The 137157-nt window shown below is 53.4% G+C and overlaps 6 protein-coding genes and 1 long non-coding RNA gene across 14 annotated transcripts; 2 read left to right on the top strand and 5 right to left on the bottom strand.

Moving 5' to 3' along the window:
- Window positions 1–8202: 8202 nt before the first annotated feature.
- TMEM145 (transmembrane protein 145) lies at window positions 8203–15254 on the bottom strand. 4 transcript variants are annotated; one of them, XM_021003289.2, is made up of 15 exons: window positions 15077–15252; window positions 14251–14325; window positions 13820–13897; window positions 13610–13696; window positions 13130–13231; window positions 12949–13033; window positions 12750–12821; window positions 12578–12646; window positions 12280–12360; window positions 12108–12186; window positions 11461–11554; window positions 10669–10841; window positions 10075–10195; window positions 9552–9758; window positions 8203–8949 (listed from the first exon to the last, which is right to left on the bottom strand). In XM_021003289.2, the coding sequence occupies exons 1-15, from the start codon at window positions 15197–15199 to the stop codon at window positions 8737–8739; spliced, it is 1659 nt and encodes a 552-aa protein (XP_020858948.1). In that variant the 5' UTR covers window positions 15200–15252; the 3' UTR covers window positions 8203–8736. The 4 variants fall into 4 exon arrangements, with proteins under 4 accessions (XP_020858948.1, XP_020858949.1, XP_020858946.2 ...); XM_021003290.2 differs by having other exon boundaries at window positions 8203–8517; XM_021003287.2 differs by lacking the exon at window positions 8203–8949 and having other exon boundaries at window positions 8956–9758; window positions 15077–15254.
- Window positions 15255–19485: 4231 nt separating this feature from the next.
- On the bottom strand, window positions 19486–21850 carry PRR19 (proline rich 19). The gene is given in 4 exon segments (XM_021003307.2): window positions 19486–19959; window positions 20069–20126; window positions 20128–20230; window positions 20445–21850. Coding segments are annotated over 4 exon segments (1110 nt in total). The 5' UTR covers window positions 21076–21850; the 3' UTR covers window positions 19486–19641.
- A 22752-nt stretch (window positions 21851–44602) lies between these two features.
- On the top strand, window positions 44603–77173 carry MEGF8 (multiple EGF like domains 8). Its single transcript, XM_078145883.1, has 41 exons — window positions 44603–44730; window positions 46513–46763; window positions 46869–47032; window positions 47767–47973; window positions 48143–48323; window positions 48425–48513; window positions 48695–49107; window positions 49207–49352; window positions 49687–49809; window positions 50023–50177; window positions 50512–50631; window positions 50750–50894; window positions 51145–51308; window positions 51528–51734; window positions 52731–52931; window positions 53019–53246; window positions 53723–53841; window positions 53979–54110; window positions 54472–54585; window positions 54827–55069; window positions 55566–55765; window positions 57499–57709; window positions 57967–58189; window positions 58535–58667; window positions 58976–59232; window positions 59362–59472; window positions 60630–60748; window positions 60818–61025; window positions 61184–61364; window positions 61450–61613; window positions 62155–62299; window positions 63223–63454; window positions 63633–64068; window positions 64154–64369; window positions 64725–64938; window positions 65266–65431; window positions 66141–66333; window positions 73342–73512; window positions 73600–73730; window positions 73859–73988; window positions 74286–77173. Exons 2-41 carry the CDS (start codon window positions 46568–46570, stop codon window positions 75516–75518), a joined length of 8421 nt encoding a protein of 2806 aa, XP_078002009.1. The 5' UTR covers window positions 44603–44730; window positions 46513–46567; the 3' UTR covers window positions 75519–77173.
- A 2861-nt stretch (window positions 77174–80034) lies between these two features.
- On the bottom strand, window positions 80035–83182 carry CNFN (cornifelin). 2 transcript variants are annotated; one of them, XM_021003325.2, is made up of 4 exons: window positions 82679–83182; window positions 80955–81065; window positions 80338–80474; window positions 80035–80201 (listed from the first exon to the last, which is right to left on the bottom strand). In XM_021003325.2, exons 2-4 carry the CDS (start codon window positions 81061–81063, stop codon window positions 80112–80114), a joined length of 336 nt encoding a protein of 111 aa, XP_020858984.1. In that variant the 5' UTR covers window positions 81064–81065; window positions 82679–83182; the 3' UTR covers window positions 80035–80111. The 2 variants fall into 2 exon arrangements, with proteins under 2 accessions (XP_020858984.1, XP_020858983.1); XM_021003324.2 differs by lacking the exon at window positions 82679–83182 and adding an exon at window positions 81660–81822.
- Window positions 83183–88887: 5705 nt separating this feature from the next.
- Window positions 88888–108305, bottom strand: LIPE (lipase E, hormone sensitive type). The gene is given in 11 exon segments (XM_078145885.1): window positions 88888–90112; window positions 90940–91124; window positions 91127–91345; window positions 92650–92826; window positions 92933–93235; window positions 94137–94431; window positions 94795–94980; window positions 95789–95934; window positions 96144–96234; window positions 100365–100900; window positions 107438–108305. Coding segments are annotated over 11 exon segments (3039 nt in total). The 5' UTR covers window positions 107970–108305; the 3' UTR covers window positions 88888–89743.
- Window positions 100900–118505, top strand: LOC144454269 (uncharacterized). Of its 3 annotated transcripts, XR_013482619.1 has the most exons (4): window positions 100900–102341; window positions 102487–103071; window positions 103352–103500; window positions 109567–118505. It is a non-coding gene; the product is annotated as an uncharacterized LOC144454269 (long non-coding RNA). The 3 variants fall into 3 exon arrangements; XR_013482618.1 differs by lacking the exons at window positions 100900–102341; window positions 102487–103071 and having other exon boundaries at window positions 103243–103500; window positions 109567–109873; window positions 110485–118505; XR_013482620.1 differs by lacking the exons at window positions 100900–102341; window positions 102487–103071; window positions 103352–103500 and adding an exon at window positions 106256–106339 and having other exon boundaries at window positions 109567–109873; window positions 110485–118505.
- CXCL17 (C-X-C motif chemokine ligand 17) lies at window positions 111436–122332 on the bottom strand. 2 transcript variants are annotated; one of them, XM_021003326.2, is made up of 4 exons: window positions 122059–122330; window positions 117039–117119; window positions 114320–114421; window positions 111436–111822 (listed from the first exon to the last, which is right to left on the bottom strand). In XM_021003326.2, exons 1-4 carry the CDS (start codon window positions 122129–122131, stop codon window positions 111737–111739), a joined length of 342 nt encoding a protein of 113 aa, XP_020858985.1. In that variant the 5' UTR covers window positions 122132–122330; the 3' UTR covers window positions 111436–111736. The 2 variants fall into 2 exon arrangements, with proteins under 2 accessions (XP_020858985.1, XP_020858986.1); XM_021003327.2 differs by lacking the exon at window positions 111436–111822 and adding an exon at window positions 113467–113884 and having other exon boundaries at window positions 122059–122332.
- Between the last annotated feature and the right edge of the window lie 14825 nt (window positions 122333–137157).

Raw genomic sequence — 137157 nt, 5'->3', positions numbered from 1 at the left:
GAAGAGGGGAAGAGGATGAGGGAGGAGGGAGGAAAAGAGAGAGAGAAGAGAGAAAGGGGGAGGGAAAGAGGAAGGAGGAAGGAAGAAGGGGGAAGAGGGAGAGAGGGAGGGAGGGGGAGGGGAAGAGAGGGAAGGTGGAGAGAGAGGAGTGAGTGTGTGTGTGTGTGTGTGTGTGTGTGTGTGTGTGTGAGAGAGAGAGAGAGAGAGAGAGAGAGAGAGAGAGAGAGAGAGAGAGAGAGAGAGAGAGAGAGAGTGAAAGCGCCCTAGATCTCACTCAAGGGAAAGCGCCCCAAAGTCTCTAGCTGGCAAGCTGGGGATGAGGATTCAGTGGAGCGACCTGAAGTGGGGTTGGCATTGTCCATCTTCCCTCTCGAAGTTGGAAGCTGGAAGCACCCAAAATCCAAAAAGACAGGAGAGATTTGAGGAAACTGATGAGACTTTCAACGAAAGCCCAAAGAAACAGTGACTCAAAGCAAACTGTGAGGCGCCTCCTCTGTCCCACTTCGGCCAACTCCATCTCTGGCGCAGGCGCCAGGCATTGATCGCTTAATTAGGAGAGAGTCCGGTACCAGTGGGCCTTAGGACTCGGGTTACATTTCCATTCACACTGTTAAAATCATTGTATAAATGACCCAAGACAATTCCAAAGGACCTAAGATGAAAAATGCTATCCACCTCCAGAGAAAGAACTGATGGAGTCTGAATGCAGATCGAAGCATGCTTTTTTTTTCTCTTTCTTTCTTTCTTTCTTCTTTCTTTCTTTCTTTCTTTCTTTCTTTCTTTCTTTCTTCCTTCCTTCCTTCCTTCCTTCCTTCCTTCCTTCCTTCCTTCCTTTCTTCCTTCTTCTTCTTCTCTTCTGCTTCTTCTTCTTCTTCTTCCTCTTATTTTTGGTCTGAATCTTCTTTCACAACATGGCTAATATGGAAATATGTTTAGCATGACTGTACATGTATAACCTATATTGAATTGCTTGCCTTCTCAATGAGGGGCGAACCAAGGGAGAGAGGGTAAGAATTTGGAACTCAAAATTTTAAAGAAATGTTAAAAATTGTTTTTGCATGTAATTGGAAAAATAAACAAAATATAAAAATTTGAAATCAAATCATTGTATATATTGTTTTGTGGGCTCTGATAACTTCATTTTGCCTTGATTCATGTAAATCATTCCATGTTTCTCTGTATTTATCATACTGGTCATTCTTACAGCATAGTAAAATTCCATTTCATGCATGTACCGTAATTGGTTTAGCCATACCCCAATCAGTAGGCATCTATTTTGTTTCCAGTTCTTTGCTATCACAAGAAGTGCTGTTATAAATATTTTGGTATATGTGGGGCCTTTTCTTATCAATGACCTCCTTGGGGGTATATACCTAATAGTGGAAGCCGTTGGAAACATAGGGAAATGACATGGTCTGCTGAACGGTAATTCATCTGAGCCTGGTGTCTGGGGCTCATAAAAGACAACTAGGTTCTCTTTCACTATCTCCTTACTTATATGGAAATTTTAAATATATATATCCTCCTTCTGGCCAAGTGGTCTATAGTTCCCTCCCAAGATCAAGTTGCTTTTGTCTCTCCCTCCCTTGATCCCCACCCTAATGCTTTCCACCATCTCTCACACCTCTGCTTCCTGGATATCCTAACACAAGATTCTCTTCCCACTTGTCTGGCTGCTCCTTCTTAGGCTCCTTGGTTGGTTCTTGAACCATGTCCCTGCCGCTGTGTCCTCCAAACAGAGGGGTGCAGATAAATGTTTAACACCTAGCTCTCTGGGGGGGGGGGATATATCCATGACACACTTTTTTTTTAGGCAATAGGGGTTAAGTGACTTGCCCAGGGTCACACAGCTAGTAAGTGTCAAGTGTTTGGTCTGAGGCCAGATTGGAACTCAGGTACTCCTGACTTCAGGGCCAGTGCTCTATCATGACACATGTTTAAGTTTCATCTGAATCAGTAACATTTTCTCCACCGCTTTCTTAAGTCCAGACAACCAACACAACAATAATAAAGCAAGCTCTGATTTGTAGTGTTTTCCAATTTATCTGGTGTAAATGCTCAAACTGAAAATTAACTATTAGCTTGCACAACACGGAGGTAAGGAACTGCTTCCAGTGCATCCCTGCCCCCTACATCTCTGTCCTGTTCCTCTTCTCTCCTTCTCTACCTTGTCTCTCTTGATAATCTCTCAAGCATTCAGTTAAGCACTTCCAATTCCAACTGGCATCTATATGGAGATAATTCTCAAAGCTATATATTCTACACTAATTTCTTTACTGAGCTGTCATCTCACATCGCCAATTGCCTATTGAATATTTCAAACTGGACATCCCATAAACATTTTTTTTCTTTTTTCTCTCTCTTTCTTTTTTCTTTTTTTTGTTGTTGGAGAGGGGAGGGAATTAAGTGACTTGTCCGGGGTCACACACCTAGTAAGTGTCTGAGGTCACATTTGAACTCAGGTCCTTCTGACTCTATCCATAGCGGCACCACCGAGCTGCCCCTTAGGCATCCCAAACAATAAGTGTCCAAACAGAGCTCATAATCTCCACTCCCCCAGCCTCAATCCTCCCTCTTCCAAATTTCCCTGTTACTAGCAAGAACATTGCCATCAATGCCGTAGTCACCAAGGCTCATACCCTTGGTCATTCATGACTCCTCCCTCCCACTCAGCCCACATGTTGCCTAACAGATCTTGTGATCCCCAGACTCTTCTCCACTCATGTAGCCACCACCCTAGTTCAGGCTCTTGCTGGGTCAGTGGTTAGAACACCAGAGAGATGTGAGTTCCAATGAGACCTCAGACCCTTATTAGCTATTACATTTAACCTCTTGGTAACCACAGGTTACAGAAAAGGTACCAAACTTCACTGGTAGAGATTCTTCAGGTGGGAGCTCCCTTCACTAGTGAAAACATGGATCCATCCCTCCCTTCCCCTTGAGAACAAGGACTTTTGTCCTTGAGCCTAGCCCAGAACTCACCACATAGTAGGCACTTAATAAATGTTCGTTGATTTTTGTTTAATTGAAAAATGATGCTACTTACTTGCTTCTTGGATATTTTTGGTTCCTTTGAAATTCAACTATAACCTTCCTTAGCCACAATCCAGGCATTCCACCAAGTCTCAGTGACCCTGATGAGGGCAATTTTTCTCCTTGTATGAAGGAATATCTTTAGTTCATCTTGTTTATTGAGAATATTTTTATTTTTAATAATATTTTATTTTTGCCAAAATTACATGTGAAAAACAATTTTGACAGTTTTTTTAAAAAAAGGTTTTAGTTCTTAGCCATATTTTAAAATTATAATGTTTTCCATTAGCAAGTATTTATTTTCTCTCCCTCCCATCTTTGCCACCCCAAACACTGGGGGTGGGGGGAAGAAAAACAAAACCCTTGTAACAAGAATGCATAGTTAAGCAAAATAAATGTCTATGTTGACCATGTCCATAAAGGTCTGTCTTTTTTTTACATCTTGAATTCATCATCTTTCTGTTGGGAGATGGGTGGCATGTTTCCTCATTGGTGATTTCTCTGGAATCACGGTTGGTCATTGTGCTGTTCGGAGTTCTGAAGTCTTTCAAAATTGTTTGCCTTTACGATGTAGTTATTTTATAAGTTTTTCTCCTGGTTCTGTTCACTTCACTCTGCATCGTTTCACAAATATTTTCCCAGGTTTGTCCAAAATCACCTCTTTCTCCAGAATAATAGTGTTCCCTAACAATCATATGCCACCCCTTGTTCAGCCATTCCCCAGCTGATGGGCATCCCCTCAATTTCCAATTCTTTGCCACCACAAAAAGAGCTGCTATAAATATTTTTGTACATACGGTCCCTTTTCCTCTTTCTTTGATCTCTCTGGGGATATAAGCCGGGTAGTGGTCAGAGAGTAAGCAGAGTTTTTTCAAATTGACTTCCAGAATGCTGGATGAATTCAGAGATTATCCATGCTTTAAAAAAAAATTCTATGTGACCACCTGAGGCCCTAAGCTTTGTGGCTCCACAATGGGGCATTTATTCCAGGTAGCACTTTAAATTAGAATGATAGGATGTTGAAGCTGGAGGGAGCTTATGGTAGAGAAGGTCAGAGCCAGGAGGTCCCTAATGACAATCTACTTCAGCCATCTCATAGATGGGGAAACTTATTCGAGGAGAAAAGACCTGGCCAGGCTCACACAGTAAAGTGAGGACCGGAGTCCAGGGCTCTTTCCACTTCCCTTGGCCTTACTGTGGTTAAATTATTTACTAAGTGGGTGAGAAGGGAGAACCACCATCACTCTTTGATGTTTTTCCTTTCATGGAACCAGATATGTGTGCTGGTGTCAGAAAGCTCTCTCGTCCCAGGTGCTGGATTTAGGAGGAGTAAACATCATGTAAGCGGTCAGAGCAAGGTTGTCACTTACTGGTTAAACAATGATGCAAAAAAAAAAGTCTGAAGCCGTTGCTTTTATGCATTCATAGTCTATCACTGAACCTGTTTTTGGTTTTTGTTTGTTTTTGCTTTTTGGCTAGGCAATGAGGTTAAGTGACTTGCCCAGGGTCACATAGATAATAAGTGTCAAGTGTCTGAGGCCAGATTTGAACTCAGGACCTCGTGACTCCAAGGCTGGAGCTCTATCCACTGTGCCAGCTAGCTGCCCCTGGACCCGTTTTTGTAGCGTTCCTCGGCATCTGCCCCGGGTCTTTTCGTCTCCTCTCCTTCCCAATTCTCTCTTCCTCTCCTCTCTCCTCTCTTTTCCCTTCCCTTCTCTTCTCCTCTCCTTCTCTCCCTGTTCTTCCCTCATATCTCTTTTTTGGTTCCAAGCTCTCTCTTCATAATTGTGCAACATTCAGTTGCAGTTATTTTGTAGCTAATGTTCATTCCATTTAAATTGTTGCAGTCAGTGTTGTGGTTTTACTTGCGTCATTTTCATCAGTTCATGTCATTCTTGTTAGGCTTCTCTATAGTCATCATACTGGGTATTTCTTATAGCACAGTGATATTCCATTACATTCACATGCCACAGTTTGTTTAGCTATTTCCCCATCAATGGGCATATATTTTGTTTCTTGTTCTTTGCTACCACAAAAAATGTTGCTATAAATATTTTGGTATATGTGGTATAGCCAGGTATGATGGGAATTATACTATAAATTTCTTCTTCTTCTTCTTCTTCTTCTTCTTCTTCTTCTTCTTCTTCTTCTTCTTCTTCTTCTTCTTCTTCTTCTTCCTCCCTCCTCCTCCTCTCTCTGTATCTGTCTCTTTCTGTGTGTCTCTGTCTCTCTTTCTCTCTCTTTCTGTGTCTCTCTGTCTCTCTTCCTCTCATTAATCTCCTTGGAGTATATACCCAGCAATGGAATCTTTGGTCAGAGGGCATGGATACTTTAGCTAAAGCATTTACACAATTCCAAATTGCTCATAAAAAGGAGTCTAATAATTCATAGCTTGACTGACAGGGCTTTAGTTAGCCTAGACAATTCTTCTTCATCTCCATCATTCACTTTGCCACTCCATGCCAATCACCCTCTAGGATCTTTATTTAGAAAGACAGAATGGAAGGGTGGAGCTGGGGATTTTCTCTTCTATCTTCACCATTTCTATGTCTTTTAAGGGGGGCATTACCCTCCCAGTCACCCAAGTTCATAACCCGAGAGATCCTTGACTTCTCTCTTTCACTAACCTCCCTGACTGCCCTAATTCAGTTTCCCATTCTTGCCACATGTTGCCAGTTCTACTTCCACAGCACAGCTCACACCCATTGCCTCCTCTCCACTGACATAGTAAACCCCTGAGATCAAGCCCTCATCATCCCTCACGAGAACTACTAGAGCTGGTTCTCAGTGGTGCCTCCCTCTTCCATTCTCTTCTCCAATCTGTCCTCATAACATGGCCAAAAGTCATCTCCCAGGTCTGATGATGTCACTCCACTACCCCTAGATCTTCACTGGTTCCCTGCTTGGATCATAAACCTATAGTTGAAAGTAGGGATATTTTGGTAATTGTTTAACAAATGGCTCTTTGAGGAAAAAAATGTACAGGAAACTTTTTTTTTTTTTGGTGAGGCAATTGGGGTTAAGTGACTTGCTCAGGGTCACACATCTAGTAAGTGTCAAGTATCTGGTCTGAGGTTGGATTTGAACCCAGGTCCTCCTGACTCCATGGCCAGTGCTCTATCCACTGTGCCACCTAGCCACCCCTGCAGGAAACCCTTTTAAGTTGAATTTGCATTATTCACATTCTCTCCATCTCTTAAATCTAGCTAAGCAACAAAAAGTAAACCAAACCCTGATTTATAGCATTTGCTGATTTCTGAAGTATAAATGCTTACACTGAAACAATCGGCTCTCATGAACCTTTATGAACTGGTTGTAAGTGACCTTAGGGGTCATTCAGTCCAACCCCACCTCATTTTTTAGAAGAAGGAATTGAGAGGGCAGCTAGGTGGTGCAGTTGATAGGGCATCAGCCCTGGAGTCAGGAGGACCTGAGTTCAAATCTGGCCTCAGAAACTTACTAGCTGTATGACCTTGGCAAGTTGCTTTACCCCTCCAAAAAAGAAGAAAAAAAATGAGGTTATGCCACTTCCCCAAGCTCACACAGGCCATAGCTAGAAGGAACTTTATTTAGAACACAGGCTGTCAGAGTCATCAGAGACCTTAGTGACAGAGCTAGAATTTGAATTCATCTCCACTAACTTCAAATCCAGAACTCTTCTCTCTGGACCATATGGCCTTTAGGCTAAAATACAAATTACTCAGTAAGGCTTCTGGTTCTAAATTGTGATCCCATAATCTAGCCTGCATGACTTTGCACAGTCTGGCCTCCATGGTCGGAATGCATTCTCTCCTCATCCCAATCTCTAGAAACCCCATCTTCCTCTGAGCCTCAGCTCAGGAGCTGCTTCTTCCATGAAGCCTTCCTTGCTTGTCTTCCCCTCTCCATATTCAGAATACCGCTCCCCTCCCCCCAAAAGTTGTTGGTTCAGTCTCTGCCTTCAAATTTTTGTCCAGTCATTTTTCAGCCACGTCTGACTCTTTGGGACCCCATTCGGGGTTTTCTTGGCCAAGATATTGGAGGGATTTGCCATTTTGTTCTTTAGATCATTTGACTGATGAGGAAACTGAGGCAAACAGGGGTAAGTGACTTGCCCAGGGTCACACAGCTAGGAAGTCTCAGAGGCCAGATTTGGACTCAGGTCTTCCTGATTCTAGGCCTGGCGCTATGTGCACTATGGCACCACCAGCTGCTTTATGTTTAATTCTCAGAATACGTGTTTTAGTCCCTAGTAAGCCCCTGAGGATGGGGACCATTTTTATCTTCACATCACAGGGTCATAGGATTATAGATTTCAAGACAGAAGGGATTGCAGAGGCCGCCGGGATAACCCCTTCATTCTGCATAGGAGGAAACTGAGGCCCAGAGAGGCTGCCTTGCTTTCCCAAGGCCACAAAAGTAGTAGGTAGCAAAGCTGGGATTTTAACCCAGATCCTCCACCCCCAAATCCTGTTCTTTCCATTGTCCTTTCTTCCCCACCCTGCTGTATGGGTCCTCCCAGCCCTGACATTCCCTGTTCCAGGGCCCTCCCAGCCTGGACATCCCCTGTTCCAGGGCCCTCTCAGCCCCGACATTCCCTGTTCTAGGGCCCTCTCAGCCTTGACATTCAGGTGTTCTCCACAAACGAGGTACCTAAAGTGCTTGGCACAGTGCCAGGCACTGCACAGATGCTTAATGCATGCTTGTTCACTCCCTCCTCAGCCGTGACTCTAACTGCTCAGACATGGCCACTCTCTGCTTGGGGGAGCCAAACCCCAACCCCACCAGCTGTGGTCACGACAGCTCCTCCTACGAGAGCAGGTGCCATTTCCCAGTGGTCATGGTTCACAAAATGCTGGTCCTGCACCAAGTGGTCACGGATGACCAAGGGAGGCCCAGAGAGGGAGCTGAGCTGTCTGGGCCCAGCCGGCAGGGGCAGGGTGGGGCTCTGAGCCCCAGGCCCCCTTCCTGTTGCAGTGGAGCCTGGAAAGGGCCCTGTGTTGGAGGCAAGTTGGGAGGGGCCCAAGGAGGGCAGCTCCTGAGACCCTGGGCTCTCTGAGCTGGCACGGAGGGCTATGGAGGGTCTTGAGGCCCCACTGCACTCCAGCAGGGTCTTCTCTGCAACCTCCCCGGACTCTCTGGGCCTGATTCATGCAACACAGCTGGAGCCTGGGGAGTCCACACTCATCCTTAGAGTTCACATTTTTATTTTGGCAAGAAAAGGGACCCCTCCTTAGGCACCCCACAAAAGAGCCACCCCAGGGGGTCACCGGGTCAGAATCCAGCTGAACATCCATCTGAGGGCAGGGGTCAAAGCCTGTGGCAGGAGACTGTGAGGGCCGGAAGGCCAGAGGTCACGGCATCTTGAAGGGCCGAGGATGAGCCTGGGGCCTGGATCCTGGGGTTTCTTGAGGAAGCACCTCAGTATCCGTGCAGGCTTGAAGGAGGTTGGAGATCCCGGAGCAGGAGGAGGCTGGGGTCCCTCGGTGACCTTCGGGGTAGGGGCTGAGGGGAGGGAGGGGTGGGGGGAGAGAGGCTCCCACTGGGGCCATTTGGCACAAAATGAGGGGGTTGGGGGTAGTGAATTGGGTGTGGGGTGGGGAAGGAAGCTGCTGACCATCAAGGCCCGGTGGGTCCCAGGACTCAGGCTGGGCCAACCCCCACCCTCCTAAAACCTCTCAGGGTTGCGTGTGTATATGGGCACGCTAAGTGGGGTGCCAGCCCTCAGATGGGGGGCATAGCCCCAGCACCGGTGTGGACGCTGAAGTACTCAGGAAAGCCAGGGTGGGGCCTGTGAATCTGGGGGGCATGAAGCTGATAAGGGGGCGGCAGGCCCTCCCCACCGGGGGCCGGGGGTGGAGAGGCCTGCTTGGCCGTGGTCACCACCCGGCCCCTTGGAGGCTCTGCTGCCGCTGTCTCCTCCACCTGCTTCCCAGCCTGGGGGGGAGGGGGAGGGTTCAGGGAGGGGAGGGGATGATCAGTTGCTGGTGGGAACTCCCCGGAGGAGGGGAGGATATGGTCCCCAAAGTCTCCTCTCCCCCCTCCCTAGGAAAGATCCCTCCCCTCCCACCCCTGGTGGCTCAGTCTGGGAGGGTGAGGAAGCGCCCCTGGCGAGTGGGAAGAGGGGCCAGATACTCTAAGGGCATGGTTAAGTCATGTGTGATGAATTCGGGGGGTGGGGTCAGGGCCCGAGTGGCCAGGACTGGGGAGTGGGGAGGGGGAGGGGGAACCTGGAAAGCTGGAGGAGGGGGGACTCGTGGGGCTGGGGGTGGGGTCCGAAGCAAGGCCAGGACCCAGGATGGGAGGGGTGGGGGTGGGCTCCTGAAGCCTAAGGGTGGGGTCAGTGGGGTCTTGCGGTCAGAGGTTTGGGGGGGTGGGGCAGGGACAGGGGTGAGGTACTCCAGGGGTGGGGCCAGGAGCTGGGAGGGGAGAGGGGTGTCCTCAGGGCCTGGGAGGGGTGCCTGAGTGAGCAGCCAGGTCCTCAGGGGGCGGAGCCAGCTCCCAGGGGGAGTAGCTGGGACCCGGATGGCAGAGCTTACGCTGGCCCCTGATGCTGAAGGGATGGAGAAGAGTTCCGTGAAGTTGGGGACGGAGTCACTGATGAAAGTCACATTTCCATAGACATGCTGAGGGAAGGACTTGTCTGACGGGGCCCCTTCTGGCCCAGGTCCCCCAGCTGAAGCAATCTGGGAAGTTCGCACATGGTAGGGGAAATTCTTGTTGGCAGCTGAAGGCCTCGTCATGATCTGGGAGGGATGATGAGAGAGAAATGTGAGATGATGGGGTGGGGGGGCAGAGGGATGGGGCGGGGCAGAGTGATGGGTGGACAGAGAGATGGGGGGACAGAGGATGGAGGGACAGAGGGATGAGGGAACAGAGAGGAATAAGGGACAGAGGGATGAGGGTAGAGAGATGGGGGCAGAGGGATGGAGAGCGACAAATGGATGAGGACCAAAAGGCTGGGTGGACAGAAGGTTAAGAGATGGAGAGATGGAGGGGCGGAGAGGAGACAAGAGCCAGCCTTTAGTGCCCCTCCCACTCTCCTCCCATCTCTGTCCTCACCAGGAATACCCCATGTGCATAGAGGTGAATGCCCAGCTGGATGCCATTGACGATTTTCTCTCGAGCCCATTTGGGGATGCCAAAGTTAGCAATGAGGGCCATGACAGGGACAGCAAAAAACCTGGGGAGGTGGAGCAAAGATGGGGGTGAGCCCTGACCTCTGCCCACCTCCCACTCCCTGGACCCAAGTCCTGCTCCCTAAGGGGCAGGGGGAGGGGTCCTGTGCACAGGGACCAGAGACCACCCCTCCCCCAGCACAGTGCCCAGGGTCCCTCCCCAGATCAGGATCTCCCAGGCCAGGCCAGGGCTATGGTCTCACCAGAAGATGTCAGAGGCAGAGAAGGTGCCTGGATTAGGAGAGGTTACAGGTCAGGAGGGGGAGTTTTGAGCAAAGGTCAGGGAACAGACATAAACAGTAGTCAGAGGTCACAGGATCAGAGGGAGCTGGAGGTCATGGGGAACGGGGGTCAGGTATCAGGGTGGAAATGCAGGGATCAGAAGGGATTGGAGGTGAAGGGTCAGTGCTTGAAGAGGCCAGGATGCCAAGGTCCAGAGGCCTCACCAGAAGCTGCAGGACCCGGCTGGACTTCTCACCAGAGTGTGTAGGCAGCAAAGAAGGGCCCATAGAATGGCTGTTTCTCAGGGAAGTGCCTCAGGGACACCAGCACAGCGTAACAGAACCACACGTAGGCGGCCACCTGGAGGCCGATGAGCCCATAACCGGCCGGAGACTCATAGGTGTACAGCACCTGCCCAGGGTCAAAGAACTGGCCCCGAGAGAGGAGCAGGGGGAGAGGGGTGAGGCCCCAGTCCTCAGGTCCTAGTCCTGCATTTTACAGATGAGGAAACTAAGGCACAGAGGGCCCAGGCCATCTTCCCAAAGTCACCCAGGGAGTAAGTGGGCCGAGTCAAGTGTGAAATCCAGGTCCTCTGACTCCAAATCCACAGTGACAGAAACAAGGAGGGGCAGGCAGGGCCAGAGAGACCAGAAATGCAGACCCAACGTCAGGCCCTGGGAGGCCCCTAAGGAAGTGACACTGGGCTCTGCGACCCATGCCAAGTCACAGCCATGGGGTGGGAAAGCCAGGACGAGCCATCAGTGCCAGTGGAGGGTCCCCTGGGGGCCAGGCCAAGGCCGAAGCCCCCAACCCATTACACCACTACTTTATGACAGTGAGTCAGAGAAAGACAAGCCCCCTCCCCAAAACAGATCATGAGAGCGGAAGGTACAGCCAGAAAGAGATGAGAGGCTCTGAGCAGGAGAAAGGAGCAGAGAGGGGAGGGGACTTGGAGCCCTGAATAAGGGCAGAGACAAAAGAGGCTAGCAGAGCCACTGGGGAGGGGGAGGGGGAGGGGGAGGGAAAGAGGGCCAGGACAGGCTCTTACCTCGGCCTCATAGATAAGGAGAACCACGTGTGTAAGTGTGTACAGTGTCATGTAGACGGAGAGCTTCACAGAGCCTGAATGGCTGATCCGGCCCCTGGGGATGGAGGGAGAAAAGGAGAGAGAGAAAAAGGGAGGAATGGGGGGGGAGAGAGAGGAGAGAGAGAAGAGGGGAAGGGAGAAGAGGAGAGGAGAGGAGAGAAAAGAAGAGAAGGGGAGAGAGAGAGAGAGGAGAGAGAGAGAGGAGAGAAGAGTGAGGAGAGAGGAAAGAGAGAGAGAGGAGAGAGGAGAGAAGAGTGAGGACAGAGGAGAGAAGAGTGAGGAGAGAGGAAAGAGAGAGAGAGGAGAGAGGAGAGAAGAGTGAGGAGAGAGGAGAGAGGAGAGAGAGAGAGAGAAGAGTGAGGAGAGAGGAAAGAGAGAGAGAGGAGAGAGGAGAGAGGAGGAGAGAGAGAGAGAGGAGAGAGAGACGGAGACAGACAGACAGAGAAACAGAGAAGAATGTGGGGGATGGAAAGGAGACCATCAGGAAAGATGGCAATGGCCAGCCCCGCCCCCCTGGATCCCCTGGCCTCAGTACTCCGTTTTCTAAATTCTTCCACTCCAAACCCCCGCCCCCCCAGGGAGCCTGGTCTGTCCCCCTGCCCAGGCACCGAGTCACGGTGAAGCCTTTTCCCAGCAGGATCAGCATCAGTAGGAAGATGAGGAAGCTGACCGAAAACAGTAGTTTGGCTGAGAGGGAGAGAGGAAGGGAGAGAAGGGACTCAGAGAGGGCCCCTGTCCAGGCCCCCACTGGTGCCCAGCCCTGGCCAGTTCAATCCTCACCCACGATCTTCAGGCTCTCATTGCCGATGCCATTGCTGGCATATTGACCCCAATATATGCAGAAAAACAGGAGGCTGAGGACTGTAAAGGGCAAAGCCAAGTCAGTCAATGTGCATTTATTAAGCACCACCTGCATACTGGGAAGACAAAACCAAAGTAGAGCAGTTTCTCCCCTCAAAGAGCTTTGCCTTTACTCGAATCCAAAGGACAGAAGTGGGGAGTGGTGGCGGAGTCGAATCCTTACAGTGCTAAGCAGGGCCCCCTCAAGGACTCCAGTTTCCGGCCCCCCAGCTCTCACCTTCCACTCCTGCTGCCGCCATGAACATCTTGTAGGTTGTGTGAAGCAGCTGTCGGCCTTTCAGCAAGTCTGGGGTCAGGGGGGAGGGGGAGAGGTGTCCGTGGGGCACCCCCCAAGGCCACACCATCCTCCGAGGCCTCCCTTCTCCTCCCACCTCTGTGTGGTAACTTACAACCAAAGTAGCAGGAGAGGAGGAAGATGAGGGTGAAGATGAGGAGGAAGGTCGCGTCTGTCTCCAGGATCCCTGGAGAGCAGGGATCAGTTCGGGCTCAGACGGTTGCCCAGGAGCCCCGGGGTCCTGCCACTCCCACCCCAGGGAGGGGGCCGTCCTGATGTCCTCACAGGCACAAGGGGCCTAGGTCTCCACTCACCAAACTCGTCGGCAGAGAAGTGTCGGGTCCAGAAGGATTTCCCGTTGGTCAGCACCATCTCATACTCCAGCTGCAGCCCATCCCCCTGCAGGGTGGCAGGGGGGCCTGAGCCGGAGAGCCATCGGGGCCGGGGGGGGGGGTGAGCTGGGGGGGGGCGTGTGTCGGGGCAGGGGCGCCTTACCCCGCACTTGCTGAGGGCGATGTACCACCATCTCTCGCGCACTGAGCGGAAGCTGCGTCCGCTGGAGCAGCTGAGGTAGCGGACGCCCCCCTCGGACACCACCTGCCAAGGGGAGCCCGAGGAAGCGAGGGCGTAGTCCACCTCCCCACCCCCTTTCGGATATGACCTGCCATCTACTCCCTATGTAACTCGCATGGACCCAATTCTATCCACGTCGTGTGGCCAAGTACAGCGTGAGCACCATGAGGGCAGGGACGCCCTTGCCTTCCCTTACAACCCCAGCGCTGAGCACAGCTACCAGCACGCGGTAAGTGCTTAATAAATGCTTGTTGAGGAACGATCTCTGCCTCTCACTCTTGGGCCCCACCCCCTTACGTCCAGGCTCCCCCCCTCCCATTCTCAGGCCCGTTTTCCCCCAGGGCTCCCCCCCCCACATCTCAGGCCCCGCCCCCTCCCTCTCCCCGGTCCTGCACCACTCACTTGACAGCCCGACCAGGGGTACTGGGTAGTGAGGTTGATCACCTGGTTGTTCTCAGGCCGAATCACCGCCTCTTTGGCCAAGCAGTCCTGCCGGGGCGGAGGGATGGGCGTGAGCGGGCTACCTCCGAGCTTTGACCTCCTCCCAGCCCTTCTCCCTCAGCTCCACCAGTCCGAGGCCCCAGCCCTTTCCTTTCCTGAGGGTTCTCCCACCTTGTCTTGGGCCTTGTATACTGCGGGCCACTGGGAAGGGTCGTCAAAGTACAGGAGGATGTTCTCACAGCACTTGGCCTGTGAAGACAAGGATGGGAAGGATGAGAAGGGAAAACCTCAAGACTTGCCACAGGGAAGGTGTCACTTGGGAGATTCGAGGAGTTATATCAGGGATTAAGACCAGGCTGCCCATCCCTCTCATTCGGCTGGGGAAGAAGAGGCTACCACAGGGAAAGGGCTTAGCCAAGATCTAGACAGGAAATGGCATTTGAACTCATGTCCTCTGACTCCCAATCTAGTGTTCCTTCCATCCCAGCTTGAGGGTCTTAAATAGGGATTTGGGGAGGAAGTCCCATTTCAAGAATCTGGGAGGTCTCCCCCTGGGAACCTGGGAGTATTTTGCCTCAGAGCTTTTGGGAGGAAAGTTGCACCTCGGGATATCTGAACCTGAAGTCCAGCCGGCCATAGTCAGAGAGGAAGCAGAATCTTGTCAGGAATACCCAGTCCTAGGGAAGGAAAAGGGTCAGAGCCTCCCCAGCTTCCCCTCAGCACCACTGTCCCTTCCCCGCTCCCTTGCCAAGTCTGCCCCAACGTTCCCAAATCCTCTTTCCATCTGACCCTAACATTTCTCCAGACCTGAGCCCATCTCCCTTGCTTTGACCTCAATATCTTTCCAGACCTGACCCCATCTCCCCCACCTACCCCACTGTCTCCCCAGACCTGACCTCTTCCTGCCCCTGACCCCAACATCTCCTTAGCCATCAGTCCTGACGTCATCTCCCTAGCCTGGACCCCAGCATCTTCCCAGACCTTATCTCAAAGTCTCTGCAGACCCGAAATCCCTGGCCCTTACCCCAATATCTGCTCCCTTCTTCTGTTCCCAGCCCCCCTCCCCTCGCCATCTGCTACTGTCCTCTGGCCAGCCCCTCTTCCCAGCCTTCCTCCCTTGTCTTAGAGACCCTTTCCCTTTCCCTCCCACGGTTCCTTCTGCGGCCCCCTCTCCTCCCCAGGTACCCTCTATAGCCCCGCCCCGCCTAGCCCCGCCCCTTCTCTCAGCCCCGCCCCCAGGTGGATCCAGCATCTCCGCGGGCTCCAGGGCAAGGGTCTTCCAAAGCTTGGGGCCGAGAGGGGAGGATGTGGAGATGGGGAAAGGGTCTCCCGGGGGCGGGGCCCAGCGCTGGACAGCCGAGCTTCAGGGCGGGGGAGGGGCCGGGTTTCAGGGCGGCTCCCGCTAGAGCTCGGGCCCCGCGCGCTCACCTCTTTGGAGCTGAGGTTGCCCCGCACGTACTTGCCCCAGGCACAGGGGGGCAGCGGCAGCAGCACAGGCAGCAGCAGCAGCAGCAGCAGCAGCAGCATCGCGGGCGCGCGCGGGGGCTCCATCCTGCTCCCGCTCCGGAGACTCCGGCGGGGCCGAGCGCGCGCGCGCACCCGATTAAAGGGCCGCCGCCGCCGGCCACCCGGCCCCTCCCCCGTCCTCCCTCAGCCCCGCCTCCCCCGCCTCCTCTGAGCCGACCTCCGAGGCTGCGACTACCGAGCTCTCCCTCCATGCCCATTCTTTTCCGTGTCAGCCCCATCCCTCTGCACCCCCATCCTTCCCACCCCTCTATCTCCACTCCGGCCTCCGGGGCTGCGAGGACCAGACTCCTCCACGTTGCCCATCCCCATTGCCCGCGCCCACATCCCTCCCATCCCTTGTACTCAAATCCGGCCTAAGGGGCTACAAGGACCGGATTCTGCCCCTGCGCCCACGCTCCTCCTCTGCGCTCCCATCCCTCCCAAACTTCTTACTCCGCTCCGGCCTCTGGGGCTTCGAGAACCCGACTCTCCCACCGCGCCCTTCCCCATCCCCCGCGCCTTCCTCCCTCTCATCCCTCTTCATCCACTTTGGCCTCCCGGGCTGCGAGGATCTGACTTTCCCACCGCACGCCCCCTCTCATCACTCCTCGACTGATCCAACCCCTGTCTCCCCATCCCCCACCTCCTCGCTGGCCTCCGGGGATGTGAGGTGGGATTCTTCCACAGCGCCCGACACCGTCTCCCCTCCTCGTATACCTCCTCTTCTAAGTGGACCTCCCGATGCACCTGTCTTCCCCCATTCCCCCACCTCTGCGCCGGCCTTCGAGGTTACAAGGGTAGGACTTTACCCCTATGACCCTCCCATCCCTTTTCCGTGCTGCTAGCCGGGCAACCTAGTGTCGAGAGGCGACCCGGCCCCCTCGAGGGGAAGGGTTTGTTCCCCTAGACTGTCTTCCCGTCCAGTTCCGTCCTTTGCAGACCTTGGTTCCGAGTCCCTGCTCCCGATGGGCACCTCATTGGGGCAGACCTTTCCAGAGATCTGGAGTCCAGAGGTCTGCATCCTCATGTGGGCCTTCCCTGCTGGCTCTGTGAACTTGGGACGGTCACTCCTCTTCCAGGGCAGCTGGATCAGATGACCTCTGTGGTTCCTTCTAGCTCTGCCCTTTATGCCCTTAAGAGATCATTCAGTCTGAACTAGTCATTTTACTGAATGGAGGCCCGTGGGGGAAAGGCTTTGGGAAAAGTCACACACTCTAAGTGGCAGCAGAACCAGGCTTCCCACCCAGGCCTCCCAGACTCCCAGCCCGGGACACTTGGCCATGAGGGATTTAAGGCCCCTCCCTTTCCCTATTGGGAGGACAGCCTTCCCCGAGGGCCCCTCTGCTGCTTCTGGGGGACATGGCAGAAAGAGCACGGGACTCGGCCGCACACAAACCCTGGGTTTGAGCCCCAGTTCTGATGCTTGCTAGCGGTGTGATGTTGGCCAGGTAACTTCACCTCTCTGTAACTGGAGATAACCATCGGGGCTCTGGCTACTTCACCAGGGTGTGTTGTCAACAGCACCCCTTTATGCCAACAATTGCCAACACTCTCTCCTGCCCTGGAACCCAGCCCACTCTTTTTCCACTCTGGGATTGTTCCCTGCTGTGCCCTACAGGACTTTCCACAGTGTCAGTGACTCAGAAGATGAGCCAAAATCACCAGCACACCCGGCTGCCTCTGGAGAGCCCACTCTGCCTCCAGACTCTCTTCTCCCCTCACAGGACATTTACCCTGGTTCACCTCCTCTCACCAGGACTGGAGCAAATGTTTTCCAGTTAGCTTCCCACTCCAAAGACTGTGTGCTCCATACAAGGGCTAGACGAAACCTTCTTCTTAAAATTCTTACCCATTCAGTGGCCCAGTCCAAGCAACCTGCTCACTCTTCTCCCTAACTCTCTATCCTGTCTCCTCTGCCCTCTTAGGGCCCTCATGTCACTCCCCTACTCCACAGGTTTACTGACTACCTTTTAAGACCAGGCTAAAAAGGAGGGGCTGATCTGGGCCCAATCCCATTACTGCTCTGCCTGTTGCCCTGCTGAACAGGTTCACTACACATGTATGTTGCATAACCTCAACTGGGCCTTCCAGGCAGCCGGGGCAATGCTTTTACACTTCTCGAAGTAATTCACCATCCCCCTCTTCAGAGCAGCCCTTCCAAACCTCCCATGGTCACTCTTCTCCCCACCCTCTCAGCTGAGACCCTTGCTTCATATTTCACTGAAAAAACTGAGGCTGTTATCCACGAGCTCCCTCTTACTGCCTCACCTCCCATCACTCCCATCACATAAAGAGGCCCTTCTCCTGGCCCAGGCAAACCCCTTTACCATCCTATCTCCTCCAACAGACTGCTCCCTCTATCGCTTCCACATCCTCAGTCTCTAACCACTGGTTGCTTCCCCATTGCTGACAAACATGCCCACATCTTCCCCATCCTCACTTGATCTATCACTGTTAGCTATGGTCCCATTTCTCTCGTCTTGAGGAGGCTATAATTGACGTCTGTACTTCCTTTCCTCTCACTTCTTCACCCCTTACAATCCAGTCTCTGACCTCACGCCACTAAAGCTGGTCTCCCCAAAGTTACCAATGATCTCTTAGTTGCCAAATCCAGCGGCCTTTTCTCAGTTCTCATTCTCCTTTTCTCATTCTCTCATTCTCTCATTTCTGCCATCTTTGACGCTGTGGTTCACTTTCTTCCTTGATATTCTCTTCTCTCTGGGTTTTCAGGACACTCTCTGTCTCTCTCTCTCTGTTCTCCTCCTGCTTCTATGCCCACTCCCTCTCTGTCTCCTTTGCTGGATCCTTCTCCAGATCACACCTCCTAACCATAGGTGTTCCTTGGGGCTCTTTCCTGGGCCCTCTGCTCTTTATCCTCCATACTACTTCACCTGGTGATCTCATCAGCTCTTATGCACTTAACTATTATCTTTATAGGGAAGATTCTCAGACCTACTTACTCAGCAACTCCAACTACCTATCAGACAATTCAAAGTAGATGTCTCATAGACACTTTAAACTCAACATGTCCATATCTTTCTCTCGACTCATTCCTCTCATGGACCCTCATCTTCCCTATTACTATAGAGGCAACACCATACTTCTAGGCCCTCAGGCTCCCAGCCCAGGAATCATTCTGGACTCCTCACTCTTACCCACCATATCCAGGCTGTTGCCAAGGCCTGTCGATGTCACTTTTGCAGCATCTCCCAAATATGCCCCTTCCTCTCCTCTGACACTGCCTCTCACCCTGGTCCTCATCACCTTCCCCCTGGACTTCTGCAGTAGCTGCTGGTGGGTCTGCCTACCTCAGGTCTCTCCCCACTCCTGTCCTTTCTCCATTCAGCCACTAAAGAGATTCTCTAAAACAAAGATCTGACCATATCACCCCCTACTCAATAAACTCCAGGGGCTCCCTATTGTCTCTGGGATCAAATATAAAATCCTGTTGGACATTCAAAGCCCTTCAGAACCTAGCCCCCTGCTACCTCTCCAGTCTTCTTACACCTGACTCGTCAATGAGGACTTTTCAGTTCAGCAACACCAGATTCCTGGTGGTCCCATGAACAAGACCCTCTGTCTCTTGGCTCTGGACATTTTCTCTGCCTGTCCCCCAGGCCTGAAATACTCTCCCCTTGATCCAACTATTGGCTTTCCTCAAGTCCCAGATAAAACCTCCCCATTTGCTGAGGCCTTTCCCCCTTAGTTCCAGTGACTGACCTCTTCTGATTGCCCCAATCAATCCTGATAGAGCTTGTATGAACACAGTTGTTTTCATATTGTCTCTTCCCATTAGATTCTAAGCTTCTTGAGAGCTGGGACTGGCTGTTGCCTTCCTTTGTAGCTACTGTGCCTGGCACACAGAAGACACTTAATAAATGCTTATTGACTGACTGACCTTAGACAACCTCACGGCCTCCTGCTCACCATAATTAATGCCAAATTTAGCGTCCCTAGCCAACAGAACTCAAGAGAGTTGCCAGCCACAAGCCCAGGTAGCTGGCTCAGGACCTTCAGGGTTCAATGCCGCCTCCTCATGGTGATGACTTTTGGCCCTTTGCCATCTTACTCCATCTCACTTTCCTTTACCCATTCAGTGCCCCAGCCAAAACAACCTACTCACTCTTCTCCCCAACTTCTCATCCCAACTCCTCTGCCCCCTTAGAATCCCCAGTGTCCCCCGCAGATCTCCTTAGGGGTGAATGCCTGTGGGCCTCGGTCCTGACCCTACATGGACTGGTGTGCTCACTGCATCCCTCCATACGCCGTAAGCTTCTCGGCATGGGCACGCTGGCGTTGCTGTCTTTCTGTCCCCGGGATCTTCCATGTGCTGAGCTCTTCATACATTTTTATTGAAATTATTGAACATGAAAGCACCAAGAGGGAGTGGGAGCTAATTCTCCCCCGCCCGCTGCCATCTCCCAGAAATGAGAATACTTTCAACAAGTTCCTTTACGGAAGGGCACATTGGGGGAGGGCTTCCACCCTTAGTAGAGCCGCATGCGGGGGAAGGTCCAGGGCTCTGGGCTGCTCCTGGACACAAACCAGGGCAGTCCAGGCATTGGGGCTGGGGGACTAGGGCTCCAGTCCAGGGACTGTGAGTTGGGGAAACAAGTAGGTGGATGGGGAGCCCCCCCAGTTCCCCACTGCCAGGGTGCGGCACATGTCGGTGGGGTAGCAGGCAGCCAGATGCTCTTCAGGACATCAAATGATGTCTGGGGGCCCCAAGTCGTCTCTCCGAGCTCAGGTCCAAGGGGTGGGGGTGAGGGTGAGGGCACCCATGGGTCCGGGGGCAGCACCAGGCTCTGTGGGTAAGAATGCAGGGAAAGACAGTGGGCATACAGCAACCTGCCTTGCCTGTCCTCTACCTTCAAACACTCTATCCAGCATGTCCCTCAGGTGAGAAGGTCTTACCTTCTCAGTAGAAGGTGGGCTTGGGGTGGCCCCCAGGGTAAACACAAGTTCCCTTTTCCTTCCTCCTCCTCCTCCTCCTGCTCTCCACCAGGCCGTGCTGATCAGGGTGGTCTCGACCCTGGGGCATCATCCTCCACTCCTGTGGGCTTCCTGGCTCTGGCACTGGCAGGAAGAACACGAGTATAAAGCAGCTGAGGCCCCCTGTGCAGCAGGAATGGGAGAAGTCCCAGACCCGAGGGACCAAATGGAGAAAGGTGGGGAGGAGACTCACTGGGCAGCCAGCATGGACAGAGCGAGGGGTGCTGGGGGAAGAAGGCCCAGCAGGGGTGGGCTCTGGAAGGGGTGATGAGGCAGGATGGAAGATGCTCATCCTCACCTGTTTCCTGTTCCCTGAGGCCCCTAAGGACCTGGCTGAGGTCAGGCAGTTCCCCATAGTGGGCCAGCAAGGCCCCGATTATCTCTGCTCGGGCCTCCTGCACGAGATTGCGCCTGGGGAAGGCCCCAGGAAGATGCAGCTGAGCCTGAAGCCCCTCCAGCAGTGTTCGAGGGCTGGGGGGTCCTGGGCTGGGCCCTCCTGGAGCTTCATTCTCTTTGCCCTTGGGGGGCAGCGGGCTGGGCTCCTCTCCCCAGGTGGGGTGCTGGGGTGGTGCTGTTGCTGCTGCGGTGTCTGGGGCCTCCCCAGGTGGGGGGCTGCTTGCCTCCTCAGCCAGGCCACTCAGCAGCCGGGCCACATTCAGGGACTTCACCTCGCTGCTCAGGAGGCCCCGGTGTGCCCGGCTCAGCCGGCCCTGGGTGATGACCACAGGCTGGGGCGCAGAGAGGCCCAGGGCCAGGTCCCTGTGGGACAGTGAGCCCCGAGGCCGAGCCCGGGGGGCCTGGGGACCCCCAGCACTGGGGCCTCTGCTGGCCCTGGCCTGGTTCCGCTCCCGCTTGGTCCTCCGGTGCCGGATGCGGGCTGACCGGTCAGCCGGCTGCACTGGTCGGGGGTCCAGCCCCCGGTGCTCCATGGCAGCCTGTGACAGAGCAGGGGGACAGCATGCTCATGGAGACAGGGACTCTTGAGACCACCCCTTTATCTGTCTGGGGACAACGAGAGAGCTGAAGCAGGCAGTAGCAGGGAAGATCCCATAGGGCAGGGGCTCTCTGGAAGGAGCAGAGGTCAAAGGTCAGGCACTGACCAGATCTGGGACGAGGCAAAGAGGAGTCGGGTTTGGAAGTCAGGGGATGGGAACAGAGGGGAGGGGTCAGGGATTTGAGGTTGGGGGTGGGGGTTAAAGGTCAGGGGTGAAGGGCAAGGATCATGGGTGGGGGTCGGGATGAGGCCAGTGGTTGGGGATCAGCGACAAGAAAAGGTCAGAGTTTAGGGGTCAGGGTCAGAGGTGAGGGGCCAAGGACAAAGGAGAAGGTCAGGGTTTGGGGGTCGGGGGAGGGTGAGGGTGGCCCAAAGGGGTAGGTTAAAAGTGGGTAGGGCCACTTGTGGACGAGACTCTTTCCCCTCCCCACAGGCCGTTCCTACCTCCCCAACCGACCCCCCTCCCCCTCCACGTGACCTGAGGGGGGAGGGACTGCTCTCCTGTCCCCTCCACGTGCTGGAGCCCCTCAGCCCTGGCCTCGAGCCGCTGAAGTTCCACATCCCTTTCCAGGCCCGCGTGCGCAGGCGCACCGGGGGGCGGGGCCTTGGACGCGCAGACGCAGTGGAGGGGCAGGGAAGCAGGAGACAGTGGGACCACAGACCTGGGGGCCTGCGCGAGCTCCCTTTGGGGAGGGGGGCTTAGATAGATAGGTTCCCCTGATGCTTCTTGCTGTCTTCTCCCCGCCCCCCGCCCTCCTCCTGCGCTGATTGGCTCAGAGAGAGGCCCTCCCCCCCCTCCAGAGGAGGGAAGGGCCTGGCCTGCGCAAGCGCGAGAGGGGATACGCTCCTCTACCTTCCTCCCACAGGGCGTTAGGCACTGCCTCCTGGAAAGGGCAGGGGCCGCTAGGGGGCGCAGGGCAGGGAGCACCGTGCAAATTCTACCAAAGACACCGTGACCTTGGGCAAGTCCCTCACTCTCTTTGGGCCTCAGCTTCCTCCTCTGTAAAATGGATTTTGGGTTTGTGTTTGTTTTTGGGCAATGGGGGTTAAGTGACTTGCCCAGGGTCACACAGCTAGTAAGTGTTATATGTCTGTTATATGTCAAACTTGAACTTGGGTCCCCCTGAATCCAGGGCCGGTGCTCTATCCACTGCGCTACCTAGCTGCCCCTGTAAAATGGATTTTGGAAACAGCATTTGCCTCCCAGGCTGGCTGTGAGGCTCCCTCCAATGAGATATCACATGCAAAGGCTTTGCAAGCCTCAAAGCACTATGTCAGTGTTAGCTATTATTATTAATGATGATATTAAAAGAGAGCATATGTAAAGGCTTTGCAAGTCCTGAAGAACCTAGAAATGCTAGCTGTTAATAACAGTGAGATAACCGATGTAGCATTGATAATAAATAATATCAAATGGGATAATATGCAGAGCTCTCTGTAACTCTTAAATAAATGATATCCCTTATTATCACTATCTTGGCAGAGTCATTCCCTCTCCCTTCCTTCCCTCATTGCCTCAGTTTCTTACTCTGGAAACACGGAAACCTTTGCCCCTCTAAATCTCTGATCGCACTAAACATCCTCATGCACAAGATGGAGAGGGGTGGGCCACCAGCTTCAATCTTTTGTTCATAGTGTGTAGAAGCCTGAGGACATCCACCAGGCACTGATTGTTTTTGGAGATTATGGTTCTCCATGATTCTAACAAAGAATAACAGTCTTTAAAAGACAGGTTTGGGTTAACTTGGGATCTTTAAAATCATTGTCCAACTTTTCAAATGCAATCTTGCCAGCTTTCCTCTTCTTTATCCTTAAAAACAGGATTGTCCTTTACTTTTCTCTGTATCCCCCAGTTAAGTACAGTGCTGAGCACATAGTAGGTGCTTAATAAATTCTACTTGACTGACTGCCTAGCTGGCTTAGCCTAGCTCACTGTTCACCTTCAGAATCTGTCCCAGATACATGAACTGATGGACCAGCTCTGGGAGCTGTCCAACCAGCTGTGCAGGAAGCTAGATAAGAGGCGTTCTGCACCCTCTTCATTTTTCTCATGTGCATAATTAGGCTGAACTCCCCTGAGTGAATATGAATCTCCTGCAGAAATCAATGGGCTGGATGCAATTAGCACAAATGGATTCCCTCACTCAACAAGCATTGACGAAGCCCACTCTGTGCCAGGTGCTGCCCAAGGTGCTGATATACAAAGACAAACATGCATCAGTTCTTGCCCTCTTGGAGCTTACAGTCTACCATGGAGTATAGAGGCTCCCCCTTCAATCTGAGCTCTGACCAAGACGTCCTGAACGACAGCCACAAATACCTTTGGGGAACATAGACTTCCCCGTTCTATACTTTGCTTCATATTCATCATCTTAGAATAGAATTATCTCTGTGTTTGGGTCTTACCCACAGTCATGTGTGATTTGAATATATGGGCGGGGGAAGCCATTGAAGCAGCATTTTGACCATTTTTGTTGTCCAGTCCATTAGTCATGTCTGACTTTGTGATCCCATTTGGAGTTTTCTTGGCAAAGACACTAGAGTGGTTTGTTCTTTCCTTCTCCAGCTTATTTTACAGATGAGGAAACTAAGGCAAACAGGGTGAAATGACTTGCCCAGTGTCACATAGCTACTAAGTGTCTGAGGCCAGATTTGAACTCAGGTCCTACTGACTCCAGACCTGGCACTCTATCCTTTATGCCACCTAGAAGCCCCTTGCTCTACCATATCCAAAGTACAAACAGTACATAGAAAAGCAATTTTGTAATCTCTACATCTTTCAGTGTGACCATAAAGATGTGGTCTGTCATAGAGTATAGTTTGAGAAAACCTGCCTGTTCTCTTCTCACACCTTGGCAATATGTGTGGATTATTCTCCTACAGAGGGGAGGATGGAGCAATGTGGGCCATTAATTATTGATATTTCTTAATGACCTTTCTAGGAGTAACAACATTTGTAATTTGGGGGGATCCTCCTCTGTTTCAGATAACTTCAGATTTAATCCCTCAACACTCGACAATTGTGCCGCCTCCAGGATGGACTTGCTTTGTGTTTCTGTGGTTTGTTCCAGCTGTTCTCTGCTGGCAGGAGATCACATCCACCCCCCTCCCCAATGCCTCATGTCCCTCCTCCAGCCTCCCAGGTGAAGGAAGAGACTCAGGCCCTCTTCTCTTCTCTCTCTATGTCAAAATTTCTTAACTTGAGGGGGAGGGGATAGCTAAGAAGTGTTTTTAATTGTGGGGACTATATTTTGATGTAATTGATTTCCTTTGTATTTTAACATACTTAATGCATTTAAAAATGATTCTGATGTAGTGAGTATGCTCTGGCCGGCTGCTGCACATCCCATTCAGGGTTTTCAGGGTACCCTGAGGGGCCACTGCTGGAGCCCCGACCAGTCTTGTCTACCTCCCCCACCCCCACCTCCCACCCCCAAGTTAGATGCTAGTGAGGAGTATCCCATCTCTATTTAACTACACTTTGGCCAGCTCTGCCTCACTTCAATCCATTTCATGCGCAAGTCAAGACATCACCTGTGATGTCACTGGTCTTCTTCAAAAACAGACAAACCACCACCACCACAATAACGGTTCAAGGACTCATTGATGGAGCTAAGGATATTTAGTCAGGAGAAGAGAAGAATCACAAACTTACACGGCTGTGTGTGGGATTAGACTACTTAGCTATTATTAATAATAATATAAAATTAAATACTGTTTAGTATCAAATGAGATAGCTTGTGTATAGTACTATGCAAACCTTAAGTTGCCATATAATGCTAGTTATTATGAGTTTTATTTTATGGTATTACTTTTATAAGATTACTTGTTTTGGCTGTTTCCAGAAGACAGATCTAAGACCAGTGGGTTGAAATTGCAAAGAGGTAAGTTGAGGCTCAACATAAGGAAAAACTCCCAAAATGGAATGTGCTGCCTTGGGAGATATGGGTTCCCTACATTTGAAGGTCTTTGAGTGAAGGATGATGACCACTTGGGAGAGGGAATTCCTATTCATGTCTAGGTAAGACTAGGTAGAAGAGATTCTGGGAGACTACGACACAGGGACAGGGTGGGAGGAGATCTGGTTACCTCTCCCCAGGACTGAGAGTGGGCAGGGAGAGTACCCAGGAGGGCCACCCTGGGAGAGGGACTGACCAGACCTAGAAGTCTGGTCTGACTGAGACCCTGCATTAGCCTGGGTGGCACCTGAGGTGAGAGAGAGCAGTAGATGTGGAGGAAGAGGAAGAGGCACAGCAGCTCTAGGACACAGCCCCTTTTAAACTGTGGCCTCAGAGCCAAGCTGCTCAAGGGGAAAGCAGAGTCGAGTGATGGAGGCTAGCTAGATGAGTAGCTTCTGGGACAGACGCCAAGGCCTGAGGTGAAATAACCAGGAGACCTGGGCACATGCCGTTCTCCAATTTCCCCTCTGCCTCTTCAGCTGTCCCTCCTCCTTTCCTCCCCTCCTCCATTCCCTGTCTGTCACCCTTTCCTGACTAGTCCCGCATGGTCAGCAGAGGGGCCAAAGGCTTCTACTCCATTCTCTCAACAGCTTCCTCCTTCTTCCCACCTACTTATGTCCTCTCTGTCCTTCAGGGCTGCTGGAAGGTGAGCCACCTCTTCCAGGCAGCCCCCCGTGGCTGCTCCAATCTCCAGGGCTCTCTTCTTTGGTCTAAGCAGCTTCCACTCTGACTATATAAGCCCCTTCCTTGAGTTCTGAGCACACGTGACCGGCCAGTCAGTATCTTTCCCTGGGGGAAGAGGACTAGATTCCCAATCAAACTTGGGGCTTCCTGAGAGCAGGGTCTAGCTCTTTCATTCATCTAAAAAATCCCCTGTTGTATACTGTGTCCTGGACCCCATGTTTGGGCTACAGGAGGATACAGCTATGGATGACACTTGGTTCCTGTCTTCCCTGATGTTGCAGTCTGGTTACAGGGCTGCTTGCTGCTATGATGGATGGAGTGCTGACTTGGAGTCGGGGAGACATGAGTTCAAATCCTGCCTCAGACACTTACCAGTTGAGTCACCCTCAGTAAGTCACTTAATCTCTTTCTTCCTCAGTTTACTCATCTGTAAAGTGGGGATAACAGCATCTGTCTCCCAGGATTGAATAAGCTAAGATATGGGAAGCTCTGTGTAAATTCTGGCTATTTTTATTGTTGTTTTTGTTGTTCAGTCATGTCTGACTCTTCATGATCCCATCTGGGGTTTTCTTGGCAGAGATATTGGAGCAGTTTGCCATTTCCTTCTCCAGTTCATTTTACATATGAGGAAACTGAGGCAAACTGAGGTTTGTGACTTGCCCAGGGTCACACAGCTAGCAAAGGTCTGAGGCCAGATTTGAATTTTGGTCTTCCTGACTTCGGCCCCACCACCCAGCTGCCTTTATTTTTATTAGTTGAAGGAATAAGGACTAGAACCAGAGAACTGGAATCCAATCCTAGGCATGATGGGATGAGATTAGTAAGAGAGGCCCGTGGCCTATCGGGACTGTGAGGAGGGAAAATTTGGTGTATTTGAGTGAAAAGGAGACTCATCTGGGGGCTGGAAGGTCTGGGTTCTAGTCCTGCTTTTGCCAGTTAAAACCTTGGCCAAGACCTCTCCCCATGTGATAGTTTCCTCATCTGTGAAATGAAGGTGGTGGTGTTGAATGGGATTGTCCCTACAAACCCTGCCAGTGATGACATGTCTCCCCCTGTCCCCTTCCACATTTTGTGACTTCTATTTAGAGATCAAGACAGGTCCTGTTGAGGAGGCAGTATCTGAACTGGGTGGGTAATATTTTGACATATGACTGTGGAGGGGAGGTAGGCATGAGGGGAGGCCCAGGTTGTGAGAATTACCCTGAACAAAGGTATGGAGATAGGAAATCTCTCTTATACACAGAGATCAAGGAGTCAGGAGCCCCCAAATACTCCTTTCCCTTCCTTGCCCCTCTCTCCCATGCCTTGGGGGTGGCCTCTGTTGACCTTAGTCAACGGTGCCCATAGCCCAGAGGAGGAAGAGCCATGCTTGAAACAGAGTGATTCCTCCTTCCTATCAGTCTCCGTCCTGACAGAAAAAGGTGGGCTGGGCCCTACTTCTATGAAGCTATTAAATATCAGGCACATTATATATTATGTCTATATACATAAATATACATATACACATATACATATATGTGCTTGTATATATGTATGTATGTATGTGTGTATATATAAATATATATGTGTGTGTATTTTATATATATATATATTGATCAGCTACTGTGTACCTAGCCTTGTACTAGCCAAGTGGAGATAGAGAAAGAAGAGAAGAGGTGCCCACCATGTCAATAGAACCATGGGCTTTTTTTTCTTGACTTGTAATTTCATTGGTGTAAGTAACTCCCAGTAAGAAAATATCTTTTGCAGAATGGCATTTCCTTTGCCCATTAAAGTCCTAGAGAGTTGTAAGTGTCTTGGCCAGGACTACTCAGCTGTTGTGTCTCAGAGATGGAATTTAAAGCCAAGTCTCCCCGACACAGAGGCTGAATCTCTGTCTATTCCATCATTCTTGGCTGGTGATGTTCAGAGCCAGAAGCCTGGTGTCTTGGACCCAGTTCTGCATTGACTCTGATGTCCTGACCCTGGATAAATCTCTACCTTCCTCTTCAGTGTGGTCCTCTATAAAATGAAGGAGGTGAGGGGACATGAGAGAGACTTTTGAGCACAGTGGAAAGAATACTGGTCCCAGAGTGGTAACAGCTGGGTTTGAATCTGGCTCTGAGCCCCAATCCCATTGGGCTTGGTTTTCTATTCTCTCAGGTCCCTTCTTACTACATACAGGTCCTTAGCATGTTATAATGCATATGGAGATTACTGACTATATGGAGATTACTGACACTCTGTGGCTGAGTGAACACGGTAAGTCACTGAATCTGGGCAGCAAGGGGGCACAGTGGAAAGAGTGCTGGACCTGGGAGTAGGGGAGATCCCATAAAGATTTATTATTGAGTATCTATCATGTGCCAGGCACTGTGCTAAGCGCTGAGGATACAATTAATAAAAAGAAAGACAGTCCCTGTCCTCAACAAGCTTATAATTTAAAGATTCTGAGTTCAAATCCAGCTTCAGATACTTACTATCTCTGACCCTGGGCAAGTCATCTAAGGCTCTGTATGCCTCCATTTCTTCATCTATAAAATAGTTATATTAATAAGCCATGTACCTCATGGAGATGTTTGAGGAAAGTGCTTTGTACTGATAGAGATTTAACTGTAATGGGACCCAGGCATTGACCTGGGTGCAGGTGTGAAATTCCCTTGCACATAGAATCCAAAAGGAGATCTGGGAGACAGAGGAAGGAAAGGTGCTAGAAAGAAATACAGAGGGAAGAAGAACTGCTCACAAGCAGGGATCTGGGTCCTCTGTGGAGTCTGCCTGTGGATCTGTGCAAACTCACCATCCAACCTGTGGGACCCTCTCAGCTCCAGGGACAGCAGCAGCGGGGCAGTGTGATTTCTGGACCAAGCAGAGTTTTTGGACCAAGTGGCAGTTCATTACAAATCGACAAGCCTCTGTCAAGCATCTACTATGTGCTGGGGGTTGTAGTACACACCGGGGAACAAAGACAAGAATGAAATAATCCCATCCCTTAAGGAATTTATATGTTGTTGGGAGAAACAACAGATACATAGATAAGTAAATATTACTCTTTTGGACTCAGGGCTGCTTCCCTCAACCATACAGAGAGACATTATTCACTGAGTGAATTATCCAGCCAAGAGGTTTGCGTTAATGGAAAGCAATCTTTAAATTAGTTTACCAGGGCACCCTCTACTGGAACAATGAGTATAGCTGCTTTCAAAGGATGGCCACTTTCTGATAGGCTGCAGTATCCTCACTGGCCACTAGGAGGGGCCCAAGTCCTACACAGCAAGACCCCTTGCTAGCTGGAGACGCATTGATTCTAGATGACATGAGATCCACTATCTTCTAGCAGACTCAGAGCCCCCCACCCCACTGTGGGTCTTCCACTCTCTCAGGTCCCTTCTTACTGCATTCAAATCCTATGTTGTGATAATGCAGATCACTGTTCATAGAATAGAGTTAAAAGAAATTAGGCTAACTAGTCCCAAGTAGAAATAGTTGTCACCAACTAGCTCCCTTTCCTGATCCTTCGTCTTGCCTTCCTCCAGATATTTGGGTGAGGATGGGGGGAAGTGGGCAGTCCCAACGGCCCATACCACTGGGATAGTGGATGAAGAGAAGTGGTAAGGGGAATTCACCCCGTAGTCCATGGGCTAAAAAGAAGAAGCTGGGAACCTAGTTCACCCTACAGTTCACCAGCTTTCAGGCAAATAGGAGTCCTATTGGCTGTTTTACCTCGGCTGACAGTGGACACATTGCCGCTCTGTTGGGGCTCTGATCTTTGCTGCTCTTGTTCGTTGGGCTCTACCTTCATCCTGCTTGCCCTCACTGTCCAAGGTTCTGAGCCTTCTGTCTTGGCCTCCATTGGTTCACCCAGAAGTTCCAGTTGCAAAGTCTAAGAGGAAAGAAGTACAAGTGAGCACAAAGTACAGATAGCATCATTTTATTCTATCATCTGGCTCTTTGCCCCAGAGAGATCCTGGGGCAGGGCTTTTCCAGGGCCCCTCTCTATCTTGGAGAGGGAAGAAGTAATCTCATTTCCTCTAGAAAGTTTCATGATTTCTGCTCCATTGATCTCCCTCTGTAAATCATGTCCTGGGATGTTTCAGGATCTCCACAGAGATAAACATTGAGGGAAGCAGCAAGCTATGCTTACTGAAGTAGGCAGACACTAATAACCCTTAGATGTGCATTTTTTATAAAAGAAAATTCCACACTCTTGTACCATTTTAATATTAACAACAATAAGAATCAGCAGCAGCAGCTTTACCCACTGTGCCACCCACCTGCCTGGTTTTAATGGGAACCTTCTGAGTCTATGCTTGCACAGTGACTTTCTTGGTGTCTTTGGGATGTTATTCTTCCAATGATTAATTTTTGTTCTTTGCGGAAATGTTTTGTTTTTCTCCAAATTTAACAGGCATCTATAAACACACATGTTTCAATGTACAAAGAGAAGCACAAAAGTGGATTGTATGTGAAGTTGTAAACTTCTCTTGTTGACGGTTTCCAACAATTAATTTTGCTAGATGAGGTGGTGTGGTGGGGACTTGGAGTTAGGAGGACCTGAGTTGGAATCCTGACTCTGACACTTACTAGCTGTGTACCTTGGGCAAGTCGCTACATCTCTGTCTGTCCCAGCTTCTTCATTTGTAAAATGGGGATAATAATAGCACCTATCTCCTAGGGTTGTTGTGAGGAGTAATTAAAGTGCTTTGCAAGCCTTAAAGTATTATGTAAATGCCAATTATTATTTTTATAGGCAACAGAAGACCTGGGAGACAAGCCTGGGGAGGCAACCTGAACTTTCAACATACCTTTAGGAAAGCCGCTTAATCATTTCTCTGGTTTCCTTATCTGTCAGATGAGGATAATGCTGCCTGTCTCCTTCTTCATTTATGTAGTGAGGGTTGGGGGATACACAGATTCATTTTATTCCATAGAAAAAGGCTATTTACCAACCACAATGTTCAAGTGTTTTAAAATATTTTTAAGATGAGGAACAAATATTTTGTGGCAAGGCCCAGTGGGTGATGGCTAAAGACCTGGGCTAAGCCTTGAAGGGAGCCAGGGCTACCAAAGGTGTGGGTGAAAAGGAAGGGTGTTTCAGGGATGGGGATGGCTTGGGTAAAAGCCCACAGGCAAGAGATGGAAGATCCTTTATGGGAAATAGCGAGGAGGCCAGCTTGACCAGGACACAGAATGTGTGAAAGGGAATGACACAAAATACATTTGGAAAGATTGGTTGGAGGCAGACTGTGAACGGCTTTAAATGCTGAATGAACATTATTTTATTTTCATATTTACTATTTAATTATACCATAGGCTTATATTATTATATAATTAATAATTAACATATAATTAATAATATAATATGAACATAAACATACTGGTGTAGGTTTATATCTATTATAGCTAATTTATTATAATATGTTTATATCAATAATTATAGTCTATAATATTAAATATTAAACTATATATAATTTGTAATATATTATATTGTTGTTGTTTTAATATCATATTGTTTCCCAGGAGACAGTAGGGAGTTACTGTTCCCAAGGAGCCAAAGTGGGAGAGAATATTCAAACAGCTATGTACAAACAAGACTTATACAGGATTAATTTGAGATAATCAACAGAGGGAAGTCACTGGCACTAAAGAATCAGTAAAGGAGAGAGAGTAGTGTTATGGAAACCCCAGGTGAGCAGAGGGTATCCAGGAGAAGGGTGGTCAATAGCATCAGAGGCTTCAGAGAGATCAAGAAGGATGGGAACTAAGAAAGATGTGGCAACCAAGAGACCGTTGGTGTGGAAGCAGACTGGCCCCCTCCCTTGCTTCCCACCACCTCTTTTATAAAGACAAAGAAAGCATTTAAAAATTATCCTAGTCGTCTTCGGACTGGTCTGAAAGAAAACCTTTATTGGTCTTGGTCCATCAGTTCTGAAACAATGTCTTGCTCTCCTTATCAGACCAGGAAAGGACTCCTCACAGAAGCAATTAGGAAGACTAGACAGGGGCAAAGGGCCTTTGCTGGATCCACCTGAGAGAAGTACCTTCTTTCCCCATTCCCTGAAGAGATTAGTTTAAAGGAAGACATCTCTGATTCCTTCAGTTAATGGAAGTATCTCTTAGGTTCATCTCTGTTCATCTGGAAAGGAGAAGCCATAACGGGACTGGTTCAAGATGCATTGAATAACTTTAGGAAAATGATTCTCCAAGGGAATGCCCAAAGTTCTATTATTCTGTGTGTTAAAGCTGGTAAAGCAAATTGTTACCTTTACCAAGCAGAGTGCAGTGACTATGTGAATATCTATCTCATGGTGGAATTTTGTCTGTTGTCTGGTAATGCTCTGAAATGGCTTAGAGCAGAGAGAGATCTTCAAAGTTGGAACAACTTTGCTTCCCTTGTCTGTCAGCAGAAATGTTCAGATTAGAACACGTCTCTCTCTCTTGGTTCTACTTATATCACCCTCTATCAGTTCAGCTAAGTCTTCTCACTCTTTCTTTTACTTCAATCCATATCATTTTGGATAAGATTTTTCAAATTCTTCATATTAGTCATTCCCTGTAGCACAGTAATATTCTGTAATAATATTACATTTTTTCCCCCTGCTGTTTTCAGATCAATGGGCATGTATTTTGTCTCTAGTTCTCTGGTACCACGAAAGTGCTGCTATGAATATTTTGGCATACGTGAGACTTTAATTCCATTGTAAGTGTATGCATGTGTGGGGTCATTGAATTTGTGGATCAATTACTCCACTCCACTTAAAGTAAGTCATAAGATGCTATGCCCTGATACCTTAACCAGGAAAAGAATATGCATCAATCAATCAATCAATGACTTTAGGCTAATTGCAAAAAATCTTTGAAAGCCATTGGATGAACTGGAGTGACAGGAAGTGTGTTCAGACTGGCTAAGGAAACATGGTCATAATTTGTGAGTCATTTATAAATACGGGGGAATCCCTTCTGGGGGGTGGGATGAGAAAGAACCTTGGCCTCAGTCTCACGTTCCCCCAACCTTGGTCAGAGGAGGACCTTGTGAGCTTGGAAAGGCCTGAAGGCTTTCAGACTTTTCATCTTCCTTGGGTGGTCCTGGCAGTGTCTTTTAGAACAGATGATTTGTTGCAATCTTTCATATGGTTGTTAATAGTTTGAATTTCTTCTTTTGATAACTGGTTGTTCCTACCCTTTGACCATTTATTCAGTGGGATATTGATATTGTATATTTGTGTAAATTTCCTATACGTATCTTGAATATGAGATGCTTATCAGAACTGCTTGATGAAAAATTTCCTCTTTCTCCCCCCACCCCTGCCATACTTCAATGAACAATGTGTCTTTTTTATCCCAGCTCATTGATTTTGTTCAGGCAGAAACATTTCAGTAAATGTATTTGAAATTATATAATGTGTCTTTTGTGATCTCCTTTACCCCTTGTTTGCCTAAGAATTCTCCTCCTAATAACAGGTGTGAAATATACCTGATATCATTCTCTTCCAATAGTTTTATGGTATGAACTTCCATATTGAAGTTACATATTTATTTTGAGCTCATTGTGGTATATAGTTTAAGATGCAAGTATAACTATAGCATCTCTGAATGCAACTAGAAAACTCTTTGCCTGAAAATACTTAGGCTTCTTCCTTTCAACATGGCAAGCCAACAAAGTATAAAAAGAGGCATTAGCTGCTGGCTAGGTTCTGCTTTAATCTAGGGATGAAGTAGAATATTGCTCACTATTTAAAAAAAACCCATGAAATTTGCTATCTACATCCAACTCATAGCCCCCATCCCACAGGAATCTTTTGTTTTCTCAGTTTTCATTTCTCATAGGTTATTTCATACTTCATTCATAGATTCATAGCCTTGAAATTCTATGACCACATTGCTTATTGAACATAGAGAAAAATAAAAAAGGAAACCAGACCACATACTCCTATAAGAAGACAATTACCATCAACCACCTGCCTTTCCTAGGAGGCAGCTGGTGGTACAGTGGCTAGAGTACTAGGCCTGGAGTCAAGAAGACCTGAGAAGATCTGAGAGAAAATGTAGGAATCTGACCATGTGAGTAAACCAGACAACAGCCCATGGAAGTACTAAAGTCTTGGGCTTCCAGGTTTGTCAGCCACATTAAGAGGAGCCTTGGAAAAGGAGGCTGATTATGCATGTTTAGGTATCCTTGGTGAAGGCTGGGGCAGCCTGAAAGAGTACCAGGAAGCCTTCTGGGAAGCTCAGCTGAGCTGTAGATGCACCTACTATCTCACTAGGAGTTGACTTCAAGTTCCAGTTGAGAAGTGAGCTTGGGGGAGATGGATCATGGGAAGGTAGTTTTCTCTTCCTCTATAACTCTGATATCAAAGGGGATACTAGGAAGCACTTTCAACAAAGGTCTTTAGATGTATCTGTCTTCCCTTCTTATGTGTTTGAGAGCCAAGGGGCGTGACACAGAAAAGGACGGGGGGAATTTAGCCGTGGCCACTCCTACTTCTCACATCTGGTGCAGTTACACTCATCATCATTTTTCAGTTACGATAAAATGTTTTAGTCCAAATGCCCATTGAATGGATTTGAGGATGAGGGTCAGATGAGGAAGGAGAAGAGGTTAGTATCAGATAAAAGTGGAGGCAAAGGGGCAGCTAGGTGGCACAGTGGATAGAGCGCCAGCCTTGAAGTCAGGAGGACTTGAGTTCAAATTTGGCCTCAGATACTTGACACTTACTAGCTGTGTGACCCTGGGCAAGTCACTTAACCCCACTGCCTAGCCAAAAAAAGAAAAGAAAAGGAAAGAAAGAAAGAAAGAAAGAAAGAAAGAAAGAAAGAAAGAAAGAAAGAAAGAAAGAAGGAAGGAAGGAAGGAAGGAAGGAAAGAAAGAAAGAAAGAAAGAAAGAAAGAAAGAAAGAAAGAAAGAAAGAAAGAAAGAAAGAAAGAAAGAAAGAAAGAAAGAAAGAAAGAAAGAAAGAAAGAAAGAAAGAAAAGTGGAGGCAGCCAGCTTATTCTCAGAGATTTGTGAATTTTTACTGGAGTGAACATACCCCTAGAAAAGAGCTCAAAAAACACAGGACAATGTAGAGAATTTCGAATAGCTAGAGCAGTCTATGCATGAAAAAGAGCGAAGGAGTCTGTAGCCCAGGGATGAGATGATGGTAAGTATGCCCACATGCCCAGTTGGGTGAAATCAACAAAGCTCAAGTTTAGAGTGCCACCTGGTGGCCCGACCAGATATAGTACCTCAAGCCGTTTCTCCCCTTCTACCTTTTCCCTTTTTGTTCTAGTAGAAGAAACACTTTTGCGGGTAGGATAAGGTAGGGAGAGGTCAGAATTTTTTCATAAGAATAGAATAGCTCTGCTTTCTATCTTTTGCCAGTTTTCATTGTTCCATCCACTGTGACCGATGATACTATCTCTTCCTAAACAAGAAAACCAACCCCCCCCCACACACACAATTGTCTTTGGTGTTTTTCCCAACCTTAGCTCATTCTAAGCTTTAGGACTTCTGGTATTATTCTTTTAGAACCAAGACATACTTCTGTATTCATCTTGCGTTTCCCATACTTGCCCCCTTCTTATGTACATGTCTTTTTAAAATTGGTTGGTTGAAACAGAAATCATATGATTATCTCGATAAGATGCATAAAATGCCTTTGACCAAATACAACACTCATTCCTATTAAAAACACTAGAGAACATAGGAATAAATGGAGCTTAACTTAAAATACTAAATAATATTTATTTAAAACCATCAGCTGCATTATCTGTAATGGGGATAAGCTGGAAGCCTTCTCATTACAATCAGGGGTGAGGCAAAGATGCCCATTATCACCTCTATCATTCAGTATTGTACTAGAAATGTTAGCTATAGCAATAAGAGAAGAAAAAGAAATTGAAGGAATTAGACTAGGCAATAAGTAAACAAAACTATCACTCTTTGCAAATGATATGATGTTATACTTAAAAAATCCTAGAGAATCAACTAAAAAACTACTTGAAATAGATAACAACTTTAGCAAGCTACAGGATACAAAATAAACCCACATAAATCATCAGCAAGAGTCCAACAGCAAGAGATAGAAAGAGAAATTCCATTTAAAATAACTGTAGACAATATAAAATACTTGGGAGTCTACCTGCCAAGACAAACTCAGGAACTATGTGAACACAACTACAAAACACTTTTCACACAAATAAAGTCAGGTCTAAGCAATTGGAAAAATATTAATTGCTCATGGATAGGCCAAGCCAATATATTAAAATAACAATTATATATAAATAAATATAAAAATGACAATTCTACATAAATTAGTCTATTTATTCAGTGCCATACTGATCAAACTATCAAAAATTATTTTATAGAGCTAGAAAAATAATAACAAAATTCATCTGGAAGAACAAAAGGTCAAGGATATCAAGAGAATCAATGAAAAAAATATGAAGGAAGGTGGACTAGGCACATCAGATCTCAAACTGTATTATACAGTAGTAAGTATCAAAACAACCTGGTACTAGCTAAGAAACAGAGTGATGGATCAGTGGGATAGATTAGGTACACATTACATTATAGTGAATTACCATAGTAATCTAGTATATAACAAACCCAAAGATCCAAGCTTTTGGAACAAAACCTCATTATTTGACAAAAACTGCAAAACAATATGGCAGAAACTAGGTATAGATCAACATCTCACACAATATACTAAGATAAGCTCAAAATGGGTACGTGATTTTACACATAAAGGGTGATACTATAAACAATTTAGGAGAGCATGGAGTAGTTTATTTGTCAGATCTATGGATAAGGGAAGAATTTAGGATCAAAGAAAATATAAAGAGCATTACAAAATGTAAAATAGATCATTTTGATCATATAAAATTAAAAAAGTTTTTGCACAAACAAAACCGAAGCAACCAAAATTGAAGAAAGCAGAAAACCATGGACAAAAATCGCAATGAGTATCTCTGATAAAGGGTTCATTTCCCAAATATATGGAAAATCGAGTCAAATTTATAAAAATACAATTGATAAATGGTCAAAATACATGAACAGGTAGTTTTCAGACAAAGAAATCAAAGCTATCTAAAATCATATTTAAAATGCTCTAAATCACTATTGATTAGAGAAATGCAAATTAAAACAACTCTGAGGTACCACCTCACACCTATCGGATTGGCTAATATGACAAAAAAGGAAAATGATGGATATTGAAGGAGATGTGGGAAAACTGGGACACTAATGCACTATTGATGAAGATGTGAACTGATCCAACCATTCTGGAGAGCAATTTGGAACTATGCCCAAAGGGCTATAAAATTGTGCATACTCTTTGATTCAGCAATACCACGTCCAGGGGGGCCATCTCCAGTCATCCTGATCTATATCTTGCCATTGGGCCCAGAAGGCTCTGGAGGAGAAAGCGAGGCTGATGATTTTGCATAGCCCTCCCTCACTTAAATCCAATTTACTTGCTAGTCATGGCATCACCTCCTGATGTCATGATCTTTTAGAATGAAGGACAAACAACAATCTGTGAGTAGTTCAAGCTGCCCCACTGGGGACCCACTGTTCTTTCCTTTCCTTCCCTTCCTTTCCCTTCTGTTTCTTCCTTCCTCTCCTTCTGTCCACATAGGGTATAATAGTCTTACCTTTGGGTGCTCTGCCCAAAGGAACATAAATTTAGATCCCTGAAACCTTGGAAGATATCTCAGGGTTTATTGACTAGATTTCTTTCTTAAGGACCATGCCTTAAATCCAAATCACTGTGGCTCTCACTGATTGCCCAGCAATACGTACTAGCCCAAGCTCCACCCTGCTCATTGTTTGGGCTCTGGTGGCTCAGAGTGCATAGCAACTGTTTCTGTTTTGGCCAGAAAGCCTAAGGGTCTTCCCCTCACAGATGGCTTTTTTTTTTGACTACATAAAAGAGGCCACTCTTTGCCTCATTTCTTACCTAGCCTTAATCACTGAATGGGGGCTTTGCCCCAGTCAAACTGAGACCTAGGAAGGACCTTAACTTAAAAAGACCAAGGTCTCCCACTGCATCTGGGGCCATCTCCAGTCATCCTGATTTACGCCTTGCCATTGGATTCAGATGGCTCTGGAGGAGAAAGTGAGCATAGTGACTTTTCATAGCTTTCTCTCACTTAAACGCAATTCACTTGCAAGTCATGACATCACCTTCCTGATGCTGCCCCTGAAGCATACTTTTTTAAAAAGTTGGTGGACTTCTAGGTGGTGCAGTGGATAGAGCACTGGCCTTAAAGTCAGGAGGAGCTGAGTTCAAATCTGGCCTCAGACCAGACGCTTGACACTTACTAGCTGTGCGACCCTGGGCAAGTCACTTAACCCCAATTGCCTAAAAAAAAATTTTGGTTAGTGAGTTACTTGGGCATCCATAAAGTTCTTTTTAGCCAACATTCCTTTTTCTTCCTTATCAGACTTGGAATCAATAGATTATTTAAATAGGTCAGTTCAGAGTTACTGGAATTGCACTGAGGGTTTTTTTTTTAAATGTCTCATTGATGCTTTTTAAAAAAATTGTCTTTCCCTTCCCAAGAGCTCCCAGAACTACTCCTAGAACATTTCCTTGAAACAAAGAAAAAACACTGTAGCTCAATTTAGTAACATAGTAACTGTGCCCAACCACACGTGCAAATTTCCATACCTCTGGTCCTAGGCCCTTCTACAGAGGTAAGAAGCATGTTTCATCATTTTTAACAGTTGTATGGTATAGCTCAGAGTAGGACTGTTTCCCTGAGGACCCATAGTCCTCTGCTTCTCTACCAAGAGAAGGGAAGTATGTTCCATCATTCTCAACCATAGGGCGGTACATCTCCGGGGACGATGCGGTACAGCTGGAAGGGTGTGTCTTAAAGTGGAAAGTGCTCTGGTTCTGTCTAGTTAGAGGATCTGAATTCAAACCCCATCTCTGACACTCAATATCTGTGTGACCAACGGGCAAGTCACATCACCAGTTTGGGCCTCATCTTATGTGTCAGAGTTTCTTCATCTGTAAAATGAAGGAACTGGGTTGTCGATGGCCTCTGACGTCCCTCCCAGCTCTAGAACGATGATCTATGCGTTCTCTGGATCAAGACGGTCATTGCCCACTTAAAGGATTTGTTACTCGCCCCCCAACGTAAAGATGTTGGGCTGGTTCCTACACAGGTAGTTTTTCTGTTCCAGAAACATCTGTCCATTATAGAGGCACTGGAGGAGGAAAGACAGATAGGTGGGCACCACTGTGTCCTAAAGGTGTGGTTGAGATTGTCTACTGATAGTGTGACCCCAGCTTTGGCCACGAGATGGTGCTCTGAGCCTGTTCCTCCAGCCTCACCAGACCGGGGCTGGTCTGCCTCTCTGAACTTGGCTGGAGAAGGGCTCCCTGACCCTGATCAACACCTGCCCAGGTTTTCCTGGGAGCAACTTAGGGCTTAACATTTAAAATCCTTATCATGGAACACTTCCCAACCGTATAACAACAACTAACATTTCGAGAGGACCCTGTGGTCTGCCAGGCTTTTTACCTAGGTCACCTTATTGGAAAGATAGTGTGTCGTGGTGGAGAGAGGGCAGGGCTAAGTCAGGAAGACACAGGTTCAAATCTCACCTCTGACACTTACCAGCTGTGTGACTGTGGACAAATCTTCAAGCCTCACTCTTCTCACCTGTCAAAATCAGCAGGTTGGACCCAATGACCTCTAAGTCTCCTTCCAGCCTTGAATCCCAGACCCTATAACCCTCACAACAGCCCTGTAAGTGCTGTTATTATCTACATCTTACAAACGAGGAAATAAAGACCTAGAGAGATGAGGTAATTGGCCCAGGTTCTTAGTACTACATTTTAGGGAAACTGGAGTGAGATCAGATAAGGGTCTGTCAATGAATAAACATTTCCTAAGCCCTTATTATGTGCCAAGTACTGGGCTAAGCACTCAGTCTAGCAGGGAAGACAATATGCAGACAACTATGTAGAGGCAAGCTATAAAAATGGTGAATTGGAGAGAATCACCAGCAAGGACAGGGAGGGCACTGAAAACTGTGCCACATAGGAGGTCATTGTGCACCCTGGGGAAGAGAAGACTTACAGAGGAAGTTGGAGAAATTCCAATACATTTCCAGTATCACGTTGGAGAGGAGGAGCAGATTGTTTGGTTTTGTACCGAGGACACACAACCAGAAGCAATGAGGGGATGTTTTTGTTGTTGTTGTCGAGTTGTTTCAGTCATGTCATGATGACCCTATCAGGGGGTCTCTTGGTAGAGATACTGGAGTACAGCTCATTTTACAGATGAGGAAATTGAGGCAAACAGAGTGAAATGACTTGCCCAGGGTCACACAGTTAGTGTCTGAGGTTGGATTTGAACTCAGGAAGATGATGCCAGGCCCAGAGCTCTATCCACTGCACCACCTAGCTACCCTGGGTGTAAGTTACAGGGAGGAAAATTTTAGATCGGTGGAGGGGAAAACTTCCTAAACATTGGAGCCACCCAGAAGGGGACCCAGGCTGCCTCAGGAGACACAGGGTCCCCATCACTGGAGCTGTTTAATTATAGGGTATGCGGTTACCCCCAGGACTGTAGAGGGGATTTTAAATCAGATTTGGGTTGCCCTCAGTGGTCCTTTCCATCTCTGAAAACCCAATTTAAAGTACGGTGGCTCTGACATTCCCAGCTCGAAGGGCCCTCCCAGCTCTAACATTCCATGTTTTAAAGTCCTTCCCAGCTCTGACATTCCATGTTCTATGAGTCTCTCCCAGCCCTGACATTCTGTGTTTCTCCCATTTTACAGAGAAGGAAAATGAGAATTATCTCAACAATCTCCTTTTATGGAGACAAAGGGCTTTCAGAGTAGAAGGATGGGTGCAGGGTAGTTGAAAGAGCCTCGTGGTAGATGCCAGGAGACCTATGCTCTCGGCTTGGCTTTTTCCTGCCTGGCAGAACGAGCTAGTCTCTCCACTTCAGTTCTCCCCATGTAAAAGGAGAGGTCATACTAGACTGTCTCTAAGGGCCTTTGTAGCTTGGACACTGGGAAACTGAGAAATGGAACTAGGCTTTGAGCAAGGTCTCATAAATTCCAGTATCTAGCGTTTTTTTAAAAAGTAAGTAATTTCTCATTTGAACTTCATTTGTATCACTGCAAATTCTTTTCTTAGAGATCTATAAGGAGCTAATGTAAGGACTAGATGAAAGAATGAATGCCAAAGCACATTTTCTATGTCTATATTTATATCTCTAGATATCTCCAGACATGCACTCTAGCCATGCCCAGACATTTCCAAAGGCCCTTCCCTAGGGCCTTAATCCACACAGTTTCAGAACTCCTACCTTGGAATGAAGCTGTCCTGATTGGTGAGTAAGTAGAAAGCTCCCATAACCCACTAGGCCTATCCAACTGACCTCAGGCCAGGCAATGCTCCATATACCATCCCACTGTCTACACTGGCCATATTCTCACCACCCATCCTGTCATCCCCTTTCCATGCTATACCACCCACCTCTTGCTCTGGGAACCGTCATCAAATCAAAGCGAATAGCATTGATAAAACTCGTCTTCCTACGTTCAAATCTGGCCTCAACCACTTCCTAGGTGACCCTGGGCAAGTCACTTAACTTTGTTGACCTCAGTTTCCTCATCTGTAAAATGAGCTGGAGAAGGAAATAGCAATCCACTCCAGGATCTTTGCCAAGAAAATCCCAAATGGGATCACGGAGAGTTGGACAGCATCATGTGCCAGGCCCTTTACAAATATTCTCTCATTTGATCCTCACAACGACTCTGTTGTTATTGCTTTAATACTACAGTTGAGGAAACTGAGGTGAAGTGACTTGTCCAAGGTTACATAGCAAGTACGTGTCCAAGGCTGGAATGGAACTCGAGGCTTGCTGATTCCAGGCCCAGGGCTTTATCCACTCAGCCACCAGATGCCTCTAACTTGAAGAGAATTTGTACTATTGGGTATCTGACTGGGGCCACAGATAATAGAAAGTGCATTGCTCTTACTACATGGAATGAGCGTTAAGTTTAAATAAGACAAAAGCAAGCCCTAGAGAGAATTCACTACCCGGGATAGAAGGTGATCAATTCAGTCAGAAGCTGCCAAAAGGCCAAGGATGATGAGGACGTGATTGAGAGACCATTAGTAATGCCGGAGGGAGTGGTTTCTACTGAATGGTGGGGTCGTTAGAAGAGAGTGAGAGGAGAGAAAGTGGAGAAAGCTTTCTCAAGGAATTTAGCCATCTAGGGAAAGAGAGATTATGTGGTGACAGCTAGTGCAGGTGATCGAGTCAAGCAAGGGATTTTTCAGAATGGTGGAGACGTGGGCTTATTGGCAGCAGGGAAGAGGCCAGTAGCCAGGAAGAGACAGAAGATAAGAGATTGAGTGAGGCTGATAGAGGGGCACTTGGCTGGGGAGACGGGAGGAAATGGGCTGAAGGATGTATGTGGAGGAGTTGGCCAGCATGTGGGCTCGCCCCTGAAACTGGAGTGAAAGAGACAGAAGATGATGATGGCACCCAGGAAACTGGGACTGAAGTTCAGAGGGGACCAGTTATTTGTTCAGTGAGACGTCACCCCACTAGAAAGGAGAGGACCTCAAGAAGGCAAGGGATTGCCCAGCCAGGGTCACCTGAGTATCCAGAGCAGAGCTGGAGTGAGAACTTGTCTCCTCATCCCAAGATCGGAGTTCCTTTTACCAGCCCGTGAATGAGCATTTCTCATGTGCTACTGTGGGCATACATGGTGCCAGGCTGGGCTGAGAAAATGAAGATTTCGATGACGTCCCCCGACCTCTGGAGGTACTCACAGTCTAGCACGGGTGCTAGTTGATACTCGACTAGTCTCTGAATGATTGGATGGATAACTTTTGTAAATGCTTGCTATGTGTTAAGTCCTGGAAATACAAGCCTTGAATTGAGGCCATCTCTGTACTCCAGTAGAGAGAGGTAGGGAAGAGGTGGCCAGGGAAGGGTGTTTTGGTCTGGAAAGTAACAGAGATGGTGAGATAGGCCATAGGGGAGGTCAATGGACACATACTCTTTCCAGGATCATTGCTTATTGTTCGATCGTTTTTTAACTTGTGCCTGATTCTTTTATGATCCCATTGGGGTTTTCTTGGCAGAGATACTGGAGTGGTTTGCCATTTCCTTCTCCAGCTCATTTGACAGAAGAGGAAACTGAGGCAAACAAGGTTAAGTGACTTATCCAGGGTCACACAGCTAGCAAGTGTGTGAGGCCCATTTGAACTCAGGAAGGTGGGTCTTCCTAACTCCAGGCTGGGTGCTCTATGCACTATGGTGCCCCCTAGCTGTTCTAGCTTCCTTTTTTGTATAATATGGAAAAACAGAGACTTCTTTGATGCAAGGACTTTCACTATCAGTAATAGCTTTCTAAGACTCTGTTCTATTCTCTGCAACATCCTTCCTGTTATTTCCTGCGGCAAACAACCAGATTCCTGTGATAGTCTCCTAATAATAGAGTATTTTATAGAGTATTTTAAGGTTTGCAAAGCACTTTACAAATACCTACCCAAAGATGGGTGGTAGGTGTTTTCACAATCCCTATTTCACAGTTGAGGAGACTGAAGCAGGGACAGGTGAAGTGACTCGCCCAGGGTCACACATCTAGGACGTGTCTGAGGCTGGATTTGAACTCAGGACTTCCTGACTTCAAGTTCAGCGCTCTTTCCACTGTGCTCCCTAGCTGCTTATTTCTCTCCACTCGTTTCCAGCCCTTCCCTTCACCTCCTTCTCTCAGCAAACACAATTTCCATGAAATCCAAGTCACAGTGGCTGTAGCCTACTGGTCCCCAGAATGTTCTTCCTTTTTTTCTCAAGGACTTCAACACCTGCCTTATCACTTTCCTCTTCCCCAACTCTTGCCCTTAGACTAGGGGCCTTTAAAATCCACACAGACCCTCCCTCAAATTCCTCAGCCTCACAATTGCTTGGTCTTCTCATGTCTCCCGATCTACTTTCTTCTCAAACGTATCTTGCTTACATTTCTTTTTGAAGGGGAGAGCCAGTGGTTAAATACCAGAACATTCCTGCAGCCTTCTACTCAAACTCGTAGTTCAGGACCTTATCACCTCCTACTCCCTGCTAACTGGTCTTCCTGCCTTGAGTCTCTCCCCACTCCAGTTCATCCGAGGTGAATTTCCTTAAATGCAGATGTGACCATTTGACTCCCCTATCCAACCATACCCAGAGGCTCTCTATTGCCTTTAGGATAAAATATAAAACTCTTAGCATTTAAAGCCCTAGCCCTCTTGGTCTCAACCTACCTTTCCAGACTCATTTTACATTATTCACCCCCCACCAAATCTGCAATCCAGCCAATCCTGGCCTTCTCTATGCACCACACTTATTGTACTTCATCTCTAGTCTCCAAGCCTTTGCACTGGCCTTGACCCTGACCCATGCCTGGGACATTGTGTCTCCTCACCCTGGCCTTGGAGTTCTCCTCTTCCTCTACGATGCCGCTTAAGGCACCATCTTCTGCTTGAAGCCTTCCCTGATTGCCCCAACTTGCAGCACTCTCCTTCCCAAACTATTTTATATTTAACTATATCGCACATATATATATATATATATTACTTCCTTATTTATGTTGCATGTATGTTCATGCATGCTGAGGAGGGATTGTTTTGTTGCTTGTACTTGTATCCCAGCGCCAACGGCAGTGCCAGGTACATAGCAAGTGCTTAATAAATGCGTGCCGCCCCTGTGCTGAAAATGAAGTCACTTGTTCTCTCGGAACGAAAACACACACATACACTCCCTCCCCTCCCCTCCCCCCTCTTACGCATGTGCGAGGGGAGGGGGCGGAGTCGCGACGCCGAGGGGGCGGGGCCGGCGCGGTCCTCCAGGGCCCCTCTGCCCACCCCGTTCTCGCTGCTTCTCCGGCTCCGGGGGCCGCTCTCTCCCGCTCCTCCGGCGTCTCGCTGGTTCTCGTCGGGTCGGTTTGGCTCCGGGAGGAGGCGGTGAGTGCGCGCGCCGGCTACGGGGGCCTGCGGGGGATCTGCGGGGCCGCCCGCCCTGCCCTGCCCCGACCCGGCCTGGCCCGGCCCGGCCCAGCCGCCCCTCAGCCTCCCCTGGCGGTGCCGGGGCCTGCAGGGCCTGAGGCCGCCCCCTCCTCTCCAGGGGACCCTCCCCCCCTTAGGGGACCCTCCTCATCTGTAGGGGACCCTCCCCCCTCTGTAGAGGACCCTCCCTCCCCCCCTTTAGGAGACCCTCCCCCCTCTTTAGGAGACCCTTTCCCATGTGTAGGGGACCCTCCCTTCCCCCTCTTTAGGAGATCCTTCCCCATCTGTAGGGGACCCTCCCCCTGTAGGGGACCCTCCCACCTCTTTAGGAGACCTTTCCCCATCTCTAGGGGATCCTACCCTCTCTGTAGGGCACCCTCCCTATCTGTAGGAGACCCTCCTGCTCTGTAGGGGACCCTTTCCAATTTAGAGGGGCCCCATATATTGGGGATCCTTTCCCATCTATAAGGCATCTTCCTCCATCTGCAGGAGATCCCCCATTTAGAGGGACCATTCTCATCTGTAAGAGACCGTCCCCTGCATGTTGGGGGTACGACCCCTCATCTCCCTGTTGTGGGAGACCCCCATCTCTAGGCAACCCTCTTTATATGGAGCCCCATCCCATCTCTAGAGACTGTCTCCCCACTGGAGGGGACTCTCCAAGAAAAGTTTCCCTTGACTCTAGAGGACCCTCTCCCATTTAGAGGGGAGTCTCCCCTAAGGGAGGGGGTCTCCTGGCCATCCACCCCCTCCTGCTGTATGGGAGCCCTTCCTTTGGTGGGATATGGGGGGAGTCTGAATGCTTGGGGTGAAGGTTAGATTTCACAAGGATGGGGTGAGAGGAGAGGAGATGGGACATGGGGGCCGCAGCTGTTAATCTGAAGAAGTTCTGGGGGCCTTAGTGGGCTCTAAGTCACTCTTAGATGGAAACCAAGAGACATTTGGGACAAAGAGAGCAGACCTCGCACCCAGCACTCAGGAGGTGCTGATCTGTCCCAGCCCCAGAGCGAGCTGTGCTGGCTGTCCCGGGGACCCTCTGCCTCTATGAAGGAGGCCATGGATGAGCTGGAGAGCATCCTGAGAAGGGCGCTGAATGGTGGGGAGGTGCCAGGGCACTGCCAGTTGTGGAGGGTTCTCTCCCTCCCAGAGGGGCTTCGAGCAGAGGCTGAATGACCATCGGGGGCGGCGTTATGGAAGGGATTTCTTTTCCGGTATAGGTTGAGCTTGGGAAGGAGGATGGAACAAGCATTTATAGAGCACCTACTGTGTGCGAGGCACTGTCCTCACCTCACAACAACTCTGGGGAGGGAGGGGTTGTTATCCTCACTGAGGAAACTGAGGCAAGCAAGGTGAGGTGACTTGCCCAGGGTCACACAACTAGCAAGTGTCTGAGGCCGCATTTGAACTTGAATTTTTCCGTACTGTGCCGCCCCTAGCTGCTTCTACTTCTGTTTCTTCAGGCTGCAGTGCTCTTATGTGGCATGGCCTTGGGTCCTTGCTGTGGTCACCGTGCTCTGGGCACCCTTTTCTCTGTTGGAGGAAGAAGGGCTGATAGAATACAGGCTAGTGGAGGTGGCAAGGGGCCCCGGGGCGGGACGATGGTCCAGAGCCAGCCAGGGCTGCTCTCGTCCTCGAGGGCAGAAGCGAGACCAAGTAGAGAAGGACCCTGTGTACTCAGTGGCTCTCTGGAGATGTGCTGCCACTGCTGCTTGGCCTCATCCAGCCTCTCTCCCCATCCAGGCCTGATGCTCCCAGGTCCCCTCCTCTGAGGGCCCAACGTCCCCAGGGCCTGGCTATGGCCTGTGCCCACGCCCATGGCCCCTGGGCACTGGTGGCCCTTGTGGCAGTGGCCCAGCTGTGGCTGCTGGCCCCGCGGGTCCGGGCAGGCGACTGCAAGGGCCAGAGACAGGTACTGCGGGAGGCCCCGGGCTACGTGTCCGATGGGGCTGGAAACTACAGCGTCAACGGGAACTGCGAGTGGCTGATCGAGGGTGAGTGTGGCAGGCAGGGCCTGCACCACGGCAGGAGGGAGATGAGGGAGACTCGGGGGGTCCTGGGGCGGCGAGGTGAGCGTGAGCCCCGGCTTGTCTCCCCAGCCCCCAGCTCCCGGCACCGCATCCTCCTGGATTTCCTGTTCCTGGACACGGAGTGCACCTATGACTACCTCTTTGTGTATGACGGGGACTCGCCTCGCGGACCCCTGCTAGCCAGCCTCAGCGGCAGCACCCGCCCCCCACGCATTGAGGCCTCCTCTGGCAAGGTGAGCTTCTGCCTGCTTGGTCTGGTCCCTGTGCCCCACCTGCCCCCCTCCCCTGCCTGGTCTCTCTCCCTTGCCTGTCCCCCTCCCCATCCTGGCCCCCTTCCCCCACCTGACCCCCCTCCCCCACCTGGCCCTCCTCTCCCCTGTCTGCCCCCCCTCCATCCTGGCCCACCTCCCCGTCCTGGCCCCCCTCTCCCACCTGACCCCCCTCCCTCCTGGCCTCCCCTTCCTCCGCCTGGCCCTCTCCTGGCCCTCCTCTCCTCTATTTGGCCCCCCACTTCCCTACCTGGCCCCCCTGCTCTGCCTAGCTCCCCTCCCCAGCCTGGCCCCCCACTTCCTGGCCCCCTTTCCCCAGCCTGGCCCTCCTCTCCCCCTCCTGGCCACCCTTCCCTGCCTGCCCCTCCTTCCCTTGCTGGCCCCTTTCCCTGCTTGGTCTCCCTCTCCTTCCTGGCCCCCCTCTTCCTCTCCTGGCTACCCACTCCCCCACCTGACCCCCTCCTGGCCCTCCTCTCCCCCTCCTGGCCACCTTCCCCCTCTTGGCCCCTCCTTCCCTGCCTGGCCCCCTCCTGGCCCTCTTCTCCTCTATTTGCCCCCCTACTTCCCTACCTAGCCCCTCCTCTGCCTAGCTCCCCTCCCCCACCTGCCCTCCCTCCCCTTCCTGGCCCCCTCCCCTGCCCCACCTCCTCGCAGGGCGCCAGCTCCTTCCCAGCTCTGGCTCTTCTCGCCCCTGGCAGATGCTGCTTCACCTCTTCTCTGATGCCAACTACAACCTTTTGGGCTTCAACGCCTCGTTCTCCTTCTCGCTGTGCCCTGGCAGCTGTTCAGGCCGGGGCCTGTGTGATCCCTCGGGCCTGTGCACCTGTGAGCAGGGCTGGGGCGGCCCTGCCTGTGACCGCCAGGATTGCTCCACCTACTGCCGGGAGCATGGCACGTGTGCCTCGGTGAGGACCCCGGACTCCTCTGTGCCCGAGCTGCGGTCCTCGAACCTGGCTTGCTGTGTCCACCTTGAGTTGACGGTTCCCCCACACCCGTCTTGCCTTGCTCTTGGTCCCTGACTTGGGCTGTCTGGCCCCCAGCTGCCTCATCCTCTGACCTCAGTCTCCCCTCCAGGAGGCAGGCCCGTGCCGCTGTGAGCCCGGGTTCGTGGGCCGTGCCTGTGACCTGCGGCTGTGGGAGAACCAGGGGGCTGGCTGGTGGCACAATGTGAGCGCTGAGGATGCCGCCTTCCCGGCCCGCATCGGGGCCGCTGGCGCCTTCCTCTCACCTCCGGGGCTGCTCGCTGTCTTTGGAGGTGCGGGCAGGGCCTGGGGAGTGGTAGGCAGGGCAAGGGCAGGGGTGCCCAACCTGGCCTCTGTGTCCAATCTGGCTTTCTGCCCCTCTCTTCCCTCCCAGGTCAGGACCTGAACTCAGCGCTGGGCGATCTCGTTCTGTACAACTTCTCTGTGAACGCCTGGGAGCGGTGGGACCTGAGCCCGGGGCCGGTGAGGACCCTGAGTGGGCGTGCTCCCCTGCCCTGCCCACGCCTGCCCTCGCTCTCTCCTCTCTCTGTGTGCCCTTTGCCTCTGCCCACCCCAGTCTCTTTTCCCCAGATCTCCCTGCCTGCTTACCCCTGTTCTTCCACGTGGGCCCTGTCTCTGAGGCTGGACCTTGTCTCCCCACCAGGCTGCCCGTCATTCCCATGTGGCCGTGGCCTGGGCTGGCTCCCTGGTGCTTATGGGAGGGGAGCTGGCTGACGGCTCTCTGACCAGTGACGTGTGGGCCTTCACCCCGCAAGCAGGGGGCCGCTGGGAGCTGCTGGCTCCCCCCTCCTCAGGGCCTCCAGGCCTGGCCGGACATGCTGCTGCCCTGGTGGACGACTCCTGGCTGTACATCTTTGGGGGTCGCACGCAGCATGACCTCTTCTCTTCGAGCCTCTTCCGTTTCCGCCTAGAGGGACCTGGGGGGGGCCGAGGCCACTGGGAGGAGGTCCGGCCAGCGGGCGGCCGGCCCCCAGCTGCCACTGGTCATTCCATGATCTTCCACCCGCCATCTCGGGCTCTGCTCGTCTATGGGGGCCACAGGCCTTCCACGGCCCGGTGAGTGGCCTAGGGTGGCGCCCCCTCTTCCACCCTCTCAGCCCCCCAGGCATCCACTCAAGACCCCACCTGCTTGTCCCAACTCTCTTCACCCTCTAGGTTCTCTGTCCGAGTGAATTCTACCGAGCTTTTTCATGTGGACCTGCGGGTGTGGACCTCCCTGCGTGGCCGGGACGGTCAGCGGGGACCCCGGGAGCGAGCCTTCCACACGGCCAGTGTTCTTGGGAACTATATGGTGGTCTATGGTGAGGGCATCCCCCAAGCCTCCAGTATTCGGGCTTGTAGCTGGCCTGGGTGCTCCCCCAGTGACTGTCTCCCCCGCTTCTCAAGCCCTTCTTGCCTAATTCCCTCCAGGGGTGCCTGACCCCTCCCCATCCTCTCCAGGTGTGCCTGACCCCTCCCCCCATTCCCTCCAGGTGTGCCTGACCCCTCCCCATTCCCTCCAGGTGTGCCTGACCCCTCCCCATCCTCTCCAGGTGTGCCTGACCCCTCCCACTCTTTCCAGGTGTGCCCTCTCCCTTATGTACCTGACTGCCCCCCAGATGTGCCTCATCTCTCTTCCTCCACCTTGGTTCTCAGGTGGCAACGTGCACACTCACTACCAGGAGGAGAAGTGTTATGAGGATGGCATCTTCTTCTACCATCTTGGCTGCCACCAGTGGGTGTCAGGAGCTGAGCTGGCCCCTCCAGGGACCCCTGAAGGTAGCCAGTGCTTCTCAGTCCCTCTCCCCACTCAGTCTCCTTCAGGAAGCCTCAGTCTGATCCCACTCCCACCCTCTACCCCACATTCTCTGTCCTGACTCCGTGCTGAGGACCCAGGCCTGAGGGCTCCCTGGAGGTGGTGGCTGGGGCCCAGCCTTGGAGGATGGGGTGAGGGACAACTCCTGACCTTCCCCTTCTCTCTTGTCCCCCCAGGCCGAGCTGCACCCCCTGGGGGCCGGTACTCCCATGTGGCAGCTGTGCTGGGGGGCAGTGTCCTGCTGGTGGCTGGCGGGTACAGTGGGCGGCCCCGAGGGGACCTGATGGCTTACAAGGTGCCCCCCTTCGTGTTCCAGGCACCAGCCCCGGATGTGAGCTCCTGTGGGGGATGGAGAATGGGCACGGCTGTGGGGGGGAGGAGGTGGGGATGGTGGCTGTAGAAATTAGTCCCGGAGGGTCGCCTTGGCCAGGTCTGAGCCAGAGCCAGGGGTCACACAGATGGTGGGTGGGGGCCGTGGCAAAGCCGTGGGACAGTGGGGTAAGGGGTTAAGGCAGGTCCTGGGGGGATATGGGGGATTGGGGCTGCTGTGGAAGGGGTGGGGGTTTGAGGGGGGGATGATGGGGCTCCTGGGAGGAGCCTGGGCTGAGATGCAGGCCCAAGGCTTAGCCCTCCGCTTCCTCCCTGTCCCATCCCACCACCATCAGTACCATCTGGATTACTGCTCCATGTACACAGAGCACAGTGTCTGTGCCAGGGACCCCGAGTGCAGCTGGTGCCAAGGAGCCTGCCAGGCTGCCCCGCCCCCGGGGAGTCCCCCTGGAGCTGTGAGTGACCCCAATGCCCTTTTGCTGTGATTCTGCATCCCCTCACTTCCCTGCATGCCTGGAGCCTTTCTCCAATGCCAGCAGCCAGGCCCTGACGCCCTCCTTTCCCTCCCTTCAGTGCCCGGCAGCTGGCTGCCTAGGCCTGGCCCGCCTTCTGGGTGACTGCCAGGCCTGCCTGGCATTCAGTGGTGCCGTACCCCCGCCTCGTGGGCCTGGGGCCCTGGGCTGGTGCGTCCACAATGAGAGCTGCCTCCCCCGGCCTGGTGAGTGATGAGTGTGGCTGCCCCTTATCTCCGGGGAGCCTCATCCAGGAGGGGTGGTGGGCTTGGCTTCCCTCCCCTGGTGTGAGTCAGCAAGTCCTGTGTCCACCAGGCAGCGGTGCCCAGTGGGTGTGGGAAATGAAGGGAGAGGACAAAGGGTTGGGGGGCTGGGGGGAAGAGGAAGAGAGGTCTGGGAGGGCGTGAGGGGGCATCTGGCTGACCGTCCTCCCTTGGCTTCCATTCCTCCCTTCAGAGCAGGCTCGATGCCGAGGGGAGCAGATTTCTGGCACCGTGGGCTGGTGGGGGGCAGCCCCTGTCTTTGTCACAACTCTCGATGCCTGTGTTACTCAGAGTTTCTTGCCTGGCCTACACCTACTCACCTTCCAGCAGCCCCCCAATGCCTCCCAGCCTGACAAGGTCAGGGGCCACAGTGGGATGGGGGGTTGGCCCAAGCCCATCCTGGGCACATCCAAAGCCCTCTTCCTCCCTCTGCCTATGGGGGCAGATCCCTAAGGCCCTGCTGGTTCTGAGAGCAAACACCACAGGGATTCTGGGCTTGGGAGGTGAGAGGGCTCCCCTTGGGGCGCTCACTGCTGCGGACGTTCATTGCCGGCCTCTCTCCTTTGTGCCTGGCAGGTGTCAATCGTCCGTAGCACAACCATCACTCTGTCACAGACGTCCAACACGGAGACAGATGTGTCCCTCGTCTACCGGGGCTTCATCCACCCTTTGTTGCCTGGGGGACCTGGTGGCTCAGGTGCTGACGATGTCATTGTGTGGGCCCGGGCCCAGAGGTTGAGGGTCCTGGCGCGGATGGCCCGGGGACCCGATAGTCAGCACATGGTGAGGATGGCGGGCAGCTTGGAGTGGGGAGGGGGCCCGAAGGAGGCTGGTGGGAGGTCTGAGATGATCCGCCAGAGCTGGGGTGTCTCTGTGGCTTTAGTTGGGGACCCTGGGAGGGGATGAGGGGGTGCTGTTTGAGGGAGTTGAGGCAGGTGGTGCTAGAAGTGTCTGCTTGAGGAAGTGGGGGGACATGGGCCTGAGGGAAGGGGTTCTTAGGTGAGAGGGGGGGCTCCAAAAGGAAACAGTCCCAACATGATGACCAGCTGAATCCCAGGTCGCTCCTCCATCTTGGAGAGCCCTAGATCCCAGGGGCCGGTGGCAAGAGAACATGGACCCAGCCACCAGCTGCTCCCAGTGCTTGGGTCCAGTCACAATCTGCCCAGGTCCTTGTCAGGAGGAAGCCCCCTCTCCCCCTCAGCCCATGGGGGCGAGCCGTGCCGGCTATGGCTCACGGCTGGCCCAGCTTCCTGGGAGCCGAATGCTGCCTTCACACAATCGCTCCCATTGTGAGTGACTGAGGAACATTGTAGAGTGGTCTGGGAGTGGGTAAGGGCCTCGCCCACAGACGTGCATCAAGGAGCCTGGCCTGCATGTGCTCCCACTGCTCCTGGCCGAGCTCCTGGAGCTGCGCGGGGTCGGCCCTGGGCAGAGGGCCCAAAGGCACAGAGTGGTCATGGGGACCACGCCTCAGCTCTGGCCCAGGGCTTCTGAGGAGAGGGCCGCGGTGGGCTGGGGTCATGGGGAGCGGTAGTGCTGTCAGAGTGCCCGAAAGAAGAGGGGCTGACATGTTCTAGGCTAGGAGTCTAGGGAGGGGAGTGGGATGTGGCAGGGGCCATGCTGGGGATAAGTAGGGAGTGTCAGAGTCTGCAGCAGGGGAGGTGTGGACATCAGTCAGGGGCCGGACAGCCATTTGGGAAGGCCTGGGGGATAAGGGGGCTAGTGGCAGGTCTGAATCTTTCTCACAGGCTTTCTTCCTTGTCTTCCAATCACCACTAGGAGGAAGTGGGGCGCTGGGTAGCCCAGCAGGATAAGGAGATACGGAGGCTCCAGCGCCCTGGCTCGGCCCGCCTCTTCCCCCTCCCTGGCCGGGGCCACAAATACGCAGTGGAGATCCAGGGTCAGCTGAATAGCTCCGCAGGCTCCGGGAACAGTGAGCTCACCCTGCTGTGGGACCGGACCGGCGTGCCTGGGGGCAGCGTGAGTGCTCGGCCTCGGCCTCCCCTGCCCCGCCCCCAAGGCCTGACGGGTCAGCCTGCTGACCTCTGGCTGTCCCCTTCCCCCCAGGAGATCTCCTTCTTCTTCCTGGAGCCCTTCCGCTCGTCAGCTTGTACCTCCTATACCTCCTGTCTGGGCTGCCTGGCAGACCAGGGCTGCGGCTGGTGCCCGCTCAGCGCTTCCTGCCTCCTTCGCCAAGATGGTGCACGCTGTAGCGGGGGCGGGGCCCTGCTGGTGCTGGCCCCAGCCCTCTGCCCACTCTGTGAGGAGCACCGTGACTGCCACGCCTGTGCCCAGGTTCTGATGGGCACTGCGGGGCTGGGAGGCACGGCAGAGGTGCAGCTGTGGATCCTACGGAAGGAAGAGCTTGCTGATGGAGGACCGATGGGGGGGCTCCCCATCCCTGGGGGGTAAAGGGGGGTGGGACAGGCTATGCCAGACGGTCTTTGAGAGCTTCTCCTTTGACTTATCAGGATTCTGTAAGACAGAAAAGATGAGAGGGGGGATGGAGGCCTGGGGGGAAAGGGCAGAGGACCTAGGGACCATGGGGCAGGCAGGGCTTGGATGGGAGGGGGTGGCATTCTAGGCAGAAACACTGGAGTGGAAAAAAACTGGCGAGCGTGAAGACTAGGCCAGGTGTGGTGGATGTGGGGGAGGGAGCAAGGGGAAGGCCAGAAGCCAGAGTTTTTGACCCTCCCTGCCTCCTTTTTTTCCCTCCCTCTCTCCTTCCTTCCCTCATCCCTCCCTCTCTTCTCCCCCCCCTCCCCCCCCAGGATCCTTTCTGTGAGTGGCAGCAGAGTCTGAGCCGGAAGGGAGATGCCACATGCAGCCGCCGGGGCCGGGCTGGGTCAGCTGTGAGGAGCCCCTCCAACTGCCCCCCACTCTGTAACCAGTGAGGCCTGGCCCAGGGGCCCTGGGGGGGGATGGGCTGGCTCCATGAAAGGGGCAGAGGAAGAGGGGGCAAAGCACCTGACTGGGCGGGCTGGGGCTGGCCGGATCCTGGCTCTGACCCCTGGCTCCCCCTTGCAGGCGACACTCCTGTGAGACATGCCTGGCCAACTCCAGCCAGTGCGCCTGGTGCCAGTCTACGCAGACCTGCTTTCTCTTTGCTGCCTACCTTGCCCGCTATCCTCATGGGGGCTGCAGGGGCTGGGATGACAGGTGGGCAGGATCACATCAGAGACTGAGGGGACAGGGGAGAGGATGGGGGTGGGAAGTTGGGAGGCCCGGTCGTTAGGGCCCTGGACCTGGGGTCAGCAAGACCTGAGTTCGAATGTTTCTTCAGACACGGACTAGCTGCGTGACCCTAGGCAGGTCACTTCTGTGTGCCTCAGTTTCCTTGTATGTGAAACCCTGCTTCCCAGGGTTGTTACTTGGCTCAGACGAGATACTTGCAAAGTGGTTTGCAAACCTTAGGGTACTTTATCATTGCTGGTGCTGGGGGGAATGGGAGCATGGGTGAGAGTTGGAGGACTGGGAGGCGGGGTCTTCCCTGCTGACAGATGCTCCCTTCCTGGCCCAGTGTCCACTCGGAGCCACGATGTATGAGCTGTGCGCGTTTCCTTTCCTGCCACGATTGCCTGCAGAGCCATGAGTGTGGCTGGTGTGGGAATGAGGACAACCCGACCCTGGGCAGGTGAGGGCGAGGCCAGGGCAGAGGGCTGGGGGGAGGAGCGGGGGCCTCTGGGCACGGGCTCGGGGCTGCCATTTTGTTTCTCCGCCCCCCTCCCCCATCACATTCTCACTCTCTCATCCCTTTGTTTCTCCTCTCACTCACTGTCTCCCTGTGTTTTATCCCTCTCCCTTCTTGCCCCATTTCTTCCTTTCCCCCTTTTCTCTCTCCCTTTGCTCTGCCCTTCTCTGGTCCTAATTCCTAGGTGTCTCCCAGGAGACTTCTCAGGACCAATGGGAGGCAGTCCCTGCTCCCTGGGAGCCGGGGAGGGGCTGCCTCCAGGGCTTCCCGCCCGCTGGTCATATGCGCAGTGCCCAGATGTGGATGAGTGCCGCCTGGGCCTGGCACGGTGCCACCTGCTGGCATCCTGCCTGAACACACCAGTCAGCTACGAATGTCATTGTGGGCATGGTTACCATGGTGATGGGGTCACCCACTGCAACCAGACGTGAGAAGGGGTGGGGGTTGCTGTGGTGGGAGAGGAGATGGTACCTGGAAGGCAGAGATTGCACCTTTGGTTGGGGCTGCCTGTGAAGATTTGGGTCTCCAAAAAGATGATTCTGTAGTCATGGGTCACAAGTTGGGATGGGGTTACTGTGGAGACAAGGGTCACCCATTGAAATGGGGTTACCGGGGAGACAGGGGTCACCCATGGGAATGAGGTTACCGGGGAGACGAGGGTCACCCATTGAAATGGGGTTACTGGGGAGACAGGGGTCACCCATGGGAATGGAGTTACCATGGAGACAGGGGTCACTGTGAGATTGCCATGGAGAACTGGGTCATCAGTTGGAAGTGTGTTAACAGTAGAGATGGATCCAAGGTGTTGTGTGGTCACTGTGGCGATGGTGGGCATTAGCCTCTAAGCATGTGAAGGCAAGGATCAGGAGCCCAGGCTGTGCCTGCTCATCCGACCCCTCTTCCCTCCCCCATTGATGTCCTAGGTGCCTGGAGGACTGTGGCCATGGCACATGTAGTGGCCCCCCTGACTTCACCTGTGTGTGCGACCTGGGCTGGACCTCAGATCCCCCCTTGCCCACACCTGCCCCTGGGCCTCCTGCCCCTCTCTGCTCCCGAGACTGTGGTTGTAACTTCCATAGCTACTGCTACACCCGGGGGCCCGGCATCTGTGACGAGTGTCAGGGTAAGGAGGAGCTCCCCCAAAGGCAGTCATGGGGGAAGGTCTGCTGGGCTGGGCATTAGGAGCCCCAGGCCTCTTCTGTGGACAGTCCTTCTCTGGGCCTCAGGATTGCCAAGTGAAAGACCAGGTGTAGGATGTAGGGGATTCCCAAGGCTCCGTCCAACTCTGACTTTGAATTGTTCTGGCTAATAAACCCTGAAATGAGCCCCCGGCTGGGGGCAAGGTGAGCTGTTGTTCCATAGAACCTCAGAAAGTCCTATCTGGGAGGGCCCTAGAACAGGGGGTGTCAGGGCTGGGAGGGGCCTCGGAACAGAGAATGTCAGAGCTGGGAGAGGCCTTAGAACAGGGGGTGTCAGGGCTGGGAGGGGCCTTAGAACAGGGGGTGTCAGGGCTGGGAGGGGCCTCGGAACAGAGGATGTCAGCGCTGAGAGAGGCCTTAGAACAGGGGATGTCAGGGCTGGGAGGGGCCTCGGAACAGAGAATGTCAGAGCTGAGAGAGGCCTTAGAACAGGGGATGTCAGGACTGGGAGGGGCCTCGGAACAGAGAATGTCAGAGCTGGGAGAGGCCTTAGAACAGGGGGTGTCAGGGCTGGGAGGGGCCTTAGAACAGGGGGTGTCAGGGCTGGGAGGGGCCTTGGAACAGGGGATGTCAGGGCTGGGAGGGGCCTCGGAACAGAGAATGTCAGGGCTGGGAGGGCCCTAGAACAGGGGTGTCAGGGCTGGGAGGGGCCTCGGAGCAGAGAATGTCAGGGCTGGGAGGGCCCTAGAACAGGGGTGTCAGGGCTGGGAGGGGCCTCGGAACAGAGAATGTCAGGGCTGAGAGAGGCCTTAGAACAGGGGGTGTCAGGGCTGGGAGGGGCCTTGGAACAGGGGATGTCAGGGCTGGGAGGGGCCTCGGAACAGAGAATGTCAGGGCTGGGAGGGCCCTAGAACAGGGGTGTCAGGGCTGGGAGGGGCCTCGGAACAGAGAATGTCAGGGCTGAGAGAGGCCTTAGAACAGGGGGTGTCAGGGCTGGGAGGGGCCTTGGAACAGGGGATGTCAGGGCTGGGAGGGGCCTCGGAACAGCGAATGTCAGGGCTGGGAGGGCCCTAGAACAGGGGTGTCAGGGCTGGGAGGGCCCTAGAACGGGGGTGTCAGAATTAAGTCCTTGCTAGTCTTGCTTCCTCGTCTGTTCCTCTTTCCTCGGAAATGCCCTTTGCTTTGTCCTCCTGAGACCCGGCATGTCTGGCTTGGTGGAATGCACACTGGATTGGGAGCCAGAAGGCCTGGTCCTGCTCCTTGCCTTCCTAGGCACTGCCCAGCTTGGGCAGGTCACTGGGCTGCCTTGGTCCTCAGTTTCCTCATCTGTAAAATGGAGAGGATGGGGCCAAATGATCCCTGGGGCCTTCCCTCTGACCCTAATCTAGTGTGTCCTCCATGACTCAGCCTCAGCTGTGCTTATTCCTGATAAGGCGGCGGTGGGCTGCTTCCTAAGGGGCCGCTGCAGGCGGGCAGCACGGCTGCCATTGGCCACACGGTCCCCGTGAAGGTGTGGAGGCTCAGGGACGACTCAGTGGGGACTTGGACTCGGGCTCTCGGCCCCAGGCCCTGCGTGCTTTCTGCTGCCTTTCCCGTCATCTGAATGTTCACTAGACCTTTGCAAACCAAACAAAAGTTCTTCCAGTTACTGTTGTGAATCCGTCGCCAGAGCCTGCCCGCATGTTTCCTCACTCCCCTTGTGCCCGGCTCTCTGCAGATTGGACCTGGGGTGAGCGGTGTGAGCGGTGCAGGCCGGGCAGCTTTGGCGATGCCACGGGGCCCGGCGGCTGTCAGCCCTGTCAGTGCAATGGGCATGGGGACCCCCAGCAGGGCCACTGCGATGGCCACACCGGGCTGTGCTTCTGCCAGGACCACACCGAGGGAGCGCACTGTGAGCTCTGCATGGCCGGTTACTACGGGGACCCTAGGTGAGTGTGCGGGGGGGGGCGGGCCCCGGATTAGAGTGTCGAAGCCGGGGTGCGGCATGGAGAGGAGGGAGCCGAAAGGGACCTGACACATGGGTGGGCCTCATGGGGTCAGTAAGGACAGTGAGGCAGGAAGAGGTGGGTGAGGATGGGCAGCCCCAGAGATGTTTGAGCTGAAGGCTCTGGGGGTGGGGTGGTCACACAAGGAATCCACGGAGGGTGGGGGGGTTCTCTTGATTTCTCATTGTCCTACCCCACAGGGCTGGGGGCTCTTGTTTCCGGGAGTGTGGGGGCAGAGCCCTCCTCACCAATGTGTCATCTGTGGCGCTGGGCTCCCGCCGAGCGGGCAGTCAAGCTAGGCCTGGGCTGGCCTACTGCGTGTGGGTGGTGTCAGCCTCTGAAAACTTGGAGCCCTGCCGTCCTGGGATTCCCTGCCCCCCACTGACCCTCACCTTCTCCCCAGACAGCAGCACCCCTTGCACGGTGAGCATTTGGAGAGAGCATTGGTGGGTGGGGGGCATCTAAGTGGCACACATCCTCTCAGTGTGGAGAGTCACCCCTCAGACAAGAGCCAGCTGGCGCCTGGTCTGAGGCTGGCTCAGGGGGGCCCTGGCCCGAGTGAGCAGGACTGTGCCCCGGGCCTCCGAGGAGACGGGGACTCTGGACATCGTCCTCATGCGTGTGGGGTTGGAGGCACCCCGGCATGGAGGGACTGTCCTAGCAGGGCTGGGCCTGCTCTTCTACCCTGCACCTGAGCCCCTGGACCCCCAGACAAAGCCCTTCTATTCCCCGAGGCCTGGCCCCTGACTGCTCTCCCCTCTTCCACAGCTGAGCTATGTCCTGGCCTTTGATGGTTTCCCACAATTCCTAGACACGGGTATTGTGCAGTCCGACCGGAGTCTCATTGCAGCTTTTTGTGGCCAGCGGCGGGGCCGGCCACTTACTGTGCAGGCGCTCTCAGGTAGGGGGGATCTGGACTTTCCTGTCTGGAGATGGAGCCAGCCCTGAAGAAAGAGGCTCAGGGTCTGCTGCTGGCCCACCAGACCAAGACGGGGAGCCCCTGGACCAGCTCAGCTGCCCCCTGCACTCCCGGCCACCCCTAGAATGAGGGGAGCCCCTGGGCCGGCTCAGCCGCCCCCTGCGCTCCTGATCCCCAGAACAAGGGGAGCCCCTGGGCCGGCTCAGCCACCCTCTGCACTCCTTCCCCCCCCCAGAACTAGGGGAGCCCCTGAGCTGGCTTAGCCGCTTCTTGTGCTCCTGCTTCCCTAGGGCTGCTCGTCCTGCACTGGGAGGCGAATGGCTCATCCTCGTGGGGTTTCAATGCGTCCGTGGGCTCTGGCCGCTGTGAGATGGGGCCGGGGGGCCCCGGGAGCTGCCCAGCTCCCCAGGAGTGTGTCCCTGAAGAAGCAGGAGGAGGTGGGGCCGGCCGCTGCCACTGCCCCCCAGGCTGGGCTGGCCCTGCCTGCACCCTCACCCTGTGCCCTGGGAACTGCTCTGCCCACATTGGGGGAGGCATCTGCAACCAGGTGTGAGCGGGTGGTGGGCAGGGGTTGATCATGGGGGGATTGGGCCAGCAAGACCAGTGGGGCTCAGGAGGTGGGGAGGGGAGGTGGCCTGTCTTTGACCCCAGGTTTCCTCCCTCATCTTCTCCTCAGAGTTTAGGATTGTGCGTCTGCTTTGAGGGTTTTGGGGGAGCAGACTGTGCCACACATCTGGATGGGGGGCAGCTTGTCTGGGAGACACTCCTGGACAGCCGGCTGTCTGCTGTGAGTCCTGCCCTGGGGCCCAGCCCTGATTCCTCTGGGTGGGGGGAGGTACATCCCTCCTGGGAGGACCCCGGGCCCCAGGCCAGCCCCTGCGCCCCTTTCTCTGTGCCCAGTGGGGCCCGGGGCCTCGTTTGCCTGCTTGGAGAGAGAGAAGAGAGGGGGGAGGAGAGGGGGGAGAGAAAGGGAGGGGAGAGAGAGGAGAGAGAGAGAGAAAGAGAGAGGGAGAGAGGAAGGGAGGGGAGAGAGAGAGAGAGAGAGAGGAGGAGAGGGGAGAGAGAGAGAGGGGGGGAGGGGAGGGGGAGAGAGAGAGAGAGAGAGAGAGAGAGAGAGAGAGGGAGAGAGGAAGGGGGAGAGAGAGAGAGAGAGGAGGAGAGGGGAGGGGAGAGAGAGAGAAAGAGAGAGGAAGAGAGGAAGGGAGGGGAGAGAGAGAGAGACAGGGGGAGAGAGAGAGAGGAGGAGAGGGGAGAGAGAAAAGAGAGGGGGAGGGAGGGGGGAGAGAGAGAGACAGGGAGAGAGAGAGAGGAGGAGAGGGGAGAGAGAAAAGGGAGGGGAGGGAGGGGGAGAGAGAGAGAGAGAGAGAGAGAAGAGAGAGAGAGAGAGAGAGAGAGAGAGAGAGAGAGAGAGAGAGAGAGAGAGAGAAGGGGGAGGCAGCTAGGTGGTGCAGTGGATAGAGCACCGGCCCTGGATTCAGGAGGACCTGAATTCAAATCCGGCCTCAGACACATAACACTTACTAGCTGTGTGACCCCGGGCAAGTCACTTAACCCCATTGCCTAGCCAAAAAAAAAAAAAAAGAAAGAAAGAGAGGGGAGACAAAGATGGGGGTGGGGGAGGAGGGAGACAGGCAGGAGGGTGTGGAGAGGAGAGATAGGCAGATAGGCAGCCCTAGCCCCACTGCCTGGACCCTCGGGGCCGTTTTTCTGGAGCCCTGTGGGGTCAGAGGGAGTTGAAGGGATGCTTTGCCTGCCCCTCACCCCCGATTACAGGTTTAGAGGGGGGATCTTTAGGTTAGACATGTTTCCCCTCCACACACACAACACACACACACACACACACACACACACACACACACACACACACGCACGCACGCACGCATACATGGATGCATGCGCACACTCCCTCACCAGGCCCATGCCTGAGCGCTCTGTCTCCCGTAGGACACGGCGAGCCGCTTCCTGCATCGTCTGGGCCACACCATGGTCGAGGGGCCTGACTCTACCCTGTGGATGTTCGGGGGTCTGGGCCTGCCTCAGGGGCTTTTGGGAAACCTGTACAGGTGAGGGGGGCCTCCATGGGTGCTGGGTGCTCCCTACCCAGTTGAGGGCTGACAGTGGCTCCTCCACAGGTACTCGGTGGGGGAGCGACGCTGGACCCAGATGCTGGCTGGCTCCGAGGATGGGGGGCCTGGGCCTGCACCCCGTTTGTTCCACGCGGCCGCCTACGTGCCCGCTGGCCGTGGCGCCATGTACCTGCTGGGTGGCCTCACGGCGGCAGGTGTCGCCCGGGACTTCTGGGTCCTCAACCTCACCACCTTGCAGTGGCGCCAGGAGAAGGTGACCGGCCGCTGGCCCCTGCCCCCCAGCGTTTGACCTGGTCCCTTCTTCCCCCGTCCTCTGGTCCGGGGCGGGTCCCTGGCCCTGCCCTGTGACCTCCCCTGGTCTTGTTGAGGCTCCTACCTCCCTGACAGCTGACTGCAGCTTCCTGACCTCAGACCCCGCAGGCCCTGCTGCTGCCCGCGGTGGCGGGACACACGCTGACCTCCCGGCGAGGCTCGTCCCTGCTGCTCGTTGGGGGATATTCTCCCGAAAACGGTTTCAACCAACAACTCCTGGAGTATCAGCTGACGATGGGCACGTGGCTGGCCGGGCCCTCGAGTGGGACGCCCCCCACCGGTGAGGATGAGGAGCCTGGGGCTGGTTCCCCTGCGGCCCCCCAGGCTCTCACTGCCTGTCTCTGCGACCCCTCTCCTTCCCCCAGGCCTTTACGGTCACTCGGCGGTCTACCACGAGGCCACTGACTCGCTGTACGTCTTTGGTGGCTTCCGCTTCCACGTCGAGCTGGCTGCCCCGTCCCCGGAGCTCTACTCCTTGCACTGCCCTGACCGCTCCTGGAGCCTGCTGGCCCCTTCCCAGGGGGCAAAGGTCAGGGTCACTGGGCCCCGGGGAGGCGGAGGATGGGTGGAGACACTCCCATTGAAAGTGGAGGGTCAGGACGAGGTAGCTGAGGTGGGGGGTCAGCACATGTGAGGCATCCCCCCCGTCGGAGCCACCCAGGGAGGTAGGAGCCGAGGTCGGCCCCATGTCGCCTCGGGCCAGCCAGGTGAGCTCAGAGGGGTGAGATCTTCCTAGGGGTCCCAGGCATCGAGGAGGGCTTCTGGGAAGGGGAGGCTTGATGGGGGGGACCCAGATGGGAGCTGTAGGTTAGGGAAGAGGCTGTGGGGGTCATGGGGGGACATCAGGGGGGCTTCATCTGGGGAGTGGGAATCATGGGTAGGGGCAGAGGGAGGCTTCAGCCAGGCCTGCTAGAGGGAAGGGTTTGGAGGAAAGAGGGCTTAACAAGGAATGAAAAGGGGTGATCCTGGGGGGCTTCCTGAAACCCTGTGTGATGGGGAGGATCTGGAGGGGCAGGGAAGGGCCTGCACAATGGAGGCTCTTCTGGCTGTGACTCTGCCCCCTCACCCAGCCCAGGCCCCGGCTGTTCCATGCGGCAGCCCTGATTGGGGACACCATGGTGGTCTTGGGGGGCCGCTCGGAGCAGGACGAGTTCAGCAGCGACGTCCTGTTGTACCAGGTCAATTGCAACACCTGGCTGCTGCCCAACCTGACCCGTGAGTGGCAGACCCCTGTGAGGGAGGGCCCAGGGCGCTCATCAACCTTTCATCCTCCCCAGGCTCTGTGGGCATCCTACAACCTTCTAGAAGGCAGTCGTCAGTCACAGATTGGGAGGAGGCCATTGGGGCCAGCCTTCCCATTTTACAGATGAGGAAACTGGGGCCCAGACAGAAGTGCCTTGACTGGCCCCAAGGTGCACAGCATGAGGGGACGGGAGACCAGGCCCAGTGCTTACCACAGCCCCAGTCTGTCTGGTCACTCGGTAGCGCTTTCCCAGGCTGTCCACCTGCTTAGGACTTGGCGGTCAGCACGCTGTCCTCAGACAGCTCTCTCTTTGTGGGGCCACATAATGTTCCCGGTGACCCCCAATCCAGGGATCCCTGACTTGGCCTGAGGCTGCACTGCCCCTTTCTATAAAGTCACTGTGAGCCAGCCATGTCCCAGCTGAGGCCGGCCCTGCCCAGGGCCGACGATGGCTCGTCCTCCAGCCTGGGAGCCCGCCGACTCCCTTCCATTTCTGCCGACCCCTGTCCCTCTTTGCATGCCTGCCAACCCCCGTGTGCATCTGCCCACTCTCTGTCCCTCTGTCCACATGTGCTGATCCTCTGTCCATGTCTGCCGACCCCTGTCCTCTGTCCATGTCTGCCGACCCCCGTCCTCTATCCGTGCCTGCCAACTCCCATCCACGCCTGCTTCAGGGCCTCTCCTGCTCTCTGTCTCTGTTTCTTGCCCTTGCTCTCTAGACGGTGACGTCCCCTCTCTGGGTCTCCGTTTCTTTGGTGCTCCGGGCACACTGGTCCCTCTCCCTCTGGCTCCAGTTTCTCTTTCTGTTTTCGTGGTGTCTCTACTAGCTCCTCTCTCCCTCCTCCTGCCTTCTCAGACCCTGTCTCTGAGCCTCCTCTGCCTCTGCCTCCCCTAGGTCCGGCGTCCGTGGGGCCCCCAATGGAGGAGTCCGTGGCCCACTCTGTGGCGGCCGTGGGGGGCCGTCTCTACATCTCTGGGGGCTTTGGTGGGGTGGCCCTGGGGCGCCTGCTGTCACTGAGCTTGCCTTCGGACCCCTGTCGCCTGGTGCACTCCCCTGAGGCCTGTAACTCCTCGGGTGCCTGCAGCTGGTGCCATGGAGCATGCCTGTCAGGAGACCAGGCCCACAGGTGACGGGGAGATGCCGCGGGCAGGAGGGGGCGGGGCTCCTTGTGTCCCCCCATTCCCCAGAGCAGCCCTGGGAAGGGGCGGGGGCAGCATGGTCCACGTCAGGGAGTAGGGAGGGGACACGCTGGTCGGTGCCTGCCACGCCGATGTCACCACGCGCCGCCTGCCCCTCGTCCCCAGGCTGGGCTGCAGCGGCCCTTCCTGCTCCCCCATGCCCCGCACTTCGGAGGAGTGCCGCCGCCTGCGCACCTGCAGCGAGTGCCTCGCCCGCCACCCCCGCACCCTGAGGCTGGGGGAAGGGGGAAGAGGTGAGGCTTCCCCCCGCCGGCCACGGTCTGGGTCCCCAAGGGTGTGGGGGCTGTGCCCCCGGGGTCCTGGGCCTGAAAGCCCCCCTCCCGCCAGGCCACCCCACCGCGGTGTAAGTGGTGCACCAACTGTCCGGAGGGTGCCTGCATTGGCCGCAACGGCTCGTGCACCTCTGAGAACGACTGCCGTATCAACCAGCGCGAGGTGTTCTGGGCCGGAAACTGCTCCGAGGCCGCGTGTGGGGCGGCCGACTGCGAGCAGTGCACGCAGGAGGGCAAGTGCATGTGGACGCGCCAGTTCAAGCGCACCGGTGAGTGGTGGGAGACCCCGTGGGGCAGCGGGGGCACAGGGGGCTGGGCCGGGGTCCCAGCGCCGGCGGCCTTTCTCTCCCCCAGGGGAGACCCGCCGTATCCTCTCGGTGCAGCCCACCTACGACTGGACCTGCTTCAGCCACTCGCTGCTCAACGTGTCCCCGATGCCCGTGGAGTCGTCCCCTCCCATGCCCTGCCCCACGCCCTGCCACCGCCTCGCCAACTGCTCCTCCTGCCTCGACTCCAAGGGCGCCCGACGGGGGCTGGCAGCACTGCGTCTGGAGCAGCAGCCTCCAACAGGTGGGGGGCAGAGGGCCTGGGGAGGGAAAGGGGGGACAGAGGGCCCTGGGGAGGGGAAGGGGGGGCAGAGGGCCCTGGGGAGGGGAAGGGCAGCACAGGAGGGGCAGAGGGCCCCAGGGAGGGAAGGGGGGACAGAGGGCCCTGGGGAGGGGAAGGGGGGGCAGAGGGCCTGGGAGTGGTGGGCAGCACAGGAGGGAGGGCAGAGGCCCTGGGAGTGGTGGGCAGGGACGGCCCTGAACACTCCAAATCTGATTCCTCTCTGCTGTCCCCCCCCCTTTCTCCGTGTCTCTTGTTGCTCGGTGGTCCCGCCCCACCCATCTCTCTCCTGTCACCCCGTCCTTCCTGTGCCCTGCAGTGTCTGAGCCCATCTTTTCTGCCTTTACGCTGCCTGGCAGGGGGCTGTGGGCGGCTGCTGCGAGGGGCAGAGAGCTGCTCCCCGGGCTGTGGCAATGCCCCCCAATGTGCCCTCTGCCTTCGACGCCCACACTGCGGCTGGTGTGCCAGGGGAGACCCTGGCCAGGACGGGGCAGGACTGTGTATGGAGGGTGGCCTCAGCGGGCCCCGAAATGGTGAGAATGGGGACACTGGGCCAGATGCGGGAGTGGGGCTTGAAGTGGTGGGGAGAGCCGGGGGCAGGGAGGCAGAATCCTGGGGTCTGATCTAGGCCCCAGCCGCACTTACTGTGTGACCTTGAACACTTCTCCGCCCTCGTGGCATCTCCCATTTCTGTTTGTGTCAAGCATGGGGGGCGGCGTTTGGATTTGATGTCTGAGGCCCCCGGCCCTGGCATTTGGGGACCGTGGCAGGGGTAGCGGCCAGGACGGGGTCCGGATCCACAGGGTGGGGCGCTGTGGGAGGAGCCGGCATGATCTCTCCCCTTGCCCCTTCCCTGTCAGGGCTGACGTGCGGGCGTGGCGATCCCAAGGCGTCCTGGGCCTTCCTGTCTTGTCCTCCTGAGAATGAGTGTGTCAATGGACACCATGACTGTAATGAGACCCAGAACTGTCACGACCGGCCTCATGGCTACGAGTGTACCTGCAAGACCGGCTACACCATGGACCAGTGAGACAGGGGGTGGGCAGTGAGGACCGGGGGGCCAGTGAGGATGGGGGGACCAGTGAAGATGGGGAGGGGCAGTGAGGATGGGGGGTGGGCAGTGAGGAAAGGGGGGCAGTGAGGACGGGGGGGGGCAGTGAGGACGAGGGGGGCCAGTGAGGACAGAGAGGCCAATGAGGGCAGGGGGATGGAATCACCATGGACCAATGAGGATGGGGAGGGGCAGTGAGGATGGGGGGGCCAGTGAGGAAAGGGGGGCAGTGAGGATGGGGAGGGGAAGTGAGGACGGGGGGTGGGCAGTGAGGACAAGGGAGGCCAGTGAGGAAAGGGGGGCAGTGAGGATGGGGAGGGGCAATGAGGGCGAGGGGGGCCAGTGAGGACAGGGGGACCAGTGAAGATGGGGAGGGTCAGTGAGGACAGGGGGTGGGCAGTGAGGATGGGGGGGCCAGTGAGGACAGAGAGGCCAATGAGGGCAGGGGGATGGAATCACCATGGACCAATGAGGATGGGGGGGCAGTGAGGAAAGGGGGGCAGTGAGGACGGGGGCACCAGTGAGGATGGGGGGGCAGTGAGGACAATGGGCTAGTGAGGATGCGGGGCACCAGTGAGGACAGAGGGACAGATACACCATGGACCAGGGGGACGGGGTGGGGGCTGGGAGACTGTTGCCAGGCTGGGCTTTCGACCCCTGACCCTCGCTTCCTCCCCTCGGCAGTGTGCGGGGCCAGTGCCGCCCAGTCTGTGCCCAGGGCTGTGTGAACGGCTCCTGTGTGGAGCCCGACCGCTGTCTCTGCCACTTTGGGTTTGTTGGCCATAACTGTTCGACTGAGTGTCGTTGCAACAGGCACAGCAACTGTGATGGCGTAGGGGCCCGGGACCGCTGCCTCGAGTGCCATAACAACACTGCGGTGAGGACCCCTGGGGACCAGGGTCCAGCTTGATCCCTGCTCCTGGCTTCTGGGGAGGTCACCCTTCACCCCTAACCTCATCGCCGACCTCTACCCTGGCCTGGGCTTTGGACCTTCACTGCTGTCCTCCAGACCTGTCCGTGGCCTCTTTCCCTTCCCCCCAATCTCCTTCATCCTGCGCCTCCTCACCAGACCCCTGCCTTCCCTGAGCCTCCAGCCACGGCCTGCATGTGGTCGTCACTCAATCAACAAGCCTGTATTCCGTGCTTGCAGCACTGTGGTAGGGTACAGATATGCTCCAGTGGGAGTGATGACAATAGCAGTTGTTATAACAGTGGTAGCCGCATTTCTGTTAAGACTCATAGTGGCTTATCCATGTTCTTTCATTGGATCTTCACAGCAGCCCTTCAAGGTAGGTGCTTATTATTATCCCTGTTTTACAAATGAGGAAACTGGGGCCCAGGTGAAGGGCCTTGCCCAGAGTCACACAGCTAGGAAGTGTCTTGAGGCAGGATTTGAATTCAGGTCACCCTGACACTAGGCCTACTGGTCTGATCACTGTCCTACCTGCTGCCCCATAGAAAATAAATATGTAAGAGAATGAGTCCAGATAAATAGAGTGGTTCGATACCAGCTGGCTTACGAGGGGAAGCTCCAGCTTGGGGACGGGCGCTGGGGTGTTGATGTCAGGACGAGACGGCCAATGGGTGGGGAGAGATGGGAGGAGGCTCTGGTCACGTAGAGGGGGCAGGGAGAGTGCAGCCTGGTTGGAGGCTGGGGAGCAGGGAGTGTCCTCTGTTCTGGGCACTTTGAGCTACAAAAACCTGTGGAACGCCAGGTCCTGTCCTCCCAGAGCTCACGCTTGGTAATGGGGGACACAGGATACAGACAGGTGTGTGCAGGGTCGCGGTTCTAGACAGACACACAGATGTATTCACAGGGGCTGGGTTGGAGATAATTAACTAAGAGAAGGCACTGGCAGTAGTGGGAGGGAGAGGCTTCCTGGAGAAGGCAGGATGTTAGCCGAAGTGAGGAGCAAGAGCGTTTGAACACAGGGTGCAGCCCAGGGATGCGCCCGGGGCTGAGGTGTGGAGGGTCTTATTAGAAGAACAGGCCCCTGGGTCGGAGAGAATGTGGAGGGCAGACTGGAAAGGTGGAAGGGGGCCAGGTCGTGAAGATCTTTTCTGTTTGATTCGTGGCGAAAGAGAGTGAGTCCAGTTTTGGACGTGTTGAGTTTAAGGTGGCCGTGGGACGTCCAGTTCCAGATGTCTGCTAGGCCCTTGGCGATGAGGAACTGGAGAGCAAGAGAGGCCGAGCCAGAGGATCATCATCACAGACCTAATAACTGAACCCAAGGGGGTTGATGAGATCGCCAGAGGAGAAGGGGAGAGGGCCCAGAGCACTGTGGGACACCCTGGTTAGCAGGCGTGACCTCGATGAAGAACGACCGAGGGGACAGAGAAGGAGCGGCCAGAGAGGGAGAAGGAGAACCAGGAGAGGGAGGGTGGCGTCCTGAAACCCCAGAGAAGAGGGTGATAGATCGGCCTGAGTAGAAGGGGAGAAGGCCCAGAGCACTGTGGGACACCCTGGTTAGCAGGCGTGACCTTGATGAAGAACGAACCGAGGGGACAGAGAAGGAGCGGCCAGAGAGGGAGAAGGAGAACCGGGAGAAGGAGGGCGATAGATCGGCCTGAAGCTGCCAAGAGGCTGAGAAAAGGCCATTGGATTTGGCAGCTGGGAGCTCCTTGGTCACTCTGGAAAGAGCAGCTTCTGTGGACAGGCGAGGTGGAAGCCAGGTTGTACAGGTTAGAAAAGAGCGAGCGGAGCAGGGAGGCTGGTTCTAGATGGTCCTCTCGGAGGCTTGGCCACAAAAGGGAGAAGAGCTTTCGGGGTGAGAGCTGCCAGTGCTGCTGATTCAGGTTTGAGGATGGAGGAGATGTGGGCCTATTTGTAGGCAGGGAGAGCCCCCGGGGTAGTAGGAGAGTGAGTGTGGAAGAGGGAGCTGTTGCTGGAGAAGATGGAATGCGGCAGGATCATTTGGGTGTGCAGAGAGCAAGGAGAAGGGTGAAGGAAGAGGGAGCAGCGGAAGGTGTCTGGGAGGTGTGAGAGGAAGAGGAGGGAGAAGAGGGAGGTTCGAGGAGCTGCTGTGGAGCATGGGAGCGGGAGGTGAAGACAGAGGTGTGAAAGGACTGCAGTGAAGGTCATCTAAACATAAGTCTGTAGTGGGCCCAGTCAGCACAGTTTCCTGGTTTACTCCAGCTTGGTCCAGTAGCCCATGAGTAGGAGCCAGACAGTGATGGACGGTGGGAGTTATCCAAGATTAAGGCTTTGCAAGGCATGATGGAGTGTGGAAACAATGCACTTAATTTTAGAGGACAGTATAGACTGTCCTCTGTCTGGTTCACCCGGGGTCAGGATGAGGAAGGAGGAGAGCATAGCTAGTGCACGGAGGATGGCCTAGGAAGGAACTGAGGCGTGGAGGGATTGGAGATCACAGACAGAGAATGGGGTTGGGGGATAAGGCAGAGGGAAAGGTGAAATGAGAAATGATTATGAGCAGATAAGGGAATTTCAGAATTCATGAATATGGAATAAGATGCTTGGAGTGGATCGTGAGATCAAAACCATCTCTGTGCGGAGTGGGTCATGGGCCATGAGACAGGTGGAGGGGATGAAGAGGGGAGGACAGGGTATACTGTAGGGGATGGAAGTCAACAAGAAGAGGGCGGAGAAAAGGCTGTCAGATTGGTCTGTCATCGACAAATGGTTTTTTATTAAGAAGCATTTATTGTCATCGTCCCCTACCTTGGGAAGAAAACCAGGGGCCCTTAAATCGAATATTCCGAGTCAAGCCAAGCACATTCCCACGCTGGCCAGTTCCAGAAGCCTGTCTCATTCTGCATCTCAAGTGCGTGCACCATGTGCAGTCCCCTGCCATTGCTGAAGATGCCACACTGGCTGTTGAGCCGCTGGGGGCTGCTTCTGAGCAGAGAGCGGTTGTAATTGAGGGATGACGTCAGAAGGTTGGTTGCAGATGGTTGAAGAGTGAGAGGAAAGGGAGGGAACCAATAAACAGCTTTTTGTAGGCATCTGAGAAGTTGAAAAGGCACATAGGACAATAGCCCGAATGTGGGAGTGAAGGGGAGACTTGGGCATGTGGGCAGGCAGCAGGAAAGGAGGCAGGAGATGGGGAGAAGTTGAGGGTCCTAGAGAGAGGAGGGATGAGGGAGGAGTCCGCATGCTGGAGAAGATAGGAGGGGGGCCTGAGCCAGCGTGAAAGCCAGTGGCAAGCCTTTATATCCAGAAATTGGCAAGTGCTGGAAATCCAGGCTTGATGGGTTGTTTTGATTGTCTAGACTTAAGAAGGGATGGAGAAAATGCTGATGATGCAGATTTGTGGGCACATCTGTCTAGTTTTTGGAGACCTGGTTGTTAATCATTTACCAGCGTGCCCCTGGATGAAGGGCACATATGGAAGGGTTGGCCTTGGCCAGGAGAAGGGGGAAAGAAGGAGAGCATGGGACATGAAGAGAAAGGAATAGGCCCCAGAGAATCAAAGGCCAAGGGGAGCGCTAAAGAGGACTCGAGGGGAGGGAGGGATGAAGGGACCTTGCTTCGGGGAGGGCCCAGCTGCTGCCGCAGCTGTGCATTTAGACCCAGATGGCCTGATGGTGAGTTCATAACAACTGCCCCCTCTGCCTCAGGGGAGCCTCGGGCAAGGTCTGAGAGTCCCTGGGAGCCACACACTTACCCAGGGTCCCCCAGGCCACAGGGGCCAGAATTCAGACCCGAGGTGCTGGAAGGTGCCGAGTTAGTGAAAAGCAGGTGCTGAAACAGGAAGGGCTACTTTCCAGATTCCCCACAAGGGTCACTGCTCGGCTGGCCTGTAGGAAACCGGACCTATCTTTGCAGAGCCAGAGGGCAGGAGATGGGCCCGGGTTGCTTGCAGAGGATCTTTTCCTGCTTCCTGAGCAAGGGGGAGGGTAGGAGGGGTGGGGAGGAGGAGGAAATCAGGAAAGCCAGGTTGGTGCAAAGAATGGAATGGAAGTGAATGTTCACTCTGCAGCTCAGCCAGGAGGATTTGGGTGTCCTGGTCCCTGGGCCAACTACGGAGTAAGGAAAGGGTTGGTCTCACTGTGCTCTGTGCTGGACAGATCAGCCCTGGGGCACTGGGTCTGGCGGTGGCATGTCTTAGGAGAGATCCAGACAGACCCGAGTGTGTCCAGGGAGAGAGGCAGCTGGGATGGGGGGGGGAGGGATGACAGATGAAGGACCCCAAGGAGAGAACCCTGGCCCTGCCTCCTGCCAGCCTGCCAGTCTGCTAGGTCTGCTATGCTGCTGGCCCCTCGCTGTGCGTCTGCACTGGGTGGAAGGGCTCACGTCTGATGTGTTGTGTAGAAGAGAGAAGTTAGGTGACATCAGTGAGTGACAGTGTTGGGGGAGGTGGCTGCCCAGGGTCATTCTGTCCTTGGGAAGAGCGAGCTTGGAGTGGGGGTCGCATGGGAGGAGATGGGGGAGACCTGGAGGGTCATGAGGCCCTCTCCTGTTACCATGGAGGAAAAAGACCCAGGCGTGATGTGACTTACCTGAGGCCACCCATGTAAACAGTCTCCAGAGCTGGGATTTGAACCCAGAGCCCGTATGCTTCCCCCCACATTGACTTGCTGTTTACCTTGTGCCTCTTGGCCCCAGAAGGCGGGGCTGAGGTGGAGGGGAGTCCTAGGAGGCAGAATTAACCTGGATGGAAAAGGAAAATGTTCCAATAATCAGAGCTGCTTAGTAATAGAATGAGCTGACTCAGCAGGAAGTGATCTCCCTGTCATTGGAGGTCTTCAGGCAGAGGCTACATGACCACTTTGGCATGTCGTAGAATCAGATGGGGTCAGAGTTGGGGGGGTCCACGGCAGCCACGTGGTCAAACCTAGACCCTGAAGGAAATCTTCTACAATGTCCCCAACAAACAATGTACTCCACTCACTGCCTGAAGACTTGCAGTGAGGGTGAGTCCGGGTAGCGGGTAGGGCATAGGACTGCCCGAGTTCAAATCCAGCCTCAGACACTAAGCAGCCGTGTGACCCTGGACCAGTCCTTTCACCCTTGCTTGCCTCTGTTTTGTCATCTGTAAAATGGGATAATAACAACACTTACTTCCTGGGGTGGTTGAGTATCAAAAGAGATAACGTTTGTGAAGCACTCTGCAAATGTGAAAGCCTTACGTGAATGTTAGTTATTACAGCCTCCCAAGGCGGCACATCCCACTTGTGGATAGCTCTAGCCATCAGGAAATGTTTGGGGACATTGCACTCAGTCTCTCTGCCCCTTCTGGGGCCAAGGAGAGAAAGTGTGATCCCTCTTCCTCAAGCTCTCCCTTCCATGGCAGGCCCGTCTCCAGAGCTCCCCGCCTCCTAGTTACCTCTTCTGGATACCCTCCTTCCTGTGTGTTTCCTGCACTGTTCCTCCCATTTCGGCCTAAGATGCTAAGGTCGTGTGGCCACTCTGTTGTGCTGCTGATTCATAGTGCAAAATACCTACTTTTTTTTTTTTAAACAGAAATCAATCAGCCACACAGCCCTCATCCTATATTTTGAAGGTGATTTTTTTAAAAAAAACCTCAAGTTTAGAACTTAATACGTGACTTTATTCTATTTTGTATTTCATTCGGTCCATTCTTGTGGCCAGTGAAAACGTGGGGCATCTCCCGCCTCTTATCCAGTGTGCGAGCTGTGCCCCCAAACTTTGTGCCTTCTGCAGATTTGAGAAGCATGCCTTCTGCACCTTAAGAGCACATCTTAGTAGCACCCAGACATGAACAGCCCCCTCCCCATTGACCTTGGTCCTCCAGTGTCTCATTTTTAGGTCTGGTTATATACAACCTGTTTCAAATTCTCTTACCTAGACTGCCCTGTAGCATGAACAACTTGATCAGACACTCCTGGAATTGGAAGATAGTATGTCTGCACCGGGGGTGGGGAACCTGTGGCCTTCAGGCCACGTGTGGCCTTCTAGGTCCTTGGGTGAGACCTTTTGACTGAGTCCATCTTTTACAGAACAAATCTTTTTTATTAAGGGGATTTGTTTGGTGCAGTTTGGATTCAATCAGAGGGCTGCACTTGAGGACCTAGAGGGCTACATGTAGCCTCGAGGCTCCCCACCCCTGGTACACCATTCTCATTTACCCGGCTAGTTACTTGGTCAGAAAAGGAAGTGACATTAGTCTGGCTTGACCTGTTCTTGATGACACCATGATGTCTTAGTGTCACTGCTTCCCTTTCTAATGCTCGTGAACCTTCCCTTTACTAGTGTGTCTAGAATTTCGTCAGGTGCACTATCCTGTTGTTTGCAGATTTCAACCTCTTCCCTTTTTTAAAGAATCAGGAAAACACTTGCCCTTTTCCGAACCCATGGGACCTTTCCCATTATCTGGGATCTGAGAGATCTCACCAAGAGCAGCTTAGTAATCATCTCTTTCAGTTCTTTAATAGTAAATAATAATTATAATAATAGCTTGAAATTAGCTTGCAGAGCACTGTGTGAGAACCTTGTCTCGTGAGAGGTGTGGGCTGCATTCTGGCCAGGCCCAGGAACAGAGCTCCTGGAGGGCGGCAGGCTGCCAGGCTGCTCGTTTGTGAGTTTCCGCTCCCCGCCGACCACGTCGCCCCAGTCAGGGTTTATGTGGGATGCTCTCCCATCCCTGGACATGCTGGTTCCTCTCAGCTGGCTGTTTTCCACCTTTCCTGGGTACTTTCAAAAACGAGGTGCCTAGAAGTGAACAGTGAGCCGAGTGTGGTCTGACCAAGGGCTAATGAAGGGGCATCTTTTCCTCCATGGCTCTGTACGCTGTCTCTCTCCGTGCCACCCAGGGGACAGCATTGCCCTTTTTCTTTTCCTGTTGTGTCACTCTGGAATCACTGAGTCAGGGGTCTGACTCGTCCTCTGGTGGGACTGCCTGGGCCCCATCCTCTGCCTAGCAGCCGGCGGGCCTCACCTGACCGTGGTCCCTGTCTGCAGGGTCCCCACTGCGAACGTTGCCGGCCGCTGTTCGTGGGCTCAGCCCTGGGAGGTGGGACCTGCCGCCCCTGCCGAGCTTTCTGCAGAGGGAATAGCGACATCTGTGTCTCTGAGAAAGAGTTAGAAATGTCCCGTGGTGATCCGGAGACGTATCCCCTGGACCCCGAGGAGGTGAGCAGGAGCCCAGGTTCCCGATGGGGAGGGCGGGAGGTGTCGGGCTCCGGATGTCCGTGTCTCAGGGGCTCTGTCTGTCACCAGATTGAGAAGTGGGTGTCTGAGGGGCCGAGCGAGGATGAGGCCGTGTGTGTAAACTGTCAGAACAGCAGCTACGGAGACAAGTGTCAGCGCTGCCTGGAAGGCTATTTCCTTCTGGATGGACGCTGTACCAAGTGAGTGACGGCCCCGCTGGCCAGTGGTGGGCTGGGGGGGTGACGGCCGCATCCTCGCGGGGGGGTGAGACCCGGACACGAAGCTGAGGAGCAGGGAGCCCCTGGCTGGAAGACGTCCCTCCTTCCAGGTGTCAGTGTAACGGCCACGCAGACACCTGCAACGAAGACGGGACGGGCTGTCCCTGCCAGAACAACACAGAGACAGGCACCTGCCAGGGGAGCTCCCCCAGCGACCGACGGGACTGCTATAAGTACCAGGTGGGGGCCCGAGGGCGATGCAAGGGGGCGGACGAAGGATGGGGCGTAACCCGGCCAGGCAGATGACACGTCACGCCAGCTCTGGCGAAGGGGGGCGTCTGAATGAGAGGTGTCCAGGAGCTGGGGCAACCAAAGGAGGCCTCCTGGAAGTGGGAGGGGACCCGAGACAAGTCTTGGAAAGAGTAGAAGAGTATCAGGGGAAGTTAGGAGGAGGAACTGTTTGAGGTGGGGGGTGGGGCCCAGGGGCTGGAGGTGAGGGGGCTCACGTTCTCCCCCTCGCCTCTCCTGCCTCTGCAGTGCGCCAAGTGCCGCGAGTCTTTTCATGGCAGCCCCCTGGGGGGCCAGCAGTGTTACCGGCTCATCTCAGTGGAGCAGGAGTGTTGCCTGGACCCCACCTCCCAGACCAATTGCTTCCACGAGCCCAAGCGCCGGGCCCTGGGCCCCGGGCGCACCGTGCTCTTCGGGGTCCAGCCAAAGTTCACCAACGTAGACATCCGCCTGACGCTGGACGTGACCTTCGGTGCCGTCGACCTCTACGTCTCCACATCCTACGACACCTTCGTGGTCCGTGTGGACCCAGACACCGGAGTCCACACTGTGCACGTCCAGCCCCCTCCACCAGCCCCACCCCCGATGGCTGTGGAGGCTGGGCTGCGGGCAGGCGAGGTGGGCGCCGGGGGGCCCGGTCCGCCCCCTGAGCCTCGGATCCGGGAGGTGCGCCCACGGGGGCTCATCACCTACGTGACTGTGATGGAACCTGCCGCCGTGCTGGTGGTGCGCGGGGTGCGGGACCGGCTCGTCATCACCTACCCCCACGAGCAGCACGCCCTCAAGTCCAGCCGCTTCTACTTGCTCCTGCTGGGCGTCGGGGACCCCATGGCTCCTGGCACCAACGGCTCTGCGGACTCCCAGGGCCTCCTCTTCTTCCGCCAAGACCAGGCGCACATCGACCTCTTCGTCTTCTTCTCCGTCTTCTTCTCCTGCTTCTTCCTCTTCCTGTCGCTCTGCGTCCTGCTCTGGAAGGCCAAGCAGGCCCTGGACCAGCGGCGTGAGCAGCGGCGACATCTGCAGGAGATGACCAAGATGGCCAGCCGCCCTTTTGCCAAGGTCACGGTCTGCTTCCCGCCCGACCCAGCCGTTAGCGTCCCCTGGAAAACGAGTGGCGTGGGCCTCCCAGCCCCTGCCTTCCGCCGCTCGGAGCCTTTCCTGGCCCCGCTGCTGTTGACTGGGAGTGGGGGGCCGTGGGGAGCCGGCAGTGGGGGCTGCTGCCCTGTGGCCCTGAGGGCCGGGCCCATCACGCTGGAGCCCACAGAGGACGGCATGGCAGGGGTTGCCACACTCCTGCTGCAGCTGCCTGGTGGCATCTACACCCCGAATAGGGCCTGCCTGGGCTCCGCCCTGGTCACCCTGCGGCACCGGCTGCAGGAGTACTGTGGTGGTGGCAGTGGACCTGGGGCCAGTGGGCACGGGGCAGGGGGTGGGAGGAAGGGACTGCTGACTCATGACAACCTCACCAGCATGTCGCTCTGAGGGCCTGGGGGTGGGGAGGGTCACCCAGCCCCTGCTCCCTGCCCCTCGGCCCCCGACAAAAACCCAGCCTGTCCCTAGTGGCCGGGCTTTCCACAGACCCTCGACTCATCTTTGGTTTGCTGACACCCTTCCCGTCAGCCCTCGTTTGGACTCCGGGCTGTACCGTGTCAGGCCTCTCTGAGGAGCTGTGCCCTGGGCTCCAGGGCACGTTTCCTCTCTCAAGGCAGCCTTCCTTTGGGCCCCCACCCAACATCTTGAGTCTGTCACCTCTGAGCCTGGCATAGTGACCTAGCGTGACTGGCCCCAGGGCCTCCCTGGGGTCTCCCAAGCCACCGCCTCGGCTCCCTTGGAAGCCCCTCAGCTTTTCACAGCGTTTCAGACGTGGGTCCTCCATGAACAAACCGTTTAGTCCAACCCTGCCCTAGCATGGGGGCCTCACTACCTCTTGAGGCAGGCCATTTCTGACATCAGGCCCGTTTGGCCCCTTGCGCCTCTCCCCATTGCTCCTGGTTCTGCCCTCTCTGGCCCAGAGGGACTCCTTTTGCCCCTCTATTGCAGCACGGCCCTGCAGGTACATCGAAATAGCACTCGTGGGTGTCCTGCAGCTCTCACCTTCAGCCTGTCCTCTGGAGGCACACACTCTCCATTCAGTTGGCCCTCTTTATCCACCTCCTTCCTGAGACGTGTGCACCCCGGGGTGGCCTCCCTAGCACTCCTCCTCGTGGTCCAGGAAGCGCAGCCCGTGGCGGGGGAGGGGGGCCGTGTCACAGCATTGGCTCACGCTGAGCTTGCTGACCCAGCTGGGCCTTCACCCGCCTCACGACGTTGTCTCTTTGAAGCCAGGCGTTGGCCCAGTGGGATATCTCCTATCGAGGCTTTTTGGGAGCTGTTGTCCCACATGTAGGGAGCGGTTCCCGGCTGTGAGGGTGTCACATGCTTTCATCCAAGTCATCACTCAAAGTGGTCAGTGGCCTAAGGCCAGCCATGGTCTCCAGGGGGCTCCTCCACAGGCTCCTCTGTCTCCCCCCACCCCCTTGCCAGCATCCCAGCCAGCAAACTCATCTCTTCTGGGGGGAACCTTCTGATTCGAGGTGGATGGCCAGTGACTGAAGTCACTGCCCCCACAGGTCTCTGGTTGGAGGCTGGACGTTCAAGGGAACTCTCGCTCATCGACAGCTTGGCCTAGACAGCCTTTGGAGCCCCTTTCTAGTCTTAGCAAGCCTTTCAGCCCCCTAGCTGCCGAGATGGCAGTCGAGGCGATCCTCAGAAAGTACTTAGCACAGTGCCTAGCACATAGCAGAAATGCTTCTTCCTTGCCCTTCCCAACCAGTGGCTTCGGTGAACTCCCCACCCTCCCTGGTTCCTGTGTCCTTTAACGCAGCACTACAGGACCTGTCTCTTTTCTCCCAAATCCTACTTGTCCTTTCCTTCCTACTCCTGACCCCCCCCCCCCCGTTTCTGAATCCCTCACCCTTTCTCATCTTTTCCTCCAGGGCTTTGGATACCGTTCATTCCCTGTAGCTCACTGCCTGCCCTCCCCCCCCAAGGTCAGAGGATTTGGACAGCTTCCCTCTTGTGGGCAGGAAGGAGGTTACTGGACTGCTTTGTATGGGAGGGGGAAACCTTAAATCACTAAATAAAACATTTTCAGGGGATCCAGTTGTCTGGTTGCTGTATAGAGATGTGGGGGAGAATCTGGGACCTTCGGCCAGTGCTGTTATGCAGACACCCCCCCCCCCATTCTGTCCTCCATTTCCAGTCCATCCCTGCCCCATTACATGCATCCTGGCTCCTGGCCATGGGTTCTCTCCTATAGCCAGTTTGGGGATCCTGTGATTCCTCCGTGACCTCCAATTCCTCGGAGCCTGGTGATGACTTTGGGATTCATGCATGTGGTTTTCTGTCTCCAGGCTGGGATGTGGGCAAGGAAGGGCTGTGAGATCTTCACCTGCTGCTCCATAAGCCAGCTCGGCCAAGTGTGTTTGCTTCTCTGGGCCAAGAAAGGCCTGCCTTCCCTTTGTTTTCTTCCTTGGTCCTCTTTGAGAACAGAGGATTGATGACAGCAACATGTGGAGGTTGCACTCCGTTCCACATTCTAGGAGGCCCCCGCCTTGTCCTAATCAGGAGTATAGAATTTACTTCTCTGCCTTTGAGGGCATATGAGGCATATGTTTGATCCCTTAAATTAGAGACTGGGCTGGGCCCAGCAGGAGAAGGTGGAGGAACCAGTGAGACTAGAGTGCAGATCCTGCCTCTCCCTCCCAGGGGCCCTTCAACAGTGAACTGAGGGACCTTCAGACTTAGCCCAGGGGGGACCCAGACTAAGGAGGGAGGAGCCTTGGCACTAGGCCTGAGACTGGGCGTCCAGCTGAGGCTTCTTTTGTGGAGTGGGTGCGGCAGGGCCCATCCCTCCTGTTACTCAAGTGACTTTCTGTTCTTCTGGTCTCCCGGTGACTGTCTTCTCTGCCTCCTTGCATCACCAAATAAGCAAACGTTTAGTAAGCACCTACTGCGTGCCACACAATGTGAATTGCATTTTGTCATTTTATAGTTGAAGCTGAGGCAGGTGGAGGTTCGTTGTCTTGCCCAGGGTCGCACAGCTGTCTGAGGCTGTATTTGAGCTCAGGTCTTCCTGACTCCAGATCCAGTGTGCTGTGCACTGGGCCACCTGACTGGTATCGTCTGTGTATCTGATGGTGTCTAGGAGCTCAAAAAAGAGTTCCAGGAGTGCAGATCCAAGACCTGGAAGGGCTTGAGGGACCATGGAGCCCAAGCCACTCATTTTAGCAATGAAGAAACAGGCCCGTGAAGGTGAAGAGACTCACCCTGTTTACACGGTAAGTGGCAGAGTTGGGGTTCCAATCCAAATCCATGTCTATTTGTCCGTCTGATCCACTGAGTGCACTGTGTTTTCTGCTCCAAGAATTCTCCCAGTCATGTCCCTTCTGGGCTCTCAGGTCAGCTATATAGAATCCTATCCCTATGTCATGCAGGTATTCCCGTCCTACTTCACAGAGGAGGAAGTCAAGGCTCAGGGATGAGAGCTGCTCATCATCTCTGAGCCGGCGACCTCAGTGTTGGTGCTGGGCTTTGAACCTGGGTATCCTAACCCCACTTCCAGGGCTCGGTCACCCTCCACCATACTCCTCACTGCCAGCGGCTCCTTTCAGTGTGAGTGTTCTAGCTCTGCTCTGGCCTGCTGTGTGCTCAGGTTCAGATGTCAGAGGTGGGGCCCGGATGTCTCAAGGAACGTTCCCAGAAGTAAAGAACCCGAAGGGAACTCAGAGGCCGGCTCGTCTGGTCTCCACCTGCCTAGGAACCTCCTCCATACCACGCTCAACATGAAGTCCTGCCTGGGTTGGAGCAGCTAGATCCGTCCTCTCTCCCCACCCCTCTTCCAGAAGTCCCAACCTCCTCTGGGCCTGCTCTGATTGTTGGAAAATGCCAGCAGGAGTGGATCAGTACGGGAGAAGATCGGTGAGAGCGAAATAGGAGATGAAGTGTTTGGACTGGCTGGGGGTCTAGATCGCAATGTCTCCATGAGAGCTGGCATTGGAAGTCACTGGTGACGCAGAGCCTCCCGAGGTAAGTCCAAATTGACCACAAGTTCTGATCAAGCCCCCATGACATTTAGATGGTTATTTTTCATACAAGCTCATCAAATAAATCAGGGCTACCTCCCTTACACAAATTAGATCCCCAGAGCTTATTACACTGTTGCGCAAACAGTAAGTGCTTACTGCTTTTTTAAATTCATTCAGTGTGTGCTCAGTTAACATCACAGGAACCCTGTGAGCTGGGTACCCCTGGGAAAATGGCAGCTTACAGAGGTTGTGGTAACCCATAAGTGTAACTTGTAAGTGTAAAGAGTCAGGACTTGAACCCAGGTCTCCCTGACATTAATCAGCAGATGGGTGTTCATAGGAAGTTGCCTTCCTGTGAAAGGGAACCAGGATGGCAGAGGGGCCTTTGTGCCTGTTACACAGGGACTAGTTGAAGGTACTGGGAATGTTTAGCCTGGAGAAGAGAGAGCTCAGGAGGGACACGCCAGCAGTCTGCAAGTATTTGAAGAGCTGTGCTATGCAGGAGAGGGTCAAGTTTGTCCTCTGGTCACAAAGGGCAGAAAAAAAAAAGCTAATAGCAGATGCTGTCCCACAGTGGAACTGGCTGCCTCGACATCTGAGGCTCTCCAGAGGTCTTCAAGCCAAAGCAGACCTCACCTGCTGGGCGCGGAGTAGAGAGAATTCTCATTCAGGCAAAGACTGGGCTGGCTGGTGGCTGAGGGCTCTCCCGGCTCTCAGGTACTGAGCTTTGTCCTCAAAGCCCAGGGACCTCTCAGGAACTACGGATGGGGGGAGAGAAGCCGAGACCCAGAGAAGCGCAGAGATTCACCCTAGGTCACGCAGCTCAACCTTGGTCTCCTGGCTCCTTCCCAGGCTTAGCCTAGCCTTACCGCCTCACTTGCGATTTCTAGCGCTTTCGCATTTCCCAGACCACTCGGACACAGCTTTGGGTTTCTGATTTTATTGGCAGGGGGAGGGGGAAGGAAATGGAGGGTCAGAAGGAATAAGTGGGCGGGGCTGGGGCGGGTCCTCACTGTCTGATCTTCAGCTCCCGAGCCATCTGGCAGAGCGCACAAGGCAGGCAGAAGGTGAGCGCTGCCCAGTCGTTTCCAACAGAGCCCTGTCGGGGGAAAGGTAGAGGGGTCAGGGAGGTACTGAAGATCTGGGGGCCCCAGTTATCCTGGTCGCAAGGCCTCGGTCCCCTCCCCGGGTGCTCAGGCTCCGCTCCCTTCCCCGGAACTTCGCAGCCTCCTCACCAAAATGTGATAGCGCTCTCTCATGCCAGTGCGGAGGGAGTGGAGACCACCAGGCAGGTAGGGCGCACAGCAGCACTCCCCGAAATCATCAGCGATGCGGCAGGCCAGGCACAGGGGGGCGAAGGTGCCGCACAGACCTGCGGGGTAGGAGAGGGAGAGGTCAGAGAGACCCCCCAAGCCCGAAGGAAGCCGTTCCTTTCCTCTCCTCTCCTCTCCTCTCCTCTCCTCTCCTCTCCTCTCCTCTCCTCTCCTCTCCTCTCCTCTCCTCTCCTCTCCTCTCCTCTCCTCTCCTCTCCTCACCCCTCCCCCTCCTTCTTCGTCTCTGTGTCTGTTTCTGTCCCTGCCCCCCCCCAATGGGGTTAGACTGGATAATCTCTAACTCTAACATTCTATTTTAGGGCACTTCCTAGTTCTGACATTCTATGGTCTAGGTTCTAAGAAGCCTCCCATCTTTGATATTCTAAGCTGTAAAGTCCTCAGTTCTAACAGCGTTCTCTCTTCTGAGATCCTTCGCAGCTCTGATATTCCCTGATCTAGGGGCCCTCCCGGCTCTGAGTTCTAGGTGATTGAGCCTGTAGCCAGAGGAGGGATGCTGGGGCAGGCCGGGGCACACTCACACACGGGCATATCATTGCAGCAGTCTGTGAGTTCTGTGTGCCAGTCACTTTGCTGGGTCTGGTAGCAGGTGCTCTGGCTTTGGGGCTGGCTGGTCACAGGGTAAGACATAGCTGGGGAGAGCAAGGGAAGAGACAAGGTTAAACGAGGGTGCTTCGAGGTTTGGGTTCCTTCCTTCCTCTCACCACAGCTCCCCCCTCCCTCTCTGGCAAATCTGGGCAGCTCCAGCAGCTGGAGGGGGGAGGGGAGCTGGAGAAGGGCAGCCCCCTCCCTCTTCTGGGAGGGGGTTCCTCATCTGCATTTGGAGTCGCATCTGGGTGGGGTCTGGGGTCTCCCTCCCCCTCCCAGGCTCTGGCTTTCTGCAGCTGGGGAGCGTGGGTCCTTCTGCACATCTGGATAGCCGGTGCCCCTTGCACATCTGCTGGGGAGGATGTCTGATGGCACTTCCTGCAGGCGGTTCCAGGGAAACTCTCCCTCCCAGTAGAGAGGATGGGAGCTCAGGGAAATGGGGGCCTCCTCTTGCAGATCTGGGGTCAAGGGGCGTCTTGCGCGTCTGGGCCGAGGGCCACATCTGGGAGGAGGGAAGGAGCAGGTGGTCCTCCTCCACATCTGGGGGCCAGGCCGGCTTCTTGGCGGTGTCCGCGCGACCCCGGGCAGGGGGAGGGGAGGGGGAGCAGATGGGGGAGGGGTCTCTCAGGCGAGCGCACCTTTGCCCTTCACGTTGTCATGCATCTCGAACTGCATCCTTTCGGAGATGGTGCGGGCCGAGGCGGAGAGGAAGCGCTGAGTAGCTGGTTCCGGGGGGCACCTGGAGACTAGGTGGTGGGGGTGGGGCGGGGGCAAGGGCACTGGAGTAAGGGGAGGGACTGCGGCAGGTGGAGGGGGCGCTGGGGAGGGAGAAAGAGGCCGGGTCAGAGCCCCCCTCATTCTTTCCCGCTTCCTCCAGTGAAGCTCTTGGTACCAGGATTCATCCATTAGGGTCCTGAGAATCTCCATCCCCCATCCCCAGGCCTCAAGACTGAAGTATCATTGAAGTGTAAGCTAAGTTGGACGGAGATGCCCAGGAATGGTCAGTGCCAGAGAGAAACACAGACATTCAGCAATAAAAAGAGAAAAATCCCAATACAACCGAAGACTGAGAAATCTGCAAAGATACAGCCCAGCCAAGAGAAAAAGCTGCTCAGAAACTCGGAGCTGCAGAATGGAGAAAGCTGCCGATACCTGAAGTGGAGACCAGTCTTCCGAGGAAGACTGGATAAAGCCAGAGACTGAGGACTTTGCCACACCCAGAACCCCGTGGCTTGCACGGAGACATCGAGGCAGAGTAGCAGAAACACTCACTGAGAGAGAAAAAAGAGAGACAGAGGTACCCAGAGATGAGGGAGAGATAGAGACACCTAGAATTATGGGATAGAGCTAGAATGTCAATGAGATAGACAGTCGTGGAGAGATGCTAGGGAAGACCCAGGAAAAGAGATGGGTAGACAAGTCTACCAGGAGTCTGAAAGATCTGTGTAGAGACAGCTGAGGAGAAAGAACAGCTAGGGGCAGACCCCCAGAATGCCAAGAGACAGCCAGGGGTAAGGGAGAGACCCTGAGAGAAAGCCCAAAGAGATACAGGAGAAGGGGCTGCAAAGTCCAAGAGGAAGCCACAGGAGCCCCTTTGGGCCAGGAAGCAGATGCCAGAGGCAGGGGGCTGCCTGGGCTGGGTGGGACTCCTTCCTACCTGGGGAGCACTGGGCGGGACGCTGGGGCTCTTGGGTTGAGTAGCACTGGGGTTGGCTCTGGCCTCGTCACTCCGTGCCTGACTCTCTCTGGCTGTGCCTTCTCATCCGGAGCAGGTCTTATATGGGGCAGCCAGGCAGCAAGGGGTGGGGCAGTACCGTGCCACAAGGGGAAGGAAGCACTTGGAGTCAGGCTTAGATGGGAGTCCCCTCCCCCCATTCCCTCTAGGGCATCCCTGCTGGCCAGCTCATCTGGGGGGAGCCCCAGGACAGATATGGGGATCACTGAGATAAAGAGACCTGGTAGACTGAGGTACACAGGGACAGAAATGAGGAGATGGGGAAACAGAGGTAGAGATGATCAGAGACACAGACAGAAGCAATGGCTTCTGGATTCTGCAGTCTTTTTAAGGTGTACGAAGCGCTTCCCTACCACAACCCTGCAAAGTACATGGTGGATATAATATTAGCCCCATTTTACAAATAAGGCAAATGGAGGTTTTTTTTAGAGCCCATAAATAGCTGACCAGGGACTTGAATCCCTGGTCTTCTGAGGCTCAGGGCCCTCCCCCAACTCTCAAGAGATAAACAAGGACAAATAGAAGAAAAGAGTGGGCACAGGCTGGAAATGGAACCTGGTATTTACTACCTGTGTCATTAAGGGCACGGCCCATTCTCTTCTTGGGCCTCAGTTTCCCCATATGAAAATGAGAAGGTTGAACACAGTGATCCCCCAGGTTCCCTCTAGAGCTACATCTTATGATCCTAAGGGGCAATAAAGTGTGCAGAGACCGAGATGGAGGCAGAAACAGGAGTAGGGGGGAGAGAGACAGAGAGAGACACAGAGAGAGAGAGGCAGAAACAGAGAGCTGAGACAGACAGAGAGAGAGAGAGAGAGAGAGAGAGAGAGAGAGAGAGAGAGAGAGGCAGAGACAGAGAGCTAAGAGAGACAGAGATGGAGAGATAGAGAGAGACATACACACAGAGAGTGAGAGACAGAGACATAGAGCCAGAGAGACCTAGAGAGACAGAGACAGAGAGATACACACAGAATGAGAGAGGCAGAGATAGAGACAGAGAGGCAGAGACACACACAGACACAGAGAGAGACAGACACAGAGACAGAGAAAGAGAGGCAGAGGAGAGACAGACAGAAACAGACAGAAATAGAGACAGAAAAACAAGAGAAAGAAAAAGAGAATAAAGAGCAAGAAAAGAGAAAGAGGAGGGGAAAGTAGAAGAAGAGGTGCAGGAGGGGTAAAGAGAAACAGAAACAAGAAGGGGATGGATGGAATAAGCATTTATTAAGCACCTACTATGTGCCAGGCTCTGTGCTAAGCACTTTTACAAATATTATCTCATTTGATCTTCAACAATTCTGGGAGGTAGATGCTATTATTATCCTCATTTTACAGTTGAGGAAACTGAGGCAGGCAGTGGTTAAGTGACATGGCCAGGGTCATACAGCTCATAAGCGTCTGAGGCTGCATATGATCTCAAGTCTTCTGCATTCCAGGCCCAGAGCTCTGTCCACTGCTCCACCAGGGATGAGGCTGTCTCTGAATTTCTCTGACTGTAGTTTAGAGTTGGGGAAACGAGGTACAGTAGGAAGGAGGCAAGGAGAGAGAGCAAGGTTGTGTAGGTGTGTGTGGGGGACATTAGGGGGCCCTTAAAGTGCCTCCTGGTTCTTTACTCCACCTGTCCCCCTGATCCTATCCACTATGGAAGGTCCAGTTGAGGAGGGGGGAGTGGAATGAGGTCAGAGGGGAGAGGCTGTGGGGGTGATACGCCCTCCAAACCAGAAATAAACATGCCCTCCCCAGCACCAAACCCAGAAGGTAGTTGGCTGAGGGGCAGGACCCCAGGGTCCTTTCTGGGAAAAGACTGAGGGTCCAGAAAGCTAGGTTCTCCAAGGACCCTCCTTGAGGCTTAGCCCTGACCCTAACAAGCTCTGCAGGACTTGGGGGGGGTGACTCAGTCAGGGAAGCAGCGTCAGGACTGGGTGAGGTCCCTAGGGTGGGTGTCACCCCCAGAAATGCTGGAGCCACCAGAAAAGTGGGGAGTCACCCATCAGGGAGAAGGCGCTGTCACTTGGCAGGCAGGGTTGGGCAGGGATGGGGTGATGTTGCTGGCCTAGGTGGGGCCAGGCATCTAGGGCTCTAGTCCCCACCCCTTCAGGGACCCAGCATCCTGATCTCCAGATCTCTAGGTAACTTTTAGCCTTCCATCTACCTCCCAGGGTTGTTGTGAGATCAAATGAGATAACAATTGTAAATGGCTTCGCACAGTGCTTGGCATACAGTAGGTGCTTAATAAATGCTTGCTTCCTTCCTGTATTTGTCTTAAGTGTTAATCTCTCTGAATCGCTGTGTCTCTTAGGGTCGGAAGGTTTAGTTCAGCTTCCTCGTGGCCATCCAGCCCTAGCCCTGCCTTGCTGACCGCATCCTCCGGGCAGCCTGGATGGGGAAAGCCTAGGGAATGAGCCAACAAGAGCCAGGAATGCCCTTGGCTTCCCCCACCTCTACCCTTCCCGAACACCCTGGGGGCACCAATTAGCCCCAGCTGGTGAGGAAACAGACTGACCCAGTGGTGAGGCGGCCGGGAAGGTATGAAAACTGAGGGATAGGTGGGGTCTTGGGGCTCAGATGCTTGCCCCCCACCCCAGCCCCTTTCCCTCGGTGACCCCGGCCCACACTCACCTAACCCACAGGGTGACCCACAGGGCTCAGAGGCCAGGGCCCCAGACCCCCTGGGTCCTTGATTGGGTTGGGGATGGGAGGCTGAGTAACTGGGGTTGCCCAATGGAGGTTGCTTTAGGCCGGCTCTCCTTGGGAAACCGGTCGAGCCAAGCAGACAGGACAGGGGACAGGTGGGGTGGCTCAGTACCCCCTTCCCTCCCCTTCCCAAACCGGCTGCTTCTTCCTGGCCTCACCCAGGACAGGGAATGAGAGACACCCGGGTGTGCCCTGAGAGACCGACTGTGTTTGGGTGTGGGGTCAGTGTGTGTGTTCGTGTGTCACTGTGTATCTCTGTATCAGTACGGGTGCACGCATGTGTGGCCAATGGTGTGACATATGATGTGTGTTCTTCCCTTATGCTTTGTGGAGGTCTCCCAGAACAGAAGCTCCCTGAGGGCAGGGGCTGTTTCGCTTCTGTCTCTGCACCTCCAGTGCCTGGCACGCAGTAGGCACTTCACGATTGCTTGTCCATTAATTGATCGTTAAGAGTCCACTCAAGGTGATGTCTTTGTTTTTTGGAGTCTGTGTGTGAGCCTCTCACTGTGAAGACCCTGCGGCTTCTGTGTGTCGTGTATGAGCTGAAAGAGCTTTGGTCTGGGAATCCTTCGGCTCAAATCCTTGCTCAGCAGCTGATTACCGAGTACCCTGGAACAAAACCCTTCCCCTTGGGCCTTCTAGCTCCGCTGTTCTTCGAGGTTCTGAGCACACCTCAGGGTGACGGTGTCAGGGGTGGGAGTGGGGTGTCTGGCACATTTCACTGGGTCTGTGCGCCTGCGTCTTTAACACTCTGAGCAGGGCTTTAGTGTCTCTGTCTCTGGGGTAACAAGGGAAAATGTGATATAACCCTGGGCACAGACTCAGAGGACCCGAATTTGAATTCAGATTTGCTTACCTTGAGGCCTCCTAAAGTCCCTTCTCATTCAATAAAATAAGCATTTATTTATTTATTTTTAGGCAGTTGGGGTTAAGTGACTTGCCCAGGGTCACACAGCTAGTATGTGTCAGGTGTTTGCATTTGAACTCAGGTCCTCCTGACTTCAGGGCCTGTGTTCTATCTACTGCACCACCTAGCTGCCCCCAAATAAGCATTTATTAAATGCTTACTGTGTGACAGGTTCTGTGCTGGGATGTTCTCACTGAGTGTCATAATGGAGCCGTGACCCCATTTGGGATTTTTTCAGCAGAGATCCTGGAGGGGTTGGCCATTTCCTTCTCCAGCTCATTTGACAGAGGAGGAAACTGAGGTGAATAGAGTGAAGTGACTTGCCCAGGGCCACACAGCCAGTAAGTATCTGAGGCTGGATTTGAACTCAGGTCCTCCTGACTCCAGGGCAGGAGCTCTATTGCCTAATATAAAGAATCTCCTTACCTCAGGGGGCTAATCTTCTCCTCCTCAGGGTCGGGATGGGGAATAGAGGGTGCCTAGCACTAATAACTTGTGGGGAAGGGGTAGTTAGGGAAAGCTTCTTGGAGGAGGTGGTACCTGTGCTGAGCCTCGAAGGAAGGTAAGGGGTTATGAGAAGTGGAAGTGAGGAGGAAATGGAACATTGCAGGCATATGGGACAGACAGCCTCTGTTCATCCTGGGTGTGTGTGTGTGTGTGTGTGTGTGTGTGTGTGTGTGTGTGTGTGTGTGTGTGTGTGTGTGTGTAGGGGCCAGCAGGGGACCTGGAAGTCAAACCTGAAGGGCTCCTCCCTTGCCCTGGAGGTGGCCCCTAGGAGTCATTCCTTCTTAGCCTCAGTTTCTCCCTAATGGGCATGACTGGATGGGTGGGGCTGGGAAGGAGGGAGGCACCCAGAGAAACCAAAAAGGGGGTGAAAGGGAGGACAGATGGAGGGAAGAGCAGAACAGAGTGTATGTCACACACACACACACACACACACACACACACACACACACACACACGGAGCACAAGATTTGGGAGGTGGAAGGGCTGGCTCCTTAGGCAGCATCTAGTCCCAACACCTTCCTTTTAGAGATGAGGGTCCCACGGATGCTGCCCTGGGTCGGCCTTGAACTCAGGTCTTCTGACTTCAGACCTGGCGCTCCCTCCATTCAGACATAATCGCTTCCTTTCCTCCTCTTCCCTACCTCCCCCCCCCACAGACACAACTGCACACACGTAGAGATGAACACACAAAATCAACCTCTGTTTGTCTCAGGTCCAGAGAGGGAGACATAGAGACCCTAAGGTGCGAAGGGAAATAGCCTAGGGTTGGCATTCAGACCCCCTGACTGATGTGTGATCTCAGGCAAGTACCTCCCTCTCTGCACCTCAGTTTCCCAGCTGTAAAACAGCTGAACCGGGTGACCCTGAATTCTACGACAATATGGCAGCTGAAACAGAAATACAGGGCCCCAAAAAGGTAGAGACAGAGATGCAGGAAGGGCCAGGGAGTGCCCCAACTCTCTCTGCCCCCCCAGCCAAAGACCTCAAGCTAGGGCCAGGGCAGGGGAGGAGGAAGACCCATTGCCAAAGCCCTCAGCATCTCCCCTGTGACTCACTCCCTTATCAACTCCTAATGGGCTAATGACCTACTTCCCTCCCCCCCACTCACACCCCCACAGGTCTTAATGACTATTTTCAGCCTCAGCTGGGCCCACACCTTCCCTCTGGCTCCTTGACCGGCCCGAGGCAGGTTCGACCTTGTGTCGGGGCACCAGGGCTGCCCCTCAGGAACACAGGCGTCCTGATCCCCCAGCTCCCACTGGTGGTGTTGACAGTGGTTGGTGCCAGGCATCTACGCTGGGTCCTCTCCAGGACCGCACCCGGGGGCAGCCGGCTGAGGAATGAGGTGGGACTGGTCCCCCCTGGCTGCTTTATCTGCCCTTGGTGACCCAGACCTGCCCCAGGAGGGAGAGTCTACTCCCAATGTGGCCCCCGCCCATTCCAGGCTCACTGGGGCCCTGCCATGGTGGTCGATTCCTCCCCCCTCCTGTCTCTGACCCACCAAGTACCACGCCAACGTCAGCCACCGTTGTCTTCCTCAGTTTTCCCTCAGCTCTTGTCCCTGGATTTCTGACGCCCTCTTTCCCTAACGGTGGGGGATGCTCTTGGTTGTGGCCTGGTTTCGGGCAGGCTCCATCCACTTTGTGCTCCCCTCAGGCCGTCTCTTTGTCCCTCTCATTCTTGGTTTCTTTCCCCTTCTCCACTCAGGACATGTGTGGACCCAGCTCCTTCCCAGGCTTTCCTGTGGTTTGGCTGCCCTGCCCTACAAATAGCTCCATGAAGCCCAGGGCCCAAATCCTGTCCCCTCCAGCCTGGGCATGTCTGTAGGATGCAGGCTTGAGGGTTTGCGGGTTTGTGGTCCCAGCCTCTGGCCCCCTCAGAACCCCACACAGGCACCCAGTAATCTGAACCATCCATCAGTCCTCCGGGCAGCCAGCCAGCCCAGGCGTTAGCATGCCCTGGTGGAAGGCCTGGGTACTGGGGGAAACCTTCCCCCAGGGTCCAGTCAGGAGAGGGGCTGGGGTGAATTCAATACATTTATTTACAAAAAGGTAGCAGAGGGCGAGGCAGCAGCAGCAGAAGGCAGTGGCTGGGGCTGGGAGGGAGCAGCTGGGGGGGCTCACAGTGAGTGGGGAAGCATGGGGGGGGCACGGGGCATCAGAGCTCCCTCCCTCCCCACTGGGTCTAAGGCACTCCATCCCCGAGTGGCAATGGGCTAACCATTACACTGGGGAAATGAAGGCCCAGAGGGGATGCAGATGGTGGCCTGGGAATCTGGGGACCTCTTACAATCTGCCATTCCAGGACCTCTCCGAGGCCCCCTGACAAGGCTAGGGGCAGAGCTGGCCCTAGGACGCTGAACTTCCTGATGCCTGGGCTGGGGTCAGATGGCTCCAGGACATGGAGGCACCAGACACGGGGGGGGGGGGGGGGGGGGGGCTTCTGGCCCCAGACTTACCTTTCTTGGGGACCCAGACCCGCCCCTTACAGGACTTAGAGCTGGGAGGGCTCCCGGAGGTCATCTGGCCCAACTCTCTCATTTTATTAAGGGGGAAACTGAGGCCCAGTAGGGAAGGCACTTGTGCCAGGCCACACGGATGGCCCCAGACCTGAATTCATTGCTCCTTCCACTGTGGCAGGTGGCTTCAGTTTCCCACCTACGTAAAATGAGGACATTGGATCTCAAAGCACCTTCCAGCACTAACATCTTGACTCTGACTCACCCAGGGTTTCACAGGGTGCTGGGCCAGGGGTTTAGCCCCCATAGAGGGGAGGAGTGTGAGGTGGAGGGAGGGGGGCTGGAGGGGTCCCCCGCCCCACTCTATCACGAGTCTTTAGTGCAAAAGAAAATCGACCGAGAGAGAGCACGAGGCCTTTAGTCAGGAGCGGGCAGGGCCAAGGCCCGAGTTTCGGGAGGGCTGGGCCTGAAGCAAGCCTGGGCTCCGCAGGCCGGGGGGCGAGCTCGTGGTTGAGGCTGGGGTCAGAGGGGAGTGCTTGGTCTGGGACCGCTCAGACCACTGAGGCTTGCTGGGTGCCGCGGGCGTCTGTATCTCTGTCCCAGTGAGGATGAAGCGGATGCGCTCCACGCACAGCGCGGTGGCCTGCTGCGTCTCACGACACAGGGCTGCCAGGCTCAGGAAGCCATGGGGCAGGTCCTCCACCACCCGCAGGCTCACGGGGCGCCCAACACCCCGAAGGCGGCGGGCGAGCATCACTGAGTCATCCAGCATGGGGTCCAGGGCGCAGGCCTGGCACGGGCAGCACAGGGCCAGAGGGTGAAGGGGGGATGGACAGGCCACACCAGGGCCAGGACCCACAGCCACAGGGACGGCCATGGAAGACAGGGAGAGGAAAGAGGACAGAAGGAAGACCAGAAGGGATAGGGCAGGGATGGAGATGTGTGGTGGAGCAGAGAGACCATGGTGATGAAGAAACCCCCAAGGAGGGGGAGTGAAAAGAGGCCAAGAGAGACAGAGCAAGTGGACCAGGAGGCAGATGGACGTGAAGGTGGGGCGGGTCCAGGAGGATAGACAAGAGGTCAGATATGGAGATGGAGAGAACCAGTGAGGCAGATGAAGAAGAAAATGGAGACCGAGGGAGCAAGGGAGAGGGAGATGTGGAGGGGGAGGGAGAGAGAAAGAGGGAGAGGGAGAGGGGGGGAAGAGAGAGAGAGAGAGAGAGAGAGAGAGAGAGAGAGAGAGAGAGAGAGAGAGAGAGAGAGAGAGAGAGAGCGCGCCAGCCATTAGGAGGGGCTCCTCCCACTTCCCTCTCTGGCCCTTTTACTTTCCCATAAATGATTCTCCACCCTAGACCCTGGTCCCTTTCCTTGGGTCTTTCCTCAACTCCTCTCCTCTCCCCTCCCCCCAACCTCAGCTCCTTCTCTCTGGCCCTCACTCCCTCCCCCCATCTGAGCCCCTTCTCTCTGGCCCTCACTCCCTCCCCCAATCTGAGCCCCTTCTCTCTGGCCCTCGCTCCCCCCTCCCCCCCATCTCGGCCCCTTCTCTCTGGCCCTTGCTCCCCCCTCAGCCCCTTCTCTCCGGCCCTCAGTCCGCCCCTCTCCTCCCCATCAACTCACCACGATGTGCACGGGGGGCAGGGATTGGAGCATGGAGTCAGGGGCCAGCAGTGGGGACATGAAGGGGTTCTTGACAAGGGGGGACGTCTGCAGGGACAGGTTGGCCCTGCCTTGGCTGGAGCGCCGGGGCTGGAAGCCGTCGGGGAAGGCGGAGCTCAGGTGGTCCGCATTCACCCTGCTCTCTCCTCCTCCTCCTCGGTGGCCTCGACCTCGGCCCCCGAGGCAGGCAGGAAGAAGTTCACCTCCTGAGAAGCCGATGGCGGGGTCTCTTCCGACGAGGTCAGGACTGGGGCGGAGGAGCCCCCCACCAGGCTCAGGTCTTGTAAGGTCAAACTTTTAGTGGAGTCCTTGGGGAGGCTGGGGAGCTCCTGCAGGGCAGCCTCGGACACGCTGCGGCGCATGGTCTCTGGAAGGAGGGAGGGAGGTAGTGAGCTCTCCGCCCCTGCGTCCTTCCCCGGAATGGCTGTGGGACTTCAAGCCCCTGGCCCTCTCTGGGCCTGCTTCCTCATCTCCACATGACGGGGTGGGCCTAGGGGGCCTCCGGGCATTTCAGGCTCTCCCTCTGGGGTCCTCTGAGCTCGGGGATGCGGCCTGTGGGCTACCCCTGCTCAGGCTGCTCTCTCTCCGCCAGTCCGGGGCCCTTCCTCCCCTGCCTGGTCTCCGGCTTCTGCCTTGTCGTCTCTCTCCCCCCCCTTCCCGGGCTGCTGGATCCCTATCTCCATCCCACCCCGGCTGGCTGGGGAGACCCGAGTTTGAATTCAGACTCTGACAAACTTCTAGCTTTAGGTGCTTGTGCATGTCACTTAACCTCCACGTGAACCTCAGTCTCTTCATCCGTAAACCTTGAAACATCACAAATAGGAACTTTGGGCATCACCCCCTCACCCCAACTCCAGGGTCTCCCACCGCCATCTTGGAGGAAGGAGGTGGTTGAGTCCTTCATGATCTAGACTCATTGGGAAAGGACTGTGGAGGCCGCTGAGCCCAGCATCCTCTGGGATTCCCCACAAGTGGATGGGAAGCTCACTCCACTTGGGGACACCTGCTTGGCTGGCTCCTACGTCAGACCCAATCTGCCTGGCTCCCCCTGCTGCCCCTCGCTTTGCCCTCTTGAGCCAAGAACAAATCTCATCCCACTTCTGCAGGGGCAGGACATAGCATTCCCCAAGATCTCCACCCCTCATCTTCCTGGAGCCTTGGGAAGTAAGTGCTGCCCCATTTTCCAGGTGAGGAAATTGAGCCTGAGGTGTGCAGGGGAAGGGAGTCACCTGTTGATTAGGCATCAGAACCTAGGCCTACCTGGCTATGAGGCCAAGGCCTCCTGGCCCGTGTCCCCCATCCCCACTCCCCAGGTTGGCCTGTCGTCCCCCCCTGGTTTTCTTGCTGGGAGGGTCACAGCCCAGATCTGAGAATCACAGAACGTCAGAGCCGGCAGCGCCCTAGAACGGAAATATCCCAGCAGGGTCTGGGGCCCACCCGTTCATCTCACGAGGGGCTCACTGAAGGCTAGAACGAGGGCGCACTGTGTGCCCAGGGCCTCGCAGATCCAGAATGGAACCCCATGACTTTTGCCCGGCTCTGCGCCCTCCTCTCTAAAGGGAGGGTGTGGGAACATCGGGGACTGCTTCCTTTTGGTCACAGCGCCCCCCCAAGGCGAGCATCGTGCCTGGCATACGGGAGGCTCAGGACTGAATTGTGCCGGGGCCTCACCGGTCGGTGGCGGGGATCTGTCAGCGGATCGCCGGCCTCCGAGCTCCAAGAAGGTGTTGAGCCAGGAGGAGGCCCCCAGCCGCAGGTCCCGCCACAGCAGGGCTGTGTCCCTCTTCACCAACCCCATGACGCTCAGGGCCTGCTGCTCCTGGTCTTCCTGGACCTCAGGCTGTACGCCTGTGGTTGGTGGAGAGGATGGAGAAGGGTCCCCTTAGTCGTCCTCCTTCCCCTCCAACGGTCCCACTCTCGTTCCCCGGAGGTCTCGTCCTCCAGCTTCCCACACCTGTGCTCTCCTTGGGGGTCTCGGCCACCGGCGCCCGCCCTTCTGGTGCCCCTGGCACCTGGACCCCAGCCTCACCAGCATAGGCACTGAGGCACTTGGAGAGGACGCTGAGGGGGAGCAGGGGGTCCATGAGACTCAGGAGGCGTGAAGGCGAGACCGAGGCCTGCAGCATCGTGGCTGGGTAGGCAGCCATGATGCCATCAGGCAACCTGACACCGTAGGCTGCTGCCCGCAGGGACATGGTGAAGCAGAGGTTGCCGCCAGCGCTGTCCCCCGCCAGGCACACCCGCTCCCCTGTCGAACCTGGGGGGAGGCAAAGGAGAAGAGGTCACTGCCCTGCCAGGCAGCGAGGCCTGGGAACAGAGCTGGGGCTCAGCTGCTGGACTGGGGGCCGAGGGGCTGAGGGTTCAACACGGATTCACGACAGCCTTATCCCTAACTTGTTAGCCGAATGGCTTTGGACAGTCCTCCCTGGACGTCCTCTTCTGGGGCTCCTTCCACCTTACGAGCACCCGGGTCACCCACTTGTCCCTTCCCCTCTGTCCCCTCAATGTAACATGAGGGGCTGGGCTAACAGCAGCCAGGGGGTTTCTTGCCAGTCTGAATTTCTGAACCCAAGAGACCTTGGTATTGGTGGCCAGTACTCAGAGGTCAGGGGTCAGAGGCCGAATTTTGGGGGGTGTCAGAGTTCGGGAAGCTTGGGGAATTCCAGGGAGGATGAGAATTCAAGAAGAAGGCTCTCAGCTCAAGAAGTCACTGGAGAACTTGGGAGGATGGAGGTCGGAGGTGGGAAGTATGGGCAGGGACTCAGCTTTGGAAAGTGGGGTGCTGCTACAGGTAAAAAGTCAGAAGTTAGGGAGGCCGAGGTCAGACGGTCATAGATTTAGGGTGGAGGGGACTTCAGAAACCGTCAGGCTTAATCCAGGGTCAGGGGCAACTGAGTGCCTGAGGAAGGGCCTGTCCATACTACCACAATGGGAAGTGGGGACTCAGCTGCTGAAACCCCCACAATGGGGGTGCTACAACTGGGCTCCATGGTGGGCGGGGGGAGAAGCAAATGGCTAAGGACAGAGGTCAGAAATCAGAGAGGTTGGGGCTGGTGAGAACAAGTTGGGGAGTCACTGGCCAGGTCACGAGGTAGGCTGGGTGTGGCCTAGCAGCTGGGCATCCTGGGTGGAGAGGGGCCGGGCAGGGGCAGGCTCACCCAGGAGGTGACAGTTTTTGAGGGCCCAGCAGTAAGCGTAGAAACACTCCTCCAGGGCCCGAGGGAAGGGGGCCTCGGGGGCCAGGGAGTAGTCGATGGAGAGGATGGGCACCCCCAGCTCCTGGGCCCAGCTCTTGAGGTAGGGCTCATGGGACTTGGAGGTCTGCGCCACGAAGCCACCGCCATGGATGTGGATGACCAGGGACTTAGAGCGTGGGACGTGGTGGGTGTGGGGCCACAGCTCCAGGCTCCGGGGGCCCTCAGACTGGGCCAGGATGTTCAGTTCCTTGCTGTCCTTGGGGGAGGGAGGACAAAGGGAGGTGGGTCCCTGCTCCCCACCTTTCCCCCTACTTCCCCTAAATCACCTCCCCCCACCTCATCCCTTGGAGGGAGGGGGAGATGAGGAACAGCCTGGGGGCGGGCAGGGGAGGGGGATAGAGAAAGGGGCTGAGGGAGAGGAGACAGAAAGTAGATGAGCAAGGAAGGTAGAAATTGAGGATTAGTCGGGAGAAGAGGCCACCAGGAGATGGGAGGGTAGGGCCAGGGGATGGCGAGGAGAGGGGGATAATGAGGAATGAACAGAAGGCTGGAGGATGACATGCTGGGTGGGGAGTAGGGGGCAGGATGGGGAGGTGCCCAGAGGTCCCCTGCCCCGCACCTGGCCCTCTCGTAGGTCGTATGAGATGAGTCGCACCAGCACAGGGCCCGGGCCCGTGTGGGCTACCGGGGGCGAGATGGTGACTTTGAGCTGGGGGTTGTTGGCCAGGGGTAGCTCGAAGGCTTGAGGGGGCAAGCTGAGGACCCGGCACACCCGCACTGTGGCTGACACCATGTTGGCCAGAGACTGCCAGAGAGAGGGGGAGGAGGGATGGCCGAGGGTCCAGCCTGTGCCCCCAACTTCTGAGGCCTCTCTGAACCCCTCCTCACCTCCCTGGCTACCACAAAGGGGAGTCACAGAACGAGGCCTAGGCCGGTACTAAGGAGATCTGGGCTCTAGGCTTCGCTCTGCCAGTCACTGGCAGAGCCCCTTCACTTCTGTCAATGGTGTTTCTTCCTCAATAAAACAGGAATAAAAACCCCTGAAGGGATGGATGGAGGGACACAGGGCTGGGTGAGGAATGGCCTAAGGCTGTGAGGCAACACGGAAGCACAGCCTAGCAGGGTGGAGCTGCCCTAGGGAGAGTTCTCAACACTGATGGTCTGGACAAAAAACCCTCTTGGAACAGTGTTCAGAGATCAAAGGATATAATGGAGAGGAAAGTGCTAGACTCAGGGGGGTTACAGAACCTCAGAGCTGGGAGGGACCTCAGAACAGGGAATGTCAGAGCTGGGAGGGGGCCTTAGAACAGGGGATGTCAGGGCTGGGAGGGGCCTTAGAACAGGGAATGTCAGGGCTGGGAGGGGCCTTAGAACAGGGAATGTCAGGGCTGGGAGGGGCCTTAGAACAGGGAATGTCAGGGCTGGGAGGGGACTTAGAACAGAGACCTTAAAAGTCCTGCAGTGCAAGCCTCTCATGTTTTTATATTACAGATGGGGAATAGAGACTGAGAATGGAGGAACATTCAAGCCTGCAGAATCAGTCACGGGAGAAGTGTCCCCCACCTCCTCCTGCTGAATTCCGAACGCTCCTTCCACGGCCCTGCTGTACTCACCGACAGCACCTCGATCTCCGTTATGTTCCAGAAGGCCTTCCAGAAATGCACATCCAGATTCTGGGTGATCCGTTCGAACTCAGCCCCTCGCAGCTCCGGGTCGATAGCAAAGCGGCCACCAGTGAAGAGGGAGCTGGCAGCCACACCTGAGGGGGGGGGCATGCTCAGGGAGGGCCCTGGGGTCTAGGTCCCTGCCTTCCTCTGCTGGGGACTTACCCTAGGCGGGGACAGCTCCCTCTGTGCAGCTTAGGTTGGGGGGAAGGGGAGGGGACGAGAGGGGAGAGAGAAGTGAGCGGCAGGGAGCTGAGGGGGGGCCGGGGTGGGGGGAGGGGCGGCCGGCCGGGGGACAACTCACCAATCCCTGACTCATTGCGTTTATAATGCTCCCCAAACGAGACCAGCCCGATGGAAATGGTCTGCAGGAAAGGGCGGATGGCCGGAGTGAACTGGGGGAGGAGACAAAGGGAGGTCCGGATGATCCGGGGAAGAGGAGAGACAGGAGGACGCGGGGCAGCTTGGTCCAGAGGAGACACGGCTGCTGATCAGTCCTCTGGAAATGGTGTCCCAGGCTGTCCCAGTCCTGCCCTCAAGGTGCTTCCCTTCATACAGACCAGATGCAAAAGTAACCTCGGCTTAGAGGAAGGGGAAGGGGAGGAGGGGGACAGGGGAGGAGGGAGGGGAGGAGGAAAGGGAGGGGAAGGGTAGGAGCAGGGAGAGGGAGAGGGAGGGGGAGGGAGGGGAAAGGAGAGCAGGGGAGAAGGAGGAGGAGGGGAGGAGAGGAGGGGAGGAGAAGAGAGGAAGGAGAGGAGGGGAGGAGGAAAGGGGAGGGGGAAGGGTAGGAGCAGGGGGAGAGGAGGAGGAGGGGAGGAGGGGGAGGGGAAAGGGAGGAGCAGGGGAGAAGGAGGAGAGGGAGGGAAAGGAGGAGGGGAGGGAGGAGAGGAGGGAGGGGAGGAGAAAGGGAGGGGAAGGGTAGGGCAGGGGGAGAAGGGAGGAGGAGGAGGGGGGAGGAGAAGAGGGGGAGGGGGAAGGGGAGGAGGGGAGAGGGGGAGGAGAGGAGGAAGAGGGAGAGTGGAGGGGAAGGAGGAGAGGGGAGGGGGAGGAGAGGGAGGCATTACCCAATAGCTGCAGGGGCCGGGCACCACTTCGTTCAATCAACAAACACTAATATTTTATCAAGTGTTTCCAGCCAAGACAAAGCGCCAGGAGGGGGTGAAGGTGGCTCTATGCAGGGTAAGGTCTATGATGGGGAGCAGCATCCACCCCAAACAGGGGAGCTCATGTTTGGTCCTGGGGGGAGTAGGGAGCCACGGAGCTTATGGAGGGGAGGAGTGACAGTCTGGCCAGCGTTTGGCAGCGGTGGGAGGACCAGCCAGGAAGCTGCTGCAACTAAGGGAAGTGAAGAGACCCTCTCCTACATGGGGCTCTGTGGTGAGAACAGGAAGAAAGCGCGAGATCTGGCGGCCTGGGGGGGAGGGCAGGTCGAGGATGGCAGGAGGGAGGCCACAAGGTGCAGTATGAGCCAGCCCCAGGACAGCTGACAGAGGCGAGGGCTAGCTCGAGGGCAGACACTGCCCTTGACAATCCTGTCCTCGTCTGTCAGAGGCGGATCACAGAGCACCTGTCTCTCAGGCGGTGAGGATCAAATGAATCCTGCACACAGCAGGCACGACCTAGCGCAGTGCCTGGCACGCAGTAGGCGCCACCCAAATGTTAACTACCACTATGACGACTATTATTCTAAGGCCAAGGAAGGCCCTTTTGGGCCGCTGAGCCCCGGCCACCACGAGGTGACAGGGTCCGTGCTGGGACTCCAGCTGAGTCCCTGGCAGGCCCCCGGGTCACCTCCTGTCTCTCTGGCTCTCGGGTGACGGAGCGTTGGAGGGAGGATTGATGAGGCCGCGAGCGCGTGAGCTCTGGAGGGCCCAGGAAGCAGCGCCCACGCCAGAGAAGTCGGGGGGGCAGGTCTGAGGTGACTCGGGAGGACGACGCCTTGCTAGCCGCTTCAGGTCCCCAGTGGGCCTGGGTGGCAAAGGAGAGCGGGCCCTGGGTCCCGGCGCGTCTCGATCTCTGTGAACGTCCTTTTGGTAAAAGCTAATGCACATCGCTTGGTTAAAGGATCCTGGGGTGTCAACTGACGATGTCAATGACACTGAGGAGGTAACTGACAACTGATACTGGGGAGCAAACATCAGGATGGGGGCTCAAGCTGGCCCCTCCAAGGCCTTGGGGCTCCCTCGGACCCTGTGCCCTGGGGGCGGCCGACTCATCTGGGGCGGTGGGGGTCCATGCATCACTGTGGTTCGGTCGCCTCAGGTACGTCTGACTCTCCGTGACCCCATTTGGGGTTTTTTCGGGCAGAGATACTCGAGTGGTCTGACGTTTCCTTCTCTGGCTCATTTTACAGAGGAGGAAACTGAGGCAAACAGGGTGGAGTGACTTGCCCAGGGGCACGCAGCTAGTGAGTGTCTGAGGCCACATCTGACCTTGGGTCCTCTCGGCCGACCACTGAGCCACCACCTAGCTGCCCATCATCCTGATGGCTGCCCGGGGACCATGCCCTCCTCTTTGTTCAGTTCCTGGCCTCTGCCCATCTCCTGGCAGCCTGAGGCGGGCAACGGCTTCAGCCCCCGTGGGCTGCTAGTGCCCGGGCCGAGCCTCGGTCTCCCTGGCGTCCATGCCTGGGGCAGGCTTCGTCCCCCGCTGAGGCTCTGGTAGGTCATTAGGGACCACGTCACCCGTGAGGAGCACCCGTGAGGAGCACGTGCGCTGCTCAGGCACCTCTGACTTGCCCCTCGGGCCTGGGAGAGTCGGCCTGGGAGTGGGCTTCGTCCAGTCAGGTATCCGGAGGGCCTGCTCCCTGCTTGGGTGCCCGCAGGCTTCCTCACCTGCACAGCTCTGCCTCTCAGAATCCCCTACTTTCCTGCAGACCCGGCTCCAGGCCCTCCTCCTCCAGGCAGCCCTGCCTGGTCCCCCAGGCTCCAAACTCCCTAGTACTTAGTATTTCACATAGTTTCTCTCTCTGGGTGCACGTTGTCTACTGACTGTATGCAAGCCTCCTGAAGTTGGGCAGTGCTTCGTGTCTGCATCCAGAAGATGCAGCACGGGGCCTGGCATGCAGCATGGGCTTCCCAAAACCTGCTGCAGCAGCCACACTGGCAGCCATGGGCCTCGGCTCTGGGGGCCAGAGCGGGGGACAATAAGAGGAAGCCACAGGGAGGCCAGACGTCAGCAGTGAGCGTGGGGGCACAGACGGACCCCCGGTGAGGGCCGGGCCGGGTGGCCGTCACCTTCCCGCCAGCGCTGAGACTCCAGCTCCGGGAAGCTGAGACAGGGGTTATGGAAAGAAATGGGGATGCGAGAGATGACGAGGTAGGAAGCTGATGAGACAGGAATGGAGAGTCCTGGGGGATGGAAGGGGGAGGAGTGGGGGCAGAAGAACCCGCCTGCCCTTTCTGGGCCTCATGTAAAATGAGGGGGGGGACTCCCGCAGGAGGGAACTCCTGCTACTGGCGTAGGCCAGCACCAACTCTGAAAGCGAGAGCCCAGAAGAGCCTCCAGGGCTGGTGAGGGACAGAGCCCGACCTGAACCGGAGGGGTTTCCTAGCACCCTCGCATCTCCAGACTGCTATGGGCTGATGGCCCTGCCTCAGGGGGCCTGCATGCCCTCCCAGAGCCGGGCAGGCACTACAGGCAGGGCTGTCTCTCACATCTAGAGAGAGGGGGCGACATCTAGCCAACGAGGAGGGGAGTGATGGAAGACGAGGGCACAGGAGTGACTTAGAGGCAGAGAGATGGGGAGGCACAGAGTGGCTGCAGGCAAGGGCTGGTGGGCCTCCCTTCTGATTGCTGGAGGGTGTGGCCCCTGTACTGACCCCCTCCCTCCCCACGCTGTGGCAGGTCCAGCTGAGCTGCCCACTGTGAGCTTCCTGGCCCAGTGGAACAAAGGTCAGCGGGACTGCCAGGGGATTCCTGGGGGGGGGGGCTGGCACTCTGAAGAAAGCCCCAGGACCCCAAGGTCAGAGCCGAGTATTTATGAGCACAGGGCACCATCCCATACACGTGCCGAGCACTTGGTAAACATCTGCTGACTTATTTTTCTTCTTCTTGGTGGGGGGAAGGGTGGAGGACAAGGACGTGCCCCAGATCCTAGGCATCAGGGCCGCTGCCCTCTCTGGAGGGCCCCCCACCCCTGCCCCAGCAGGCGAGGTAAGTGCAGGCAAACTCCAGGGAACTCTCTAGAGGTCATGGCCACGGGCACCAAGGGGCCAAGGACGCTGGAGAGATTCCAGAGGCGGGGGAGAAGGCAGTGTGTGAAAGAGCTTTACGGCTCTGGCCCTGCCTTCCTGTGTGCCCTTGGGGAGGCTGGGCCCCCTCACTGGGCCTCCACTTCCTCTCCATTTGTGGGTTCTAGAACTTCTGTTCTAGGGTCCCTCCCAGCTCTGGCCGTCAAGGTTCCTCTCTGGCTCAGACGGCCTCTGATCTATGGCCCTTCCCTCATCTGCCCTGTGGGGAGAAGGCTTCAGCAAAGGAGCGTCCTGCCCAGCTACCCACCCTAGCCGTGGCCGTGGCCCCTCACCTGGAAGCCCAAGCAGCGGCCATAGAAACAGCCCTTGTGCAGGGTGCCGTACTCTCTGAGGAAGTCCGCACTGAGTCCCCCGACACCCTCGAAGAAGAGGCCGCCCGGTCGGTTGGTGGCCAGCAGGCACTGGGCGTAGTAGGCCAGGGTTCGCAGCTGCGTCAGGGCCGCCAGGTACGCCTCCAGCTCGGCCAGGTTGTGGCCGGTTCGGAAGAAGATGCTCTTGCGGCTGGCGGCCACGTAGCGGGCCTTGTGCAGCAGGTGGGCGAGGCAGCAGCCCGCCGTGTGTACCAGGCTGCGGTAACCGTTGGCGGGTGTCTGGGCGTCCAGGTCAAAGAGGTGGGCTATGCCCAGCAGCTGGCTCAGGGCTGGCTCCAGCCCCAGCACCTGCTCCTGTATGCCCGTGAAGGTCCTCACGAGGCGGCGGGCCGTCTCCCCGGGACCCTGGCTGGCAAAGTAGGTGGCGTTGTCCTCCGAGAGTGCCACCAGTGACTGGGTCATGGTTTTCAGGTCCATGCCATGGGTCAGGCGGGAGGCTGTGGACAGAGACAGCGATAGTGGCTGGAGGTGGGCACGGGTCTCCATTCTGACCTCTCACCCCTTTGGAGCCAGGGATCTGGCCCTCATGCCAAGGCCTCTTTGCCTTCCTTCTCCATCCCAGGACCCAAATGTCCAGTGCCATCCCCAGGTGCCTCGGGGACCCCTGCCCACAGCTCCCAGAGCCCAGGGGTCACTGCAGCCAGGCCCCTCCCTGTCATCCCTCCCGGCACCATCAGCCTCCCTTGCTGTGAGAGCCCAGGCTTCTGCTGCCCCGTTCTCCTCCCTCCCTCCGTGCATGCGGCCTCCCCCCCTTCCCAGGGCCCAGGCGATCCAGTTTCTGGGTCTCCCTCCAAGGACCCAGGCATCTAGTTTCTAGTTCCTCTCCCTTCCAGGTCCTAGATGTCTGATTCCCACTTCTCTCTCTGCAAGGACTCCAGCATCCAGTTTGAAGTCCCCAGTGGCCTACCCCTGCCTCCTCTAACCGCCCCCTCCCACTTAGTCTCCAGTTTTCTCCCCAAATTCAGGCATCTAGCCCCACGACTTCTTCCTCTAGGCCCCCTCCCCAAAGCACAGCAAAGCCCCCTCTGCCCCACCATCTTCCTCTCTGTCCTCTCCTGAAGGCTCTGGGCACATGAGGGACCACACAACTCACCCATTTTCCTTTCTTTGTTTATCCCTAGCATCTCCCGGCCCAAATCCAGGCCCCGAGGGCAGCTGCCTCTAACTGCCAGTCTAGAAAGGAGCTCTCTGGTCTATAAAACCTGGCAGGGGAGGGGCAGACTCCGCCCTCTCGGGCAAGGACCACCCCCCCAGCCCCCTCCCTTCTCCTCTGGCTGCAGCTTCTGGCACTGGGGGGAAGCACGTGATGTCAACAATCTCCCGACTCCAATATGCAATCAATGGGAGCTGCCTGGATTCCCAGGCCATCGGTCCCCTCCGGCTCCCTCCCGCCTGGCCGCTCTCCCTCCTCGTCTCTTCTGGCTTGCTTCAGTCCCAGCTAGAATCCCACCTCCTACCCATTCTACCCATTCTACCCACAGCCTTCAGTGTTTCCTGGCTTCTTTGTCCATTTTCTCCCCCATCAGACTGTGCGCTCCTTAGGAGCAGGGGCTGAATTGTGCCCCGTTTTTTGTAACCCAGCGCTTAGCACACAGGAGGCATAGCAACTAGTCCTCGTCTTCCCCCTATTCCTTTATCTAGGCCAGGGGTGGTGATCCCGGCCTTGAGGCCTCCTGTGCCCCTGGAGATCCTCAAGTGCGGCCTTTTGACTGAGCCCGTTTTACCGATGTTCTGTAGGACTCATGTGGCCACATCTGGCCCCTGCTCCAGCCTCCAGAACTTCTCTATCCTAGGACCCTGGAGTTTCGCCTGGGGGATTTCAGTGCCTGGCTCCACTCCCTGACTGCTCAATGGTCTAGCCTGGCTCCGCAGAATCCTGTGAGCCCCTTGCTCTTGCCCCCCCCCCCCCCGCCCCCATCACCCTTGGCCTCCATCTCCCAGGGAAAATGGACGGATGGATCAGTGGGTTTCCAGCTAGGAACAACCTTACACATTTCCTTTAAACCTGTCTTTATTTGAACAGAAAAGGAAAGTGAGGCACCAGAGAAAGAGCCTATCACTAAGAAGTGGATGCCTGTTGAGTGACAGTGCCATAAGCCAGAAAGATTGGTCCCGTTGGGGGGGCTGAATGATCACCCTGACTTTCCAGAGGGACTGCTACAGCCTGAGATGACTAACAGAGGGCCCATTCAGGCTGAGAGCTGGGCCGCCCCCCACTGCCTGGCACTGGGTGATCCAGGGGTGGGGGGTGTGCCTCATCTCTCCCCTCTTCCAGCTTCGGGAACAAAAGCTGATTAGCAGCAGGCCCTTCAGCCTGGGGCAGTCCTGGCGGATGGACTGGGAGCAGACTACGGGCTGCCAGGGACAGAGACTGGGTTACAGGGAAATGAGAGCAGAGGCTGCTGTGCCTCGGGGTTATGTGTTCACAGTAGAACTGGAGCAGAGGGCACCCTGTGCCAGGACAAGGGGCTGAGGCCAAGCTGAGCCAGAGGCAATGGGGACAGAGGGCACAAGCAGGGAGCTGGGGGGTCAGGGGAGAAGGCAGAAAACGCAATGGGAGCTGGACTGGGAGTCGGAGGGCCTGGCCTGCCTCAGCTACCTTCTACCGGTATGGCCCTGGGCAAGTCACTTAACTCTGGGCCTGTTGTGGGGGGGGGTGCTGAACTAGATATCTTCTCATATTCCTTTCAACTCTACATAGATGCTCAGAAATGAGTGGAGGCACTAGCGAGGGGGACTGGGGGCTAAGGGTGAAATGGGGGCCGGACGAGGCTGGGCCCCACTGGGAGGGGGAGGAATGAGCCAAAGTCCAGGAAGGACAAGCTTGTCCCTCTGCCCTGTAAAGGAATGGATGTGGCCTAACCCAATGTCTTAAACTTTGTCCCCAGGACAGCCTGTGCAGGGAGCCTCTGATTCAGTTTGTCCCAGAAGGGTTGGGGGCAGGGGAGAGGCCAGCAGCCAAAACAGAGTCTCCTGGGGATCAAGTGTGCAGGAAGTCAGAAAACAAGGATTTCCTGGGAAGAACAAGGAGGAAAAGGTGAAGGAGGGTCAGTGAGCCTGTGGGAGGGAGCTGGGCAGGAGCTTGGCTTGGGCCTGGGCCCAGGAGTAGCGAGTGTGTGAGGCCAGGGTAGGAGGTCAGGGGGTGGGAGCTTAGGAAAGCTAGGTGAATATGTGTAGCTCCGGGGCTCTAGATCAGAGGGAAGTGGGCCATTGTCTAAGCTCCAGGAGCATGCTGTGTCGAGGGTGGGGGTGGGGGGCAGGTCTGAACTCAGAAGGGATATGTGGGAATAATCCCAGGGCTCAGGGGAAAGGGTGTATGGATCCTAGGCTGGGTTGGAACTCACCAGTGAGAGCTCAGTGTGGGTGTAGCCCTGGGCCCTGTGGCAGCTGGTGTCCCTGTGGCTGGGAAGGTGATTTCCATCCACCCCTTGCTTAATAATTTGTGTGGAAAGGCAAGATGGAGTCCTGAGGGCAGGGACCCAGCTGGGGAGATACCTCTGCCAAACTCCTCAGTATTACTGCCCACTCGCTCCAGGGAGGGCACGGCCCGTGTCTCAGACTGTCTGGGGGAGTGTGGGCATCATAACAGTGTACAGTCATCCGCCTCATTTGGTCCCCTCCTCTTATGAGCTGAGGTAGGGATGTGGCCCCAGACAGGTTGGAGTACTTGCTGCCCCAAGGCAGGCTCTTTCCTATGGTCTGGGAGAGGGGCTTCTGTAGTTCCCAGGAAGGTCTGAGATGCTCTGAGAAATGACAAGGATGGGCTTTTTGTTGAGGGGGACCCTCCCTTCGCCAGGTACCCACGGCTCATCCCTAGAGAAATTTAGCTCCATGACACCCACCTTGTCCTGGGCAGTAGGTGGGGGGAGAATGGCCCTTCCAACACTTAACTCTCCTTGTGTGGAGGGAGTGGAACAGTGTCACCCCAACCTTGCTCTTTCATAAATCAAGGGGATCAGTGTAAGAGGTGCTGTTGGAGGCCTGGATGGATACTGGAAGATGACTGTGGGATGTGCTTGGGGGGTTATTTCCCAAGCTCCCTGTATACTCAGGGCCATTGGGCTGGGGATTGGGTAAGGTCTACCAAACTGGGCCATACTCTCCAAACCAGGATTGCCAGGTTGTGGGGGAGGAATGAGAATTCATCACTCATTCGGCTACATTCCCTTCCAAGCTGGGTTTCTATTGTTTCTATTCTTCCTCCTCCCATACACATTAGTCACCCCACTTCAAGCTTCCTCAAGTATCTGTAGGACATCCCCCGAAATGTAATGCAAGGACAAGCAGTTCAGCCTAGAATGGGCCATCAATTAGCTCTCTTTTCCTTTGGGACATCCCAATAACATCTCACACTTATAATGCTATTGTATCCACTACACAAATGGGAAAACTGAGTTTCAGAAAGGTGAGTTAAATAAGTGAATTAGGAGACACTGCATAGAGTACTGGATTTGGAGTCAGAGGACCTGGATTCAAATCCCAGCTCTGAGGCTTAAGCCACACATGATCCTGAGGAAGTCATAACTTCCCTGGACCTCAGTCTCCCCTTCTGCAAAGTGAGGTTAGACCAGAATGGTCTCTGGGGCTCCTTCCAACTCTGGACCTATAGTGTTGTGACTTGGGTTCAAATCCTGCCTCAGACATTTGGTACTGGTGTGTGACAACGACTTAGTTTCCTCATCAGGAAAATGAGAGTCCCTTGGAGGTTCACAATCCTAAATGGCGTTTGATGGTCGGGCCCCAGAACCACTGCTCCGCCACCTCCCCTCCCCTCCCAGGTCCGGCTTGTCCTCCTCTCCCCCGACCCGGGCCACGGCGGGACATGACTCCCCCCCCCCCGGTGGGCCATCCCACCGAGCTACTCCCCCTCCACATCCCGGTGGGCCATCCCACCTCTCTCCCCATCCCCTCCTCTCAGGGGCAGTGGCACATACCACGCCCTCCTCCATACTTCCACTCTACAAGGCACATTCCATTCCCTATCTCCCACTCCCCACGGGACATCCCACTCCATGTCCCCTCCCATGGGGCATTCCACTCTCTAAGCCCCCTCCCCCATGGTACATCCCACTCTGGCCCCCTTCTCCTCACGGCCCATCCCCCCTACATCCCACTCTAGGTGGTACATCAAGCTCCGAACCTTCCTCCTTCCCCCCATGGTATATCCCACTCTACCGTTGCCCCTTATGCTCATCCCTCCTACATCCCACTCTATGTGGTACATCCCACCCTATCTATATCTCTCCCTCCCACATGGTACATCCCATCCCACCCCCCATACACACCCCAGGTGCCCGGTGACATCGGGACATCCAGCTCTTTCCCCACCAGTGACAGAGGAGCCCCGCAGTGGGTCGGGCGGGCTACAGTTCTACTCTCCCCCCGCACTCGGACCCAGGGCCAGCTCCGCTCCCTCTCACCTTTGGCCCGGCCTCGCCGCCACAGCCGGCGGCTTCGGCTGCCCGCTCTCTCCTTGGTCCTGAAGACCCCGGTTCCCCCCGCCAGCTCCATCGTCCTCGGCCCGTTCCCCGCCACCGGACCAATCCCCTCCCCGCGCCACAGCCCAGCCCCCGTCCCAAGGACCAATAGGCGTCGACTCCGGGCGGCTAGGGCCCGCCCCCAGGGTCCTTAAAGAGCCGTAAGAGGGCCTTTCCGCGACGCCCTCCTTCCCTTTCCCGTCCCCTGCGCCCTCTCCTGACCCGGGAGTAGGGGCCGGACCCGGACTGAGTGGCCGCTACTCTCGCCCTCACCCCCATCTTTCCTGCCAGCAACTTCTTCCTCAGGCCAGAGGGAGGCTCAGGTTACTGCGCAGGCGCACTTCCCTAGAGAGAGCGGAAGGCGGGGGGCGGGACAACCTCCAGCTTTGAGAGCCGAAGGTGGGGCACGTGTCATTCTCCTCCTACTCCCTTCCAGCCCTACCTGGGGGTTGCGCATGCGTGCCCTATGCCTAGTCCGTTCAAATGATGAAGAACTGTTATAGGAAAAGGTGGGAAGCAGAGGAGAGCTCGAGGCCTCCCTTGCCCGCCCATAGGCCTAGGGCTTGGAATGGTGCGTGGCCCAGTAGTGGGTGTGGCGTAAGCGAAGGCGTGGCCTCGGGGGGGATATTTGTATGGGGCCTGAAGGGAGGCGTGGCCTAGGCTGGCGTCGGGGCGTGGTCTGGAGTAGTGGGTGTGGCCTAGACATGTGGGCATGGTTTCTTATCCTCTCCGCCCTCCGCTACCTGCCACGTGGCTAGTGGGCTCGGAGTGGGGCACGGGGGGTGGGGGTTGAGGGTCTGCAGGGGCTGAGGCGGGTCAGGTCCCGTGGCCCCTCATCCAGAGCCAGGGAGCGGGGCTTGTGTCCTAAGCCCGCCACAGCAGGGACTTTTCCATTTACTTGAGGCCCCCAGCACCAGCGCCGTCTGGGCACATAGTTGGGGCTTGATGCAGGCTTGTTGGATTTGGGTGTGCTCCCCCCATTCCTGAGGTGGCCCTGGGCCTGAGCGAGGGGCTCTACTGAGGCTCCCCCCCCCACCCCAGGAAAAGGACAGGAGGGGCCCAGCCCTGCATCCCAAGGGTTTGTGGGCTACAAAGCAGCAGCTTTGGGAGAGTGAGACATCAAGTCCAGCATCTTTTAAAATGTGATTTCCCTCTTCTCCTTCTCTCTCCTCTCCCCCTCCCCCATCACAGGATCACAGTAGAGTTGGAGGTGACAAGGGTCTTCAACGTACTGTGTGTAGGCCAACCCCTCTCATTTTGCATGTAAGGAATCTCAGGCCCAGTGAAATAAGTGACATTGCCCAAGGCCACCCAGGGAGGTGGCAAGTGACAGAAGTGGAAACTGAGCTCAGGCCCTCAGACTGCCCACCCAGAGCTCTTGGAGTGTGAATTTGGAATCTGGGGCGTCCACTTAGACCCAGTCACTGCCCTCCTTTCCCTCTACTCCGCCATTCCAACTAAATAGGGTCCTTTCACCTCTTTTCATCCATTCCTCACCTGCATCTCTAGGATGATAGATATGCATCTTTCCATCGTGGCCCAGGATTCTGCCTGCTGCTGATGTCACCTTGTGGTGGGAAGGAGGTTCCTGGAGGATGGAAGAGTCCTCCTGGGATCCGGTGTCCAGGGCATTGCGTTCATTCTCTGTTACAAGTGGCTGCCGTGGCGAAGGCTGGGGTGTGAGTGTCCTCGGTGTTATGGGTTCCTTCTCGAAGCCAGCTTCTTGCTGTGATGCAGGTCTTGGCTGTAAGGGAGAGGCCTGCCCTGTTATAGGTCCTTGCTCTGAGGTAGAGTCCTGTTTTGACTTGGGTTTGAGGTGCCTGGTGGATTCCTGCTGTGATATGGACTCCTGCTTCAATTGGGGTCTTGGCTGTGCTGCAGTCTCGCTCTCAGAGGCAGCGCCAGGCTGGGATGCTGTTACTTCTGCTGTACCTCTGAGATGGGATGTGGGTCCATTCTCAGAGGCTGAGCCCTGATGAAACTCCAGCTCTGAGGTTGAGTCCTGCAGGGATTTAAGTTCTAGATGCATCACTGATCTGTGTTGGAAGGTGTGGCCGTGCTGTGATGTGAGGGATAGGTCTCTCTCCGAGGCAGATTCTGACTGGGATGGAGATTCAGGCTGGAATGTTGGCCTTTGTTCGGAGGCAGGCCCCAGCTTTACTAGAGAGATCTGCTCAGGGGCACGTGGTCCCAGCTGTGGTGCAGGGGTCTGCTCAGGGACATGTTGTCCCAGCTTTGCTAGAAGGATCTGATCAGGGGTATATGGTCTCGGCTGTGCTGTGGGGATCTGCTCGGGGTCATGTGGTCCCGGCTGTGCTGTGGGGATCTGCTCGGGGGCATGTGGTCCCAGCTGTGCTGTGCAGGTCTGCTTGGGGGCATGTGGTCCCGGCTGTGCCGTGGGGATCTGCTTGGGGGCATGTGATCCCAGCTGTGCTGTGGGGTCTGCTCAGGGCACGTGGCCCTAATTGTGGTACAGGGGTCTGCTTAAGGGCATGTGGCCCTAGTTGTGGTGCAGAGGTCTGCTCAGGGACATGTTGTCCCAGCTTTGCTAGAAGGATCTGATCAGGGGTATATGGTCCCGGCTGTGCTGTGGGGATCTGCTCAGGGGCATGTGGTCCCGGCTGTGCTGTGCAGGTCTGCTCAGGGACATGTGGTCCCAGCTGTGCTGTGGGGATCTGCTTGGGGGCATGTGGTCCCAGCTGTGCTGTGGGGGTCTGCTCAGGGGCACGTGGCCCTAATTGTGGTACAGGGGTCTGCTTAAGGGCATGTGGCCCTAGTTGTGGTGCAGAGGTCTGCTCAGGGACATGTTGTCCCAGCTTTGCTAGAAGGATCTGATCAGGGGTATATGGTCCCGGCTGTGCTGTGCAGGTCTGCTCAGGGACATGTGGTCCCAGCTGTGCTGTGGGGATCTGCTTGGGGGCATGTGGTCCCAGTTGTGCTGTGGGGGTCTGCTCAGGAGCACGTGGCCCTAATTGTGGTACAGGGGTCTGCTCAGGGGCATGTGGTCCTAGCTGTGGTATAGGGGTCTGCTCAGGGGAACATGGTCCCAGCTGGGCTGTGGGGGTCTGCTCCGATGCTGAGCTCTGCTGGTGTACAAGTTCATTCTCAGTGGCAGGTTCTTGCTCTAATGAAGTTTCCTGCCGTGATCTAGGTCCCTGCTTGGTAGCAGGTCCCTTGTGTGATCTCAGTCCTTGTTCAGAGGCAGGTCGCTGCTGCGATCTAGGCCCCTGCTCCACTGTGGGAGATGTTGCTAGCCCAGCCTCCATCCTTCTGACCCCCCAGATCACCCCCTTTACAGATCTCTCACTGGCTCCTCGTGTCCGTGCGTCTCTTTGATTTCCATGCGTTCCTTCATCCCGGCATCTCCGATTCCCCACTCGTGAGCCTGGCTGGTGCGTGTGTTCAGCACTTGGCCCCTTCTACTGTGCCCAGTGATGCTACCTCTGTCCTTTCCACTGGGGTGAGGAAAGGAGGGGGCCTGTGCCCCTGGCCCTCCCCTGGTAAGGGTGGGGCTTGGCTTCTTATGTCATAGACAGGGCCCTGCCCCCTCACCCATTCAGGGGACCCTCTTGCCTCCCCCAAGGTGGGCATCCTAACTCGGTCCCCTGCTTTTTATGGTCTTTCAGAGACAGAGTCCTGGACCTTGCAACAAACGCCCTTGTTCTGGAAAAACATCTCAGTGTTTGAGGAAAGGATGCATGTCACAGAGAGAGATGCTCCTCTCCTCCCAGAGGATGCCTTCTTCTACCTTTAGAGCTTCCATTTTCTCCTGGTTCTCAGCTCTGCTTCTCTCTAGCTGCTGCTTCAGCATCTTCTTCACAAACCCCTAGGACCACAGAGTTTAGAGCTGGAAGGGGAGTCCCACCTGCTCACTGAACAGGAGAGGAAACTGAGGCCCAGAGAACGTGAAGGGACTTTGCCAAGGTCACACAGGTAAGTGGTTGAGTTGGGGTTTGAATGATCTGCTGACATCACACCTCTCTCATTTCCCAAGGGTCTGACCTACTAGCTAGGTACCCTTCGCTTCTTCACCTCTTCTCCACCCCCCTGGGTAGCTTTGGGTCCTTGGGGATGTCTCTAGAGGGAGGGGTGCCTTCCTTGAAGAATCCAGGGCTGCCTAGACTCAATTTGGGAACGCTGGCTGGAGAGGTGATGTAGCTGCTTATGTCACTTGGTGAGCCAGGAATTGACAAGACTGGTGACTGAGCAGCAGGCCTTACCACCTGTCCCAGGGTGCTCTGGGCCTTGCTGTCTACCCTGCTGCTTGGCCCTCTGGTCCCCATCCCCCCATGTCTACCCCCCCCCCCAACTGGCCGATGCTCCCTACAGACTTGTCATGTGTCCCTTCTCTGCCCCTGTAGGACTCGGGGCCTTTCTGTCCATCTATCCTGCACCTCCATGTGTTGTCACCCCTGGTTGGAGCAAGAGCTCCTTCTGGGGGCGGGGGGCTGTTCCTTTTTTTCTTTCTATCCTTAGCACTGAGCCCTGTCCTTGGCACATAGCTAGCACTTAATACGTGCTTCATTCCTTCATTGTCTTGGCAGTCTCCCAGAGCTGGATAACTTCAGCAGTGCCACATGGTTCTCAGAGGTGGGTCATCAGACATTCCTTCTCTCCTGACCCCCAGATGGCCACCCTCAGCCAACACCACAGACTTCACGTGCCCCAGACTGACGGGGCTTGTGACCTTTCCCTTTGAGCCCAGCTGCTTCTCCCTTTCCCATGGGGGGCAGCTCTGTTTCCTTGGTGTTCCCTTGCTTGGGGGTCATTGATTTGTCTCTCGCCTCCCATAGCCAAACCACCTTCGCAGCATCTTGGGCAGATATCTGGGCCTGTCTCTCTGTGCCCTTGGCCACGACCCTGATACGACAACCTTCCTGCTTCTAGCCTTTGCCATAGTGCCACGTGCCGAGGGCTTTGTGGTCCTGAAGGTGCCGTACAAATGGGTAGTTTCTTACTGGGATTTTTGGAGCAGGCCTGTGATTTTACTCCCTATACCAATTCAGATCAGCTCGACTCAGTCATTCCTAGCTTTGAAGAGTTGTCCGAGGGCCTGAGAGAAGGCTAAGTGCTTTCCTCTGGAGCTCACAAAACCCAGACCTGCCCCACAGGAGCTGGGCCCTGGGTCTCCTTGACTTTGAGGCGGCTGGTTCTCAACGCACTGTGCCATGCTCCCTTTCGCCTCGCCACCCATCCTTTAAAACCCACCCAGATGCCAGAGAACCAGTGACTGCTTGTTTGTTCTGGCATTCCCCAAAGAGCTTGTCCTCCAGAGGGCTGTGGCTTGGAGAAAACTCAGGCCACTTACTGGCCCTCTCTGGGCCCAAGCTGACAAGGTAGGAGTTGATGGTTGCTACGCTCCTCCGGATCTGATGGCTCCCCAGTGTCTGGGGAATTGGATTGGCCTCAATGGCCTCAGGGGTTCTGGCAGGCGACTTTGGGCCAGGCAGGGAGCGGCCAGGGCCTTGGGAACCTAACCCAGCCACTTCCGCTGGTGAAATGTTTTTCGTTTTTATTGAAGACCCCAGGGTGCTACATGTTGCTGGCGTGGTGATGGTCAGTGAGGCTGAAGAGTTTCCCTGGCGATTAGGGATTGTGGGGACTGATTCATCCTCTCCCCCGGCCCCAACTTGGACCTGAGAAAGGGTGGGCAGAGACGGGGAAGAGAGGTCAGGTGCTTGCTTCCCGGAGGGATCAAGCTGAGGAGTGCCTGCAGTCCACGTGACCCTGGGGGTCGTTTCTGAATTAAAGCCATCTTGGGAGCTGACCTTCTGCCCTTCAGACTGGACTGATCTCTTACAAAGGCAGAGTAATGTCCCGCAGCTGGCATTGCTTCAGAAACCGGAGGCAGCTCCGTCTCCAGTGCTTCCGATGCCCTAAGCCTAGAAAGGCGAGAGACGCCAGGTTAGTTGGGCCCAAGACCTGGATCCGAGGTTTGGAGAGAAGGTGGGGCTGGAAGCCAGGACAGCTGGGGTTCCATCTGAGATCACCCAGGTCAGAGCCCCGGGCTTTATCGAGAAGGAAACAGAGGCCTCCAGCGTTAAGTGAACCTGCCCAAGACCACAAAGGCGCTAAAGTACTGGAGCCAGTGTTTGAACTTGGGGCCTCTCACCCCGGATCCAGGCCTCTTTCTACGTGTGAGGATATTTCCTCCACTGATGCAGTTAGCTACTCCGTCACTATCTTACTGGATGGTTTAGAGTGCTAGCTTTGGCATTCAAGACCTACCACAGCCTCACCTGAAGCCTGCCTTTCCAGCTTTACCTCATTCTCCTGCCCTTCGTGAGGCAACTGGTGGCTGAGTGTATAGAGTGCTGAGTCGAGAGTCAGGAAAACCTGAGTTCCTGTCCAGCCTCAGACGCCTGTGTGATCCTGGACGAGTCACTTAACCTCTGATTGCCTTGGCCTCCTTGGATGTAAAAATGGTGACGATGATAATGGCACCTACCTCCCAGGGTGGTTGGGAGGATTAAATGAGATGATATTTGTTAAAAAAAAAAATACTTAGCACAATGCCTGGCACGTAGTAGGTGCTTACAGAGATGCTCCTTCTCTCTCCCTCCCTCCTTCCATTCTAGTCATCCTGGGTGCCTCTCCATCGTTTGTTCTGGTCCATCCCCGTGCTTTTGCTTAGACCACGCTCCTCCCCTTTGAGGCTCAGCCCAGACGGCGCCCCCTTCTTGGGCCAGCCGCCCCTTCCTTCCTGCCCTTGCCAGGGGAGTGAGCCTGTCCCCGCCTCTGGAGTGGCTCTGCTCGGCCGCCCTGGCCCTCGTATTCTGCCACTGTAGCATCGGTGTTTGTGCACAGGCCAGCCTTCCCCGACCTGGGCAGACCTGGGCGGGGCAAGGGTCCTGGCGTCGTTCATCTTCCAGTCTTCCACCTAGCCTAAGGCACTGTATATAGTAGGCACTTAGCAGTGGTGCATTTCATCACCTCGACCAGGGTGTCCTTCTGTTTATGACCCTCTGCCCTAAGGTGGGCTGTCCTCTGACAACAGTCACATGCCCTCATGGGCCAGTACTCCAAGCCTTCCAGCTGGGAATGGAGGACAGGCTTGTCGTGTCTTTCCACCATGCCCCTTGAGGGCTGAGGGTCACCTGGTGTGTAGGGACAGGGTTTCTAAGTGCCCCACCCAGGGTTCTCCACGTCTCCTTTGGTGGGGCCTGGGGGGAGTAGCCCTGAGGAGAGCTGACTTCAGCTTTCGGGATAATGTGGTAGAAGAAGTCTGGCAAGGCCTAGGTTTGAGCCCTGGCCCTCACACTTCTTGTGTCACGTGGGGTCCAGGCACCACCCTTCCTGAGCCTTGGTTTCTCCAGCTGTCAAGTACAGCAGTACCCCCGACCTCACAGGGCTTTTGTGAGAAGGGGAGCCGGAATCACCCCAGAGCTGTGTTCTGGCCGAAGACCTGATTCTCCCCACCCACTCATTTAGCCCAGGGATTCTTCACAGAGGGTCCAGGAACTTTGTTGTTTTCTTTTAGTATTTTAATAACCATTTCAACAGCATGGTTCTGAGAAGGGCCCCACCGCCTTCACCAGACAGCCCAAGGCATCCAGGACACACACGCTATTTAGAAGCAGCTAAATTTTAGTGACCCTCAGTATTGTGCCAAGACCGCCCTGGTGGTTTTGAATCAGAATCCCTCAAGATTCTCTGACACTTGGAGGTGTGTGAAGCCCTTCTCGGGACAGCCCTGTGAAGGAGGTTGGGTGGGGTGGGGTGTGCTTTTACGCTCCCCAGCAGCCCCCGGGAGGTGGCCATCCAAGATGGTCACAGGCCTTGGGAGGGCCAGAGCTGGGACTCGACTCCGGGTGTGTTGTTTTTGCAGCTCTGTGGTGCCCTCTGGCCACATTACTGTGCTCTAAAGAAGACTGCTTCCTTATTATCTTCATTTGACAGAGGAGAAACTGAGGCTCAGAACAGTCAGATGGGAAGTCCATAGTCCTACAGGAGGGGAGTCAGAAGTTTGTGACAGTGACGGAAGTTCAGGGTGTCACCACCTCCCCTGCACGGGGAGGATGCAGAGTCAGGAGAAGTTGGAATCTTCCTTCCTTCCTCTTCCCCCAGCCACCTCCCCGCTTGGACATGGCCCGGATGGGGCCTGGGCAGTACAGGGAGGGGGAAGCTTTGCGATCAAAGCACCCGAGTTCCTATCACAGCTGGGCCATCAACTGTGGTGTGATCTCTGACAAGCCTCCTCACTTTGCTGGGCCTCAGTTTCTCCCGAGGGATAGACTCGTTAAGGCCTCTGAGCTCTTTGAGTCTGTGACTAAGCAGAGGCCCTCCGTCCTTGGCTCAGTCCTGACTTCCCTGTGTTTACTCTCCCTCCCTCCCCGATGGCCTTGTTTATTTAGATTGGTGCCTTCTCCCACAGCTTACCTGCGTTTTTCTGTTTGGGTTTAAGGCGGTCACATGGGCACTGTCTTGCAGGTGGCTTGGCTTCCAGTACTGTCTTTCCTCCATGAATGTTCTGGAAGACATCTGAAATACCCCCATTTCCCACCTCAAATTCAGGGGAAGGATGGCTGATAAAAGGATCCCGAGATTTGGAGCTGGAGGGCCCTCAGGGATCATCTATCCACTCATATTGCAGATGAGGAAACTGAGGCCTGCAGAGAGGAACTGGCCAAGTTTACACGGCACACATTTATGTGGCACCAGGGGTTTGTAGCTAGAAGGGACTTTAGGGCTCGCCCACTTCTTTCCTCACTGTGACCCCCGCCTCTGGCTTCCCTTCACACTGAACCACCCGTCTCCAGACTCTGGATGTCTGCGCTGGCTGCCTCCCAGGCCCAGCCTAAATCTCACTGTCTCTGAGAAGCCCATACTTCCAGGCCTTCTCTCTGTTGATTATTTCCAATGTAGCCCATGTAGAACTCGTTAGTATGTAGTTGTTTACATGCCGTCTCCCCCATTAGACCGGGAGCTCCTGGAGAGCCTTTCTTTGTAGCATGATGCCTGGCCCATAGTAGGTGCTTAATATTTGTTAAGCTTGCTGACTTGAATATAACTGTGCAGAAGGTAGTGTAGGTGTTAGCATCATCATTTTGCCTGTGAGGCACCAGAGAAGGGAAGGGAGAGCCTTCCCCAGAGCCGGGCTCCTTGGACCTTTGCTGGCTTGCAAAGCATTTCAACGAGGTTTAAAGGATCCATAGAAAGAATGAGGGAGTTTTTTGCCTGGTGAAGAGACAGCTGTCTAAGGGGGGCACAAGCACTGTCTTCAGTGGCTTAAAGGGTCACTAGGAGAAGATCATGTTTTTCAACATTAGGTTCTTTAAAATTCTTGAGTGAATATTGTGGGGACCTTGTGCTTTGTCCAAAAGTCATCAGTCAAATTCAAATTTAGTAAACATTTATTAAGTGCCTCTGATGTGGAAGGCATTGAGCTACCTGCAGAGGATACAAAATGAAAAGAATGGGGAGTCTAATAGGGGGGAGGGACACAGGAAGAGAAGCCGGCTGTGTGGTAGATGGGAGAAGCCAAGATAAGCTACTCTTAGAAACAGAGGAAAGAAGCCACTGGCAGTGGGAGGCAGCTGCTGAGCCGGGCCTTGGAGCAAAAGTAGACTTTGGGTGGGCAGAGATGACAGGGAATGCTTTCCAGACCTCGTGAAGGAATGGGCCGCCTGAAGCCCGGAGAGCATAGGATGAGACGGAGTTAGAGCTGGTCGTCGGCCAAGAGGGAGGCTGCTCTGAGGACCCCCAGAGACTGGGCCTTGAGGAGCTGCCTCCGCCCAGATGGCACCCCAGCCACCTTCCCTTCCACTGCCTGCCCGTAGACAATGATCAAACCAGCTCTCCCTCATTTCTGGAAGTGGGGCATCACCGGCCTGTCCCACTGATTGCTCAGCATCCCCCGGGCTTTCCAGAACCAAACGACCCTTCCTTGGACACCCCTCTCCTGCTGGGGGGGGAGGGGAAGAAGCTTTAATATAGCACCTGCTGTATACCGGGCATTGATCTCATTTGATCTTCCCTGAGAGATAGGTGTTGTTATTCTTATCTGACCATTTTAGATGAGTAATCTGAGGCAGACAGGTAAAGTAACTCGCTATGTCACACAGCTCATAAGTATCTGAGGCTGGATTTGAACTCAGGTCTGCCTGACTCCAGGCTCTATTGACTGTGCCTCTTGTAGAACATCAGCTTCTTCAGGGCCTGGTCTTTGGAGAGCCTTGTAACTAACTGCTTTGTAGTTGGTCTCCAGCCCTTTAGTTTCTTTCTGACTGCTTGGATCCAGCCTTCACACAGCTCCCCAGTTTTCCTGATTCACTGCTCTCACCTTATTATCCCCGGCCCAGATGCCCATCAGGGTTGACTGGTGGCAGAGAATGGGGACTCCTTGGCCAAGCCCTTGAGGCCACGACCTATCTTTCTAGCCTCTGTACGTCTGTCCCCAGTGCAGAGGAATGGAGCTGTCCTGGAACAAACACTTAACACGCTTTCTCATTTATTCACTTGCCCATTCATGATGTAGGGTAGACTTGGGCTCTTAGCCTGGAAGTAATGGGGGAAGGTGCAGAGAGGAACCTTTCTCCCTACTGCATTAAGCTGAGAATCTGCCTGATGATCATGGCTCTTCCAGAGTGGGAGAGGAGTGTGGGGCTTAGCTGATGCCTCGTCACTGGAGGTTTTCGGACAAGCACTGGGTGGCCATGAGTTACTGGGGGCTGTTGTTAATGGGATTCCTGTGCAGGTATATGTGGGCCATACGTTAGCTTGAGCTCCTTTCCAGCTGAGATTCTGTACTTCTTCATATACATGGAAGAGTGGACAAGACCCATGGAAAAGCCCCTTCCTCTTTCTGGGCATCAGTTTTTACATCCATCATTTGAAGGGGATTTAGAATTGGAAGGATTAATATATCAGATTGAGACTTGGAAGGAACTTTGGATTCTGTGATGTTGGGGGTATTGCTCAACATTGCCTGGGACTCTACTTCTTGGAATAGAAATGGGAGCATAGTACCCAACCGCACCAGTGGGAGGAAGGGGAAAGGGTGTTGATGAGACAGCATCTCTCCCTGTCCCCCAGTGCCAAGACGGACCCAAGGGGGAAGAGCCAGGGTGAGGGCATGGATAAAAGTGACATCACTGACCTTCACATTGACATGCCTGCCTGCTGCCCCTGGAATGCCTCTTTGCAGAAAGTTTATGGTCCCTCTGGCCTTCAGCACCCTCTGTGGGAAGGGAACAGAGGTCACTTTTCAGTGAAAATGCACTCGATTTGCAGTGTGGAGCCTTGGGTTCAAATTCAGCCCCATCTGGCTGTGTGATCATGGCCAAGCTAATCCACCTTATTAAGCTAGCAGTTTCCCCATCCTTAAAATGGAAAAATAAAACTTGCACCCCCCATATCGGAGTGTGAGTGTGGCTATCAAAGAAGATAGTAGAGAAAAGATATCTTAGAAGTCCTGAGCCACTCTTGTCGATGTCTGTTATTATTTTACCTCCTCTCCTATTGCAGGGAGGTTAGGCCGCTCAGTTTTGGAGACGAGAATTTGGACTTTATAGTCTGCATCAAGGAGAAGACGGGGATTGTATTTTTCTCTAGTTTGGTAGACTTTAACAATCCCAGATCTCTTCCTCTGACCATAAATGCCTCCTTAAGCAGTAAGGAGGAGATTGGTAAACCACGACTTCCCTTTAATCTCTTAAGTTGTTGGGCCACCTGGAAGCTGAGTCTAAAATTCTAATGTAGAAAAATAACCCATCCCGTTGCCTCACATCTAGACCATTCTTCCCTTCCCACCTTGGCCTCTCTCTGATATCTTCCTCTCACCCAGGGCTGCCTTGTTCTCTTCTTTGTGATGCCACAACTCTTATCTCTCTCTGAAAACTGAAAGCTGGGGGCATAACTAGCCCCAGGATCCTAGCTTGAAAAGCTGGTCCTGGAGACAGAGGCTGATATTGGGCCAAATCCCTCAACAAAGCAGTTGGAAGAAAGGCAGGGAGGGCAAGAGAACCAGCCCTTCTGGGCAGCGGCACAGACTCTTCAACCTGTCAGTCAAGGACCTGGGGATCCTGCTGGCTGGAGCCATACCAGCAGAGGCTGGGTGACCACTTGTTGGAGGTGTAGTAGCAAGGCTGCTCTGTCAGATGGGCTGGGGGAGAGAGGGCCTCTGAGCTCCCTTCCCAGCTCTCTTGGCCCCGAGCCCAGTGCTTTTGCTAGCATCTGGATAGGCTAGCTTACTTGGTGACTTCAGGCAAACCTGTTCCCCTTTCTGAGTACTTGTTTTCCCAGTCATTTGAGAAGGTGAGACTCAATGTCTTATCTCACCTAATCTCATGAGTCTTTACTTTGGCTAGGCCATCCTTTTACACCTCACTAATTTTTGAAGTGAGTCTTGTAAACCTTTTCATCCTCTTTAAATCTTCCACGGGGCCACCCCGCCCCCACCTGCCCTCACCCTGTAGATGAGAAGCTCATCTCATACTTCACTTCAAAAATGGAGACCAGCAGCTGGGAAAGACTTGGCTATTCTGACCAACTGCAAAGATCCAGAACAATTCCAAAGGACCCGTGGTGAAAAACTGATGAACTCTGAATGTTCACTCTGAAAGAAGACTTTGTAAACTTTTCTTTTTCTTTTTTTTGGTCCATATTTTCATTTGCAATGCAGCTAATATGGACGTATGTTTTGCATAACTTCACAGGTGTCATTGATATCATACTGCTTGCCTTCTCAAGGGGTGGAAGGGGGTGGGAGGGAGGAAGATCATTTGGAACTCAACATTTTAAAAAATGAATGTTAAAATTTTTGAAAATGTAATTGGGAAAAATTTAACAAAATGAGAATATATCAGAATAAAAAAAATACAAAATTGAGGCCATTCTGTTTTTGGCTCCTACAAACCAGAGCTTCCAGAGCTTACATCACTCAGATGCCTTGTGCTTCCCTTTTCTACTTCACACTTGTCTCACGTGAAGATGTGGCCCATCTTCTGGTCAAAGCAAACCCCTCTTCATGCCTAAGTGGGACCATTACATTCTGTCTTCTGCAGCAGATTGTTCTCTCTGTCCTCCCCACTCTCATTAATCTTCACTCTCCCTGTCTATTGGCTACTTCTCTGCTGCCTACAGACATTGCCTGTGTCTCCTTCATCCTCTGGTAAACCCTTTCTTGATCTGTTTATCTCCCTCCAGATCACCCCTTCTCTCCTCCCTTTGGTGGCTAAACTTCTTGGAAAGGTTGTCCACAATCGGTGCTTCCACTCCCTTTCCTCTCACTTTCTTTTGGCTTCCAATCTCATCATTCCAATGAAAGTGCCATCTCCAAAGTCATCAACAGAAATCTCTTAAATGTCAACCCTCACCTTTCCTGATCTCTCTACAGCCTTTGACACTGTCAGTCATTCTGCTTCTTGATGTTTTCTTTCTCTAGGTTTTCATGACACTGCTTCCGCCTGGTTCTTCTCTTCCCTGTGTGACTTTTTTCCTCCTTTCCCTTTTTTCCTTTGTTAGAGTCTGGCCCAGGACTCTGGCCTGGACCCTCTTTTCTCTGTACTATTTCACTTGGTGACCTCATCCCGTGGATTCAATTCTCATCTCTATGCAGATAATTCAGATCTGCTTGTCTGACTCTAACCTCTCCTGACTTCCAGTCTTACATCTCCAATTGCCTATTGGATGTCTCGAACTGGATGCCCAATAGCTGTGTTTTCAAAAAAATTTTGTTTATATACAGGTTTTTTTTTTTAAACATCACCATAGTTTCCCTCCTCCCAGAGTCATTTTGTATAACAAATAGTATTTTCAAGACCAAAAAAGAAGAAAATGAGAGGAAAAAAATCTAAATAACTCATTAATATATTGAAAAAGTCTCAAAGTATGTGCAATGTGCAGTGTTCTCATTGATGTCTTAAACTCAACCTGCCTAAAACTGAAGTCATCTCTCTCCTCTTCCCGGACTCCCTCTTCCTGACTTTCCTGTTATTGGCAAGGGCGCCGTTATCTTCACAGTCCTTCAGGTTGGCAACACAGCAGTCATCCTGCACTCCTCCCTCTTTCTCACCCCAATTCTAATCATTGTCCTGTCCTGTCAATTCTACCTGTGCAACATCTCAAATATGCCTTTTCTCTTCTCTGACACTGCCGCTACCTTGGCACAGGCCGTCATCCCGTCACACCTGGATTGTTGCGGTAAACTGCTGGTCCATCTACCTGCTCCAGCCTGTCTTCCATTCAGCTGCCAAAGTGATATTCCATTTCACCTCCCCCCACCCCAATCTCCAATCACCTCTGGGGTCAAATACAAGATCCTCGGTTTGCTGTTCAAAGCCACGTACAACCTAGCCTCTCCTACTTTTCTGGTCTCCTTATACCTTACTCGTTTCCACACGCTCTGTGATTCCAACAACAGTGGCCCCCTGCCTGTTCCTCATGGCCCTGGGCTCTAGTCTCTCTATGACAACTTCTGTGTGACGTTGGACAAGACAGCTTGACTCTTAGAAAGTGAGAGCTGGGAAAAAACTTAGAACATAGAAAATGGTTCCAATTCAGACACCTTGGAACAGTAATATCTAAGTTGGAAGGGAGCAGAGCACATAGACTATGGAATGTCAGAGCTGGGAGGTACTTTAGACATCATTTAATGTAACCTTTCCCTTTACAAGTTAGAAAGCTGGTTAGTGTTGATGGGTTGAAAATGTCTTTTCCAGATGATTAATAGCAGAACATGAAGGAGGGCCTAGGTCCCTCCAGTCCAGGGCTCTTTCCACCTTAGAACTGAAACTCCCTCTGCCTTCCAGCCTCCTTGGCAGTGTTCTCTCCCCCCACCCCCCACCTCCCAAACGGTGAATCCACAGCAGCAAATTACCTTAGAAAACCACAGATTAACACTGTCTACCTTGTATTGTCCTTTTTGTTTATTTTGTTAAACTTTTCCCAGTGACATTTTAATCTCATTGGGCCCCAGGCTTCAAATTTGACACTTCTGAATTAGGGGATCTCTGAGGTTCCTTCAAGATCTTTTCTTCTTTAATTCAGTTAACTAAAGAGTTTTTTTTAAAATGTGATTTGATCGCCATTTATTCTGAATATTGAACTTGGGAGTCAGGAGACCTGCTTCTCTCCCTGGTACTGCTGCAAACTGACTGTGTGATCATGAACAAGTCACTGCACATGCAGTGTGAGGGGCTTGAAGTATTTTTCTGAATGGAGGAGATCTGCTTGAAAGGGGCATGATACCTAGATTCAAATTCCCTCAAATTACTCCTAAGAAGCCACCGAGGCAGTGTGGCCAAGTTGGGGGTGCAGCCCAAGCCCTGCTGACTCTCCAGAACTTATTTGCTACACAACTAAACCTTAGCAGATCCCCTTAGGAGTGGAAAAGAGCAGCCTCCTTGCTTTTTCGCCCCCCAAAGGGGTCATAGTCAGGGAATGGGATGGCCAGGTGGGTTGTCTCCTCCTTTGACCGAAGTAGAGACCTTCATAGGCTTCAGATAAAGAAACAGGCTCAGAAGAGACATAATGAATGACTTGTCCAAGGTAATAGTGTTAGAATATAGAACATAGACTTTTAGAGCTACCTCCCCCAACCATTTCCCGTGCACATTTTGCAGGTGAGGAAAATGAGATTCGGTGAGGGTAACGAATTTTGCACAAGGTCACAGTCCTAGTTAGTGGATAAATCCTCAGGACTGGGAGCCTCTGCTGCCTTATGCTAAATACATTATTCCCTTTTTCACTCCACCGTGCTGTCTTCCTTCAAGAAACACGGAATGGCAGAGCCTCTTAGGCTTTAGAGAATGCCTAGTCTCTCCTACTAGGTACGGTAAAAAGCCCAGAGAGAGGGGGATGGAAATGGCCAATTTTAAGAGGAGACTCAGGCAGAAAACCCAGATCCTCTGAGTTCCAGTCCAGTTCTGTCCCTGAATCATACCTAGACTGGGAAGGCGGGGCAGTGTGGTCTGGGAGGCTGGAGCCATTGGGAGGGGCTCCGTCTGGACAATGAACCCTGCATGTGAGCTCCCTGGTTTCTAGCACGGACAGCAGACCCCAAGCCTCACTGTCCAGAAATGGAGAGCCCCCCTCCCCAATCTTGACCGTGCCTCCTGTTTGTAGTGCAGCACCCAGAAGCTGCCTTCTCCCTCACAGGGAAAATGGAATTCATTTACCTGGATTGGAGCTGGAGGAGGCAACAGACAGTGGCAGCAGCAGCAGCAGCAGAGAGAAGACTGGGGCTCTCATTTTGCTGCTGGTCCTACTGAGTCTTGGATCCAGCGGGTGGGAGTTGGGTCCCGGATGGAGAGGAAGCTGGCTCAGGTGTGGGTTAATAGGTGAGGTGGCCTGCTCTTTAATCCTGGGCAAGGCTTCCCATTGGAGGAGCAGGTTGGCTTGGAGGGTGGTATGAAGTTGATATTCAGGTCACAGGTGAGACCATGTGCTTTACGGGAACCTAGGAAGCAAAAGTGATTAAACAAAGGAAAGAAAACAACATTAAGAGCTCAGGCAAGTGACAGCTTGGTGGCAGCCTGAGCCTCCCAGAGGGTTCCCGCTCCTCTCCTCTCATGGGTGGACCAGACTTTTTCCCTCCACTCCCCATTTCATTGTTGTGGTCACAGACCAACGCCTTTCCCCAGCTGGATGGCCAACAGAGGAGACTGGGCATCTCTTCCCTGCCTGTGCCCCTGTTGGGAGCCCCTTCAGATGGAGGGAATCCTTTGTGTGAGCCTGGGGACGATGGCCTAATGTGCTTTGCTGTTCTGTTGGCACTTCAGACCTGACATGTCCAAATGGGGCCCATCTTCCCACCCAGACTCACTTCCCCAAAGTTTGGGTCATGGCCTTTACCAACCTCCGACCTGCCATAACCCCCAAATGATTAGAGAGAGAGACAGGGGCCCAGACTTGGAGGCAGGAAAATCTGGTTTCCAATCCTGCCCCAGACCTTGGGCAATGACTCAACCTCTCTGGTCCTCAGTTTCCCTATCTATAAAAACTAGAGGTTGAACATGACGGTCTTCAAGGTCCAGCTCTAAATCTGTGGTCTTATGGTCCGAAACAGCCTCTTTCCTTGACCTCACTTATTCAGGCAGTTGCCAAATCTTGTTCCCGCCTTCAGAATGTTTCTTAAATTCCTTCCTTCTTTCTACACACTCATTGCCCTTGCTGGGGCCCTTCTTATCTCTCCCCTGGACTGTTGTAGCTATTACAGCCACCTGCTTGGGGTCACTGCTTCAAGTTTCTCCCTCCAATCTATCTTTCACTGAAGTGCCACAATCACTTTTTTTTTTTGGTGAGGCAATTGGGGTTAAGTGACTTGCCCAGGGTCACAAGCTAGTAAGCATCAAGTGTATGAGGTTGGATTTGAACTCAGGTCTTCTGACTCCAAGGCCAGAGCTCTGTCTACTGTGCCATTTAGCTGCCCCTCACAATCACCTTCTTCAGACACAGGCCAGTCAACCTGTGCCAGGTGCCGTGTTATTCCCCTACTCAAGAATCTTCAGTGGCTACCTATTACCTCTGGGATAAAATCTGAACTCTGTGGCTTGTCATTTAAAGCCCTTCCCAGGCCTGCTCCAACCTGTTCTTTGGCCTTATGTCATAGACCTCTTCCTTTTCATAGACTTGAGGGACCCGACTAGCTTACTATGCTGTCCTTCAGACCTGACATTCCACTTCCTGCCTCCTTGTGTTGACTGCTCACAGTGTTCTCCCTCTACGTCTCTGTTTCTCAGCATCTTGATCCTCTGTCAAGGCTGTGAGCCAGTCAGGGGCTCCCCAAACCATTTTGAGCCTCCCCAGTCACCTGAGAAAGGCCTGAAACCTGGATCAGCCAATCAGGAGAAAGATTTTGGCCCACTCTGAGCTTAAGCTACCATAATGCCTTGCCTGCTCTGGCATAACAGACATGCTTTGCTTTGTTCTGTGAGTGAACCCAAAATGCCCCCTCCTGTGTCAGCAACTACAAGGCCGGATGAAGCTGACTGGAAGCATTCTTCTGTTTATGACTGTCCAGGGTAAGACGCCTTGAACCAGACACTATCTTGAATAGTGGGGCTTTTCTTACATTTTCTTATGTTATCCTATGCCATGTTAATGATAAAAACAAAAAACAAGAAGCACAGACATCCTGGATCTATAATTTCAAAAGACACTTTGATATTTCTCTTATCTTATTGTATTTACAATCTATCCTGTTAAGAATATTCCTTTCTCATATTATGGTTAACACATATGGAGACTATAGTTTTGGTTGACACAGGCATCCTGAGTTGGGACTGCTCAAGTGTATAAAGGGTTTCCCTCAGCTTATTTACCTCTGAGTTCAGAATGATGTTCTGACTCCATCGTGCATGATTCTCTGGCTTAATGAGAATAAATAAGTGGGTTATAACCAGCGTATAGCCTGATTTTGGTTGTTCTTTGGCCAAACCTGTGGTTAAGGGGGAAACTGATTCAGTTTGTTTCTTTTGACCAAACCTTTGGTAGGTGGTTGACAGGGCTCAACTCACTAGCCACCTCTTCCAATTGTTATTCCTTTCCTCTTCAAATTACTCACAGATTTACTTATCTCTGTGTAAGGGCTTGGTCAGGTGTCATCAGTGGAGGATGAAGTGATTGGCTTGGGCTGCTGTGGATCAACTTGAAATGAGTTGGTTGGGTGGACTATATATAAAAATGAGGATCACCTTAAGAGCTAGCCTCTCCCCCTTTTCGAGAAAACACTGGGGAAGCAGCAGATCTGCAATTAGCCTATGCCTCAGGGATGAGGATGGCTGGGAGGCTGCGCCTGTAAACAGTCTCTGATCACCACCCTGGGAGCCGGTAATGGTTGACCTGAGGCTGTGGCAAATGGCAGTTTCCGGTGCCTTCACTCTCTCAGCCCAAGAAGGGAGGTCTTGAATTCTGGATGAGGGCAGGGCTGAGGAGAGATTTTCTAGAGAATTTTTCATTCCTGTGCAGTACTAGCTTCCTGGTATTGTCCCTGGGAATCCAGGAATCCAGTCTCCCGGAAAGAAAGGGGAGTTCCCAGGGAAGATCAGCCTTTCGGATCACACACACCCTCCTCCACCCACTGGAGGTCAATGGGGGTCATTTCTCTGCCCAAGAAGCTTCAGGGGCTCTCTCGTTTCTGTTTATGGTTTGCCTCCAGCCTGTCTCCTCGGCTACCTTATTCCTCACACACTTTGGGCCAGGGGTTCTTCGCCTTTGTGGTTCCTGGAGCCCTTTGGCAATCATTCTGGTGAAGTCTGTGGACCCTGTCTCAGAATCATGTCTTTAAATGCAAAATATAAACTATAGGGTTCCCAAGGAAACCCATGATCATGGAAAATACAAAACAAATTCTCAAACCAATTGAGATTCCTTACCCTGCACTATCTCCACATAAGCCTGCTTGAGGCCCTTTCCATGTGACTCCACCCCATTCTGCACAGGCTGTCCCATCCACTTCACAAATACTTCTTGGAATCTCAGCTCCTCTCAACATCACACCCTTCTGAGGCCTCTCCTGGTCCCCTCCCCCGTGCCCCCAAATGTGCATTTTCTAGTATACATCCTGCATTCATTTCTCTGTGAATGTGTTGTACCCCCCCCCCCTCCAGGAGAATGCAAGCTCCTTGTGTGCAGGACTCGATCACTTTTGTGTTTGGGTCCCGGGTCCCTGGCATGTAGAAAGCATTTAATAAAACCTCGATGACTGGTTGAAGGGCCCTCAGAGACTGAGGTAAGAGCCCCTGCTCTTACCATGAGTCATTTGGACCTTGCAGATGTCATGGGATGGGAGCTGCCTCTTTACTTGCTCTAAGGCTGGAAGTCTTACCAGGTCCCTGAGGGTAAAGTGGGGTTCACAAGCCTTTGGGGAGGTAGCCTCCTCAGCAGCCTTTCTGAGGGGAATTTGCACAATAGCGTATTACCCTGAGTCTGGGGGCCTGTGATGGGCCTGGGTAGAAGACAGGACTCACTGAGTCCTTGAGATGGAGGAGGATTGATTTGATTGTCTTTCAGGGGGTTTCTGCCTTGTTTGTGTAGGTGGGATGAAATCAAGGATTATCTTATATCTGCCCAGAAGCAGGACCCTATGTAGTGTGGCCACACCTGTGGGGGCTTATGGTACATGTCACATTTCTAAGTTCTGGGGTTCCTTATCTCTCAGGCACACTAACAAATTGGATTCTTCAAGGGCACAGCTGCCTGTAGACTCTGCTCGTCCTTGTTCTACTTCCCATCCTCCCTGGTAAGCCAGGTTCCCAGGACAAAGTCGTCCCCTGAGGGGCTGGGGTGGCTTTCTAAGGCTTTCAGCCCAACCCTTTATTCTGATGTATTTTCTCCCCAAATAATTGCCAGTGATTGGTGATGAGATGTTGTTTGTCCTTCATTCTTGAAGAGGACCCTGATATCAGGGAGGTGACACCAGGACACGAAAGTGAATTGGATTTAGGTGAGGGAGGGCTGTGCAAAGGGAGCCATTTGGGTCCAATGGTGAGAGCAGGACTACTGGGGATGGCCCTAGATGCAGTGAAAGATCTTGGTCTTTTAAAGCTAAGTGATGAGTCATTTAGCCAATTCCCACCAATTAGCATTTACAAAAGGAAACACATTCCTATAGCCCGAATCAACTCCAGGAGCCTCTATTTTAAGTCCACTCTTGTTGGCAAGTTGGGTTCCTAGGAACAATCTGTAAGGGTTTTAGAGGTTCTAGGGGTTCTAAAAGGCACAGCTCTGATGCCAACACTCTCTTAGTTCAGGTTCTGTTTGGGGATGAAATGAGGCCCTCATAAATCAGTAAACATTTACGAAAGGAGGTTGACTTTGCCCTAACATAGCAAGGACACACACAACAACAGCCCAGTAGTACCAAGGGCCTCTGGAGGCAGCCCTCCCTCTCCCTTGTCTCCTTATGGAAATGTCTCTGGCCCACAGGTCATCAAGGAACAGAGACTCACATGGTTGTAGGCAGAGATGTCAAATTCAAATGGAAATGAAGCAGGCCACTAAAATGCATGTAAGGATCCCTGTGAGCCTCGTATTGACTCAGAAAACCACATGTTAATATTATCTGTTTGATTATATTTTTATTTTTTAAAAAACAGTTCCCAGATTTTAATTTTAATGTTCAATTCCAAATTCTTTCCCTCCCTTCGCCCCCTGACCCACCCATTGAGAAAGCAAGAAATATGATCCCCATTATACATACAAAATCACGCCAAACATATTTCCACATTAGCCATGTCACAGGGGAAAAAAAAGCAAGAAAAATAAAGAAAATTTAAAAAATATGCTTCAGCCTGCACTTGGAGTTTATTATTTTTTTTCTGGAGGCAGAGAGCATTTTTCATCATGAGACCTTTGGAATTGTCTTGGATCATTGCATCCCCCAGAGGGCTAAGTCTTTCATTGTTGGTCATTGTTTCAATATCACTTTTACCACTATAATGTTCTGGTTCTGCTCACTTCACTTGGCATTAGCTCAGACAAATCCCTAGTTACACTTTAATCTGGTTCAGGCTGACACCTCTGGTCTTAGGTTCCTGCTAAGACTGAGAGGCCCAGACTCCACGTGGCTGAGATTTCTCATGCCCCTGGATGATCAGGAGGCTGGGTCGGGGAAGCCAGGGCCACTCAAGTCCCAGGGGCAGCTTTCTCTTGTTTTGGGTAAAGCCTCCTCAGGTAGGGGTGGGGTGGGGGCAGGGAGAAGGGCAGAGGAAAGGTGCTGTGTGAGGGAGATGCTGGGCCTGTCACCCCCGAGGAGTTGGGGACCTCTCTGATGCTGTTGGCTTGGTCCCATTGGAGAGTGTTCTTAATTGCCAGTGATTAGGATTATTCAACCAATGAACTAACAAACATTGGCTTTTACCAAGAAATATTTGCTTAGAAGATACCTCGGGAGAATAGGAATACAAACATTGCCGCCTTTCCCACCCCCTACCAAGCTAGGGGCATATTCTTGGCGACACCAGCACTAAGCTCATCTCTGGATGTGCTGAAGCAGTAAACTGCTCCCTTGCTGGCAAAACCAGCATCTCAGTGTTGAGCTCCTGCTAGAATGGGCCGTGCATATTGTTCAGGGTTTCGTTTCTCCCTGGGCTCAGCTGCCTGCACGCTCTGATATGGCTGTTAGTTCCTGGACTCCCAGTACTCTCCTCACCTTTCTAAGCTCACATGGTCACAGCTACTCTGTTCCATCTCTGAAACTCCTGTATCAAAGGCAGGAAAGAATAATAATAATAATAAGAGATAGAGACAATGGCAGACCTTGTGCTCACGGCTGTGGCCCAGGTGTGAGAGGGCTGAGGCTCCTTCCCTGCCTGGAGGCCTACAGCAGCTAGCTTCCTCACTCAGGGAATGCAACCAGCCAGGCAGGAAAGAAAGCAAAGTCAAGTCTTTGGGGCCTTTGTGTGCATTCCTGCTTGAAGCAGATCCAAAAGCCTTTCTTTACCGTGTTGTAAGTGGACCACAGACTCCCAGGGCCCTCCGTCAATAGGCCTGGAAGCAGCCTCACCAGAAAGCCACCTCATTGGCCCATTTCCTGCTACACAGATGTGAATTTAATTGGAACTATGTTCTGATGTTTCTCAGAAAGAACTCTGGGTTGGGGGCAGGCACGCCTATTATATGCGAACTCCTCCTCAAACCGTTTTGAGCCCTGGAGACCTGAGAAAGGCCTAAAAACTTGGATTGGCCAATCAGAAGAAAGACATCGTTGGCCCACTCTGAGCTTAACCTACCCTAACGCCTTGTGTGCTCTGGCATAACAGACATGCTTTGCTTTGCTCTCTGAGTGAACCCAAAATGCCTCTTCCCGTGTCAGCAACTACGAGGCCAGATGAAGCTGACCAGGAGCATTGTTCTGTTTATGACTGTCCGGGGCAGCATGCCTTGAGCTGGACACTATCTTGAATAACGGGACTTTTTCCTATCTTGGTATTTTATGAACACATGTTATGCCATGTTATGATATATATGTATATATACATACATATATACACATACACACACACATATATATATGTGTATATATAGTCATGTTAATGGTAAAAGAAACGCAGACATCTTGCATCTATAATTTCAATGGACACTTTGACATTCTCTTACTGTATTTACAATTAAGAAATGCCTTTCTCATATTATGGTTAACACATATGGAGACTATAATTTTGGCTGACACAGGCATTCTGAACAAGGAAGAGAGGGAGAGCTGAGAGGGAATTGCTCTGAAAATATGAGGTCCCCTTTGTCTATCTGTCCTTGGGCTCGTTTTTCAGAATGAGTTTCCACACGTATCCCTATATACATATCCCACTAGCTTTGAGAGGAGTAAACACGCACATGCACCCTCCTTTTATTTGTTTTTCTTATAATGAACTCAGGAATAGCTGACAGTTATGGTGCTGTTTACTTGGATAGGACAGTGCTAGAGACTGAACCCGTCCCCTGGACAGTGCTAGGACTGGGTGCCCACAGGACTTGTTCTCCTGAAAAGTTTCCACCCTGGGTGGGGGTGGTAAGTCTCTTTTCTACTCCTGTTCCTAAACATCGGACCCTGCTTGTTTGTTGTACTCCACATTTTTCTCTCTAAGCTAGCTCTGGGGGCCAAGACCACATGGATAGATCCTCTCTGCAATTCAGTCTAGACTGGTGGGAAGGTTTTTCACTTCTGGTTTGTTTAAATGGCAGAGCGAGAATAAGGCAGAAGTTTCTTCCTTTAAAGCTCACAAAGCCACTTCAGCTTCAGCACCCTTTCCCAGATGCCATAATCCCCTCCCCTCTCCCCTTTTCCTTAAAGGTTAGGGTCCTGATGGGGGCTCAGATCCTTCAGACTTAACTTCATTGAGATCTGCCCCTTTAAATCTGGAACCTCAGTGGCACTCTGAGGAAGGCCTGCAAGATAAGGTCAGATTTTGCCCCTCCCTCAGTTAGGAGAGGTGTACAATTGCTATATTGTCAGGTCTTGGATCCTTGCAAATTCCCCAGCCTCCTTCCTTGGAGTAATAATAGTCTAATTGTGATGGGGATTTCTTTTTTTTTTCCCTTTTTTTTTCTTTTTTCTTTTTGGTGAGGCAGTGGGGTTAAGTGACTTGCCCAAGGTCACACAGCTAGTAGGTGTTAAGTGTCTGAGGCTAGATTTGAACTCAGGTCCTTCTGACTCCGAGGCTAGAGCTCTATTCACTGCACCAGTGATGGGGATTTCTAACCAGCTTCTGGGAGCTTTCCCACTCCTCCCTTTCCCTGTCATTCTGTGATTAGATTTTGCTCGCTCTGTTTGTATTTGTGTCAATTTGTCTGTCTGTGTGTGTCCCTGTGTCTGTATCATGTGTGCTGTGAGCAAGTCTGTTTTACCTTGTAAGATTTAAAATGCAGCCAGCGAGAAACTCCTAAGGGCTATAGGAAACAAACCTGCAAGACTCTTCCTTGTGGCTCCGGCTCTGGCCAGCCTAGACCTGGAGTGAAAAGTTAGATACAGCTAAAAACATTGTAGCAGATTCTGGAGGTTTGGAGATTAATCATTAAGGAGTTTGGGAACTGATCATTTTGGGATTGCAGGAGAAAGCTCTTGAGACTTTTGGGATGATTCCAGGAGCTCACCCTCTGCTAAAACACTTCTACACAATTCTGATGGCTCAGCATTCCCCACTCCTTCCCCAGAGTTAGGAGGGTAACTCAGTATAGGGACTGTAAAGAGCCCCACGGGTTCTTGTTAACCCCTCTCATCCCAGATCAGATTAAGAAAAGAGAATTCTGGAGAATTGTAGGAAAAACTTAAATCATCCTTACCCACCTGGTGAAAGGAGGGGCAGCAACCACAGTGAAGACCCCACTAGCAGTGACCCTAATGGCTCTGTGCCCCTGAGCACTCTGCAGCTCACCCTCTAGGCAAAGCCTGGAAATATCACCCTGGTTCAGTACATCCTGCCCACTCTGCCCCAGCAGCTGCAAAGCCACCCAGCCTCAACAATGTCTGCAGCTGTGGGGAGGGGGAAAAATGGACAGGTCAAGCCCACAGTGAGCATTCCCTGAGCCCTGCCACCAATAATTATCATTACTGGGAAGGCTCTGGCATCAGCCACCCCAGCTCCTAGCAATGCCTGGCATGGCAGTATGAGGTGGAGGAGCCAGTCAGCCTCTGTTCTTGGTTAAGTCCACACTTTTCTGTTCCAGTTGCAGAAATGTCATAGCTTTGTAATTTATGGGAAGCTATTTTATCTGTGGTTTGCCTTATTTCCTAATTTGTAAAGGGAAAAATAATAGTGGTTTTCATTGTGGGATCAAAATGATATACAGATTGTAAAGTGCTTAACACAATGACTGTCGTATGTTAGCCACAACATTATTGATTTCTCTAATTTAATGTAATTGTTCCATACCTGTTAACTTAGAGTGGTTTTGAAATACCAAAAGTAATAAGATCAATAATTTCTATATATGATCATTTGGAAATACAGATGATGTCATATGAAGTTTATTGTATGTGTTATTACTATATTTCTAAATTGTATTGTATTTCTAAAATTCTCTTAAACTGTAAAATTTGAGAGATCATTGTGAGATAAAAATGGTGTTAGATGAAGCAATTTTTAATCTGGATTTTGTTGCGTATGAATTAGGCCTTTAAAAGGATGTGAAAAATGTTTTTATATTTTGAAACTTAGTATTTAATGAGGTACATTTGGTTATAATCAGGTAATAATAATAATAATGTTTACTATGATAGCAAATTTTTTATTTGAAAGTCTTGGCTATTATGAAAATATGTAAAGTGGTTTAGAGTCTAGTTTCAACATATTAATGATGAGGTAAATGATTCTCTGTGCAAAGTGATTTAGAAATGCATTCACCTAAGTTCAAAATAGGTTGTTTCAAGTTCTGAATACACAGTATTGTTCAGGGTATCATTATATTTTTAAACTGTGTAATTTGATAGACAACTATATTAGCTATGTTGAAAAAGCAAGTTCTCTTATCTAGATGTTAGATTAAGAACTGTTTTATATATATACACATATATACACACATATATATACACTACCCCCCCCCACACATGAATGAGAATAAATATTTAGGATAAACTTCCAAGTTTTGTCTATATTTAAGAGGAAGTTTTACCTAAAAGTCTTACCAACTCTGTGCAAGAGTTTTTTGTGTTATGGAATTCCTACTGAATAAATGGGAATCCTTGCACAAAGTAGGAGTGTGATTTTCAAGCTTGCTTCAACTAAGGATCGATCTATCTATCTATCTATCTATCTATCTATCTATCTATCTATCTATCTATCTGTCTGTCTGTCTGTCTGTCTGTCTCTATCTGCCTATTTTTCTATCTGTCTATCTATCTATCTATCTATCTATCTATCTATCTATCTATCTATCTATCTATCTATCTATTTGTCTGTCTGTCTGTCTGTCTGTCTGTCTGTCTGTCTATCTATCTATCAATGCACATGCACATCTAAATATATGTTAGTTTGGACTACCACATTTGTGGACTGCCACATTCACTATGTGAGATTCCAGAATGTAATTATTTTCTTAATTTCTAGTGATATATTTAAGGACCAAGGAAAGAGGATATGGAAGAACTTTTTAAAGGCCTGATAAACTTTGTTATTGTGATAAGGCTAATTTAATTGCATACGTTCTTCTTGGCTTATAAATATAGAATTTCCTCCCTATTACAAACACCTTTTTGATAAAAGAATTTTGAGATATCTAGGAATTCCGTAATAACTAGAAATTTAGTTTGTTATAATACTTTGGGAATTTATTTATGTTACTTAAGAACCTTTTACATCAACTTAGTTTTAATGAATTCCAATTTTAAAGGTTTATTTTTGCTTTAAGGTGGAAAAAAGAGATATCTATCATTTTAGAAGTTTCCAACTCATTTTTTTTTTCCATAAAAGTTTAGTGATTATTCCTCTTAACATGAAGATAAATTTTAAACTGTTTTAAAGAAGGGGAAGTACTTTTAGAAGGAGATGTTTTGTAAAAATCTCTTGTGTGATTTTTAGAAGGCCTACTAAATTTTCATTCGCAAGATAATTTATTACTAAATTACTGTAATGAGTTGTAAAGCAGAAGAGATCTTGCTGTTTTCATCTGAATTTGTAGTCATTCCCGTGGCCTAAGCAAGAGTTAAATTAGTGTTCGTACTTACCACACGTATAAAATTCAGTTCCTGAAGTATCTCGTTCTTCTATAGTGAGTATGATTAGAGCAAGATAAACAAGCTTGCGTAACAAGGATGTGAATTGTCAAATTGGTCAGAAACCTCTTTATTTTGTTTAAGGAATAGGATTCCAGTACAGATAGTTATGTTAGTGTAGAGCTCACGAGCTCTGTTGTTTTAGCTTAATGGGAAATCCAATATTATTTTTAATCTGGGACTACAGCACATGCAGAGATTTGTGCAGACTGCTCAAGACTCACCTCAAGATGTTCCCGTTGTTTGAAGGGATTCTGAGAGAAGTACTATTTGCCTGCGATGGATCTTTCACTGTTACCAATGTGAGATTAAATACACATTATCTAGGATGTGTCATCCTTCAGAGCTGAGCTCACCTGAAGCTCTGATTATTGGAACTTGCTGTTCAAGACTTTGTAGGACTGTAATTTACTATTGTTTTGAGCTTTGATTACAGGGATAGTTGTCTGAATTGTCACGAGGCCAATAGTAGAATGGCATGTGCTACAGGCTGAGAACTGATAAAGGTGGATGTCTGTGCCTGGGAAGAGTTTTCAGGACAACCTCAGACACGGCCTAGGTAGGATCTTCCTGACTCTATTTCCCAGTTGTATTATTTCCTTTCTGAAAAGGAAAATTCTCAACTGATTAATCCTGAGGCTTGCTTTTAACATGTTATGGCTACATGATTGACTGTCAAGTATGACTTATCCCTGGAATCAAACAGAGCTAAGGAAGTTTTCCCTTCTGTTATGATATATGCATTGTTATAACTATGTCCTTTTTCCTTTTGTAGCAAATTTCTGTAATCGAGAAGTTCTATGAGTACAATACTAAATCTATTAAATAAGAGGTAGATACTGGAACATCTCTGAGTCACGATAATAGGATGAAACCATGAATAGCTTACAATTTTAACCTATGTGGTCAAATAATAATATAGGGATAACATCCTCCTGAGGAGGAAATGATTAGACAAAGTGATAAGAGAAAGATGTAATGTCGAGAGATTTCTAATTAAATTGGATAGTAAATTTTGAGAACAAACAGGATTAGACTATTTCATCTAAGAATTATATATAGATATATATGGTTGGCTTCTAAAATTTATCTGTCATGGAAATTGAGAATTTAATCATGTTTTGGTAATAAGTATTCAAAATTGGATTTTTACATGTCAATTATATGGATAATAGTAAAGAAAGTGAAGTAATTTTCTCATTATTAAAATATCTGTCTAGGGGCAGCTAGGTGGCACAGTAAATAGAGCTCTGGCCTTGGAGTCAGGAGGACCTGAATTCAAATCCAGCTTCAGACACTTAACACTTACTAGCTGTGTGACCCTGGGCAAGTCACTTAATCCCGATCACCTTACCAAAAAGCAAAAAAACCAAAAAACCAATAAAGTATCTGTCTGATAATTTTAACAGACAGAAGAACTCATTTTATGGTTGGACTCTCACATTTTAAAAGATTCTTATACCAGGTATTTAGATAAGGACAGAAACTGCAGATGACATATAAACTGAAATTCTCTGAAGTTTCAAAATTGGAGAACCAAATTTAAGTGGTTGTATTAATGTATAATAAGTCAAAGTTATCTGGAACTTCTAAATCTGAACCAGAGAAGCGGAACTCCCTTTTAGAGCTGTCCTGAGAATAAAACCGATTGTCCAAGAAAGAATATCTAGGGACCAGATAACTACATGAGACATCTGGGACTCAAAAGGTACTGCTTAAGTGGATATTGGGAACGGGTTACTGGGATACAAGGAGACTTCATGTTAGTTAACATCGGTGATAATGATTGTATTGCTTTGCATGGTTCACATTTAAGTTTTCTTGGTTACCTTGGTGACATGTCAGTCTCCCTTCTCAAAACTAGTCTATTGTGAGCCCTGTAAGTAGTTTAATCTGTGCCTGACTTAATGTAGTTATGCAATTATTGGGAATTGCGAGAAGACTTTGTTGTATTGTTTGAACCTAGCTCTGTGTGACTGGGAAACTGAACCATCTCCATGTGCCTTTAACCAAGGACGTATGTGATGCTGTTTTCTCTCAATTGTCAGCCCATATGTCTTCTAAGAGCCCCTGTCAGGTCTTTCTGACTACTCCCACAGCTGCCGCCTTTTGGGTGTGGACTCCTAGATCAACTGAAGATGCCCGCTCCAAGTAGACATCTCTTCCACTCCTTGAGGAAGAGTGAAGTTTTCCCATGCCTCCTTTGGTCTGCAGATGGTGACTTTTGGCGCACCCTTGACTGAAAGGAGGGGAATGTGAGCCGCTACCCAAACCATTTTGAACCCCCAAGAGCTGAGAAAGGCCTAAAAATGCGAATTGGCCAATCAGGAGAAAGACATTTTGGCCTGCTCAAGACATAATGCCTTGCCTGCTCTGGCATAACAGACGTCCTTTGCTTTGCTCTCTGAATGAACCCAGAACGCCCCTTCCTGTGTCAGCAACTACAAGGCCGGATGAAGATGACCAGGAGCATTCTTCTGTTTATGACTGTCCAGGGCAGGATGCCTTGAACCGGACACTATCTTGAATAATGAGACTTTTTCCTATCTTGATATTTTATGGACACATGTTATGCTATGTTATGCTACATATACAGTCATGTTAATGATAAAAGAAACAGACATCCTGGATCTATAATTTCAATTGACACCTCGACATCCTCTTATCTTATTGTATTTGCAATCTATCCAATTAAGAAATGCCTTTCTCATATTATGGTTAACACATATGGAGACCATCATTTTGGCTGACACAGGCATCCTGAACAAGGAAGAGAGAGAGGGCTAAGAGGACATTGCTCTGAAAATATAAGGTCTCCTTTTTCTATCTGTCCTTGGGCTCATTTTCACAATGAGCTGTCATGCATGTTTCTGTGTGAGTGATCTTCCAGCTTTGAGAGAAATAAACATGCACCTGCAGCCTAATTTTGTTTGCTTTTCTGAGAATGAACTCAGTAATGGTTGACACATGGTATCCTACAAAATATAGTAAGTGCTTAGTAAATGCTTGTTGATTGATATTGAAAGTGTTTAATAAATGTTAATTGAATTGAACTCTGATTTTCAGGAAAGTCCATGAACTGGATTTCTTTGCTTAGATGATGAATCTGGGGGAAAGGGGGAAAAATGGGCCAAGGCTTCCCAACCAGATGGAGAAACCAGGCCTCCAGGGGGCTAATGGGATCAGGAATGAATAGAGCTGGGAGGGAAATTAGGGCCTAGGAGGTTAGAAGTAGAGGGATTTTAGAACATAAAAGAGAGTATGTTGGAGCCAGAAGGAGCCTTTGAAGTGGAAACTTTCAGAGCTTGGAATGTCCTTAGAACTTAGAACTTTGAAAGTCAGAGCTGGAAGGGACCTTTGGACAGGTATTATACCAGAGCCAGGAGAGACCCTACAAATCACATTGTCTGATTTGTTCATCTGATAGATGAGGAGATTGAAGGTCAGAGAGGCAGTGACCCAAAGGCTGGACTATTGTTGTTGAGTTGTTCGGCCATTGTCATGCTCTTCCTGACCTCACAGCCCCATGGCACTCCAGGCCTTCTGTCCTCCACTATCTCTCCAAGTCTGTTGGGTTCATTTCTCCTCCCCACAGGACCTATAAGGAATAATGGGCAAGTTAGCTAGCTTTGCCCCAGGGGCCAAGGGAGAGGCTTTTGGATAATAGAAACTGCAGGGGGGGGGAAGCTATTGATAGTAGCCTTTGTCTGTAGAACTACTTGAGACATGCGGGCTTCCTAGTGCCTGTCTAGGAGCTGGAGGGAAGTGGCAGAGGATGCCCTGATGGTAATATTTCATAATAATGTCATCTTACAAAAGTTAAATATCAACCACTCCCCAGCTTAAGCCTTGTGCCCATCTGCGAGGTTGGAGGTTGGATAAGAAAGGGAGGGCCTCCCCTCAGGGAATCAGAAGGATTGGCCTAGAAGGTCTGGCTGCATTTGTGAAGCTCCCAAAACCGATGTTTCCTGCAACTAACTCTGGGCAAAGGGGGAAAGAAGAATGTGTCCTGTTTCCTACAGATGAAATGAAAAGACAAGGAATGAGTCACACACTTAAAAAAATGTTC

This window comes from Phascolarctos cinereus, unplaced genomic scaffold (genome assembly GCF_003287225.1).
Source record: "Phascolarctos cinereus isolate Bilbo 61053 unplaced genomic scaffold, phaCin_HiC Scaffold_726;HRSCAF=1367, whole genome shotgun sequence".
NCBI lineage: Eukaryota > Metazoa > Chordata > Mammalia > Diprotodontia > Phascolarctidae > Phascolarctos > Phascolarctos cinereus.
The sequence above is the reverse complement of the archived record's forward strand: the minus strand, read 5'-3'. Positions and strand labels throughout refer to the sequence as shown.

Coding starts and splice junctions, on each gene's coding strand:
- TMEM145 (XM_021003287.2), bottom strand. CDS start 15,199: ATGGAGCCCCCGCGCGCGCCCGCGATGCTGCTGCTGCTGCTGCTGCTG. Junction 13,697..13,819: donor TATACAAGGCCCAAGACAAG/GTGGGAGAACCC, acceptor CCGCCCCGGCAG/GACTGCTTGGCCAAAGAGGC. Junction 10,196..10,668: donor TTTGCTGCCTACACACTCTG/GTGAGAAGTCCA, acceptor CCACCTCCCCAG/GTTTTTTGCTGTCCCTGTCA.
- MEGF8 (XM_078145883.1), top strand. CDS start 46,568: ATGGCCTGTGCCCACGCCCATGGCCCCTGGGCACTGGTGGCCCTTGTG. Junction 46,764..46,868: donor CTGCGAGTGGCTGATCGAGG/GTGAGTGTGGCA, acceptor TTGTCTCCCCAG/CCCCCAGCTCCCGGCACCGC. Junction 50,178..50,511: donor TCCAGGCACCAGCCCCGGAT/GTGAGCTCCTGT, acceptor CACCACCATCAG/TACCATCTGGATTACTGCTC.
- CNFN (XM_021003324.2), bottom strand. CDS start 81,696: ATGCAGTTCGAGATGCATGACAACGTGAAGGGCAAAG. Junction 80,475..80,954: donor CTGCAATGATATGCCCGTGT/GTGAGTGTGCCC, acceptor CCTACCCCGCAG/GTCTGTGCGGCACCTTCGCC. Junction 80,202..80,337: donor GAGAGCGCTATCACATTTTG/GTGAGGAGGCTG, acceptor TTCCCCCGACAG/GGCTCTGTTGGAAACGACTG.
- CXCL17 (XM_021003326.2), bottom strand. CDS start 122,131: ATGAGAGCCCCAGTCTTCTCTCTGCTGCTGCTGCTGCTGCCACTGTCT. Junction 117,120..122,058: donor CTCCTCCAGCTCCAATCCAG/GTAAATGAATTC, acceptor CCCTTCCCACAG/AGGGTGCTGAAGGCCAGAGG. Junction 114,422..117,038: donor GCAGGCATGTCAATGTGAAG/GTCAGTGATGTC, acceptor GGGGTATTTCAG/ATGTCTTCCAGAACATTCAT.